This window comes from Peromyscus leucopus, chromosome 7 (genome assembly GCF_004664715.2).
Source record: "Peromyscus leucopus breed LL Stock chromosome 7, UCI_PerLeu_2.1, whole genome shotgun sequence".
In the NCBI taxonomy this organism is placed as follows: Eukaryota; Metazoa; Chordata; class Mammalia; order Rodentia; family Cricetidae; genus Peromyscus; species Peromyscus leucopus.
Genome location: NC_051069.1, coordinates 97,583,785 through 97,685,590, shown reverse-complemented (window position 1 = coordinate 97,685,590; position 101,806 = coordinate 97,583,785). Strand labels below are relative to the sequence as shown.

Sequence of the window (101,806 nt, the reverse complement as noted above, 5' to 3'; positions counted from 1 at the left end):
ATGGACAAAACTGCATGCGAATAGTCGCTAAGATGAGTTAAAGGGATCGCTATACAGAGCGGCCAGAAGAATGACTACAGACCATGGACACATAAAGGGCCATGTAGAGGGCCAGGGGAAGGCTCAGGAAGTTAAAGGCACTGAGATGAGTACAATCTTTGGGACTCAGGAGAGAGAACCAACTCCCCGAAGGTTGTTTTCTGACCTCGGCAAGAGCATTGTGACAGGCTCGCTCTCTGTCGCTCTCCCCTCTCTCTTCACACACACACACACACACACACACACACACACACACACACAAAATAATAATTTTTAAAAATCGTTATTTGACAGATGAGTAGACAAAATGAAAGCCACAAGGTGGCAGAAAAAAGGAGTGGATTGAAAGTCCTCTCTAAACTGGTGGGTCTGAAGACAGGTCTACCAACCTCCAAAGCATAGACCGTCTGTAAGACTCCTTTGTCCTGGGGCCTGGGTTATTCAGGAGGGCTCTGGCCTCAGTGCAGCTGGGAAAAGCAAGGAATGTGATGGGTACCACTGACAGTGGAATGAACCCTCCTACTTGCCCACTAGCCTTTCTGTAAAGGAGGTCAGTGTTGCAACCCTGCATCCTGGGCATTTGCAAAGGTGTGGCTCACACGTTTGTTAAACTCAAGTGTTTCTAAGTATCTATACTCGGCAGGAAATACAGTAAAGGGAAATATATATATTCCTCTTAGAATCTCCTTTCGTAGGCTGTCAAGGCTCTATGCTCACCAGGTTTCTTCTGATATACATTTTTCCATTTTTCCATCTGTCTGTACCCACTTACCCACACTCATGGTTTTGCTTTTAAAATACGGATTGATTTGAGTAGGGGTCCCGCTCTGTAGCCCAGGCTGGCCTCATAATTATAGCAATCTTGCTGCCACAAGCTCCTCGTGCTGGGATTTACAGGTACAAAGCAACAGGCCTCGTTTTCAGGCTCATGGCTTTAAATGCCAGCCTCATGTTTATCAACCCCAAAAGTGTTTACCCAGGTGAGACTCTTCCTGACTCAACATCCAGCTGTGGACAGACAACCTGAGTCTGGCTTTGTGGCCCTTCCCTGTTTTGGTTGGTGTTGTTACTGTCTTACCCTCATCCGTTGTGCCAGGAAGTTGTCTCTCTCAAGAATGAGGTCACTGTTGGACATGGCCACAGCTTGAACATCCAAACCCCTACACGTCTCTCCAGGTCAGTGTCACAGTCCCCTCCCAGTCCCTTGTTGTCCTTCAGCCCACTCTCCACACATCAGCCACTCCCTAACGATGGTCCAGAGCCAGGTGGATTCCCAGGATTCCCACACCCACCTCACCGCGTCTCCTTTGCTGGCCTCCAGCTCAGCCTCAAAGCGCTCTTCAGACACCCTGCCCTGTGCACGCTCCGGCTCAGTGCTGGCCTCCAGCTGTTCTCTGTCGGAAGCACGGGTGTCCGTGGGCTGTACCCCAACATTCTCTCACTCTCACTTTAGACTGTAGCTTCTCGCTTGGCCCCCAGCACTGGGGATGGCCTTTATCCTCTGTCCTGCTTTTTTCCCATAGCATTTATCATCTTACTGAATATTTTTCACCGTTGTTTTTTATACAAGGTCTCATATATCCCCGGCTGATCTTCTCCTGCCTCCAACTCCCAAGTGCTGGTGTTACAGGTGTATGCTCCCTGGTTTTCTGTGTTTCTTCAATACTAGATATTAGATCCATGGCTTCATACATACTAGGTAGGCACTCTGTCACTGGACTATATCTACAGCCCTCACATAATCTTTAAAGCAGATACTGATTATCCTTACACAGTGCTGTGGGGGTTGGCTGTGTCTTTGTTTTGTTCAGAGATGTATCCTGAGTACTTTAAATACTAAGTTCCAGAAATATCTGCAAATTGATTTACCTTAAAGAAGCCACTTAGTGTTCAGTGGTAAGTACTATAGAGGGAAAAAAAAATGACAGTGAGAAGTTGGAGCAAGGGGAGAATGTAGACGCCATCTTGGGACTGATGGGTGTGCTGTGCTATCCCAGTCTGAAGACTGCTTTTGCCTCAGACTAGGCTGGTCTCAGAGCAAGGCCTCTTCTTCTCTGAGCAGGACCAGAATTGATTAGTTAGTCCTAAAAGCCCTGGCTGCAGTCTCTCTTAGGACAGCCCCACACACTGTAGGAAATTCTACTCTTTATTTTTAATTTTTTAAATTTACGTGCATTGGTGTTTTGCTTGCATGTGTTTCTGTATGAGGGTATCAGGTACCCTAGAACTGGAGTTACAGACAGGTGTGAGCTGCCCTGTGGGTGCTGGGAATTGAACCTTGGTTATCCAAAAGAATAGCTAGTGCTCTTAACTGCAGAGCCATCTCTCCAGCCCAGGGAATTCCACTCTTTAATGAATAGACTCAGACACTCAGAAGTATGACTCCTAGAGCCCCACAGCCACCTTGCGTAGACAGCCATTCCTGAGAAGAGACAATCCACAAGATATAACATATTCCTTAGCAAAATAATACGATATCTGCCGACACAAATACGAGCCCTTCACAGTTGTCTTACCTGATAAGACCTAAACAACCAGGCACCGTGACATCAAAACATGGCCCATGCTGAGCAGTTGGTAGAGTGCTTGCCTAACATACCCTAGGGCAGAGACAGTCAGGGCTCTTTGGAATAGGTTCCAGGCCCTCTCGAGACTATCCTATATTTTCTATCTGTTTATCTCCACAATCTAAATCCTTCTATCCAATATTTCCTGCTGCTCTCACTCAAGAAAAGTCTGGGGAACTGTGGGGTTGGTGGGTAAATACCCCGCAGTTGTTTTTTTTTGTAGGGAAAGTTCTTCTTCTTTGTTTGAGTTTTGAGTCAGGGTCTTACTTTGTAGCTCAGGCAACTCACTACATAGCCCAGGCTGGCCTCAAACTGGAGTTAATCCTCTTGCCTTAGCCTTCTGACTGCTGGGATTCCAAGCATGAGCAACTACAGTGAAGTTGCTCTTCTGCCTTCTGTCCTTGGCCAATTCTTTCACAGTCTGTACTGCTGCCAGCTGTCAATGCTGTCCCTAGCCCAGCAAAGACTAGCCCCAGGGTTGGGCTCAGGAGCCTCCACCCCAACCTAGCTAGATTGCTAGAAAGCCTCACCCAGTTTCTTCCCCTGATACCGGACAGTGGTGTCAGTGCCTGTGACTGCTGGGTAGAAGCCCAACAGGCACCAGGCATTCAGGTCCTTACAGGCCACTGTTCTACTGCCTTCCAACCAAGCTTCCATTCCAGCGCCCCCACATGCAGAGTGGAAAGCTGGACAAGATGGCCCGAGCATAACAAATTCACTCTCATTCCTTCTGCTAAGTGTAGTTTGTAGCCATTCCAGCTTTGATCTGGAAGTTCCAACCCCCACTGAGGCTTTGGTAACTGTCACACCTACAAGGCAGAGCCAAGAGAGGACCCTGAAGAGCGGAGATCCAGATGTGAATGCGCTACATCTCTTGGTTCCTGGACCCTGGACGTAAACCGAGCAGAGTTCTCCAGAGAACACCGCCGGACTGCGTCTTTCCCAGACCCTGCAACCTACCTATCCCTTCATTTGTAAGTTACGCCACTAAATAAACCTCCCTTTTAACTACGAGGAGTTGCCTTAATAATTTCACCAATAGTTAAGTGCTTCCTATGATGGACTGACATGGATTAGATCCTGGGAATGTGGTAAGAATGGATTTAGCAAGAATGTTCTTGAATGATGGTTCTTCTGCTCTGTGAGGTGATGTGGGGATGGACGACAAGGGATGGATTCAATAGACCATAAAAGAACAAACCTTAATCCCAAGGCAGGGGGAAGGTGCCTCTGAGTAGGTGATGCCTGAGCTGACTAACCTGGAGGCATCTTGCTGCACAGGGAACGGGCCAGGGGACCCAACAGAAGATGTGGCAGGTCAAAGACGCTGAGCAAAGAAGGGTAGCAGGGTGAAGGAGTGTGGTCTAACAGAGAAAATACCCAAAACTCCAGGGAAACATGCCCGCTGCTCCAAGGCATTAGGTATCAGAGATCTCACGGTCAAGCCCAGGCAAACCACAGGAATTCCAGGGGAGAAAAAAAAATGGACCGTCAAACAGAGGCAACCAACTAGTCAAATTACAGAGGGGAAGAAAGTAAAATTTTTTAAAATGTTGTAAAATTGCACCAGGCAGCAGTGGCACACACCTTTCATCCCAGCACACGGGAGGCAGAGGCAGGCGGATCTCTGTGAGTTTGAGGCCAGCCTGGTCTACAAAGTGAGATCCAGGAAAGATGCAAAACTACACAGAGAAACCCTGTCTCAAAAAACCAAAAAAAAAGGTTTAAAATTTATTTTTATTTATGTATATGTGCCTGCTGGTCAGTGTGCACACCACTGTATGCAGGCACCCATAGAAGCAAGAAGACCATAGGTGCTGGGACTCAAACCCAGGTCTCCACACCAGCAGCAAGTCCCCTCATTGAATGAGCCGTCTCTCCAGCCCCACAGTAAAATTCTTAAACTCCAAGGATAAAAAAACAAGGAAGTATTGGATTAAATAAAACAAGTCACGTACCAAGGAAGAAGGGCCAGGCAGCCCTAAACCCTCCTCTGTACCACAGGAACAACATAGGTCTACCTACACCCAGCCGAGGGATAGTCCTCCTGTCTAGAAGGAGACAGTAACTCAGTCTGGACAAGATCATGACGGGGAAACCTGCAGAAATGACCAAGCCAAACTAGTGAGAACTCATGAAAGTTGGATCTGGTGTCCTCTTCTGGCATGCAGACACACATGCAGGCAGAACACTCTAGACATAATAAATAAATAAATCTTTTAAAAATTACATAAGCTGCTTGGTGGTGGTGGTGGTGGTGGTGGTGGCGGTGGTGGCGGTGGTGGTGTGGTACACACCTTTAATCCCAGCACTCGGGAGGCAGAGGCAGGCGGATCTTTGTAAGTTTGAGGCCAGCCTGATCTACAGAGTGAGTTCCAGGAAAAGTCTACACAGAAAAACCCTGTCTCAAAAAAACAAAAAAGAATTATATAAGAGAAAGCTTTAAGTAACAATCTAAACTATAAAAAAATTAGGAATAAATTCAGTAGGGAAAGTACCAAGTAGGAACTGTACCACTGAGCAAACCTGTCAATCTGATTACAGGAGAAGAACGGAGCACTAGGGCTGAGCTGTGGAGAATGGGAAGACAATGTTCACGATGTCGTGAGTGGTCCAGAGAGCAGTTCTCAGGTGTGTCTTTTCCGGGCAAAGTCTTCAGCAAGAGGCAGTCAGTCAGTCACCCTGCAGAGCGTTAATCATCCCTGTCCTGGAGGGGACCCCATGATCTCCCAGTACCCTCTCTCCTGAAGAGGTCACTGCATCCCTAACTGCTGTCGTCATAGATGAAATGTTTAAAAAGCTCCATCTTAAAACTTAATATATGTAGAATCATACAGCATGCTTTTTTGAAATTATTTTTAATTTTTTTGTTTGTTTGTTTGTTTGTTTTTGAGACAGGGTTTCTCTTGTAGTTTTGGTGCCTGTCCTGGATCTTGCTCTGTAGCCCAGGCTGGCCTTGAACTCAGAGATCCACCTGGCTCTGCCTCCTAAGTGCTGGGATTAAAGGCGTGCGCCACCACCGCCTGGCTATTTTTATATTCTTTGAAAGTTTTATGCATGTATACAACATATCTTGATCATATCCATCTCCCCTCTCCCTAGCCCACCCCTCCCAACTTCTGTTTAAAAAGATTTACTTTATTTATTAAGAGAGAGGAAGAGAGGTATTGCTGCCTGTGGAAGCCAGAGGCATAAGATCTCCTAGAGCTGGAGTTATAGACATTTGTAAACACAGGACATCGTGCTGAGAACTTCACTAGAATCCTCGGCAAGAGCAGTATGCATTCCTCACCTTGCCAATTCCTCAGGTGATCCTGTTTCCTCAGACTGGAAGCCTCTGAGGCCTCCGAATGGCTCTCAGCTGAACTGCTTCTCGAAAGCCTGAAAGCTTAACCAGCCTAGGTCCTGGTTTTCACGCCTTATATACCTTTCAGCTTTCTGCCCTCACTTCCTGGGATTAAAGGCTCACTTTCTGGGATTAAAGGCATGTGTCACCGTGCCTGGCTGTTTCCAATCTCACAGAGATCCAGATGGATTTCTGCCTCTGGAATGCTAGGATTAAAGGCGTGAGTGCCACCAATTTCTAGCCTCTGTATCTAGTGGCTATTCTGTTCTCTGACCCCAGATAATTTTATTAGGGTGCACAATATTTTGGAGAACACAATACCACCACATTCCCTCCTCCACTTTCTGTTTTTTGAAAGGATGGGAAGTTGTGTTGTGCAGGCTGATCCCAAACTCTTGAACTCATGTGATCTATTTTTCCCAGTTTCCCACGTACCTGGGACCAGGGGCATGTGCTACCCGGCCCTTTTATCAGGTAAGCAGAGACAAACTTGGATTACCTACGGCTGCTCTTAGATGGAAGGAGGCCAGAAGTCAGAGAATGGCTCCAGGATTGGCCTGTGATTTCATATATGTGTAAAAACCACAAAACACCAGGCGGGGGAATCTAGCAATGGTTCAAGAGTTAAGAACTTGACTGAGGATCTGGGGTTTGTTCCCAGCACCCACTTCATGTGGTTCACAATCCTCTAACTCCAGCTACAAGGGATGGGACACCCTCCTTGGGTATCTGAACACTCTCTCATGTACACATAAAAACAATAGGGGGATGGCTCCTGGAGAGGGACACTGGAGGTTGACCTCTGGCTTCCACACACAGAGGCACACATTTGCACACATGTACCTGCACATACACAAAATATCACTGCCTAGGGGGCCAACCTCTAGGCAGCACAGAGCTCAAATGGGAAATCCACAGCATTGGTGCATACTAGACTTTTTTTATCTGAAGGAGTTAAGGGAAAAGACACACACTCTCTTGGTGGTTTTCTTCAGACCTTTCCTTTATTCTTCTTGCATTCTCTATTCTTTATTTTCCTAGCGATTTCCTCCTCTCATTCTTGATGTTTTCCTTCTAACTCATTTTAACTCTTTCATTTTTGATGTTTTCCTTCTAACTCATTTTAACTCTTTCATTTTTGAGGTTTTCCTTCTAGCCCATTTTAACTCTCTCTAACTCCATCTTTATCCTTTTTCTTACAGCTTATATACCCCAGTAAAAATCTTCCAGGCAGTATAAAATTTACAATGTAGGCCGGGCGGTGGTAGCCCACGCCTTTAATCCCAGCACTCGGGAGGCAGAGGCAGGTGGATCTCTGTGAGTTCGAGGCCAGCCTGGGCTACCAAGTGAGTCCTAGGAAAGGCGCAAAGCTACACAGAGAAACCCTGTCTCGAAAAATTAAAAAAAAAAAAAATTACAATGTGGTTACATTCTGTTTTTCAAGTGAATGATTACAATGTATACAAAACAAACAGTAAAAAACAGCATATTTTCCATACCCCTTACATGATTAAACATTTTACATATTACAGGTGAAAAACAAATTATCCTAAGAACTCATGTACATTCATACCCAAGCAACTTGTTATAGATTAACCATATAGGCAAGCAAGATATTTTTCTCAGTCAGGTCTTCTATTGGCAGGCTATAGTTTTGTAGTTATAAAGAGTGAGCCAATTACTTTATTACTTACCTTGAAAAGTAATCTTATAAGGAATCTGAAAGGGATCATAAACCTAAACTTTTTTTTTTTTTTTTTTTTTGAGACAGGGTTTCTCTGTGTAGCTTTGCGCCTTTCCTGGAGCTCACTTGGTAGCCCAGGCTGGCCTCGAACTCACAGAGATCCGCCTGGCTCTGCCTCCCGAGTGCTGGGATTAAAGGCGTGCGCCACCAACGCCCGGCTAAACCTAAACTTTTATATATGAAAAATAATCAGTCAGCTCTACTTTAAATCTTTGGGGCAGATACCCATTCATCAATAGTTTCTTATATCAGGAGACGGAGGGCAAAAATGGGCACAAGAGCTGGGCGGTGGTGGCGCATGCCTTTAATCTCAGCTCTTGGGAGGCAGAGGCAGGAGGATCTCTGTGAGTCTGAGACAGCCTGGTCTACAGAGATAGTTCCAGGACAGCTAGGACTGTTACACAGAGAAACCCTGTCTCAAAAAATCAAAAAGGGAGGGGAGGACACAAGGAATTTATCATCACATTTACTCACCAACCAAACTTAACAAGGAAAGTAAGGCAGCTAACAACAATTGGGCTGCTTTGTATTTTTGACTCTAACCTAATGAATCTATAACTCAGCTATGTGTTCTTGTGAATGTTACATTGTTTTCTGGGGTTTTTCATGTCAAAGCTATTATCAAAACATCTGATCTAACTTGAAGTTATTTTAAGGCTTTGTTTCACTTAATGATGCACACCAAAACTTGTGACTGCATCTTTCAACATTAAGATGAAAGGAATTTGAGCCATCCTGGCTCCTGGGGACTCAATTGTTTTTCTTAATCATTAACTTGAGCTGTGATATAATGTAGCTCCTTAGGTGGAGCTCATAGGCTCTAGCTGCATAACGTTTTCTTGTATTTATTTTTATTCATCAAAACTCTGTATAAGCTATCATTACTATCAATTAGCTTAGGGAGGAATCATCTTCATGATAATCCACAGATAAAAATTTCCAGTAGAATGGGATATTTCCATGAGATAAATATACTACATCACAGGCAGTGGGGAATCTCCCCACACCCAGTCACACCATGCCAGATACCAGAGGAAGATGGCAGCGGCAAACATGTAAAGGCACAGCAGAAGCAAAAGACATTCCAGGCTCTGTGGTCTCAGGGCCTTGCCTGTCCAAGGTTGACCCATCAGAGAGTTTCCTTCTGGTGGGCTGACATCTTGAGCTTCCATTGCCTCCTGCTGCTCCTCTGACTGGGCCACCAGCAACAAAATACACATATACATATATGCATAAGAGATAAGTAAACAATGAGTAATAAATTTTTTTTTTTTTTTTTTTTTTTTTTTTTTTGGTTTTTCGAGACAGGGTTTCTCTGCATAGCTTTGCGCCTTTCCTGGAGCTCACTTGGTAGCCCAGGCTGGCCTCGAACTCACAGAGATCCGCCTGCCTCTGCCTCCCGAGTGCTGGGATTAAAGGCGTGCGCCACCACCGCCCGGCGAGTAATAAAAATTTTTAAATGCAACAATGAATGTCTATCAACCTTTGGCTAAGACCACATGTAGAAATGTAGTAATGAACCAAGCAGAAGCTTAGGCGTGGTGGGGGCATGGCTTGAGTCTGGGAGTTGGGGATTTTATCAAAACAAACAAAATACATAACAGTAGAAAAGCTGCTGAGAGAGTTGAAGATCAGCTTCTGGCAGATGTGAGAGGACATAGACTAGGTAGAATCAAGGAATGGGGCGGGGGCGGGGGGGACTGTCCCGTATGATGCCATAATGATCAACACCTCCATTATACTGCAGGACTCGTAGGTATATGCTGTAGCTGAAGGTTTATTTCTCCACACAAATGCCTATGTTGAAACCTAATTACCTATGTGATAGCTTTTGGAGGTAGGGACTTCGGGGGTAATTAGGTCGTGGGAACTTCTCCTCATGCACAGAACTGGTGCCCTTATACAAAAGGCCTGGTGAGCTGCTTCAACCTTCATTCATGTGGAGATGAAGCATGAGGGTGCCATCTATGACCATGAAATGGGCCTTCCTTAGGCACCAAATCTTCCAGTCCCTTGATCTTGGATTTCTCAGCCTTCTGAACTGTGAGAAGTCCTGTTTTGATTGGTTTTTAAACTTAATACGCCCATGATATTTAGCAGCCTCAATAGACGCAAAGGACAACACAGAAAAACCATATGCAAATTGTGGAGCCCTGTACTTTTTGTTTTGTTTTAGTTTTGAAACAGAGGCTCATGTGGCCCAGACCTCCAACTCACTATGTCTCCAAGGCTGGCCTTGAATTCAAGATCCTCCCACCTCCATTTCCCAAGCTGCCTACAGCCATGCACCACGACAGCCACCACGGCTGTTTTTCATTTGATTTTTCTGTATCCTTCACATTTCTTGGGGCTGGAGGCGTGGTTCAGCAGCTACAGGTGCTGGCTCTGTAAGTATAAGGACTGGAGATCTGATCCTAGCTCTCAGGACAGAGTCCAGCGTGATTCGGCACATGCCTGTAACCCCAAGCAAGAGAGCAACAGAGACAGGGGGATCACTGGGAATGTTGGCTGCCATTCTAGCTAATTGATGAGCTACAGCAGCCCGAGACAAAGACAATATTTGTCTCACTTACAAAGCTGCCATTGGGGTTGGGTGTGGTGGCACAAGCCTGAAATCTCAGATAAAAATGTGAGTTCCAGCCAGGCAGTGGTGAAGGCAGAGGCAGGTGGATCTCTGTGAGTTCGAGGCCAGCCTCGTCTACAGAGCAAGTTCCAGGACAGGCTCCAAAGCTACACAGAGAAACCCTGTCTCAAAATCAAAAACAAAAACAAATGTGAGCTCCAGTTCATTGAGAGACCCTGCCTCAAAAGAAGAAGGTAGGGAGTAATAAAAGAGGATATGCACTCACTCCTCTGGCCTTCCTGAGAGAGTACAGGCATGTGCATCTACACACACTTCACATACAATTTATTACAAGTACCTAACAGGAGAAGTTACTCAAACAAACAAACAAACAAACAAAAAATACAGTAGCCTGGCGTGGTGGTGTCTCCTTTTAATCTCAGCTCTTAAGAAGCAGAGGCAGGCGGATCTCTGTGAGTTCGAGGCCAGCCTGGTCTACAGAGTGAGTTCCAGGACAGCCAGGGCTACATGGTGAGACCCGGCCTCAATAAAACAACAACAACAAAAAAGTGTGTAGAAGGGAGCTGGAGAGATGGCTCGGTGGTTAAGAGCATTGGATGACCTTCCAGAGGACCTTGGTTTGATTGCCAGCACCCACGTGGCAGCTCACAATCATCTGTAACTCCAATCCCATGATATCCATGCCTTCTTGTGGCCTCTGGGGGCACGTGGTACATAGACACCAGGAAATACACACACACACACACACACACACATACACACACACACATGGAAAACAAAAGCAGTAAAAAGACCAAGCAGATGTGTCAGTGGTGAAGAGCGCCTGCTGCCCTTCCACAGGACCTGACTCTGTTCTCCTTGCCTACCCCTGGCAGCACACAACTGGCAGTAACCCCAGCTCCAGGGGATCGAATACCCTCCTTTGACCTCTGTGAGCACCAACGCACACACGGCCTATATTCAAACAAATACATACACAGATAAAAGTAATCTTAAAAGAGTCATCATGAAACGCCACTTGGCAACTCAGCAGCCACAAGCAAATCTTCAACAGTCACTGGGCCAGGTGTGTGGCACACACTTTTAATCTCAGCACTTGGAGGGCAGAAGCAGACGGATCTCCGTGAGTCTGAGGCCACCCCGGGCTACATACTGAGTTCCAGGAATCACACCAAGTCTTGTATTCCAGGATGTGAGGAAACGGATGCTGAAATTGCCTACAGGAATTTTGCATACTTAAGTTAAAATTCATAAAGCCCTTGGGGCTGCAAAGGTGTCTCTGAGGCTAAGAGCACGTCCTGCTCTTGCAGAAGACTGGAGTTTTCTTCCCAGCGCTTGTGTCAGGTGGCTCACAACTGCCTGCAACTCCAGAGCTAGTAGGATCTGACACCTCTGACCTCCATAGGCAACTACACACGTGCTGGAATGCACAGGCACACACAGACACACACACACAGACACACACACACACACACACACACACACACGAAGCAGAGGCAGGCAGATCTCTGTGAATTCAAGGCCAGCCTGGTCTACAGACTGAGTTTCAGGCCAGCCAGAGCTACATAAGTGAAACTTTGTCTCAAAAATAAATAATTAGCTGGGCTGTGGTGGCACACACCTTTAATCCCAGCACTTGGGAGGCAGAGCCAGGTGGATCTCTGTGAGTTCGAGGCCAGCCTGGGTTACCAAGTGAGTTCCAGGAAAGGCGCAAAGCTACACAGAGAAACCCTGTCTCGGAAAAATCAAAAAATCAATCAATCAATAAATAATTAAATAAGTAAGTTATCCATATAGCCCTGTGAAGAGGATTTCAAGTCTTGAGGCTAGTCTGGAATACTTCATGAGAATTGATATTGTTGTGCCTGAGTCTCGAGACCCTCAAGCAAGACCACCACAGAGCTGATATCCAATGCAAAACACACAGGGATTTATTGGTAACAAGCAGGTCGGGCTTGGTCCATGTCCAACACTCTGACACAGCGGGTGGAGGAGGATGGCCCTGAGCTCTCAGAATGAGGGGTTTTTAATGGGAAAAACCAAAAGCAGGATGGTATAAGCCTTTGCATCATATGATTGGGTGAGGTTGTGTAACCTTTGAATTTACTGCTTGGGGGTTCCAGTTATCATTTTGGGCAGGCTTTGTCCTTGAGCTGCCATGGGGACTGGCTGGCCTTGCGTGTTCACATTGACTCGTGCACGTAGCTCTAAGTTGGTGAGGGGTCTCAGGCAGTAAACAATTGACTGAACCTTGAGCAGTCAGAGTACATGCAGAAAGCAGCTACTCCAAGGACTTTGTCTTTTGTTCAAGGCCTTTCCAGAAACTGCTTGCTCAAGTCTCAGGAAACTGAAACATAAAGCAGCCTGTTAAGGTGTCTGCTTGGTCCTTTCAATATCAATAAACAGAAACAGAAAAATCAAGCACACATATTTGGGCCTCATAGTGGGCTTCACATTTACAGACGTAAAAATACCGAAGAGGTTGGAGGCAGGAGGATCAGGAGTTCAAAGTCATCCTCATTTGAGACTAGCCTGGGCTACCTGAGGCCCTATCTCAAGAAAAACAAGATGAAGAAGGAGAAGAACAGGAGGAGGAAGGGGAAGAGAGGGAGGAAGAAGAGGAAGAGAAGGAGGAAGAGGAAGAAGAAGAGGAATTAATAAAAGTACCAAGAAATGAGTTACATGGTCAGAGTGTTTATTCTTCTACAGTGTGTAGTAAGAAGAGGCTTCTGAAATGACTGCCATCCACAAGAACATTGCTGGAGCCGACTTGAACGTTCCTCATTGTTGTAGTTACTATGTTGTAATAAATTATTGTTTTGTGTGTGTGAGTCTTTTGTTCACATGTGTGTCTGTGAATCACACGTGCCTGGTGGCTGCAGAGTTTAGAGGACAGTATGTCCTCTTTTCTCTTTCCCAACCCTTGCACCTCCCCCACCCCCTATACAAAATCTGGAACCTTAAAATTTTATTTAAAAAGTCACAAAGGCCTGGTTCACAATGTGGAGGCAAGGGCGCACTGAGGGCGTGGGTGGGAGTGAGACTCACTGCCTGGGCAGCTATCCAGCACAATGGGAGTCTTTCAGCTGGCCTCTCGGGGCTGTGCGCTGCCTAGACGCACTGGGGACAGAGTGTACATGTCCTGGATGTGCTGAAAACCGCCCCCACCCTGGCCCTGTGGAAGCCTTTTCTTGGTAATTTTCCTGTGTTTTGTTCTGGGAGAATATCCTAGCAGTGATTTGTAGCGGCCAGCTCTCTTCCTGAACGACCCATGATCTGTGGCTGTGGGTAGGGATGGGTTCACAGAAGGCAAGAATCCCACTTCCAGTTCCGACGAGAACATCATGTTTCAGCTTTGAGTTGTGTCTAATCTCAGGCACTAGGGACCCCAGGTGGACCTTAACCTCTGGGGACTGAAAATAAGGGGAACAGCTACCAATTTTAAAAGCATAAAGGGTTTTGACTTTTGCCTGCTCTCAAGTCAACTTCACCTGCTTCTAGGACCAGATACGAGCAAAAAGGAAGGAAGCCCCCAGCTATAGCCAGAGAGGGGCAGGAAGCCTCGGCCTAACACGTTAGCACAGAAACCCGCCAGGCTCTGGAGGGTCTCTCTCCGTATCTTCCATTCCCCCTTCTCCAGGGTCTTTATTTGCTGCCTTGCCTGAAGGCAGTGTGCAATGCCGTATGCCCTTACAGAGAGCCCATGAATGGCCTTATCATGTTTACAGGGAGAAAAACAAGTCACAGGTTCCAAGTGTCAGAATCCTCCTTACCCCTCAACCGTTCTCCAGCTCCTGGCCCATGGATCTGCTCCCTTCTTGACAACAGCCTGAAGATGTGCTTGTGGGTGCCATGCCTGTATCCCTTCACGGCCTCTCATCTTGTTGCACCTCATCTATCCCTCCCCAGAGACTTCTAGGGACAACCAGTGCATGAGCCAGCTCAGCAGAGTCCACCATCATTGACTCCCAGCCACAGCTTCAAAGGCCACTTTCTTCCTTTTTTTCTCATTTATTTATTTATTATTATTATTTTTATTAAGAACATTTTTCATTCATTTTACACACCAATCAAAGGTCCCCCCTCTTCCCTGCCTCTTCCCCCAGCCTCCCCTTCCAACCCATTCCCCACTCCCTCCCACAAGAAGGCAAGGCCACTTTCTTAAGAGATAGTTTTCTTCCACCTCATGATCATTCTCATCCCAAGCAGTTGTGACAGATAAATGTTACGATCCCCCAGGGCCGTGCGCCCGGGCTCTCCTTTCTCCCTCCTTGAGAAGAACGATGGCTTTTATCGCCATGCTGATAGCTCTGTGCCTGGGTGTACCGCTGCCGCTTGACGTCACCAGGCTGCAGAGGCTGTCTTGCATATAAGTGCTCCTCGGTTATATCATGCTTTCCGTCCTCCTCCGCCTCTGCCAGGAGCCCCCAGCAGTCCACAGTGGGTCCCATCAACCCTGCTACTCTCCCAGTCTTGGCCTTTGCACTAGGCCCTAGTCCCAGTTTTAATCGCTCTTCAGACCAGCAGCTAGGGTGAGTCATTTGGTCTATATGACTCCATATCCATAACCATCATCTGTATCTATACTTCTATTTGCATGGAATGTCATGTTGTCCAGGCTGGTCTTGAACTCACAACCATCCAGCCACAGCCTCCTGAGTCGGTTGTTCCCATTTAACTTGCCCTTCCTCTCCCTCCCCTTCTCCTTTCCTCCTTCCTCCCTCTTTCTGCCCCTTCTTTCTCTCTGTTAGACAGGGTCTTGACTATGCAACTATGGCTGTCCTGGAGCTCACTATGTAGACCAGGCTGGCCTCAAACTTAGAGATCCACCTGCCTCTGCCTCCCAAGTGCTGGGATCAAAGGTGTGCCACCACATCCAGTCTCTTTCTTTTTGGGCAGGGTCTCACTATGTAGCTCAGGCTGGACCTTACGGTATTTCTCCAGTTTCAGCTTCCCAAATTCTTGTACGACATCATGACTGACATTTTTTTTTTCTTTTGAGGTGGGCAAATCTTGCTGTTTTCTAGATTCATGAAATAATTTCCTGAATTCTTCTTAAAACGAAATAAAAACCAAAACAGGCTGAAGAGATAGCTGTTGGTAAAATGCTGTTCAGAAAACATGAGGACCTGAGTTCAGTCTCTAGCACCCACATTTTTTTTTTTTCAAAGCAGGGCAGCCAGGCATGATGGTACACAGCTTTAGTAAATACTAGGGAGGCAGGGGCAGGAGGATCTCTGTGAGTTTGAGGCCAGCCTGGTCTACAGAGTGAGTTCCAGGACATCCTGAGCTACATAGTGAGACCCTATCTCAAGAACAAACAAACAAAAATAATAATAAATAAAAATAAAAAATACAGAGCATGGGGACTGACAGGCAACTCAGCAGGTAAAGGCGCTTGCTTGGCAAGCAGGTGACCTGAGTTTGATTCCCTGGAACCCATTCTCAGGGAAAGGTGAGCACCAACTCCTCCAAGTTGTCCTTTGGCCTCCAAATGTGCTCCATGGCGAGTGCATATCCCTATAGACATATCACAGCACACGGTAATTTTTAAAAGACAGGCTCATGGCTGTGATCCCAGCCCTGGAAAGGTGGAGATAGGATCACCGGGGCTTATTGGCCAGATTGTTTAGTAGATCAACAAGTTCCAGGTTCAGTGGGAAAGAAACCTTGCTTCAACGTGCACGCACGCACGCACGCACGCACGCACGCACGCACGCATGCACGCAGACTTTGTCAAGAAAGGGAAAAAGAAAAGGAGATAGCAGCTACAATGGGCTGTCTGTCTCTTGAGACAGCCCAGCCAAACACACACACACACACACACACACACACACACACACACACACACACACACACCCCAGAGTGAAGGGGTGAAGTCAGACGACAATTTGCAAGAATAGGTTCTTTCCCTCTGCCTTGTGTTCCCTGAGGATTGAATTTAGTTCCTCGGGTCTGGGGACAAGGGCCTTTTCCCACTGAGCTACCCAGCAGGCCCTGAGCCTGGCCCTCCCTGTAAGGTTTAGTGAGACCAGCTTTATCTGGTTATAAGGCCCACTCAGTGCCAGGGAATGGGGCATAACATTCCAGTCTTGAACTGAGCACAAGAAAGAACAAGTCTGCCCCTGGACCCTAATCCTTACCGGAGTTGGGCTTAGCTCCTAGCAGGTAGACGAGGGTCTTTAGGCAAAGCCAGGAGCAGAAGGATGGATGCCCTCTCATAAACCTGCTGCTTCCACAGAGGGACAACCTGAGGCCCAGGAGAACTCCAATCTGTTGTTCGGGTAGCCTGGGGCTGTCAGCATAACGGAACCATCTTGAGTCCCCAGATGAGGGTGGTGCCCAAAACGCCAAGTGGACACGTTTTCCCACTGTACACTGCCAAGGCTGCGGTTGCCTGGGGAACTGTCCTTCGCTTGGGACTTGGGCCGAGATGCAGAGGCTGATGGGGACTTGGAGCCCTGAGGTTTCCTTTCTCTCTTGGATTGGCGGCCAAGAGCCCACGGCAGCCCTGGGATAGCCTGACCCCTGCTGACTGAGGTGGAAAGCCGCAGCGCTGTGCTGACTTCCCTGATGGAATCGAGGCCACACAGACAGGAAAAATTTTCTTGCCTCCCGTCTTAACAGAAGACACTTAGGCCAAAAACACATCTCTGGCCAACCTTCCCCATGTTTCAAGAGACACGAAGATGTTGACTCACCAGCAAAAACCTTTTCTTTTGCCTCCCCCGGGAGGCAGCTGAAGCCCGAATCACGTGATATGAGGGAGAAGGAGGGGGCGTTGTACGCGCTGTATCCCTTTGTTTAAAAAGAGGCAAGATGGTCTACATAGCAAGTTCCAGGTCAGTCAGGTTAGGTAGTGAGACCCTATCTGAATAGAAAGACGTCTGTAGTTGCTTGGGATGCCCGAGTGCCACCGTGGCCCTGCCCTCTCCTCTTCACATTCATATCGTCTTATGTAAACGCCGCCTTGTGTCCACGGGTGGTCAACGATTGCTTTTGTTTTGAAAGCAGCCTGGACTTTCTGCTCCTCCCGCCTGTAATAGTGTTCCCGAGTGCTGGGGTTATTTACATTCTCGTAACTTACTGACCAAGTGGACTGAAAGAACTAAGTGACTCCTAATTTGAATCTTGCTTCTGTGAGAAGAGCTATCATCTAAGCAGTTTGGGGGCAGACAATATGCAATTTTTTGCGTCTCTCAGTCTTGAGTCCTTTAATCCAGGCCTCCCAAGTTGCTTCCAGAATGATCTACGGTCTTTCTAAATGTAGCCATGACTTCCTTGCTTCAAAGCATGACTACTCCTCTTTGCCTACTCAGGTTCTGTGGGCCAAGAAGGTGCACACGAGGTGACTTTGGCTGGTCCTTCAGCTCACCCGACTTCAACGGTTTACATGAGTCAGAACAATTATGATATTAAAAGATATTATATAACAACAACAACAAAAAGAATAAAAGCTGCTGGGTGGTGGTGGCACACGCCTTTAATCCCAGCACTCAGGAGGCAGAGCCAGGCGGATCTCTGTGAGTTCGAGGCTAGCCTGGTCTACAGAGTGAGATCCAGGCACCAAAACTGCACAGAGAGAAACCCTGACTCGGAAGAGAGAGAGAGAGAGAGAGAGAGGGAGAGAGAGAGAGAGGGGTAAGAGAAGGGAAGGGGAAGGGGGAGAGAGAAAAGGGGGGAGGAGGAGAGGAGAGAGAGAGAAGGGAGAGAGCAAGCGAGCTTGCTTCATGGTCCAAGGCAGTAGACACTAGAAGCATCATCCTTGAAGTGGAAGGCTACAGTTGCTGTTCATAGGAGTCCAAAATATAGGCAATGAACTCCAACAGCCCTGGTAGAAAAGTCTACAATCCCACAGTACTGTTGGATGGAATCCCATGGGCTATTAAGGACATCATTCACAATTGGACATTTCAACCCAGATCATGGCAATTTTCATATTCAGAACTGAATAGCCAGTTGTTCCTAACATATGCTAAAATGTTGTTATAAAACTCATTAGGATTACTGAGATAGTCAAATTTGATGGGATAAATTTTTAGCCTCTTGGTTCAACATACTAACACAAAAAGCAGAGTCTGAATGTGATATGCTCTCTTCAGGCTGTGATGAGATATTGACATCCATCTAAAGCTTCTTGAGACATAGACATCACCACCCAAACCACAAAAATGAAATATTTAATTTTTGACATATTTTTATTATTTGGGGATTTCACATCACTTCCCAGTCCTCCCAGGTCTGCCCCTTACCCTTGTGACCCCCATAAATGTTTTTATTTTTTTAACACAGAGTTTCTCTGTGTAGCCCTGGCTGTTTTGGAACCAGCTCTGTAGACCAGGCTGAACTTGAACTCAGAGATCTACCTGCCTCTGCCTTCCAAGCGTTGGGATTAAGGACATGTGCCACCATTTTATTTCTAAAGCCTTGAAACCTGGCCATTTTGGCTTTAAGAGGGTCAGCTGTCAGTTCCTCAGGACCTAGATAGGTAATTCATATGTGCCTATCACTAGGCCCTTTGGTCAGGCATCTAGATCTGTGTATGACGATACTCAGTCAGCTTCCTTTGTTCTCTGGGAGAGACACAAGCACAGTGGATTGTCTGTCACCCTTACTAGTCTAGCTATAGTAGTACAAAGAAGTGAGATCCCTGTTATCAGGAATCGGGTATCTTCTGGGCAAGGGCTATGATGGGTCCCCTGCTCTTATCTCCAGCAATGAACCCTGTTGTGATGGTTCATTTTGTGTGTCCACTTGATTGAGTTATGGGATATTTTGTCAACCATTATTCTGGTATTCTCATAAGTATTTATATTTTAGATGAGATTAGCATTTTACTTGGTAAACTGAATAAATCGCTTTGACCTGTCTGATGTGGTTAGGCCTTATCTGACCAGTTCAGTTTGAAGGCCCGGGTAAACAAAATGGCTGGGCTAGGAATGTAGCTCAGTGGTAGAGCATCTTCCTAACACAAACAAGGCTCTGGCTTTGCATCCTTGAAGCAGGAGACCTTTCCTTCTGCCCCTCACCTGGCACACGGCTCTGCTGTCAGCCTCACACCGAGGCATCAGCTTTTCACAGCTCTGGAGCCTGTTGACCTTTAGACAGGAACCACAGCACTGGCTGTCCTGGTTCTCAGGCCACGTGAACCAATCCCTTACAGCACACCTCAGAATCCCTCCCTCCCTACCCCCTTACCCACCTCCTACCTTACTGATTGCTTCTGTGTAGAACCTAATCATTACAACAAATGCCCAGGTCTTCTCCCTAATTTTCAAGGGTCCTATTCATCCCAACAATGTATCTGCCAGATTAAGTGCTGAGATGGCCTGGGACCCTTAAAAGAGAAGACAAATATATAACACAAGACTATACCAGAAGTCATCCATGATTTGTCAGCCTTTATTAATCAAGAGTGAAGCCGAGCCCTAGAGTTTCCTTTAAAAAATAAAACAGAACAAAACCCTCAACCTTGTTTTTAGCAAACAATGATTCTTAGTGGCTTGTAATTTTATGTTCAATACCATAGATCAAGAATTGTTTGCTTTCCAATCATATATATTCTTGAGATTAAAACACAAGTGTAAAACAAGTAAGATTCACCCCAACAATTTAAAAAATAATTCCAATTGAAAGACATTTCAAACACCATGTATAGAACTCAGGACCAAAAGATGACCTTAGAATATTTTTACCTTTGAGGTAGCACAATAATGCTCAGTTGGATTTTGTATTACAATGAATTAAAAACCAAACAGCAACAACAACAAAAAACGGAGGAATCTAACCTTTGCTCAAGGTGGGCTAAATGGTTTTCTGCAAATCCCCCATGAGGTGAGCGACAGTTTTCATTCTTTTGTTTGTTTTGTTTGAAGTATAAAGATAGCCCTGCAGTATTAATAGGAAACCCCTGGGAAGGCTACTTCCCATCAGATAGACATTAGAATCACAGAGGAACGTCAGCAGTCAAGACAGGAGGTAATCGAAGCAAAAAATCAAAACAACCTGTAACTTGGCGAGATTGGCTTACAAATGCGTATCAAAAACAAAAATTCCAATATCAACTGACTGAGAAAGATAAAAGATGACATTCATGGGTCCTTTTCTTTCTCTGTGCAAGATGCTTTCATCTTTTTAAAATGGAGGCTGTGACACGCCATAAAACGCTGTGCGCAGGGCACCAGGGTGACAGCGGCACACAATGGCTCCACCATCATGAGCAGAGAATGCAATGGGGATAAACGCAACCTCTCCAGCTGGAGAGCTTTTATTTTATTTTATTTATTTACTTATTTTGCCACTTTGCTGCTGAACTTCTCACTACACTGCTCAAAAAAAAAAAAGCTCAATACCCATTTCTGAGACTCTATATCAGGGACATCGAATTCTTTATGAAGACTGAACTCAGAGGGCAAGAACACAAGAGCCCGTCCTGCAAAGAGACAGAAGAGTGAGTGGGCGAGGCTGGGGACAGGAAGGAAGGAGAATCTTGCAGGTGACCTCAAGGCTCTGAGGACTGTTCTCTATCGGCCAAAGTCAATAGCAAAGCCAGGGAAGACGGGAGCTCTAATCCTCAGGAGAGGTGCAGAGGGACCTGACAGTCTGTCCCCCCACCCCTGTGGGGCTCAACTGTCAGCTGCAGGGGTTGCTGGCACAACAGGAACACTGTGACCTTGAGTAACACCTGGGTGTCACCTTTGACTCTCTAAGCTGCAGAGAACTGAACACTGTCAGGTTCTGGCACTGTGGTAATTGCTCACACTAGCTCCTTTACCGTCTCCTTCTGCAGACTGGACGAATCTCTCCCATGGCCCTGTCACAGGGGGCACACTGCAGTGAGGGTTCAATCAGTAAGTGAGCAGCAGAACTTACACCTGATGACTTCTACTCTGTAAAAGAACAGCCATCAGTGAGGCAGGAAGGGTAACAAGGGGGCTCTGAAGATGAGCCTGGGATGTCTGAGGGCAGCCTGAGAAAGCCCACCCCTAGCAGCCTGCAGCAGTAACTCTGGCATGAGATTCAAGCCGGCCCTAACCCATGCTGGCAGGGAGGCTGGAGTGGGGGTTCAGAGTTCTTCTAGGATCTAGGGGCTGGACTTTTGGGCTACTCCTGGAGCCCAACGCACCTCTTACCTTTGCAAGAGTCAGGTATTGTTCAGTCAAGGTACAAGGTCTGATTTATTTAATAAAGCAGTATCGTAGAAAAGACCTTAGGAAAATTCAGGATCACCACAAGAGTTTCCCAGTGCTAGCTGCCTGCTTTGGAGTAGTAGTTACAGCCGTACAATTCCCAGAGCTGTAACCTAGGCTACTTAGTTAGGGCAGTCTGAAGAGTCCTGCTACTTCATGGAACACAAGAGAGTGAGTAGTTACCAAAATTGTGGTGACTCGTCTACTCTGGACATTTCTGGCTACAGTGACCATGGCAAAAGCTGAGAGAGACAGTTAGAAAGGCCTTCACAGTAAGTCTATGTTTATAAATGGTAACCTTTCTGTGGTTAGTTATTATAGTGCTAGAGGTCAAACCCAGGGCCTTGCACATGCTACATAAGAGCTTTGCCACTGAGCCACGCCCACCCCCTTCCCCAATGATACCAAGTTCTGAAAACAGATATTTAGGACAAATGTCTGAGTCAGCTGACAAACCCCGTGTATATGGACATGTCCAAAGTGAACTCCCTAAATAGAGAAATAATCTCCTTAAAAAAAATAGCTTCTCTTTTAGGAGTCTAAAAATGGAGGATTACTAGCCAAGCCAGGCAACGGTGCTGAAGGAGGAGGGCCCGTGTGCAGCACACCGCCCGCCACCCACTGCCATCAACCAGGGGCAGCAACTGCCCACACGGCATGGGGAGGCTCCTCAGGGAACTATTCGGGTCAGACAAAGTGATGACACCTCCAGACCCTGGCTCTTTGTATCAGCACCATGCTCTAACCAGCTGACCTAACCAGCTACCCCTGGCTCCTTAGAAATGGACAGCGATTTGTTTATGCAAACTGCACAGAGGTTAAACAAAACAAAACTTCCTAAAAACAAACAGAACCCCTAATCCAAAAATCTTCCTGGCTCTCTACTGCCGGCAAGAGTGCTGAGTCCAAGTCTCCTGCTAATGTGAATCTAAGGAACCAGCCGGTCTGCTCTGTCAGACCTCCTGGGCCTCCGTGGGGCATGTTCTGACATCACTGTGGGCTTGGACACAGCTATATGGGGTGGCACAGATCTCCACTCTAACTGCTAACATCCTCCACTGGGAGAGCAAAAGCAGCAACGGTGAACACACTGGACTTGCTCACAAGACAAATGAGGAGACTGAAGGCTGTACCATGTCCTCCCTGGAGAAGGACTGTGGAGGTGTCTACAGTTGTTCAACAGGTTTCTGCAGACCTTAGGTAACTTTCAGAGCAACATTAGCAGCAAGAGAGAAAAGGAGGGTGTTTACACTTTGGACTTTGTATCAGGCACTTCAATTGCTGGAGAGACATGCCATTCTAAACCAAAGATGTGACAAAGGGTTGAGTAACTGTTACATAAGTGGTCTACTGATGGGCTTTCAGAAGCAAAGTGGAGGTGTGGGCGGAGCCTCTGTCCATCTTTCAGTGCTGACTTTCAAGATTTCTAAATGCCCTTAACCACAGCAATGGCAACGGCGGTGGCGACAGCAGGAACGGTTCTGTTGTGTCTGTTTTCTGTGTGTGTTCTGTGGCTGACTGGAAGGGTTTGGTGTCACACTGAGAAGGCTCTGAGGTCCACCACATCTACTGCCCAGGGTCCAGCAGATCTAAGTTGGAGCCAAACATCTTCACCAGCTGCTCTTCATAGTGTGAGATGTTCCTCTTCATGATGTCCATGCACGGTCCCAGAAGCCTCTCAAATGCTTGAACATCCATAACTGCATTGTTAAAAAAAAAAAAAAAAAAGGTGTGGGAGAGAATGATTTGCTTACACGAACAATTTAAGCACTCTTCTGCATGTCACCCTTTTTCTAGACAAACTATTTATTTACTGATGTTCCAGGAGATGGAATTTTAGGATACTGGAAGGGGTGCTTCTGTATGAATGCAGCAGGACTGCATCTACGTTGCAGACTAACGGTGGGCATACAGCACCTGCCTGTCTTACTCAGGGCTGTACTGACTGTTCAGAACTGACTCTAGGGTAAAGCTTAGTGGCACAGCATGTGCTAAGAATATACAAGGTTCTAAGTTTCCATGCCCAACACCTCCCCCACCAAAGAAAGCTTTGCTCTAAGATCTCAATTACACAAACTATCCAGACCTACATCTGAATGAGTCAGCACAGTAAGTCAAGGCTTGTTAACAGGAAAGAAAAAAAAAACAACCCAAACCCCTGTATATTAGAAAAAAATTAGTAATGCACAAAGAATTTTCATTTTTAAAGTTTTTATTAGCACATATGAATCGTACATAATAATGGTTTTCACTATGGCATCTTCAAACTTCTATAACTTTGATCATGCTCACCCCACCCTGTCTCCTGCCCCACCCCCACTTCTGCACACCCTCCTCTTCCCAGCCAGTTCCCTGCGACTCTTCTAATCTCATGTCTTTTTGGGGGGAGAGGGGAAGATAAATGTAATTAGGATTACGTCATGGGCAACTTATCAGTGGCTACCTTATGAAGAAAATCTCCTCCCCCAGCAACAATTAACTGTCTAAGGTTGGGGGTGGCTTGTAAGCCCTTCACAAAGAACTCTTCTTACCTAAGCATTTGACATCTCCAACGGCATAGGCAGAAGCAGCTCTGGGTTTGTTGGTGACCAGTGCAAGCTCTCCAAAGTACTGCCCCTTATGGCAGTGGGCAATCTCAACCTCCTGGTTCCCACCATTCTTGTTCGTTTTAGTCTATAACAGGTAAAGAATATGATCCGGGCTGATTCTAAGATCACAGCTGGGCATGTCCAGTTGCACACACACAAATTCCCTTCTCAGAAAGTTCAACAGAATTACTAAGGCATTCTCTTTGCAGAAACTCTTATCTGTCCCCTGTAAACTCAAGAGACAAAAGTCTGGGGTCTGGAATAACTGAAGGGCTGTTTTACTTGGGGCTCCCTAACATATTTTAGATAATGGCTAACCATGAGCTGGTCAAGCCCATCACTTTCTGTGAAGACTACAAATTCTTCTGGGAGATGTGACTGAAGCACAGTTGGAATACAACAAGGTCTTCTGCTAATTCTTCCTAATAATGATTCTTCTATTACTGATGAGCCAAAGCGCAAGACTCTATGTTGTTTGAGACCATCTTGTATTGTTCTTGATAGTGACATTTCTTCTAAAGCACTATTTGCACTTACAGTAGTACTGTACCTCCATTCTTAGGAAGTTGACTATATCCTTTAAAAAGGTGTGCTATATTGTATTTACTTACTATCCTGGGTTTCATATTTCTTACAAATCCATCTGATAAGTAAGGCAGGAACAATGAATTATGAGAGTCAGTCTCAGTCTATAAGGACCATTAATGTTATAGGCAGAAAGAGAACTCCCTCATTCCACCCTCACCTTTTGTTTTTAAGATAGAGCCTCACTTTGTAGCTCTGGCTAACCTGGAACTAGTTATATAGACCAGGCTGGGCCTGCCTCTGCCTCTTGAGTACTGGGAATATAGGAGTGTGCTACCATGACTGGCCAGTTCTGTTTTGTTTTATTTATTTATTTATTTATTTATTTATTTATTTATTTATTTATTTATTTATTTATATGTAATGTATGAGTGTTCTGCATGTATACCTGCATGCCACAAGAGAGCATCAGATCCTATGGGAACTGAACTCAGGACCTCTGGAGGGGCAGCCAGTGCTCTTAATCACTGAGCCATCTCTCCAGCCTCCTTCATTATTTTTGAAAGAGATTCCCCCACCCCGTTTTTGAAAATACTTTATTTTCATATGTATGTGTGTATGTGTGTGTGTGTGTGTATGCCATGTAGGTGCAGGTACCCATGAAGTCTAGAAGAGGGTGCCAGATCTCTTGGAGCTGAGTTACAGGAAGTTATGAGCCATCCCAATGTGGGTTCTGGCAACCAAACTTGGGTCCTCTGGAAAAGCGGTATATGCTCTTTAACTGCTGAGCCACCTTTCTGGTCCCTTAAAGGGTGTGTGTTGTGTGTGTTTACTTCCTGATTTTATGTGTATGTGTGTGAACCTGCTGGCTTGTATGTATGAATGTTCAGGTGCTCATGCAGTCCAGATGTGAGTGTCAGATCCCCTGGAACTGGAGTTCCAGGTGACTGTGATCTACCTGATATGAGTGCTGGGAACATTCTCAGCAAGAATAGTGAACGTTTTTAACTGCTGAACCATTACTCCAGCCCCTTAAAAAATGTTTGTTGTTGTTTAAGACAGAGTTTGAGTAGTCCTGTCTGTCCTGGAACTCACTCTGTAGACCAGGCTGGCCTCAAACTCACAGAGATCTGCCTGCCTCTGCCTCCCAGTGCTGGGATTAAAGGCACGCACCACCACTGCCTGGAGGATCTAAAAAAAAAGAAATGTTATTTTTGGGATTGGGGACTTAGCTCAGTGGTAGAGCACTTGCCTAGCAAGCGCAAGGCCCAGGGTTCGGTCCTCTGCTCCAGCAGTCAGTGCTCCTAATTGCAGATCCACCCCTCCGGCCCTCAAGGGAATTTTTAGTATCTGACTTTTACTGTGTGTGTGTATGTGAAGGTGTTGTGTTCCCGGGTATGCAGCACCCGCTAACCTTGTCTACCACTTTTACCCATTCCTTTTCTGAAGCAGGGCTTCTCCCTGCACCTGGGGCTTAGTTATTCCCTAGGTTGGAGGAAAATAAGCCTCAGAGACCCTCCTGTCTCTACCGACCTTGGAGCTGTAGCTACAGGCATTTTAGAGGATGCCTGGCTTGTTATGTGTGTGCTGGGATTCAATCTGGTCCTTAGGATTGTAGAACAAGTACTCTTAACTCGTGAGCCATTTCTCTGGCCCTAATCCTTTCTTTAAAAAAATTTACACTCTTATTTTTGTGTTTGTATTTGTGTGGGCATGCATATGCCACAGCACTGGTGTGGCAGTCAGAGGACTGTTTGTGACAATCAGTTCTCTCTTTCTACCAGGTGGATTCTGGGAATCAAACTCGGGTTATCAGGCTATGGAACAATCACCTTGACCCAATAAGCCATCTGGCTGGGTCTTCCTTGTTGGTGGTGTCACTGTTTTTCAAAATACTGTAGTTTTAATTATGTGTATGTGGGCTTGTGCATAGGAATGTAGGTGACCACAGAGGCCAGAAAGAGGACAGATTCTCTGGAGCTGTCATGAGTGGGTGCTGAAAACTCAACTCAGATCCTTTGCAAGAGCAGTATGTTTAACTGTAGAGCTCACCTCTCCAGCCCTGTGGAAATTAAAAACTGATACTCTTGTGTTTAGCCTTTTTATCCCTCTACACTTCTGCCTTGACCTGTTAGCTTTGAAGCTGGTCTGCTGTTCCAGGTGAACCAATGTAATCTTTCTTATTTATTTATTTCAGACAGGGTTTCTCCACAGAGACCTGGCTGGACTGGAACTTACTATGTAAACCAGGCTGGCCTTGAACTTAGAGATCTACCTGAGTCTGCCTCCCAAGTGCTATGATTAAAAGTGTGTATCACCACCCCCAGCTTTTCTTTTCTTTTTCTTTTTGATACAGAATGTCATGTAGCCAAGGCTGGCATCAAATTCTTTATGTAGCTGAGGAAGACCTGAACTTCTGATCACTCTGCTCTCACCTCCTAAGTGCTGGGATTATAGGCATGCTCCACACATGGCTTCTGTTTCCAACTTCTGAAGCATCCTTTGGCACTGCAGACATATTGCTGCCCATTTAGTCCACCCCCCAGAACAGCACTTAGGCACCATCACACACAAGAGCTCCCTTACAATGCAAAGTCTGACTTGGTAGGTCTAAGGCAGAGCCCAAGACTTTGAATTTCTGATAAGCTCCCTGACTCCCCAGGACCATAATGCTGCTGGTCCCACTCATCAAACACTATATTGTGATGACAGACAGTGCCAGTGAACACTGGAGAATGTACAAATAGGTATCAGCAGTTCAAAAACTGCAACTAAAAGAATAGAGAAGTTTCAAACTACGGTTTTATGTGAAATAATAGCTCTATTTAAAAAACCTTACTGTGCTATATTATTGTGTGTGTGCCAGAGGCCATTAAGAATATACAGCAGATGACAACTGATATTCACCAAGTCAACCTATCAGATCAATAATTCTCTGAGTCTGTTTCTGTCTGTAATTTCTCTCATGTGCCACTACATTTCTACCCTAAAAACTGCTATGGGTGTTTTCCCACTGCCTGTGTGTTTATCTCATGTATATATTCCATCTACTGGGCACACTTATAGCTGTGGATGGTCAGGAAGATGATTTGTGCTTAAGCTGTATAATTCTGATGAATAGAAATACTAGGACATTTTTCATACTCAGACTGACATAGGAAAATTCTCAACTTCAAAGACATCCTTTTACACATTTAGCTAAGCCTTCAGAACAAATTCAAAACAGACTAGCTTCCCTTGCAGAGAATACACCAGGACAAATTCCCAAGTGTTTGCTGAACCAAGGTCATGCACAGAGCAACTTTAGTAGACATAATTTTCTCAGCAATTGGCTTTCTGAAAGTACTCCTTAGGCTCAAGATCCAGCCAACTAACTGTTTATTGCTTAGGTTCTGAATTTCAATGTCACTTTCCATGATATCTCTCAGCCTTACGTGCCTCCCACCTGCTCACCAAGGAGCTTGGCTAATAGCTAAGTGTTGCTGCTCATTCACTGGCTGGTGGTCAGCTTGACCTCCCTAACCTGAGAGAAACTGTGTGATTCTTTATGTGATTATCAGAATGGCTCTGTCTCTTATTATTTACTCAAGAAATGCTTTGTGACCCTGAAAATGTAACTTATATTTGTCCAGAGTTTTTGCTGTGGAGACAGAGATGTGTATGTAGGGCAGAGAGGTGAGTGAGTGATGTAGAAGAGAAATGCAAGTTATGAGTGAAGAAATGTAATAGGGTGGAGAGAAGTGTGTGTATGAGAGAGCTGTGTGAAAAGAGATGAAACTATGTATAAAGTTGTGTGGAGAATGTATCTGTGTGGAAACAGATTTTTTTATTTTATTTTATAATACCATTCAGTTCTACATATCAGCCACGGGTTCCCCTATTCTCCCCCCTCCCACACCCTCCCCTTACCCCCAGCCTAACCCCCATTCCCACCTCCTCCAGGGCAAATCCTCCCCCGAGGACTGCAATCAACCTGGTAGACTCAGTCCAGGGAAACAGAGATTTTTAGAGAAAAAATTTTCAAGATGAAGTAAAAGAGAAAGTTACCATCAAAAAGCAAATGTTTCCTTATTTTTCCCCTCAGATAAAAAAGTCTAGTCATTGCTGCATTTGTGGATTTTTTTGCATACCCTGGGTGCTGCCTGGAGGCTGGCCCTCCAGCAGAAGTTTCAAACTCCTGTTTTATATAAGATGATAGCTCTATTTAAAGAAACCTTACTGTGTTACATTATTATTCCTGTGTGTGCATACATGTTCTACACTGCCTATGTGGGATCAGAGGTTGATTTGGAGAAGCTGGTTCTCTCCTTCCACCATGTGGGTCCTGTGGTCAAACTCAGACAGCTCTATTTTTTTTTTTTTTTTTAAGATTCATTTATTATGTATACAGTGTTCTGTCTACATGTATCACCAGAAGAGGGCACCAGATCTCATTACAGATGGTTGTGAGCCACTATGTGGTTGCTGGGATTTGAACTCAGGACCTCTGGAAGAGCAGCGAGCAGCCAGTGCTCTTAACCTCTGAGCCATCTCTCCAGCTGACAGCTCTATTGTAAATTAAGAATTAAGGTATGATTTAGATAGTAATAAACATAAGTGGTTTGTTTTTCATCTATTCTTAATTGGAAATAGAAGTTTATTTTGTATACTGCATGGCGTCAAGCTGGGCAGTAATAAAAGCACTGCCTTCAGTTTTTTGTTTGTTTGTTTTGAGGCAGGATCTCACTTACAGTCTAGACTACTGTTGAATTCATGGTCTTTCTGACTCCACATCCTCCCTGCCAATAGCTTAATTAAACCTTTACTAAATATATTGTGCAATAGATTTTATACTAGATTTAGTATGAAATTTATATATACATATATATAAAACTTACTATTTCAACAAATTCATATTCTCAAAAAAATAAAAAATAAATGGATATTTGGTTATTATGGATTTACTGCTAAGAATTATTCCTCTCAGGTTGGGGATGCAGCTTAGCTGCTAGAATGCTTGGGAGCCCTTGGTTTTATTCCTGACAGCAGATAAAACTGTGCATGATGACACATGCCTATAATCATAAGCTTATGCCTATATATGCCTATAATCATAAGGGAGGTGGAGTCAAGGGATCACAAGTTCAAAGTCACCTTCAGTTATATACATAGCTAAATTTGAAGCCAGCCTGGACCACATAAAACTGTCTCAAAAAAAGAAAGAAAGAAAGAAAGAAAGAAGGAAAGAGGAGAGGGAGAGGGAGAGAGAGAGAGAGAGAGAGAGAGAGAGAAGAAAGAAAGAAAGAAAGAAAGAAAGAAAGAAAGAAAGAAAGAAAGAAAGAAAGAAAGAAAGAGAGAGAGAGAAAGAAAAGTGTTCTTCCCACCTATAGGTCACCAATTATCAACATTTCTCTATCCACAAATGACCTAATAGGAATGTAATGGAAACTTCCTCCAGCAGTTTTTTTGTTTTTGTTTTTTCCTTTTCTTTCTTTTTTTTAGACAGGGTTTCTGTGTGTGTAGTTTTGGTGCCTCTCCTGGATCTCACTCTGTAGACCAGGCTGGCCTTGAACTCACAGAAATCTGCCTGCCTCTGCCTCCTGAGTGCTGGGACTAAAGACGTGAACCACTGCCTCCCAGCCCTCTAGCAGTGTTCGATGCTTTCTTTACATCCAACCTCATATATACCTATTATACAGTGTTCCTGTATTTATTAGTGTTTTTACATTTTTCTTATTTATAGGTCAATATCCCTCATCTCACTAATTATATGACAGAGACAAAATCAGGATAAGAAAAAATATACTAAATCTTTATTAGTGGTAGTCACACTCATGACATTGCACCACCCAAACTCACCTTGCTTTTAATCAAGATGCTCACTTCCCCGGACTCTATAATATAAAAGCTGTCAGCCTTTTCACCCTGAAAAAGAAGAGCTTAGGTCAGAGTCACATATAACACTGAAGACTGCCAGCCCCATCTGACCTCAGGTCTCTATCTTCAACTCAAGAAGTAGATCAATGGCTAACAAATTAGAGGATCCTGATCATTAAGGACATTAACCCAATTATGACTGACACATATCCTACCTCTTAAGTCTTTATATTTATCTCCAAGAATATGACCAGGTCACCAACTACACAGCATTGTTGTTCTGACTGGGTATATCTGTGTGCAAAAAACCCATTCTAGGGACCAGTAAACAAGAATACTGCAAACTGTGTCAAGGTAAGCCCTGGAGTGTGAAAATGTGGTAGTTTGAATGTAACTGGCCCCTATAAGCTCATAAGGAATGACACTATTGGGAGGTGTGGCCTTGTAGGAAGTGTGTCACTCTGGAGGACAGCTTTGAGTTCTCTTGCTTAAGCTTTGCCCAATGTCACAGACCACTTGCTGTAGCCTGCAAGATGTAGGACTCTCGGCTACTTTGCCAGCACCATGTCTGCCTGCGTATCATCATGGCTCCCTGCCAGAATGATAACGGACTGAACCTCTGAACTGTGAGCCACCCCAGTGAAATGCTTTCCTTTATAAGAGCTACCACGGTCATGGTGTCTCTTCACAGCTGTAAAACACAGACTAAGACAGAGGTCTAGGAATACTCTTGATCAACAAACACAGCCCTCAAGAAGAGACTGCGGAGGAAGCTCAAGCATGGCAAGCCAATGACCTGAGTTCAATTCTCAGAGCCTATATTTGAGGTAGGAGGAGCAAGGTGTGGTGTTGCACATGTGAAAGCTCGGTGCAGGCCAGGCAGACACGGGCAGACCCTTGGGCTTGCCAGCCAGTCAGCCTACCCTACTCAGCAGGTTCCAGGCCAGTGACAGGCCTTGGTTATGTGGTTTGTTTGTTTTTCTGTTGGTTTTTTTTTTTTTTTTTTTTTTTTTAATTTTTCAAGACAGAGTTTCTCCATGTAACAGTTCTACCTGTCTTGGATCTCGATCTGTAGACCAGGCTGGCCTCGAACTCATAGAGATCCGCCTGTCTCTGCCTCCCAAGGGCTGGGATTAAAGGCGTGCGCCACTACTGCCTGGCTCTGTGTTTTTTGAGATAGGTTTCTCTGTGTAGCCTTGATGTCCAGGAACTAGCTTTGTAGAGACCAGGCTGGCCTTGGACTCAGAGATGTACCTGCCTCTGCTTTCTGAGTGTTAGGATTAAAGGCATGTGTCACCACATCCAGGAAGACCTTGGTGGGTTTTGTTGTTTTCTTTTTTTCTTTAAAGTAGATTGTGTATGATGAGTGATACTTGAGGTTGTCCACCCCCCACAAATAACAAAGGACAGCATGGGTCTCTCTCTGCCTTGACACAGTAGGTGCTTTGACACCGTCTTTCTGAACTTTAGGTTTGCCCTTTGCTTGGTTTACTATTAAACTACCTGGCTGAACAACCCATTCAGGTAATTCAACAAATAATGTACTGTGTTCTCACTGTGTGCAGGCACTGTCCTAGGGACATGAGGGACATGTCAGTGGATAAAACAAACTAACCAAGAAATATGATGATCAGTAGATGATACATCTGTGTTGGAGGATGGCAAGTGCTACAGGAAAGGACAGACGGGGACCACGGGCTCTCAAACGCCGGTAGAGGGACCAGCTACTGTGTTCAAACCATGGACAACGGAATAGTAATCACGTGCTATCTATCAGTTGGTTGTTTTGTTTTGAGACCAGTCTGGCTACATAGATCTGGCTGGCCCGGAATTCGTTATGTAAGCCAGGTTAGTCTGTCTCAACCTTTCATCAGCCCTCCTTCCTCTGCCTCCGCAGTGCACTACCACACACTCAGCTTGGTATGGATTGGACAGACTTCCTAATTCTGACTGACCACTTCACACCCCAAATGGGATGACTTGCCTGTGTTAACCTAGTCCCAGACTGGGCTTGATGGCTCATGTCTATAATCACAGCATTCAGACAGCTGAGGTAGAAGGATTGCTGTGAGTCTGAGGCCAGCTTAGGCTACAGAGCAATACCCTGTCAAATACCCTGTTTGGATGGAAAGGTCTCCCAAAGGCTCACATGTTTGAACACTTGGCCCCCGACTGGTAACACTTTCTTGGGAAGTTACAGATCCTTTGGAATGTGGGGCCTACCTTCGCCACTAGGAGTGGGACTAGGAGAGTTACAGTCCAGCCCTGATCTCCGTCTGTTTTGATTACTGTCTTTACTGTGAGGGACCAGCTACCACAGCCCAACTAGCTCCAGCCCATGGATTCTTTTTTTTAAAGATTTATTATTTATTATGTATACAGTGTTCTGCCTGCAGGCCAGAAGAGGGCACCAGATCTTATTACAGATGGTTGTGAACCACCATGTGGGTGCTGGGAATTGAACTCAGGACCTCTGGAAGAGCAGCCAGTGCTCTTAACCTCTGAGCCACCTCTCCAGCCCTTTCTCTGGATTCCAATAGAGATTAATAAAGCTTACTTAGGGTCAAAAGAAAATCACATCTAACAGAAGCCCACCCACAAAAGGAATGGAAGTCTGAGCCTGGTGGCACATGCCTACAATTACAGTGACTCAGGGAGCTTCTGAGTTTAGGACAACTTGATAATACCCTGTCTCGAAACACAAACAGAGAAAGGGTTGAGGATGCAGTTGCAGAAGACTTACTTAGCAGTGAGTTCAATTCCCAGTACTTCAAGGAAAAAGGGCAGCAAGAGATCTCCATGTATCAGGAAGATAGACACCAAGGAACTTCATAGGTCTTTGTATGTGACACAGTTTCCAATAGTGGATGACATGTTTGTTTTCTTTTTTTGTTTTTTTGTTTTTGTTTTTTTTTTTTTTTTTTTTTTTTTGAGATAGGGTTTCTCTACATAGTTCTGATTAACCTGGAACTTTCTATGTAGACCAGATTGCCCTCAAACTCACAGAGCCCTGCCTGTCTCTCTTTCCTGAGTACGGGGATTAAAGCTATGTGCCATCACTGCCCAGCTAAGTCTTTGTTTTCTACTGGAGTCAGAGTAATACAATGTGACCCAGGCTGGTCTTGAACTTATGAACCTACTGCTTTGGCCTCTCAAGTGCTGTCATTGCAGATGTGCATTACCATACTCTGCCCACAAGTGAGACACTGTTCCTTTAGATGATGACTCCCAGGAAAGGAGCTGTGTGAGACCCCAACTCACCTGAGTGATTATTCGTTCTCCATCCTTATAGATCTTTTCTCCGATCACATCCACAATCTTCATTCGTTCTGACATCTACATAACACAGTTATATAGTATAAGGAAAAAACCTTGATTGAATGTCATTGTTACAGAACTAGGTTAGAACAGTATTATTTGAAAACCCAAGGATAGTTTTAAAGCTTTTCCTAAGTCACATAAACAGATTCTTACTCAAACTTTACCTCTAGTGATTTAAAGAGTGGCACAGACTCAATAAATGATTCAAACATCTTCCTCTTTTTTGCATTGTTTTTCACTATGATTCTTCTAAAAGTCACCCGATCCTACAAGAAAAAAAGAAATAGGGAAATTCTAATACATGTCTGTATAAGAAAGTATCTATGGTTTAAATAGCTGAACCACTGCAGCCACTAGAGACCTATGGAAGCCAGTGTATCCACAGGGTTTAATGATGCTAGAAGAAAAAAATCTCTAACCTGTGCTAGGCAGAAGCCTCCAAAACTGTAGCTTGTTGTGTTCAATGAGTGCCACCTATGGGCCATGAATAGAACACAAACAAAACTCTCATTAAATACCTGGTGCTCATAGTCATTATTCAATGCCAAAGACACCCTTCAGAAAAGGCAGAAGTAAGGGCACACAATCAGGTTGTTCTTGCCCTCCAGGGATTTGCAACTGTAATGAGGAGACAACACAAAATATACAGAGCCCATGTCGTAATCAATACTTAGGAGGCTGAGGTAGGAAGCCACTCTGGGCTACATGATGAGTTCTGGGTCAACCCGGATGATAGTGAGACCCTATTTCAAACAAAAACAAAAACAAAGCATAAAATATATATGAATTTTTGCAATTGATATATGCTAGGGGAAATATATATAGGGATTTTAAGTGTTTAGTTCAAGATAGCAATTGAACTGAAATGTACTAGGTCAAAGTACAGAAAGCAAATGCTACAATCATTTCCAGGATGGATTCCAGGCTATGTCAGTGTAAGCCTATGATCTCAGCCACTCAGAAAGGTAAGACAGAAGAGTCTAAAGTACTACGCCCATTGCAGCGATTTAGTTCTGTCTCACAATAAAATAAAATGGTATTGGAGTGTGGCTCAGTGATAGAGCACTTGTCTAGAATGCAGGACGCCCTCTGTTCAATCTCCAGTACTATCCAAAAAAAATTTTAAGTCTTTTTTTTTTTTCCTTTTTCGAGACAAGGTTTCTCTGTGTAGCCGTGGATGTCCTGGAACTCACTATGTAGACCAGGCTGGCCTTGAACTCAGAGATCCACCTGCTGCTGCCTCTGCCTCCTGAGTGCTGGGATTAAAGGTGTGTACCACCACTGCTTGGCTAAATTTTAAGTCTTAAAAATGGAATTTCTAGGGCTGGAGAGATGGCTCAGAGGTTAAGAGCACTGGCTGTTCTTCCAAAGGTCCTGAGTTCAATTCCCAGCAACCACATGGTGGCTCACAACCATCTGTAATGAGATCTGATGCCCTCTTCTGGCCTGCAAGCATGCATGTAGGCAGAACACTGAATACATAATAAATAAATAAATGTTTAAAAAAAATGGAATTTCAAAGTGGGAAAGAACAATCACAGTAGGTGATGGAAGATAATTTTGCAGGAAAAATGCATATTTGCTGGGGACCTGAAGGAGGGGAAGATTAAATGAATGAAAAGACAGGAGGATAGATAGGTAGGCACTCAAGATGGCAATCAGCACATGAAAGAGCCGTGGAGCTGGGTGGCGGGCGGCACACGCCTTTAGATCTCTGTAAGCTGGGTTTCATTTACCTAATCAGCAGAGTCACTTACACTCCCAGCACGGGGTGATGGTGGGCTCTTCGTCCTCCACTGCCCTAAACCACAGCGTACTATTTTACAGCTCTCTGGCATTTAGTTAAGTTGGTCTCCATTTTCTTCACCACCTGCTTGCTTGACAGGAGCTCCTCAGTCTGACTGCTCTCATGGATTATATCATCAGCCACTGATTTCTGAATTCTAAGGTTAAGTAAGAATTTATCACGTAATAGGCTACTTTCATACTTTGGAATATTATGCCATTATCTTTGGAATTCAATTTCTGTATATTTTCTGGGCCAATCTAGGCCAAGAATATTGTAGAAAGAGGGCAATTAAGACTGAGAAACTGCTGTCAAGTATGATGGCGCATGCCTTTAATCCCAGCACTTGGGAGCCAGAGGCAGATAGATCTCTATACGAGATCAGCCAATACTACATAGTGAAATCCTATCACAAAAGAAAAAAAAAAAAGACTGAGAAAAATGATAATTATGAAGTTCCCTTCTTTATGTCTGGATGTTGTTAAAAAAACAGCATTTTATAATTTACGTATGTTACCAAATCATTACAATTACACAAGTAAACTGTATTTCTAGCTGTTAAGAATTGATACTTTCTTCAGTGATTTATGTATTGTGGTTCCAGTCCCACAAATGTATTTATGTATTTGTTGACAAGGTCTTGTGTAAGCCCGGCTGTTCTTAAACTCACCATGTCACCTGAGAATGTGCTATTGCCTGGTTTTTTGTTGTTGTTGTTGTTGGTTTAGTTTTTAAGAATTAATTAATTTTTGTTTTATGTGCACTGGTGTTTTGTGTGTGTGTGTGTGTGTGTGTGTGTGTGTGTGTGTGTGTGTGTATCTGTGTGAAGGTGTCAAAACTTCTGGAGCTGGAGTTACAGACAGTTGTGAGCTGCCATGTGGGTGCTGGGAATTGAACAGGGGTCCTCTGGAAAAACAGCCAGTGCTTTTAACCACTGAGCCATCTCTCCAGCCCCACCATGTCTGGTTTTATACAGTGCTGGGGTCTGAATCCAGGACTCCCTGTACTCCACCAACTGGGCTACATCCCCAGCCTAGTCTGATCTTCGATCCTCTGTGTACATGCTTTTATACTTCCCATAATTCTCATTTTATGCTGTACAAGGCCAGTTCTAGTGGTTGTGAATAGCATAAAAAACCCTAAGATGTCCACCTAAATTTGAGTAGCAGCCAACAGAACAGTAAAGAGGAAACTCCCACAGGCAGTAAGTGTACACGAGGGCAAAGAGCCCTGACGTTCAAATGAGAAAAGGAATGTTACTTTCACTCATGATTGCCAGGAATCCATCCTGTGACACCACCGGTCTTGCTTCATCCTCAGCAGGCATTTAGGAACTCTTGCCTTTGAACCTTCTGGAAGTTCCATTTCTGGACTGAAGCTTCAAGATAGATCGAGCTTGCAAAGTAACCAAATAAAGCAGGAGACAGGCAGAGGCCCAGAGGCATCTTCACGGGTCACTAGCCCACATCAGGGAGAGGAGACTGGAGTGGTTTCAAGCAGGAGGGCAGGGCAGGGATCCTACAAGAGGACGCCTCAGCACCAGAGGGCCGGTGCTGCTCTCTGGGCATCTAACTTGTGCCAGGCTCAGACACAGCCACTTTTCTTATGTCCATAACTCTCATGTCAAACCAGCAGGTGGATTATTTTATATAGCCCATTGTATTTTGAAATAATTTGCATCAAGACTTTCTTTTTTACTTATATTATTTTTACTTACATATTTTTTAAATTTATATTACTTATATTAATTATTTACTTACATTACTTATATTAAGAGTGTGTTATGTAATTTTCAAATGTTTGGAGAATTTTATTATCTCTATTATTATGACTAGAGAATACATACTGATTTCAATATTTGATTTGTTAAGATTAATTTTACATTCCAGGATTAGATCTATTGTGGTGGCCATCCATGTTCTTAAAAAGAATACATAGTCTACTGTGTGTCTTCTATAAATCTTAATTAGATCCTGCTGATTCATATAGTTAAGCTCTTCTATGTCCTTACTGGTTTTCTGGCAAGTAGTTCTGTCAGTGTTGAGGGCCAGTCTGCACCATTTGTAATGTGGATCTGTCTAGATCTCCTATTAGTTTTATTTACTTGGAAGCTGCTGTTGTTCATTGTACACATATTGAGGGATGCTCTGCCTTTCTGGTAGACTGTACCTTTCATTATTGTGTAGTGTTTTCTCTTTGTCCTTGTAATTTTCTTTGTTCTGTTGTCTGATATCAATATGATTATTCCTTTTTTTATTGAGATTTACATGATATAAAATATATATATTTCTTTCTTTTTTAAAGATTATTTATCATATATACAGTATTTCTGCCTGCATGTATGCCTGAACACCAGAAGAGGGCACCAGATCTCATTACAGATAGTTGTGAGCCACTATGTGGTTGCTGGGAATTGAACTCAGGACCTATGGAAGAGCAGCCTGCTGTGGAATAATCCCTTTGTACACTGTGAAGGTTTATTGCTATGATTGGTTTAATAAAAAAGCTGATTGGCCAATAGCTGGACAGGATAAGGTTAGGTGGGAGAACCAGACTAAGGACACAAGAAGAAGCGTGGAGTCAGAGAGTTGACAGCCAGATGCAGAGGGAACAGGAAATGAACATGCCATGCTAATAAAGGTACCGCCACGTGGAAGAGGGTAGATAAGAAATATGGGTTAATTTAAAAATGTAAGAGCTAGTTAGTAATAAGTCTGAGCTATTGGCCAAGCATTTGTAATTAATATTAAGTCTATGTGTGTTTATTTAGGAGCCAGCGGTCCCAACAAAAACTCTGTCTACAAATTTGGTGCCCAAGTGTCCAGCACCTACATCCACATGAGACCTGAGAAAGGTTAAAAAAGAGTTCTAGGACTGGAGAGATGGCTGTTCTTCCAGAGGTCCTGAGTTCAATCCCCAGCAACCACATGATGGCTCACAATCATGTGTAATGAGATCTGGCGCCCTCTCCTGGCATGCAGGCATACACGGAGGCAGAATGTTGTATACATAATAAATAAATAAATCTCTTTAAAAAAAAAAAAAAAAAAACCTAAAAAGGGGGGGGAGTTCTAAACACACAAAAATGGAGCCAAACTCAGCTTCCTAGTCTCAGGTCTCTCATGCCATCAGCAGTACAGAGATGCATCACCTGCAGTTGCCAACATACCATGAGCTAAGCCACATAGTGGGTTCCCACAGTCTCTCACATGGGCCACAACACAGAGGCATCTCCCAGCCACTGCCTTTGGGCTTGAGACTCCAGAACAAGCCTTGCCAGCATGCCATAAACTAAGCCGAAGGGCAGGTTTAAGTTTTGCTCTCGCAGACAGGAAAGATTATAGATACACAGTAAAGACATATCCAGATGGAAAAAAACCAACAACTCTAAACAGGTTATAGTGTGTTTTAAAATGTACATAGGCTTGGAAGAGAAAAGAGAAGGTATAGACAGTCATAGAAAAAGAAAGTTTTAGGGGTTGGGGATTTAGCTCAATGGTAGAGTGCTTGCCTAGCAAGCGTAAGGCCCTGGGTTCGGTCAGCTCTGGGGCGGGGTGGTGGGGTGGTGGTGGTGGTGGTTGGGGTGGGGGGTAGTGGGGAGGTGGGGGGGAAGAAAGTTTAACAATAGTAAAATCCTTAAAAAGGGAATAAAGTAATGAAAAGGTAAAAGCCATGTAAAGATGGGAACTACACAGAGAGTCTGGATCCTGTATGTTTTTGTGTTGTCTTTGAATTGTTTGACTGCTGAGGAAGGAGCAATAACTGCTAAGAGGCATTGGATTATGAAAGCTGCTAAATTAAACCAACCTATATATTTTAAAATATCTTGACATCAAAATGGAAGTCCAAAGATATGTTGCTTTGGGGGGCAGGTTATGCTTTTATTTCCATAGGAAATGTGAAGCTGTGGATTCATTCTGGGTTAAAGAAAATCAGGTTTGGTCAGGGAAGACCCCCCTTAAAATCCTGGCTACAGGGATAAAACAAAACAAAAAACCTAGAAGAACTACAGGACATGTAACGTATATTTTACCTGCTCAAAAAAAAAAAAAGAACAAACCAAAAACCAAAAAACAAAACAAACAAACAAAAACAAAAAGTCATCTTTAACTGACTCGTGTACACCACATATTCCATACTTGTAATGCAAGTTACCTTTAAAGGTTTATGTATTTTCAGAACAAAGGAACCAAACACCAATGAAAATGGATGGCCCAGCTGATCCAGCATTTTACAATGTCTCTATTACAGTCTCCTCAAAATTGTGCATCCAAACATCTTCAAGGCTGCTGGCTGAGATGGTCCAATCTCAGGGACTACTCCAGTCAGGACTTCACTGTTATCCCAATTTTCTTAAGGTTTCTCCAAAGATATCAGTGCCCCCAGAAAGTAGTCTAAAGAACAATGCCCACATTCCCAAAATATTGGCTATGGATATTTGTAATCATTTAAGAGGGGTTGGTTACAAGTTGTTATTGGTAATGGTCAGAAAAAGAAAAAAAAAAAAAAAGCTGAACAAGGGAGATTAGATTCAGGGATCTTGTTCTTTAATCCCAGCACTCGGGAGACAGAGGCAGGTAGATCTCTGAGTTTGAGGCCAGCCTAGTCTACAAAGTGAGTCCCAGGACAGCCAGGGCTACACAGAGAAACCTTGTCTTGAAAAACAACAACAAAAGTGAAATATGGAATTTGTATTATAAGGTATTTGTGAAGGAAGAGTTACAGATTACGGACATGTAACTTAATACAAAGAGAAATGAGATAAACAGTGGATAATATGATACAAGAACCACAGTAGCGTTTTACTTAAAGCAAAATTCCATTTCCCTGAACTAAGTCTATGGGACATGGGCGTAGACAAAACAACAAGTGAGTGACTGAACACAAAGCAAACTGCTATCAATACCACCAGAGGTGGAAAGTGCTAACTAGCAAAGGGTTTCCTACCACCACCGTCCCTGCTACTGCTCCTCTTCTTCCTCCTCTTTTGTGTGTACATGTGTGTTAGTGATCGAGTCTCACTCTGTAGCCTGCCCTCTTGGACTACTTAATACGCAGAGTTCTCTCTCTAATTACCTAATACAAACAAGCAAAAATGTAGCAAGAGCTCTGTCACTACAAGGTTACAGACTATTCATGTTTCTGTAACTTAAAAGATTTGTTGCCAAGTCATTGAGGAAAATGGAAAAATACATTTACATGAGACCTTTTACGGCATATTTTTCAGATAACTGGCTATAAAAGACAGTTAACACTATACCATGCATTTCTCTCACTCACCAATCCCCAAAGGGAGCCTTCTGAGGTGGCGACAATGGTAGCAGCTCTCGGGGTATTGTACATCAGAGCTAGTTCTCCAAAACTGCCACGGTTGTCATACTGACCCACAGAACGTGTTTGGTTATCTTTTGTTACTAAAATGTCATAGGTTCCCCTAGAAGAATGACAAGAAATAATTAATTACTTCTGATCAAGGTTTAAGACTGACTGATACATATAAAACACAACAGGGGGGCAGAGCTGGGGACATTTTGCCTAGCACGCAGGAGGCCCTGAGTTCGATCTCAGATCTAGATAAACCAGGCATAGGGTGCATGTCTAGATTACAGCACTCAGATGTTAGAGACAGGAGGATCAGAGATTCAAGATCATCCTCAGCTACACAGTGAGTTTAAGGGGATACATAACATCCTGCCTCAAAAGGGAATAACCAACATAATTTTGTGAAAATATACAAATGATTTTTGCATTTGATTTTGTTTTGTTTTTAATTTTATGTGTATGGGTGTTTTGCCTGCATGAATATTTGTGCACCATGTACATGCACTGCCAAGGAAGCCAGAAGAGGCCGTCCAATTCTTTGGAGTTGGAGTTACAGATGGTTGTGAATTACCATGTGGGGTTTGGGAATTGAAATCATACTCTGGAGGAGCAGCCAGTACTCTTAACTGTTGAGCCATGTCTCCAGCCCTGCATTTCACTTTGTGTACTTTTGCCTATTATACTGGCTAGGGCTTCTGGCACAGTACTGACTAGAAATGAAGAGCACAGGTACCCTTCCTTAACATCAGTCTTTGCTGGGCCATGGAGGGAGAACAGGGTCTTTCAGCCTAGCCCAGGCTGGCCTTGAAGTCCTGATCTGTGGCTTTAGGTTCTTGAGTGCTTACAGGGATAAGCCACTATATCTTGCCTGATAAACAGTTTATTACAAAAAGATGTTACATTTTATCAAGTATTCTGTGGGAAGTATTGACTGTAAAGTATTTCTTTCATGGTTTGTTGGAAACAAAGATAGAACTGATTAAAAATAATGACACAACTTTCTACCTACTAGTTGCAAATTATTGCTCAAGAAAGGTACTCAGAAATGACTAACATTTAGAGAGACAAGCATGCTCAACACACCACAGAAGCAAACAAACTTCTCAGAGTTTCTGTAAGACAGCTAACAACACATTAACAAGTGACTTAAAGAGATCATTTGAGGGCTTTGATGACTCAGCTGGTAAAGCTCTTGCATGCTGAGTGGTGGCACATGCCTTTAACCCCAGCACTTTGGAGGCAGAGGCAGGTGGATCTCTGTGAGTTCGAAGCCAGCCTGGTATACAGATCGAGTTCTGGACAGCCAGGACTACACAGAGAAATCCTGTCTCAACAAACAAACAAAAACAAGCAAACGTCAGTTGTGGAGGCATGTACTTCTAATCCCAGTACCAGGAATTCAAAGACAGGCAGATCCCCGAACTTGCTGGTTGGCTCTCTTATACTAACCATGGAGCTCCTGACCAATGAGAAGGCCTGTTTCAATTAACTTAGATGGCACCTGAGTAACAGCACTTGAGGTTGTCCTCTTACTTCCCATCACTGGTGCAGCCACACTAAGGTATGTGGAATCACAAACACATATGAACACAGATGCACAAGTAAGTCCCTATGAAACCATTCCAAAGGAGAGAAAGACACTGAAAAGATGTGTGGGGCTACCCATCAGACAATATTAATAACAGCAAAAGTTACAAAAAAAAAAAAAACCAATTATTCTGGGGCTGGAGAGATGGCTCAGAGGTTCAGAGCACTCGTGGCTCTTTCAGAGGACCAGGGTTTGCTTCCCAGAAGCCACATGGTGACTCAACCATTTGTACCTCTAGTCCCAGGGTATCCAATGCCCTCTTCTTGCTTCAGTGGGCACTAGGTACACATGTGGTACACAGACATACACACAGGCAAAACACCCATACACATAAAAAAATTAAGGAAAATTTCCTTTAATTCTAATAATTAGCCCCTAGTATCAAGGACCCAAAAGTTAAAACAAGAAGTTGTAAAATTTTCCATTCAAAATTTTGAACAGGGAGTTGGAGAGATGACTTGGTGGTTAAGAGCACTGGCTGCTCTTCCAGAGGAGCCGGGTTGAATTCCCAGCACCCACATGGTATATCAGCACACACGATATACAGGTATCATCTATAACTCCAATCCCAGGAGATACAAAGGGTGTTCTCCAGGCTCTAGGGTTACTAGGTATGCAAGAGGTGCACAGACAAGCATGCACGCAAAACATCCATACGCATACTTTTGTTTTAAATTTAGAAGCTGGGAATGGTGGCACACATCTTTAATCCCAGCACTTAGGAGGCAGAGACAAACTGAGTTTGAGGCCAACCTAGTCTACACAGAGTTCCAGGACAGCCAGGACTACATAAAGAAACCCTATCTTGCAATAAAACAATTTTGAACAGGGCTAGAGAATGACGTATCAGTTAAGAGCACTGTGTTCTTCTTGAAGAAGACCAAAGCTAGGGTCCCAGCACTCATGCCCGGCAGCTCACAGGCACCTGTAACTCCAGCTCCAGGGCACTCACTGCCCCTCTTCTGGCCTCTACCAGTACTTGCACATGTGTGTCATGTATGCACACAGACACACAGATATATACACAGGCCAGTGAGAACCTGAGTTCAATCTCTGAGACCCACATGGTAGAAGGAGAGACTTGATTCCAGCAAGTTGTCCTGAAGTCTAGACGTACACACACATATACATAAAACAAATGGATAAATGTAAAAAACAAAATAATTTTAAAAATTTAGCAGTTACTTCATGACCCAGGAAAAGAATCCCAAAACTTGGAGAATTAGAAAAATCTAAGTAAGAGCTGGGCGGTGGTGGAGCACGACTTTAGTCCCGGCACTCAGGAGGCAGAGAGGCAGGTGGATCTCTGTGCATTCAAGGCCAGCCTGGTCTACAGAGTGCGATCCAGGACAGCCAGGGCTACACAGAGAAACCTTGTCTCAAAAAGGAAAAAAGAAAAAAAAAAAAAAAGAAATTCTAAATAAGGCCAACACTTTGGCTGCAAAGCATTGCAAATGTTCTTTTCACTTCTGATTTAAAATGTGTTGCGTACCTAAGAGAATGGCCTTGTTTTTAGGAAATGCAGGTGGAGATGTTCAGAGATAGAGGAACAGTATATCTGAAACTGACTTTGGGTTGTTTGGAGACAGAGCCTCAGAAGGCTCAGTCTGGCTTTGAAGTTGCTACATAGCTGATGATGACCTTGAACTCCTGAACTTCCTGCTTCCACATCCCTATTGCGGTGATGACATAGATCTGCAGACTACCACGCCTCCTTACCTTTCTGGAACTTATTCTGAACAATTTGATGTGTTAAACATGGCAGAACATTAAAACTTGGGGGGCTGGGTTAACAAGAATTTTTTTATACTATTTGTTGTAAGTTTTGTTTGGTTTTAAACTCTGAAGTTCCTTCAACAGGAAAAAAGCGGGCTGGGGAGCGGACCCGTGGTTAAAAAGCACACACTGCTCTTCCAGAGGATCCAAGTTCAGACGCCAGCACTGTGTCAGGCAGCTCACAACAACCTTAACTCCAGCTCCCAGGGATCTGTCGGATGCCCTCTTCTGGCCTCTGTGGGCACTGTACTCAAATGTACAAACCCCACTCCTCACACCTTCCCCGCCCCATCACACATCAATAAAAATAATAACCTTTATTTTTATGAAAACACAAAATTTATTTATATAAATATTCATACACAAAAAAGTAAATCTGTTTTTTTTTTTCCAGACAGGGTTTCTCTGTGTAGTTTTGGAGTCTGTCCTGGATCTCACTCTGTAGACCAGGCTGGCCTTGAACTCACAGAGATCCGCCTGCCTCTGCCTCCTGAGTGCTGGGATTACAGGTCTGCACCTCCACCACCCAACTTAAAAAAATAACTTTTTTTAACCTTAACGAATAATTGAAGGAATGATAATGTTTTATTATCTTAAACTCCTTCTTTTAGAACTGAGGATTCAGAAGGAACCCCCACTCTTGCTCAGGAGAATACTATCAACTCAAGAGGCTAAGATGCAGTAAGTTAGGAAGTAAACCCAGGCTTCATTTTTCCCAACATGGCTTACAGTTGGTGCAGAGTGAGAAAGCATTGAAGGCATGGAGGTAAGGGACACATTCATTTTTCAAAGCAAGCTAGAAATCAGTCACACAGCAATACACAGTCACAGATACTCTTTGGGGAATCAATTCAATTGAACATTGGCAAATGGCATGTTTACAAAGCACATCATGACAGTCTTTTTTCCCCCTCCCCTTGACACTCTTTATCTAGCTAAAAAGAAGATTTTCAACTAGAAGTCATATCTCCTCCACATAGGGGTTTTACTCAGGACTCAGGACAGCAGTAGACAGCTGTAATCCCTTGAAAGGCTTTGAGAAGCTTGTTCACTCAGCACTAGACCTCTCTGGGCTAAACATAGTACAGGATGAGGATTCTGTCCTGAATTAGGAATCCAAGGCAGTGTGGCCAAGTAATCACAAAGCATCTCCTACCGTTCTATGACATAAAAGTTGTCTCCATCATCTCCTTGGTCGATGACATGCTCGTCAGGTTTGACTATCTTTTCAAACATGGCATCGAGAACTTCAGAAAGCTGCTCCTAAGGCACACACAGAGAGAACAGATGGCTTTACCTTTACTGAGAAAAGGCAATGATCCGCTGGGCACGGTGGTGCACGCCTTACTGCCGGCGCTGGGGAGAAGAAACAACCGCCAAGCCCCTCTGTTTTTTGACAGGGTCTTACTATACAGCCAGCTGAGCTCCGAACTCTTTTTTTTTTTTTTTTTTTTTTTTTTTTTTTTTTTTTTTCAAGATTGTTTTTCTCTCTATGTAGCTCTGTGCCTGTTGCTTCTGGAACTCTTGGCTCTGTCTACTGTACACCAAGCTGACCTTGAACTCAAGAGATTTGCCTGCTTCTGCCTCCTGAGTTCTGGGATTAAAGGCATATGTCACCACATCCAGTGAGTTTGGTTGGAATTTTTGATCATTCTGTCAGCCTCTTGAGTCTGGCTTGCCAATTCTTTTGAGGGAGTACCATCTTGAAAAAGCTAACTCATTTGACGGAGAATCAATATCCAATATATATATATATATATATATATATATATATATATATATATATATAAAAAAAACTCAAAAGAAAAAAAAAAAAAGAAAAACCACCAGGGCTGAGGGCAAAGCTCTGTCATAGATCACTTGCCTAGCATGTGCAAGACCCTAGGCTCAATCCCCTTCATGTCAAAAAAGAAAAATTAAACAAAACCAACAAACAAAACCTCTTAGAAGCCAACAATCATGTTAAAAAATGAAGAAGAAAGGGCAGTTAAGTTTTAAAGAAACAGGTAAATGATCTGAAGAGATATTTATTAAAAGAAGTACAAAGCCAAGCAAAGTTTAACACGCCTTTAATCCCAGCACTTGGGAAGCAGAGGCAGAGGCAGGTGGATCTCTGTGAGTTCTGGACAGCCAGCCAATGTTAAGTAATAGAAAAACCCTGTCCCAAAAAAACGGGGGAGGGGGAGTACAGAGAGGGCGGGGCTAGGCTCAGTCAGCGGTGTAATCGCTCCTTTAATTCCAGCTCTGGAGAACCAGAGACAGAAGGATCACAGTTCACCATGATCCTAGGCAGAATTCAAGGCCAGACTAAGATATTTGTATGGGATCTTGTCTAAAAAAGAAAAGAAAAAGAAGGAAAAGAAATTGGGAGAGCCTCAATATCAACATCCTTAGTCATCAGGAAAATGCAAACCAAAACCACATTGAGGCTTCATACCATCCTAATTAGAATGAATATTACAGAAAATGAACAAATGCTGGTGAGGATGGGAAGAAAAAGGAACCCATGTGCACTGGTGGTAGGAATGTAAATGAGTAGAGCCATTATGGAAAACAGTATGTAGGCTCCTCAGAAGACTAAAAATAGAACTGCATATGATCCAGTTATACCACTATTGGGTATTCACCAAAAGGAAATGAAGTCAGCAGACAAAAAAATACATATCCATTTTTATGTTACTATTTGTAAGAGCCAAAATATGAAATCAGCCTATATGCCTATCAATACATGAGAGGGAGTAGAAAATATGGTACCTACACAATGAGGTAAATAAAGAAAAATGAAATGTTGTTTGTAGGAAATGGATAGAAATGGACAGTATCATATTAAATGAAGACAGACAGACACAGAAGGACAAGTGGTGTGGCGATATATTGTGTACCCTAATAAAATTTGCCTGAAGATCAGAGAACAGAATAAGCCACTAGATTAAACATAGAGGCCAGGCAGTGGTGGCACACGCCTTTAATCCTAACACTCGGGAGACGGAGATCCGTCTGGATCTCTGTGAGTTCAAAGCCACCCTGGACTACATGAAATTGACTCAGTCGAGGAGAGAAACAGAGCCAGGCAGTAGTGGCACACACCTTTAATCCCAGTACTTGGGAGTCACACACCTTTAATCCCAACACTACAAGTAAGTAATGTGGTTGGACAGAGAAAGGTATATAAGGCATAAGGAGACAGAAACTAAGCCTTTTTCGACTGGACCCCTTTCAGCTGAGGACTCAGAGGATTTGTGGAACTGACGAGGTGAGAAGTGGCTGTGGCTTGTTCCTTTTTCTCTCTGATCTTTCAGCATTTATCCCAATATCTGGCTCTGGGTTTTTTTTTTATTATTATTATAAAACCATTTTAAAATTCACATAACAAAGTGGTCATGTTCTCTCTTACACGTGAAAACTCAACAACAAAAAAGATAACCTGAAAATGAAGAAGGACTATGGACTATTAGGAAAGGAAAAGTTGAACAGAAGGAAGGAGGAGAGGGAGGTTGGTCAAGTACATAACATATTAATATATGATAATCATTATTTTAAAAATAAATTAACAACTTACAAATATTATCTAAATCAGAGCAGCACAGTGCACTATGGAGGTTATCTTGTAGTGTGTTTACCTCTGAGTAGGCCAGCACAGCACTAACCTCTAAAAAAGGTTTAGTTTCTACCTCATCAATTTTTATAACTAAAGGAGGCAAATCTAAGGAGAACATTTTACCTCACAATGTTACTTAAAAAGTGGTATCTAATGGACAGGTATTATTAGCTTCACATACGCGTAACACATGTAAATACATACTTACAAACACTACATGTTATAACCAGAAAGCAATTAAATGAATAAATATAATAAAAAGGAAACAACGGGCTGGAGAGATGGCTCAGTGGTTAAGAAAAATGGCTGTTCTTCCAAAGATCCTTAGTTCAATTCCCAGCAACCACATGGTGGCTCACAACCATCTATAATGAGATCTGGTGTCCTCTTCTAGCCTGTAGGCATATATGCTGACAGAACACTGTGTCCATATTAAGTAAATAAAACCTTTTTTGAAAAAAAGGTAACAACAGTACTAAATTCTGACCAAATACTTTTCTCAGCCTTGAACTGTAGTTCCTCTGTTAGACAGGAAGATTAATATTGGGGCAAGGAACACAAAAAATACCAGACTTACACTGAGGTTAAAAACAGGGAGATCGGACCGGTGGTGGTGGTGGTGGTGGTGGTGGTGGTGGTGGTGGTGGTGGTGGTGGTGGTGGTGGTGGTGGTGGTGCACGCCTTTAATCCCAGCACTTGGGAGGCAGAGGCAGGTGGATCTCTGTGAATTTGAGGCCAGCCTGGTCTACAAAGTGAGTTCCAGGACAAGCACCAAAACTACACAGAGAAACCCTGTCTCGAATTAAAAAAAAAAATCCCCCGCCCCAAAACCCAGGGAGATCAGAAGTTTAATGTCATCCTTGGCTACTTAGTGAGTTCAAGGGCAGTCTGGCCTACATGACACCATGTCTACAAACAAACAAACAAACAAACAAACAAACAAACAGAGGGTGGGGGGACTGGAGAGATGGCTCAGTCAGCCTGAGTCTTATTACCAAAAAACCATATTTAGAAAAAGTACATAGCATCTAAAGAATAACACCTAAGGCTTCCTCTGGCCTCTACATTCTCATGCACCCCTCCTCTACCTGCACTTACACACACACACACACACACACACACACACACACACACACCAGCTTAGTTAGGTTCAAATCTGAGGACCAGAATGTAAAAAATAAACAAACAAAAAGCACCTTTAACTTAAAGTGGAATGATTTTATTTTTGTGAAATTCCATATGACTTCTGTCAGAGTGACTATGCTTCCTAAAATAAAATGCCAAAAGCCATCTTTAATTCTGAAGTTCCATGGGTGTTGAATACCGTACAAACTGACAGAGACTTAAAAAGAATGCTTGCTACTGATTGCCATCCACTCTCATGTAAAACATGGACCAACATTCCCCGAAATTTTCTAATTAAATACTGCCAAGAAAAAGGAAAAAAAAAATCTAAAAAGAGAAAAAATACTGGCAATACATTCAAATGTTCACGTATAATCCAAACTAAGGGACATCTTAGGCCTGGTCTGAGGGAGGATCTTGTTCTGAGCAGCTCCTCTTGGAACCTGCATCCTCTAGAAACTGGAATGAGGTGTCTGGGAAAGGGGACATTTTACACTGGAGGGGACAAAACTAGGGGAACAAAATGATATCACCACAATACATTATGTGCCTTGACGGAGAAACAGAACCAAGAGCTGGGAATATAGTTTAGTTGTAGAGTACTTGCCCAGCATGCACCAGGCCATGAGTTCAATCCCCAGTATCACCAAAAGAACATTATTAATTTTTAGGCTGGGTGTGGTAGCATATGCCTGTAATCCCAGCCCTTGAGGTCTTTCTCAGTTACACAGGGAATCTGAGGCCAGCCTGGGCTACATGAAACCGAAAACCCCACAAAACCAAATAAAAAATGTAGGAAATTAAGGAAATATTTTTGTTCTTGGAAAAAGTATCCCAAATATCATGTAATGGAAAGTATGATCATAAAGTCTGACATATGGATAAAGGGCTCAGAACAAAAATCCTTCTTTCTCCCTCTCTGTACTACACAACCCTACATACGAGAACAGTAAATGATGGAACATGGTAACTGGTCAGCACAGTTCCGAGGAATATGGGGCTGAGTAGTTGGCTCAGCAGGGGGAGTGCTCAGGTGTGCAAGCAAGAGGCCTTGAGTTCAGATCCCTAGTACCTACACAAAAAGGTAAGGGTGAAAGGTGAAGCCGAGAATTTCCGCGGCTCCATGTCAGGCTCCTGAAAGACTGAGTGAATGAGCCTGAGAGTGACAAGCAGGACACCTAACATCTGGTCTCACATGGCATAAGCTGTATGTATACATCACACACAGTGTTTAAAGGTGCGGGTGTTCACCGTGCTATTCTTTTGATTTTATTATAAGTTTGAAATTTAAAGAATTGTGTGTACATCTGTACTTGGGGATGTGTGTGCATACATGTGGAAGCCAGAGTCTGACACTGAGTGTATTCTCTCCACTGTTCCTTACTTTATTTTTGGGTCAGAGTCTCTCACTCAGCCCAGAGCTCACTAATTGGCTAGACTAGGAGGCCAGTGAGCTCTGAGAATCTGAAGGTTTCCACTCCCACTGTGCTTCAGTTATAAATGTACGGAACCATGCTGGGTTTTTTTATCTGGGTGCTGGGGATCCAAACTCAGGTCCTCCTATTTGTATAGCTACTAAGTTATCTTCCTGGCAGTAAGTGTGTAAAAATAGGCAATTTGCCAGGCATGGTGGCACATGCCTTTAATCCCAGCACTGGGGAGGCAGAGGCAGGCAGATCTCTGAGAGTTTGAGGCCAGCAAGTCTATATAGTGAGTTCTAGGCCAGCCAGTACTATGTAGAAAGACCCTGTCTCAAAAAACCAAAACAATAATACTAATACTAATAGTACATGCTGTAGAATTCTATTTATGTATAATTATAAAATAAATGAAACTAAGCAATTGTGAAATAAATCAAAACAGTAGTTGCCTCCAAAATGGGGAGGGGTAGCATTAATCATGGAAAGACATGAGTAGTACATTTTGAGGTTGAGGACAACGTTATCTAATTAAAGATTACCTGTGCATGCAATCTGTCAAACCTGAATGTGTACTTAAGATTAGTGCATTTTACCACCAGGTATTATAGTGCAGGCCTAAAATCTCACCTACTAGGGAGATGAAGGTATGAAGATCCTCAAGGACTACCTGGGCTAGAGGGAGCTCAAGGCCATCCTGGGCAACAAAGATCCTGTCTCAAAATAAAAAAAATAAGGATGGGCTTGGCGGTACACACACAGAGGCATCATGTGTGAGTTTAAGCCTATCCTACTCTATAAATTGAACTTCAGGCCAGTCAGGAAACCTAAAGCACTTCCTAGCATCCTAGCATGTGTGAGGTCCTAGGTTCAACTCCTAGTACTGTGTAAGGAAAACAAATAGACTCGAACCCTAAGTTAATGACATGCACATCAGAGTGTTCAGGTCAAAGTGTGCTGATGTCAGACAGCAGAGCTAAAGCTGTAACAGGAATGATTACTGTTTGGCTCCTTAGGAAAAATTATGCTGACCCCTTTGGCAAGAGATGGGTAGATGTATGTAGCAGAGCAAGTACAGCTAGATATACTTTGTTGTAAGGTTGAATATGGAATATGAATATAAAAATGGGAAGAAATGGGGCTGAGGAGATGGCTCAGTGGGTGTACTACTTTCCCCTTTGTGTAGAGACCAGCACCCATGTAGAAAAGTGAGGTGGGTGTGGCAGCTCACTTATAACCCAGTGCCCATGAGGCAGAGATAGGGGACCTCCGGGGCAAGCTGCACAGTACAACAGGCAAATTGGCAAGCTCTGGCTTCAAGTGAGAGACCCCACCTCAATAGATCAAGTGGGCAGTGATGGGGACAATACCTAGCATCAACCTCTGGCCCACACCAAAGCACATGTGAACATGCACACCATTTACACATACCATGCTCAAAAACAACAACAACAACAATTTTTTTTTTTTTTTTTTTTGAGACAAGGTTTCTCTGTATAGCTTTGCGCCTTTCCTGGAGCTTGCTTTGTAGCCCAGGCTGGCCTCGAACTCACAGAGATCCACCTGCCTCTGCCTCCCGAGTGCTGGGATTAAAGGTGTGCGCTACCACCGCCCGGCCACAACAACAAATTTTAATGGACGAAAAATATAACAATATAAAATACCAGATTCCTTCTCTTCTTCCCTCCCTCCCTATTCAGTTTCTTTTATTCTTCCAACAGGGTCTTGCTGTGCAGTCCAGATCAGCCTCAAATTTGAGATCTTCCTGTCTCAGGCTCCTGAGTGCTGGCATATGCTCTCACCATGCCCAGATCAATTATTTTTCAGTAAGAAAATGGTAAAAGTGTTTTTAATACTGGGAAATAAAACTTTGTACAAATACTGGGAAATAAAACCAGTACAAAATGGACATATGGCTTTATTAACAATAAAAAAGGAAGTCCCCTCTCCATTTACATGGCTGGGTCTTTCAGGGAAAAGAGCTATCACCGAACTGTATTCCAGATAAACAAGATGCTCCTTCAGGTCATTGTCTTTGTTTTATTCAATCTTGGACTAATAAGCTCTGAATAAAGTTGTGGGTAATCCTATAAGCCATATGACTACTAACAGACAGGTTGACAAATACCAGAAACGGTTGACTCCCTTTAGTCAGGAGCTCAGGCCCGTAAGATTCCAGGAAGAGCTGTAGAGATACTCAGTCCTTCCTGAGGGCTCAGTAGTTCGGGAATTCTAATCCCAACCTTCCTGCCTCTCAACAGTCTGGGATTCCCAGAAATAAGTCTATTATCTCAGTCATTCATGCTGCTTGGCCCTCAAAGCAGAGGAGAAAGCAGAAACGGAAGATTCCCTACTGCTATAGACAGAATGTTAAAAATTGGGGCTGTGAAGATGGTGGGTGGGTAAAGTAGTTGCCACCAAAGCATAAAGATCTGAGTTTGAATCCCCAGCCCCTGCATAAAAGCCAGGCACAGAAGTGCCTCTATAACCCCAGCAGTAGGTGGGCAGAGACAGGTGGATTCCCAGTACTCACTAGAAGCCAGTCTAGCTAATTGATAACCAGTGAATTCCATGAGAAATCTTGTCTCAAAACATAAAGTGGCTCAGAAAGTAAGGGCATTTGCTAACAATCTGATGACTTAAATTTGATCCCCAGGATTCCACATAGCAGAAGGAGAGAACTGATTTCTATAAGTTGTCCTTTGACCTCCACATGATACATGTACACACATACACAGAGAAAGAGAGACAGACAGACAGATACTTGGCCACACATCCTGTGTCAAACCCTACAGATACACAAGCTACAAGAGGAGTCCCATATGTGAAACATAAAAAACAATCACACACTTGAGTGGATTAGTTGCTATGGTGACAAGAACAACATCGCCGCATCTCTAGGAAAACGAATCCCTTTGTCAAATAAATTCAGACCCTCCAATCAAAGCCAGGGTCATGCTACCTTGGCTTTTCTTGGCAGCATAACTAAATTACATAGTTTCTAAATTACTGGTATTACTAAAGGCATTTAAAAGCCACATCAGTAGGTGTGGTAGTGTATGACTTTAATCTCAGCATTTAGGAGGTGGGAGCAGATGGATCTCTCTGAGTGTGAGGCTAGCCTAGTCTATACAGGGAGGTCCAGTGCTAGCCAAGGCTACATAAAAAAACAAAAACACCTTTTTTTTTTAAGGTTTTTTTTTTGAGATAGGTTTCCTCTATGTAGCCCTGGCTGTCCTGGAACTATTTCTGTAGACCAGGATGACCTCGAATTCAGAGATCCGCCTGCCCCTGCCTCCTGGGTGCTGGGATTAAAGGCATGCACCACCAGCTCCCAGCAAGACTCTGTCTTAAAACTGTATCTTCATTATAGTGATCAACAGAATAAAAGCAAATAGACAAATTTTGTAAATAGACAAATCTGAAGATACATGCCTAATTGAACTGTGACTAACATGTTAAAAACTGCTTAAATGCCAAATAGGGAAACAGCTAAACTATCATTATAACAAAAATATATTTAAAATCGATGTTACCTGATCAAGGTTTTTGAAAAGAAGAATATCTTTGCAAGCTTCCTGAAGCCTGCATCTCTGCTCATCAGTTTTGGGATGAATCACCTGTCAATTGAAATAAAGCCAAGACAATTATTTGATTCCATTTGAAAATTACCCATTTAAAAATTAATGTATTTCTTTTTCCTAAAAAGTGAGGGGGGGGAATATGGTGTGTGTGTGTGTGTGTGTGTGTGTGTGTGTGTGTGTGTGTGTGTGTGTGTGTGTGTGCTTTAAACAATTCTTATTTTACAAATCCAGCAAGCAGTATGCTGCTATGGGGAGGCAATGTGAGAAGCATCGTTGGAGCTAACTGCTGTCTGTGTGGCTGGCAATCATCAGCTATCCCCTGGAAGCCTCCAGATTCTCATCTGGATACTGTTCATCTCCTCAGTTCCAGACACTCTCAGCTCTGGAGACAACAGTCAGCACATACTCGAAACACATAAAATATGTTGGAGACTGACAAGATTAAGGACAACCAGTAGGCAAGTGAGGTGAGCATGAGAGTCTGTGTCGTCTGGCTCGGCAAGGCCCCCTGAGGAAGTGACAGCTGCACTAAGACCTCAGGCAGCCCAACCTGAGAGAGCGGGGTGGCCGGACGGCTGTGGCAGGGGCAAGGACCTTCTGGTGGAAGAAGGAAGAGCAGATGTGACAGCTACTGGGAGAGATGAGACTGATGCAGACTTGGAAGGTCAGGACAGGCCGCTGCAGAAGGGAAAGGACCACAAGGCTGTTAAATTAGGGTTAGGGTTAGGATTCCAGTTAGGCCTAGAGGAAGCTGGGAAGCATGCAATATTGTTTGGACCAGGTGGTAACCATGAAGTTGGGGGATATTCGATCACACTGTGAACCCCCAGTTTGCATTTGCATTGACTAAATAAAATTAATCTTGGGTCAGGAGGCTGAGTTAACAACTAGCTATCAGAAAGTACTAGTAATTGCAGAGCATCAGAAGGCTGAAGAGATAAAGAGACACACCAGGAGTAGAAGGGAGGGGTTTTAAGTGGGGTGGCTTTGGCGGAGTGGAAGGATGGGCTTTTGGGGAGCCACCAGCAAGAAGAAAAGGTTAGCTAGTTGTACTCAATCTTTCTGAGCTAGCAGGTTTTCACCCTAGCCTTTGGGTCTCAAGTTTTACTTATAAATAGAACCATAAAGATTTAGTAAAAGCTACCTTTATCGGCAGTGGCAGAAGCAGGCTGGTAACTGTGGAGTCAAAAATGCTGGTTCTAATAGCAGTAGATTAAGGTGCAGCCACTGTGCCGAAGATAAAACAACACCAAGAAGTAGAGAAGTATGGATAGATTTTGAAGACAGGGTACACTAAATTCACTGAAAAATTAGATGAAGCGATTAAAAAAAAAAAAAGGCAAGAAGAGTTAAGGATGACTCCAAATAACAATACTGCTCTGATTTACAACGGGAAAAACTGTGGGTAGTTTCAAAATATTTTTGAAATTATCTTTATTTTTAATTATGTGCATGTGTGTGTCAGTGTATGGGTGGGTGCATGTGAGTGCAGGTGCCTACAAAGGCCAGAGGTGCCCAATCACCCACAGCTGGAATTATAAGGTGGTTGAGAACCACCTGATGTGGGTTCTGGGAATTGAATGTAGGTTCTCTGCAAGAGCAGCAGGTTCTCTTAACCACTGATCCATCTCTCCAGCCTAGAAAGAGTACTTTCAAAGAAAATAATCAGAGGAGTTCATGTTGTCTACTGACGTCTACATAGAGATGGTAATTAACAACAGCTATACAAGCTAGTTCACACACCAACAATTAATAACAGTAATAGTGGTATTTACATACTAGTTGTCATATGGATTAAATAATATATGTAAAGTCTCTAAAATAGTACCTTAAATTCATTTAGTAGGTACTTTAAAACTATTACCATTATTATAGACAAAAATGTTTACTCAACTAAAAAGAAATATTACAACCTAACATTGATATTATGATTGAGAGACCTATTATGCTACTTCCTAAGCATGGTTTATAATATATATATATAATTTGTAATATGAGGGGATGGTTCAGCAGGTAAAGATGCTTGCTGTGGTAGCCTGGCAATCTGAATTCAATCTCCAGAACCCACACACAGGTGGAAAGAGGGAACTAATACCATACATTTGCAATAGGAAATTAGAGAAAACATGTTTTAAATTTGAAAAGTCATCAAGAGTTTTACAATATCCAGAGTTAATTTTTTTTCAAGTCTGCACACCTCTTATAATCAGTCAGTGGTAGCACTTTATTTTTATTGTTTATTCATTTTTGTTTTTTGAGACAAGGTCTCACAATGTATCCTTGACTGGCCTGGAATCTCTTATGTAGGGAAGGCTGGCCTCAAATTCACAGATATCTGACTGCCCCTGCTACCAGAGTTCTGGGATTAAAGGTGTGTGCATCACCACATCTGGCACATATTATTACAGTGTTTCAGAAATCCTTCATAGGTTACTCATTTTAAGGTATGCATGACCATAGAAGTGTCTTTTATAACCCCACTCATGTAAACATGAAAGCTCATAAATGTTAATTATTTAAAAGTTTTAAAATGGGGGCAGGGGCTGCTGGGGCTGGAGAGATGGCTCAGGAGTTAAAAGCACTGGCTGCTCTTCCAGAGAATTTGAGTTCAACCCCCAGCACCCACATGGCAACTCAAAACTCCAGTCCTAGGGGATCTGATGCCCTCTTCTGTTCTTTGTTAGCACCAGGCAGACATGTAGTGCACAGACATACATGCAAACTAAACACTCATACATAATTAAAAACAAAACTGAGAGCTCGAGAAATGGGTCCAAGGTTAAGAGCATTTGTTTCTCTTTCAGATGATCTGGGTTTGGTTCCCAGCACCCACATGGTAGTTCACAACAGCTTGTAATTCCAGTTCCAGGGGATCCAATGCCTTCTTTTGATCTCCACAGGAACCAGGCAGGCATGTGGTACATATATATGAACATTCATATACATAAAAATAAATAAGTCTAAAAACCTGAACTTTAAATCAATCAACCAGTGGTGGTGCACACCTTTAATCCCAGCACTCGGGAGGCAGAGGCAGGCAGATCTCAAGGCCAGCCTGGTTTACAGAGTGCCAGGACAACTAGAACTACACAGAGAAACCATCTCAAAAAACAAACAAAAAACATAGTCAACTAGGATGCTATCACGACCATGGTTACAATCTAGGGTATACTCTTTTAGGTGTAAGTCTCTGCAGAGATATACAGAAAAATGCATTAATTATTTTAGTTTACAAAATTAATTATAAAATTAAGAAGTACCTCATTTAAACATATGTGCTGTTGTAGTTTAAAAAACAACACGGGAAGGAGTCACACCATACAATAGGGCCCACATAGGAGGTTTATTGAGGGAAAGGGGAGAGGGAAGGGGAGAGAGAAGGGGCAGAGAAAGGGCAGAGAAGGGGCAGAGAAGGGGCAGGGACCAGTCTCTGGGGATGAGGAAGGGAAAGAGAAAGGAGAGACAGGAGTGTACAAGACCCGCCTTTTATAAGGAAACATAGGGAATGCACACAGGGGGTACTCTTAGTGGCTGTAGCTGAGGTCTATCCTGTCAGGACCCCAAGGGCAGGCCAGTACAGACGCCTAAATGCTAACAAATGCAATAGCATTAAATCCTGTTCTATATAGTTCTCTTACTTTGAATATGACATAATTTAGCCGTAGATGATAATCCTTGATTAAAGAGTCAGTTTAGTTTTTTCCATTTTTCACTATTACAACAATGTAACGATCTCCATTTGAATCCTTGGGAAGAGTTCTGCCTAGTACCTGCTGTGTCAGGTTCTTCTCACCCAAGCCTCAACTGCGGCTGGTTTCAATGTACTGTATAAAACCAACCAACCAACCAACCAACCAACCAACCATCCATCCATCCATCCATCCATCCATCCATCCATCCATCCATCCATCCATCCATTTATTTTGGTTTTTTGAGAAAGGATTTCTCTGTGTAACAGCCCTGGCTGTGCTGGAGCTCACTCTGTATAACAGGCTGGCCTCACAGATCTGCCTGCCTCTTCCTCCCGAGTGCTGGGATTAAAGGCCTGTGCCATCATGCCCAGCTAAAATTTATTTTTATCAGTCCCAAACATCTTTGGTATTTTTCATACAAAATATGTTTTTGTTCTTTCTCTTCCTTCCTCTGCTCGCCAATTCCCCTTTCTTCCCTTCCCCCACTTGACCTCTGCACCCTCAGTAACCTTTCCCTTTTCATGCCGCAGATGTCCTTTTGCCCTCCCTCTGAACCTTTCTCTACACCTCTCACTCCTCTCATGGTTGCCTATTTAGCTTTATAGTCTATACACACAGCCACACAGGCATACAGACATTAAAAGTTAGGGTCTGCATATGGGAGAAATGTAATTCACACATCTTCCACCATCAGTGATGAAGCTGAGGTAGACAGCAGAAAAGACTCAGTAGGAAATGCAACTCTACACAACACCTTAGCCTCAGTTCTTACCCTTGGGTCATTGTCTTCCTCCTCTTCATCAGGGTTATAGGTTTCTGCACAGACTAAATTTGGAGAGAGAGAGAAGGAAGTTATAAAATATGAGATTTTAGGAAAAAACAAGTATGGGGTGTCATGTGTATGCCAGAGAGGGCCTTTCACATCCACTCTATACCTTATTTATCTATTTGTCTATATGTTTGTGAGACAGGGTCTCACTAAGTAGCTCTGGATGACTGGACCTCCCTATGTAGACCAAGATGGCCTCCTGAGTGCTGGTACTTAAGGTGTGCACACTACCCCAGGCCTCCACCCAAGATTTCAAATGACCTCGAACTGAGTCTGGAGCTCAAATAAATAAAACCAAAGAAAAACACCAGCAACAAAAAAAACTCATTTAAAAAAAATAATTTGGGGAGTTGGAAAAATGGCTCAGTGGTTAAATGTATTGGCTGCTCTTCCGGAGGACCCAGGTTCAGTTCCTACTGTCCACATGGCAGCTCACTCACAACTGTCTGTAACTCCAGTTCCAGGGGATCCAACACGCTCTTCTCAGGAACCAGGCGTGCATGCGATTCACAGACATGCATGTGGACAAAAAACTCATAAAAATAAAATAACAAAAATAAATAATTTTTGGGGTGTGTGTGTGTGGAGGGGGGACTGGTTTTCAAGACAGGATTTCTCTGTGAAGCCCTGGCTGTCCTGGAATTCACTGTAGACCAGGCTGGCCTCAGACTCACAGAGATTCACCTACCTCTGCCTCCCAAGGTGTTGGGATTAAAGGTGTGGGCTAGCACCACCCAGCATTAAATATTTTAAAAATAATAACAATTTGGAACTTTGATTTCCAGAATCATACACATCCATCCCATCCCAGCACACCCGTGCCTTGCAGGAGTCTTTCTCTCCACATGCCTTGCTGTGTGTGTGGTTCTTCACCTCATATAAAAGTATTTTATATCTGTTGGAAAAAATAATATAACTTGGACCACAACACATATCAAAAAATGTTATCAAGCTAGTCCCATAAAGAAAACAAAAAACTAGAAAGCTGGGAATTTAGCTCAGTTGGTAGAGTACAAAGTTCCATCTCCAACACTAAATAAATGGTAGCACATGCCTATAATCCAAGCACTATGTATGTGTGAAAGAGGATCATAAGATCAAGGTCATCCTTGGACACACAGGATAATCAAGGGAAGCCTGGGGCATGTAAGACCCTGACTCAAAAAGGGGAATACAAATACAAATAGATTTTCCGTATTCTGAAAGCATTAATTTTTGTGACAACTACAAGAACATCAAATAAAATGAGCTGAAGTCCTATTCTTGAGATGGTAGTACAAAAGAGGCATATTCGGGACACCTTCTCCCTGCAGTCTTTTTTTTTTTTTTAAATTAATTTATTTATTATGTATACAGTGTTCTGCCTTCAGGCCAAAAGAGGGAGCCAGATCTCATTACAGATAGTTGTGAGCCACCATGTGGTTGCTGGGAATTGAACTCAGGACCTTTAGAAAAACAGCCAGTGCTCTTAACCTCTGAGCCATCTCTCCAGACACCTCTCCCTGCAGTCTTATCATACACTGCCTCTAAAGAGAAAAGGCCGAGACAACGTTCAGTCTCTCATCAGAGAACACCACTTTCCATGCTGTAACTAAAGGCTATAATTCAAGTGACTCAAAAACTCATGAAAAAATTTTAGTGGCAGCATAATTTAGGATGCTAAAAATAGCAACATGAAAAATCACTTTTGGGAATGATTTTTTATTTGTAAATATAGAAAAACATTATGACACATGCAAAAAGACAAATTATAAGAATATAATACATATTTGCTTGAAGAAATTACAGGTAGTTTTACTTTAGTATAATAAATATATATAATATTGTTAATTTACCTTTTCAGGTTGGAAATGAATTTATGTTCACATAAGATATTCCTATCTTAAAAAAGAATTTTAGCCGGGCGGTGGTGGCGCACGCCTTTAATCCCAGCACTTGGGAGGCAGAGCCAGGTGGATCTCTGTGAGTTCGAGGCCAGCCTGGACTACCAAGTGAGTTCCAGGAAAGGCGCAAAGCTACACAGAGAAACCCTGTCTCGAAAAACCAAAATTAAAAAAAAAAAAAAAAAAGAACTTAAAAAAAAAAAAAAAAAAAAGAATTTTAGTAGTATGTCATAAAAGAGAGCACATACCTGATACTCGTCTAGTAAACCTGCCAGGAGCCGGAACTGCTAAAAAAAAAAAAAAGTTAACATTTAGTCATCATCATTGTATCACATGCCCCTTCCCCCCTTTTTTGCAAAGTCCTCTGATAACAGAACTAACCAACCACAATCACCAGTGGGTTAGTCCATGCTCTTCTATATTTGACCACAAATTATTGTTACTCAACATGATCATATAAAGACAATATAGAAAATACTTCCCCGCTGACAGTGGCGCACACCTTTAGTCCCATCACTCGTGAGGCAGAGGCAGGCAGATCACTCTGAGTTCAAGGCCAGCCTGGTCCACAGAGCAAGATCCAGGAATGCCGGGGCTACACAGAGAAACCCTGTCTCAAAAAACGAAAACAGAAGAGAAAGAAGGAGAAGGAGGAAAGGAAGAGAGGGAAAATACTTCCCTAAAAAGAAAAGCTCCTTATAACTTCAATGCACCAGAGGGCCTGAGTTTGGTTCCCAAGACCCAGGTTGGACAGCTCACAAGACTGTCCTCTTCTGGTTTCTTCCATAGGCACCTGTGTATGTATACATAGTATATGTAGCTAAGGATAAGCTGGAACTTATCCTTACATGTACTCACACATAGACACATACATACACATAATTTAAATTTTTTTGAGATTTTACTTTTAATGTGTATAGCTGTTTTGCCTGAATGTGTATCATCTATGCATCAGGTGGGTACCTGGTGTCCACAGAGGCCAGAAGAAGACACTGGACCCCCTGGTACTGGAGTTACAGACAGTTTGAGCCACCAAGTAGGTGCTAGGAATTGAACTCAGGTTCTCTGGAAGAGCAATCAGTGCTCTTACCCACTGTGCCATCTCTCTAGTCCCAATTTAAAATCGATCTCAGTGGGCAAAGGTGTTTGCCACCAAGCCTGATAATCTGAATTCCATTCCTATAAACTATACAATGGAAAGAAAACTCTTGGAAGTTGTCCTCTGACCTCCATACACATGCTGTGACACGTTTGCCCCCCACAATAGATCTGACACCCTTCTCTGTCCTCTGCAGGCACCAGGTACACATGTGGTACACACACATACAGACAGGCAAAATTCCCACACACATAAAATGATTAAAATAAACAAGGCACAGACCTGTAACTAAGGGGTAGAAGCACTTGTCCTACATCTGTGAAACCCTGGGTTCAATCTTTAGCATGGGGGGGAAATGGAGGTAAAGAATGGAAAAATACAAAACAAAAACAAATAAAAAACCTTCCCACTCTCTAAAAGGAGAAAATTGGGGTCTGGAGACCCAGTTTAGCTGGCAGAGCGCTTGCACAGCATGTGTGAAGTCCTAGGTTTGATCAACAACACCTCCTAAACAGGCATGTATCTCGTGCTTATAATTCTAGTATTTAGGAGGATGAGAAGTTCTAGGTTATCCTTAGCTACACATTGAGTTCCAGGACAAATTGAGCTATACTGAGATACTGTCTAAAACAAACAAAAAGCGAGGGGAGAAGAGAGAAATTTAAGAATTAGTAGAAGAAAAAAAACTGAAGGTATATCTGAGAGCCTAACAAAAAGTTACTTGAGAGGTTCTGACATTCTGCCCCATCTTGACCATCCAGCTGCAGCTTTGGTTGTGATCTCAATTTCTGGAGGCACATGGTACCTCTTCAAGTAGATAACATCATCTCTTGTTCTCAGCAATCTGACAGGCTCTCTACATGCCATTATGATTATCTGCAATGCTAAAAGCTAGAACACAGGACCTGATGAACATGAATGCTACAATCTCATCTGCTTTCACAAGAAATACCAAATGAAATACTAGATCTCTCATGGATCTTCCTATCCTCTGCTGCATCGCTGTGAAGATTGTGGGCTATGTCCTGGCTAAAGCAAAGGTGGACCTGGTGCTGTTTCCTCATGGACATATTACCCAACTGATCATAAAGCATTCAGAGATACATCGGCCTGACCCAGAAACGGATGGACCAGACCTTAGAAACCACAATTAAAAAATTTAGTGCTAGCACAATGGAGCTGGCCCTATCGACAGGGGTTATGGGTAACCGTGAGCATGGGAGATCTGGCTGCACCCCTCATCTGCCATATGGTGGTGTGGGCGGAGGAGAGATGCTCCCCGACTCCTATCCCCACCCAGCGCTGCCTGTGACAGGGGCAAGAGCTGGCTGTGCCCCTCACCAGCTGCAGCACTCAGGAGAATGGCCCCTGCAGCTCGCTTGGGCAACACAGTAGAGGTGGCCCTGATGGTCCAGGTATAGGAGAGCCAACCCTGGGGGCATGAAAGCAGGAGAACTGGCCCCGCCCCTTGTTCACTGCTGCAAGGGGTGAACTAACCAGGGCATGCTGGAGAGCTCACCCTAGTGGTGAGGATGGGGGAGAGCTGGCGGGTTGACCAATCCTGTAACTACCCAGGCCCAGAACCAGGGTTATGAGTTGGCCCACTCCAACATCCACCCCACCTATGAACTGCTGGAGCATATGAAGCATATTGGCTGTTCAAAAACAAACAAACACCTTCCCCACTCTGTAAAAGGAGAAAAAGGGTCCTGCAGACACAAAGTTGCAGGATCTCCATGACACAGGGCAACAACAGGATATTCAAGAGAAGTCCCAGTGAATGCCCGGAATCAATAGTGTAGCAGAAACCAGAGGCCCTGAACCAGACCAATGGCTCTTTCCAATGAACACTTGCAAGCAAAGACAAATGGACAAAGGGGTTTACTGTGTGACTCACTGTGTTGCACTACAGCTTCCATGATGAGATTTTTCCTTTTTTTTTTTTCTCTCTCTCTTAGATTTTATTTTTTTTTGGGGGGGGGGAGGGTTGCAAGGGCAGAGGGCGGATATGAAGGGACAGAGAAATGAATGAGATTGTGATGCCATGTATGAAAGACACAAAGAATGAATAAAAAGGTTAAAAAATATTTAGTGTTAGGCCAGATGTAATGGCATGTACCTTTAGTCCCAACACTAGGAGTTTGCAGAGGCAGGTAGATATCTAGGAGTTCAAGGCCAGTGGGGTCTGCAAAGTAAGTTCCATGCCATCCAGGGCTACACAGTGAGACTCTGTCTCAAAACAAACAAAAACCTTTAGTGCCAAGTACATATCCTTGCATGTCAGGAATAGCAAACAGGTTTGGCGTCCAACATGGAGGCTTGAATATCCAAACATAGGGCCTGAGAAAGCTAAGACAAGTTCTGGACAAGGAGCTGGATGTGGATTTCTAGTCCTGCAGTCTCTCAGGCAGGCTGATGCTTGGCTTACAGAGACTCGGCTCCCGGCTGCTGCCTGCAGGCTTGAGCTAGCCAGCACCATGTGCCAGCACCATGCGCTACGCTGAACTGCACAGTGGCAGTTCAAGATTTGTCTCACTAGGCCAGAGAACACTTCGGATGCTTAGCAAAGCCAGGTCTAGACACAAAAAACCTCTAAAAATGAACAGTATGTTTAAAAATGTGCTTAGATGCTGAAGAAAGAAAAGAAAATGAGTATAGAAAGTCATAGAAAATAATTGAGAATGGAGAGATGGCTCAGAGGTTAAGAGCACTGGCTGCTCTCCCAGAGGTTCTGAGTTCAATTCCCAGCACCCACATGGTGACTCACAACTGTCACTGTAACTCCAGTTCCAAGGGACCTGACATCCATAGCAAAACAGCAATGAAAAAAAATTTAATAAAAAAAACAGTATCAGAAAAAAATTGTTTAAAAATAATAAAGTATTTAAAGGCTGGGCAGTAGTGGTACATGCCTTTAATCCTAGCACTTAGGAGGCAGAGGCAGGTGGATCTCAGTGAGTTCAAGGCCAGCCTGGTCTACAAACTGAGTTCCAGGACAGCTAGGACTGTTACACAGAGAAACCCTATCTCAAAAAATAAATTAATTAATTAATTAAAATTTAAAAAAAAACAACCAGTAAAGTATTTAAAGAGACAGAGTAAAGTAATAATAATAATTGTTTTAAAAGTCATATAAAGATGGGAAACACACGGGGTATCTGGATCAGCTACTAGGTAAGAAACTGCGTTCCCTCAACTGCTGACCGCATGCTGTCCAAACTGGACAAAGAGGACACAAAAGAAGGCAACTGGCGAACTTGGCCAGGACAAGGCAGGACAGTCCTTCAAAATTCCTGCTTCAAAGAAAAGTCTGTCAGATATTCTATGCCCACAGGCTGAAGATGGATGCCCCAGAGTTCCAGAGGAGCCTTGGGTGACTGTCCAGGCAGTCAGATGTCTCTGTCATTTCTATAGTTTTGGAAGTTGTTTGCTCTGCACTTCCTTTTTACTTAAATAATATTGTATCTTTCTCAGGTCTCTGATGGAGTTGAAGATGAGATAGTTATAGTTAGTCTTCCTTGCTATCAAATTCAGAAAAGAAACTTAGATAAGAGATGTAAATTTTATAAGCTTGAGAAACATAAAAACTTAAGTTGTTTACCTAAGAAAATGTTTTAAGGTCTAAAAGGTTATTTTTTTAGGATGTTAATACATTACAATAAAAAATGGTTTAGATATAAAACATTGGATTCATCAAGATAGAATAGATAATGAGTAATTTCTCCAAATTTGCTAAATATAAATGGACTGGACATTGTGAATGTAGTCCTTAAAACTTGATAATTCTTATTGTATATAGTTTTATTATGTTAGAGTTAAAATCTTTCCTTTTTATTTAGACAAAAAGGAGGTAATATTGTGGGATATTTGTGCACTGTGAAGAGGTATTGCTGTGGTTGGTGTAATAAAAAGTTGAATGGCCAATAGCTAGGCAGAAGAGATGGGCGAGACTTCCAGGCAGAGAGGGGAAGAGGATAAATGGAGGCACCCAGGAGACACAAAACAAGTCAGACACACAGAATGGGAGAGGTAAAAGCCACGTGGTAGAACACAGATTTAAAAATATGGGTTAAGTTACAAGAGCTAGTGAGACAAGTTAAGCTAAGACTGAGCTTTCATAATTAAAAAGTCTACTCTTTGTCATTATTTGGGAACTCCCGTCCCAAAGAAAAGTCCTACTACACAAGTGGTCTTGCACTGTATTGGCTTCTTCTCTGCTGCTATGATCAAACACCCTGACTAAAGCAACTGTAATGGAGAATGGTTCACTTGGCTACAGTTCCAGGTTACAGTCCATGGTGGTGGAGAAGTTAAGGCAGGAACTTAAAGCAACTAGTCACATCCACAGTCAAGACTGGTGAGTGAGAAACCATGCATGTGTGTATTCAGCTCACTTTCTTCTTCATTTTTAAATACAGTCCAAGATCCAAACCCAGGAAATTGTGCAACCCACTTTTAGACTGGGTCTTCCTACATCAATCAAAGCACTGAGGATTAGTCCCTTGCAGGCCGATATGGTCTAGACAATTCCTCCTTTAGGCTCTTCCCAGGTGATTCTGGTTGTCAAGTTGACAATCAAAACGAACCATCACATTCTAACACCCTTAACTTTCAGGTGGCAGAGAAGCAGATACCAGTAAGTGCTGAAGAGGGGTAGATATGTGGTGCTCTCCAGGAGTGTCAGGAGGCCCAGGGCAGGACACTTCTTGTTCAGAAGAGGCTTGTCCACAGGAAATTTGCCAATCCATGAGCCCTGATGTCCAAGATGCTTAAAAGACTTGGATACATGACCTAGAACCTGCTTGAGCATTGAAGGTCCTCCTGTCTCAACTACATCCTGGCCTGTCTGTTCTGCAGTATCCACTCTGGGGTCATCTCATCCACCTGAAGGCTGTTGATTCTCAGCTCTCAACAACTACCTTCCCCATGACCTACTGTGATTGTGAAGGAACACCTGGAGACAAGAGCCAAGGAGCTTAAGGCCAGCCATGACAGAGCTTTTCTCAGTCTGCCCACACCATACTGTCACTGAATTTTCTGCACTAGTTCTATGTTGGGTTGTGATTGACCTGAAAGGTTGTCTCCTTCAATGCCAAAGAGGAAGCAAGGCAAATACCAGAAGGCCCCAGCTTTCAGGCTCTGGCACACTCATATGTCTTCATCTGTGAGGGACTGTAAGGACCATCAAGTCAGACCTCACGGTCCCTTCTAACTCTTTTCTGGTGACAATTATCCATTTCTTCTTGCTTTCCCTGCAAACTCCCACTGTATCCTTCTTCCCTACTCAACTGACAAGTATTTTTCCCCTTCTCAGTGGGAGAAGATAGTAAGTTGGTGTTTCTACTCCAAGAGCAGAACTTGTGGAATATCTAATGTCCCTGTTTCTGTCCATTTTCCCCTGTAATGGAGTAACCTGCCATTTACTGAGGATTGCTAGCGCTCATATGCAATACTATGAGTGTTATTAATAATATGCTGAATCCGATGGGCAGTGGTGGCACACACTAATCCCAGCACTCAGGAGACAGAGGCAGGCAAGTCTCTTGAGTTCAAGCCAACCTGGTCTACAAAGCAAGTTCCAGGATAGCCAAGGCTATACAGAGAAACCCAGTCTCAAAAAACCAAAAAAAAAAAAAAAAAAAAAAAGGATTATCAAAGCTGGGCAGTGGTGGTGAACACCTTTAATCCCAGCACACAGGAGGCAGAGGCAAGAGCCTCAAGGAATAAACAAAAAAGAAGGATTTGTCCTTTTTTTTTTTTTTTTTTTTTTTTTTTTTGGTTTTTGAGACAGAGTTTCTCTTTCTCTGTGTAACAGCCCTGGCTGTCCTAGAACTAGCTGTATAGATCAGGCTGGTCTCAAACTACCTGATGGGATTAAAGGCTAGGCCACCACTGCCAGCCAAATCTGAAGCTGTTTTACTCTATCCCTTCAAGTATGTTTACCTCTTTATTTTAAAATATTAAGAGCTTTCTGCCGGTCACATCTAAGGCAGTATATAGTCTTACTGAAGAAACACTCCACCTTTTCCTTGAGCACTACCTTCCTGCTAACAGCTCAGCAGATACAAGAAGAAGCAGCCTCAGCTTACTTGAGTGGTTTTTCTCCAGCATAGACACATTGCCTCTAGTAGGCTAGGCGCAGTAGGAAGAATTTTAGAAATTACTTTGGTAGTGTTATTTTATAAAACTATTGGCTGCTTTTCTTGTTACTAGGAGACAACAAATTATAGCAACCTAATTTCAGTTATATCTTTTTAGATAGTGAAAGTAGATCATTGTCAGAAAAAAATTAAATCGCAAATCCTAGCTCATTAATGATTGTTACGAAAAATAAAATTTGAATGTTATTTTCCATGTTTTCAATCATTTACACTGCATGGCTGGATTTCCCCCATCTTTGCAGGTTCTTTCTTTTCTTATGGTCCTTTGGTGCTGGGTGTTCTAGGAATCATGTTTGTCAGTCAGAGACCATCTTCTCAGCTCTAGAAGATCTCAATAATGCTCAATTTCAAACACTGGCTCACTCTTATACCTCTCATGTCTGTCCTGTGAGATCCAGACAAGAATATCCAATTGCTACTCATCATTCTTGTGCATCTCAGAGACCTCAAACCTATATATACATCTACCATCAAACATAGCGTCTCTTCCATCCTTCCCAAGTTGATTTTTCACATTTTTTATTGAAAGAACACTGCTGTCAATCCAACGAGCTGGGAGTACAAATGTCCTGTTTGATTCCTCTCATATTCACTATCCAATCTGTCCCTAAGACCTGGCCATGTAAGCCTTCTACATCTGCCCTGAAGTCATCACCACTACTCTCTCTTCAGACTCACTCAAACATCAACAAGCCCACATTACATCGACAGTCACCGAAATGATACATTACCTGCATCTGCTTCTGACTCTCTCTAACCTTTTCCCAGGCAGCTATAAAAGTGATCTTTTCTAACCGGAGTCTCATCGCTTCACATCTTGTAATTTAAAATTCTTCAGTAACATTTCCCCAGTTCTAAGAACGAAAACAAAACTGCCAATCTTTCCTTCCTCTCTGCATTTGGCAACTGTACTGGCCCTTTTGCCATTTCATCTTGATTCAAGGTCTTCTAGAATGGTTTTCTCACCACTTTGTGGAGTGTCTTAGTCATTGTTCTATTGCTGTGAAGAGACACCAAGTAGACCAAGTGAACTCATATTTTTGGTTGTAAGCCTAACCGTTAATGGCTGAGCCATCTCTCCAGCCCTACCAAGTCAACTCTTAAAGGAAAACATTTAAGGGACTTGCTTACAGTTTAAGAGGCTGAGTTCATTATCATTATGACAGGAAGGATAGCAGCACACATGGCACTGGAGGAGTAGCCAAAAGCTATATCCTAATCTGTCAGCTGCAGGAAAGAGAACTGGCATGGGCTTATGAAACCTCAAAACCCACCTCCACTGAGACACTTCCTCCAACAAGACCACACCTCCTAATCCTTCTCAAATAGTGCCACTCCCTGATGACTAAGCATTCAAATATAGGAGCCTATATGGGGCATTCTTATTCAAACCACCACAATGAGTGAACACCTGTGGAAGCCTTTGAAACTAAGAGTTTTCTCTATCAGAGTCATTGAAAGGAAGCTTTAACTGACTTTCCAAATGAGGTCATATTCCTGTCATAGGCTCTGAGAAACCAAGTCCTTCCCTTCAGAGCAGTGACCTAAGTCATTTATTTGGTTGATCATAGTCTCCCTTCCTGACTATAATTGCCCCGAAGAATAAAATTAGGTCTATTTTTGCTTGCCCATGGAGTCTCCAAGTCTGATACACTATATAACTTTGTGTGTGTTTGTGTGTATGTGTGTGTTCATGAATGCATATGAGGGGATGGAAAACAAAAATAAATTCTACAGTGTGTGTATGAAGGTCAGAGGACAACTTTGTGGAATCGGTTCTCTGCTTACATCTTTATCTAGGTTCTGAAGATCCAACTGTGGTCACTAGGCTTAATGCCCCTTGAGCCATTGTTACTACACAGCTTTTGTATAGATTTGTTAAATATATTCACAAACATGTATCAAAATATTCATCTTTCGGGTAGGATATGACTTACTATTTTCAACCAAAAGTTAGCTAAAACCATGGATACCGAGGACTAGCTTTAAAAAGAAGCTGATTTTACTGGGCGTGGTGACTCATAACTTTAATCTCAGGACTCTGGAGGTGATCTCTGTGAGTTCAAGGCCAGCCTGGTCTACAAAGTGATTCCAGGACAGTCAGGGTTACACAGAGAAACCCTGTCTAAAAAAGCCAAAAACAAAACATCAACAACAACAAAAAAACCAAAAGCATAAAATGTTCTACTTATGTGATAGTAACTATTGGTGTAAAAACCAAAAACAACCAACAATATGGCTCACCAGTTAAAGATGTGCCTCAGTGTAGAGTGCTTGCCTCATACATATCAATCTCCAGAACTAAAAAACAACAAAAAACCTCCAAACAAAACTTCCCTATTGGCCTGGTTTAAAGCACTGTTTTCTCTAGTAACCCAATCTGCAGCTGCCACTCTACTATCTGAGGATATTGTTTATAACATTTCTGTTTGTAATGGGCTTTTAATACAGAAATCCTCTTTTCTATTCTCAAAAAATGTTTTTTGGTTCTGAAATATACATGAATATTTTAAACTCAGAACATGTAAACACAGCTGTCTTCTATAAAGAGCAAAAACGTGTCTAATCTTAGGTTAGCCATACTGGTCGAACTGGACAAAATACTCTCTGTACACTAAAACACAAAACTAAAGAGAAACAGACTAGAAAACCGGAGCTTGGTGGGGTGTAAGACTACAGTCCCATGCATTCTAGACGCTGAGGCAAGAGGATTACAAGTTCAAACCCTATTTAGGCTACCAACAGAATACAAGGCCAGTCTGGGCAAGTTAGTAAGATACTATCTCAATATAAAGCGGAAGAGACTGGAATTTGCCAGGCAGTGGTGGTGCATGCCTTTAATCCCAGCACTCTGGAGGCAGAGGCAGGCAAGATCTCTGTGAGTTCGAGACCAGCCTGGTCTACAGAGCGAGCTCCAGGACAGGCACCAAAACTACACAGAGAAACCCTGACTCAGAGAGGGAGAGACTGGAACTCAGACAACTACCCTTAACATCACATAACTAGGCAGTAGACAAGCTAGGATTTATCTGACAACTGAGGGAAAAGTAAGGATATGATTAAATTACATGGTCATAAACACATGCATGTGTGAGTTCTGGGTTTTTGTTTCTGAGACAGGGTTTCTCTATGTAGCCCTGGCTGTCCTGGAGCTCTCTATGTACACAAGGCTGACCTCAAACTCACAGAAATCCTCCTGCCTATGCCTCTTGAGTGATAAGATTAAAGGCAGGAGCCACCATGCCCAGATTCATTTTATATTCTTAAATAAAAATAAATTCTACCGTTCTGTTATTTTAATTATGGATCCAAAGTAAATTAAAATGCCCCCAGCTTCTTCTGCTTGCTCTCACAGGATGAGAAGCTCTCACAGTCAGGAAGGCTCTTGCTCTCTCTCACGCTCCAGCCCAGTAGAAGCAGCATCTGCTCAACTAAAGCAGCTTGTCACAGCAATGTGTCTGCCCGCCCCGCGGCACCACTCCCCTGCTCTCCTTCAAACTAGACTGCTGGGACTGTGCTTGAGAAGCGACGGGGCTCTCGGTCTTCCAGGCCCCGACGTGAGCAGTCACGCCCAATGGTGACTGCCCACTTCTAGCTTAGAGACAGGACAGTGTCCACGATCCACGCTGGGAAGACTACACTGCCGCAGTAAGGCAACATTGCAGAATGGGACCCTGCCCCAAGCTAAGCCAGTCACAGGGCTCCTGGAACACATCAAGTAGGGGACAGAAAAGCTTGCTCTCCAGCTGGGACCAAAAACTACAAAAAGAGCCGGATGTCTGTGAGTTCAAGGCCAGCCTGGTCTACATAGTGGGTTCCAGGACAACCAGGACTACACAGAGAAACCCTGTCTCAAAAACCAAATGGAAGGAAAACAAAAACAAAAAGCACTGAGGAGCAAGTAGAAATTTTCCACAAGGAAGCGAAAGTTTATAAATGTTTATCACAGAAAGAAAATGCAGTTATAGCAGCACCAAGGGAGTACAATACCCAGAGGAAGGACCAGTAACATGCTAATGTAACAGTTAACACGACCAGAAAAAAGAGAACATATTAGTAATCATTTGAAGTTCCCCTTTTCAAAGACTGCCCTAAAAAGGAAAACCTTTGTCATCAAATCCCTTCTGTAAAAAATAAATAAATAAATAAATAAGTCCAAAGGAGTTTGGTTCAATGGTTTAGTACTTGCCTAAAATGCACAAGGCCCTGGGTTTAATCCCCAGTGTTGAAAAATAAATTTTTAAAATAAAATCTCTTGTGCAGAAATGACTACCATGAACACTTTATTCAAAGAGCAAGTATTTACCAACTACCTAGAAAGGAGTAAGACAAAAGTGGATTTGAGTATGAAGTCTGAGCCATCAGCTTGGGTTCAAATCCCAGAACCACCTCAATTACTTATAGACTGTGGGGAGTGGAGAAAGCCCTGAATGAATGTGTACTGTCAACGCGGGCAAGGCCATGTCATGGACCAATACCTCAGACTCTGGGAAACTGGTAAAGCCTTCTCCATTCACGCCAGGCTCTGATGGGCAAAGCCTTTCTCTGGTCCAAGTGTGAATGTTGACAGACTGTGCAAATACAAGTGTTTATGAACAACTGATGAGTGTGTGTAAAAACAAGTAAGCGCAGCTTCTTCCTCCTGGATGTCTGCAGCCTGAGACTGCTGGGCTGTATAGAGCGGGCTCCTTGCTGTGCTGCAAATCAACCTTGGGGCTCCATCACTGTGCACAGCCCAGCCCGCCCAGCTCTTCTGTCCCTGTGCCTGACTTTCTTCATTCCCTCATCACCCCCAGTCAGGTCAAGGTGCCAAGCTGTGTGGGTTGTAGAAGCAGACCTTCACAAGTCATTTAACCTCTGAGTCTCAGTGTCCTCATCTATAAAAACAGGATAATAATAGCACCTACTTAGAGGGTTGTTGTTTGGCAGAAAAAGAACCTTTGAACTGGTTGATTTATTTAAAAAAAAAAAAAGAAAGAAAAGCAGTTCACTGGCCAATAAGAGGGAAATAGGAGGGAGAGGGCAGCTTCCAGGCATAAGGGATGGGCATATACAAAGGCAAAGGAACATGAAAAGATAAGCTTCACTCGTGACTTTTGTCCTCTTCAGACTCACATCCCACTGTTGGCTGAATGTCAGCTGGAATTCTAGCCCTGAGAGCTGGGCCTGCAATTCAACAAATCCAGAATAGAACTAATCAACTTTACAACTCCTGATTCTTCTGGTTCCTTTCATCTGGGGCAGTGCTACCAAAGTCTCCTACCACCCTTTTAATTACCCCTCGTAGCCTCCTAAATGCATGGCCTGTATGTCACAATAGGTCAGGATGGAGACAGAACACTTTTCTGGACCTAAGTACAGAACTTGACTCTGTCAGGGCAGAAGAAAAGTGTAATATGGGCTAGGGGTTAAGTCGGAAGTGAAAACTCTAACTCTAAGAACAAAACTTAGCAGGCTCCAAAGAATCATTTTCTACTGCAAGGCAAAGACCAACTCTGCATCAGGCTTTCCCACTGCATGGAGAATCTGGGAGAATAACTCTTGTTATCTATTCCCACTCCCTTCTGGCTACTGGCTATTTTGCTGATCCTCACTCTTTTGTTTGGTTTGATTTTTTATTCATTTTACATGGATAGGTGTTTTGTCTGCATGTATGTCTATGTACCACATACGTGCCTGGAATTCCAGAACTTAGAAAGTGGAGGCAGGAGGATCAGTAAGTAGTTCAAGGCCAGCCTGGGCTACCTGAGACATGTTGTGGGTTATTTGATCACACTGTGTGGAAAAGTGCCTTCTGATTGGTTTAATAAAGAGCTGAATGGCCAACAGCTAGTCAGAAAAGAATAGATGGGACTTCTGGTGAGAGAGAGGAACTAGGGATGAATCTAGGCATTTGACAAAAGATGCCAGGCGAGACATACAGAATGGAAGCAAGTCGGACATACAGAATGGAAGAGAGGTAAAAGACACATGGCAGAACACAGATTAATATAAACAAGTTATAAGAGCTAGTTGGGAACAAGCCTAAGCTAAAGGCCAAGTTTTCATAATTAATAATTAAGTCTCTGTATAATCTTCAGGCTGGTGATCCAAAGAAAATCCCACAAGAAAGCTTACTACAGAGACACTATCTCAAAAAAAAGAAAAAAGATATAGGCCTTGTAAAACAGGCCTATAATCACAGCACTTCGGAGGCAAGACAAGCAAATCACCACAAGTTCAAAGCCAGACTGTGTCCATAACAAGTTCCAGGCTAGGTCTGCTAGGGCCTGTCTCAAAAAACAAAACAAAATATTTAAGTGGGAGTGTAGTTCAGTGGTAAGGTATATGCTTAGTGTATGTCAGACTTGGGATTCAATTTCCAACATAAAAACAAAAGAAGAATAAAAGACTGAAGTTTGGTGGCTGTGTTAGAGCCAGGATATAAAGCCAGATCTATGTCTTTCTTTTATGTAAGTCAATATTCAGTGATTTTAATTAGTTAGCAGGAAATAAACATATATGTACCTATTACGTATTTACTTTCTGAGCCAGACTTGGTATCTTATAATCCCAACACTTAGGAGGGCTAAGGTAGTCTGAGTTGCAGAGTAAAACTATCTTTAAAAGAAAATCTAGGGTTTGGGGATTTAGCTCAGTGGTAGAGTACTTGCCTAGCAAAAGGTGGTGGTGCATACCTTTAGTACCAGCACTTATGAGGCAGAGGCAGGCAGATCTCTGTGGGTTCAAGGCCAGCCTGGTCTACAAAGTGAGTTGCAGGACAGTTAAGGTTACACAGAGAAACCCTGTCTCAAAAAACTAAAATAAATGAATAAATAAATTTTCACAGGGCTGAAGAGATAGCTCAACAGTCAAAAGCACTTGTTGCTCTTACAGAGGCCTCATGTTCAATTCCCAGAACCCCCATGGAAGGTCACAGCCACCTGTAACTTCCATTTTAGGAGATTTCATGCCCTCTTCTAGCCTCCATAGGCTTGTGTGCATGAACATATGTGGTACATATACATACATGTAGGCAAAACAATCATATACATAAAATAAAAATAAATCTAGCATTATTGTTATATTATTATTATTTTATTATTATTTTGGTTTTTCAAGACAAGGTTTCTTTGTGTAACCCTGGCTATTCTGGAACATGCTCTGATGACCAGGCTGGACTTGAACTCAGAGATCTGCTTGCCTCTGCCTCCCACTGCTAGGATTAAAGGGTGCAACACCATCACCAGGCATAAAAATAAATCTTAAGAAAACAGAATTTTATGACAGGAGTGGTGGCACATATCTTTAATCCTAGCACTCTAGAATAAAGAAGCTGGTGGATCTCTGTGAGTTTGAGGCCAGCCTGGTCTACATAGTGAGCTCTAGACCAGCCAAGGCTACACAGTGAGATCCCATCTCAAGAATTAAAAGAAAATAAATTTCACATTTTTAAATTAAGGCATGAGTCACATCATATACACTAGTAATTCAAAGGAAATGACACATCAAGCTAATTAGTAAATCTGAATCATTCAACTATATGCAGGTCCCTAGGCACATGTATATTCATGAAACCTCAGTACTCTCAACTTTTAGAATGGTACAAACATGTAGAATGATTTCATTTAAATAACTCAATCACCGCCTTCTGAAAACACCTCTGAGAACTCCTACCACACCTGCCATTCTCCAGTGGGAGGACGGAGACCTCGGGAGCTTGTTAAATGCATACTGTGTGACAGCCGCTCTTCTCCAGAGGTTGTTCAGAGGAGTTCCTAGCAGGGTACGCTTGGCATTTAAAAACCAAATAGATTATCTATCATCTTTTCTGCTTTTTAAGGGGAAAAATATACTGTTAAAACTACAACAACAAGTTACATGTCAGTAGTTCTTAACTTTCTCTGCCCATGACAGTCACAATCAACTAGGAACCTGTAAAATACACTGATACTTGAGTTTATCCTTTTTCCAATTTCCCCTTTAAACCATGCCTGGATAAGAAGACCAATTCCTTTGTTGTTGTGGAGTTTTCAAACAGGATCTCTCTATGTAGCTCTGGCTGTCCTGGAACTCCCTATATACACCAGGCTGACTTTCAACCCCACAGAGATATACCTGCTGAGATTAGCCATGTACCATCATGTCTGTTTTTTGTTTGTTTGGGGTTTTTTTGTTTTTGTTTTTTTGTTTTTTTTCAAGACAGGGTTTCTCTGTGTAACCCTGGTTGTCCTGGAACTCACTCTGTAGACCAGGCTGGCCTCAAACTCACTCAGATCTGCCTGCTTCTGCCTCCCAAGTGCTAGGATTAAAGGTGTGTGCCACTATCACCCAGCTGACTTTTTTTTAAAAGGTCCAAAAACTGAAAACCACTACTATCCATTAGAAAGGTAAGAAATGAAAGCTGTAAGGTAGAAGCAGTCAGTCTTCTGTGAATATATCTTGCTCTGTAGATTTGACTTCAGAACCATTTAAATATTTTATACAATTTTAACATTAAATATAAAAATAATCCTTGTCTTTTCGTCATCGAGTATCTATAATCCCAGCACTTGAAAGGTAGGACAGGAGCAGCTCGAGGTAAGACTGGCCTACATAGCCACTTCCAGACCAGCCAGGGCTACATAATTTAAAACTATCTCCAAAAAACAGAAAACACATTGGACCTGGGGAAATCAGTAAAGTATTGCGCTCAGGCCTGTGGGTTTTTGATTGTTTGTGTTTTGTCTTTTTGTTTTTGTTTTTTCAAGAGATTTTTCTCTGTGTAACCTTGGCTATCCTGGAACTCACTCTGTAGACAGGCTGGCCTCAGACTCACAGAGATCTGCCTGCCTCTGCCTCCAAAGTGCTGGGATTAAAGGGTCAGCCACCACCACTGGTTTAAACTGTTTTTTAATCCCACTGTTAAAATTATGACTCTGAGATTGCTATCATGCGACTTAAAAATGCTGTCACTGCCCTCTCCCTGCCCTCCTCATCAAGTCTTTTACTGATTCTTTCCTACTCAAGCACATTTGAAGAAGTGAGGATGGTAATAACTGGGGCTTTGGGCTTTTTGGAGACTTTTTTGGTGAGGCGGGATGCAGGGCATGGAACCCAGTTTTAGCTGGGCAAGTTAACCCTCAGTCTATAAAAACACTGTACTCTTCAAGTTTGTAAATGGGCCGCAGGAGACCCTATTTCAAAACAAAACAAAAACAATAACAGCAAAGGCCTATGTCCAAGATGCGGTGGCAGTACTTGCGTCCCAGGTTTCTGGGCTGTTAGGCCAGTTCCGCCCAGGGTGGAGTGGTCCACGTGGAATGGCGTCCACAACCGGACCTCAGCTTGCCTGTTCAGGGTCCTCACCTCCATCACGGTGCCCAGCGGGGTGGGAGTGAGTGCGCTCAACGTTTTCCTGAAGTTGCACCACCATGGAGGGTTTGAAAGATCCGAGTTCATCGCCAACACCCATCTCCACATCAGGACCAAGTCCTTTCTCTGGGGAGATGATAATCATTCCCTCTCCGATAACCCTCAGGAAAATCCGTTTCTAACCGGATATGAGGACAAACCAGGGAACCTGGACCATCACCTAGGCAACAGGGCCACAGCACTGGTTTATACCGTTACTCTGCCTGTGGGCCAGAAAAGTGTATGGGACACTCGTGGTTTTTATTTGTTTTGTATCAAATGATGACCATCATAACTACTTTGTATCCTTTTCCTTGTGGGAGGAGTAGTTTAAATAAAAAACTTAAAGTCAAAAAACAAAACACTACTTTTTAAAAAATTTTAAACAAGTTTATGTAAAGAGGTTTGACTGGAAGAGAAAACTAGGGCTCATTTTCAGAGAAATTTACCCCAACTCAGGAACAAATTGCCCTACATGTAACAGCTATGTCCAAAAAAAAAAAAAAAGAGGCACAAAATTTTCTTCCTCTTATGATGATAAATGACAAGTGAACATGGTATATAAAGATTTTTTTAGCCAGGTGGTGGTGGTGGCGGCGGCGGCGGCGGCGGCGGCGGCGGCGGCGGCGGCGGCGGCGGCGGCGCACGCCTTTAACCCCAGCACTCGGGAAGCAGAGGCAGGCGGATCTCTGTGAGTTCGAGGCCAGCTTGGTCTACACAGCAAATTCCAGGACAGGATCCAAAGCTACAAAGAGAAACCCTGTCTCAAAAAACAACAATAACAAAAGAATTTTTTTAGTTGAACAAAATAGCGTAGTGGAATATAGAAAGAACTGACTTAACACTCCACTAATGGAAGAGGGAGGTATTGTCAGAGACTGGTATTTTGCCCCATATCACCTCCATTTGATATTGACCGGACACAACATTGCCCATGTAATTTTAAAAAAGAAAAAGTGGAGAGCTAGTAAGATGGTTCAGCAGGTATTAAAAAAAAATATTAAAACCCTGAACAGATACATGGTGGCATGCACTTTTAATGCCAGCTCTCAGGAGGCAGAAGCAGATGAATCTCTGTGAGTTAGGGGGCTAGCCTGGTCTACATAGAAAGTTTCAGGATGGCCAGAGCTATTGGTAATAACTGGGGCTTTGTATTGCTAAATTATTAGTGAATCCTTGTCTCAGAAAAGAAAATGCACACACATACCCCAAACAAACAAACAAACAAACAGCTGTGTGTAGTAGCACATGCCTATAATCCCAGTGTTTGGCAGGCAGAAGCAGGAAAATCAAGAATTCAGTGCTAGCATAGAATACATGAGACTCAGGTTTCAGAACAAAACAAAACCAACAACCCCTCTCCCATGAACGAACGAACGAACGAACGAATGAATGAATGAATGAATGAATGAATTCATGTTACTCTGACTAGAATGGACCAAAGGCTATGAATACTATTCTCTGGTATCTATCCTCTTAGCTCACATCTGGACTCCAATTTAATAATCCATAATTATTACAGGGATTGGAGAGATGGCTCAGCAGTTAAGAGCACTTGCTCTTGCAGAAGACACAGATTTGATTCCCAACACCCATATGGCAGCTCACAACCTTCTATAACTTCAGTTCCAAGGGTTCTGATGCCCTTTTGGCCTCCTTGGGCACTGCATGAATGTTGTACAAAGACATGTAAGCAGGCTAAACACTCATATACATAAACCATTATAGAACATACACACAAACTGCAGGCTGGGAATATAATTTGGTGGTATGGCATTGGCTGGCACACTTGAGGCCCTGAGTTCAATACCCAGCACTGAAAACAACCCCAGTATACGTCAATACAATCCAAGGCTACCTAACCAGTGTTAGCATCAAACTCAAAGGTATCATGATGGTGAACTTCACTGTCAACCTGACTGGAATGACCTAGAAGACAATTCCAGAGGGGTTTAACTAAGGAGAAGAGACTTACTCTAAACAGAGGTGGGAGAGTAAACAGACTAGGGCTCCAAAGGGACTCAAGAAAGAAAAAGGAGGAAGCCAAATGAGCACCAGCATCTTCTATTCCTGCTGACTGTGGACAGTGGGACCCCTGTCTTCACCATGATGATGGCCGTACCCTCAGACTGTGAGCAAACAGACCCTTCCTCAAGTAGCTTTGTACCATGGTGGTCACCAGGCCACTGAAAATTTGTTTCAGCTAGATATAAACTCAGGGGTTTCCTGGATCCCTCAAGGACTGCTAGTCACAAAGAACTAAAAATAGTGCTAACTTTATAATTCGGATGTTTCGCTTTCTTTTAATAAAGAACCCAAGTCAAGACTAGCCAAATGAAGGGACACACACTAGAACTGGGAAGGTCTCAGACACAAGCTTCTCTACCCTTTCTGCACAGAATCGGGGCACATCACCCTCTTGGCACAACAATGTGTTCATCACCAAGGAAGAACCAGGAAAATATATGTTTAGAGTTCTTATTGGGTTGTCAATAACTGACTCATTACTGACTTCAATTCCTTTGTTCTACCCAGAATTAGATGAACTAATCTAGACTTGGTAGCACACACTTGTTATTCCAGCAAGCTAGCTGAAGCATTGTGGTCATGAGATGGAGGCCAGCCTGAGTTACATACTGAGCTCATTCCAGGGCAGCCTGAACTAGATAAAGATAGATGCTAAACAAACAAACAAACAAACAAACAAAGACAACAAGGAAGAAGAGAGTGTGGTAATGGTGGTGCGACGTTATGGCTGTCTTAAAAAAAAAACTTTCATAGATGATTTTTCTGGGGACAAGCCCTTGATCTGAGTAATCCTTATAACTCAGATAGGATCCAAGGGCTCAAGAACATTGAACACATCTATAACCATGAAGAAAATTCTGAATTTCAAAAGCTTCAAGTGTGTGTCTGTGAACATACCTCCTGAGAGAAAGAGAGAGTGCAAAACGTTAAGAAGGGCTGAGAGTTCGAGGCAGCCTGCTCCAGTGGTTCGGAGGCGAGAAGAGCTTTGGCTTGCCTAGCATGAATGACACCTAACGCTGGATGCCCAACACTGTATAACCAGGAATACTAGAATACACCCATATTCCAGGCTTTGGGGAGGTCGAGGCAGGAAGTTCAAGGAGTTCAAGGTCCTCCTCACCTACTTAGTAAGTTTAACGACTAGATGAGATCCTCGAGCTCCTTGGATAAAACACTTGCTGTAGTTGCTGTACAGCATGAGGACCTGCATTCAATCACCAGAACCTATGTAGAAAAGTCAGGCCTGGTGTTAGGCACTTGTAGCTGTAGCATTGAAAAGACAGGGACAGACGGATCTCTGAAGCTTGCTGGCCTCACAGACTACCATATATGTGAGCTCTAGGCTAGTAAGAAGCCTTGTTTAAAAAACAAAACAAAACAAACAAAAAACCCACAGTGGACAGCTCCTAAGGAATGACAAGAGGTTGATCTCTGTCTTCCACATGAATAGAGAGAGGGAGAGGAGAGGGAGAGAGAGAGGGAGAGGGAGAGGAGAGAGGGAGAGGGAGAGGGAGAGGGAGAGAGAGAGGAGGGGGGGGGGGGGGGGGGGGGGGGGAGGGGAGAGGGAGAGGAGAGGGAGAGAGAGAATGAGAATATCATTAAGAAAACTGGAAGTTGGAGGCTCAGCTAAGCAGGCTGATGCAGGAAGCTCTGGAGCCTTCTTTCAGCCAGCCTGGACAACATAATGACAGATCTTGACAAAGATAGCCAAGACCAAACTGGAGAGATGCACAGCAGTAAAGAGCACGCTCTGCTCTTGTAGGAGGAGTTCAGTTCCTAGCACCCACCGACATCAGGGGACTCAAGCAACTCCAGCTCCAGCTCCAGGGAGATCCAATGCCTCTGGCCTCGGTGGGCACCGGCACTCATATGCATATAATCACACACAGACACATACAGGGACATAGTTAAAAATAATAAAAATAAATCTTTAAGAAAAGACAAGTACTGTTCATTAGTTTTACTAAATTCCATCTCCTCTCTCTCTCTTTTGGAACAGGGTCTTATTATGCAGCCTCAGATGGCCTTAGAACTTGCTATGTAGACCTGACTGCCCTCAAATTTATAAAACCCTTTGCTTCTGCCTCCCAAGGGCTGTGATTACAAGTGTACATCACCACATCCAGCCTACAAGCCAATTTTAAAATCTGGTGTACACTGAAGGTAACCAAACTCAGAATCATTCTAAACACAAGAACCCTGGCATATTGCCAAGTAGGCAATATTTCTGTTTTATAAGCAGTGACACTAAGCATTGAACACTTGGTCTGGAAACAGGAAGACAAATCACATAGTTATTAATGGTCATGGAGTCAACAAACCTGAAGCCTCAATAATCTGCCCCCAAAGAACCCACAAGACTAACAAAAGAGTGGAAAACCAGGTGTAGTGGCTCACACCTGTAATCTAAGCCCTCAGGAAGTAGGGGCAGAAGGATCCCAACTTCAAGGTCATCTTTGGCTACACAGTAAACTGAAGGCCAGCCAGGGCTTATATGAGACCCTCTCTCAAAAACAAAACAATATGGGGGAGGGGGTTGATTAGCCCTTCTATTTTTCCTAAGAGTTATAGTTTCAGATATTGTATCCAGGTCTTTAGCACATTTTAAGCTATTTTTCATGTAAGGTGAGATGTTTTTGCAAAAGGATATCCAATTGCTTGAATTACTTATATATATATATATATATACACATATATATTTATATGCACAAATATATTTATATATATGTACATATACATACATACATACATACATAAAAAAGAGGTTTTTTTTTTTTATATATAAAAAAGGAGCCGGGTTAGCCAAGTTGACTATAAACTCACAATCTTGTCTTGAGTGCTGGGATAACAAGTGTTCATCATCACTGTTGGCTTCTCTGCACTTTCGACCAAGCATGAAGACCCGGGTTCAACCCATTAGATCCATATGGTGGGAAGAAAGAACTGACTCCAAAGAGTTGTCCACTGACCTCCACAAGTCAGCCATAGCATACACATGAACACACAAATGTGAGCACATACACACATACATTAAAAATAAAGGAATGAGGGGGTGGAGAGATGGCTTAGTGGTTAAGAGCACTGGCTACTCTTCCAGAGGGCCCAAGTTCAATTCCCAGCACCCACATGACAGCTCATAACTGTCTGTAACTCACATTCCAGGGGATTTGACATCTTCACACAGAGAGATGTGCAAGCAAAATACCAATGCACATAAAATAAAAATAAATAAGTCGTTTAAAAATAAAACAAACAAACAAACAAATAAATGGAATAAGAGCTATCAGAATGCTCATTCAGTGGGTAAACTCACTTGCTGCCAAGCCTGACCATCTGAGTTTGATCCCTGGTACCCACAAGATAGAAAGAGAGAACCTACTTACACAAGGTATCCTCTGACCCCACAGTATCAGGAGCTGGGGATATAGTGGTGATATAGTCTGTGTTGGCAGGTATAATGTTTGGAGTTTAAGCCCTACCATTAAAGGGGAGATACCCCACTGAATCATACATCTGATAGAGGATTGTAACCACTGTATATAAACAATTCCTAGTACCCCCAAATTTAATTTTTTTTAAATTTAATTTGTTGTTCTTTTTAGACAGTCTCTACATAGCCCTGGCTGTGGTGGAACTCACTCTGTAGGCCAGGCTGGGCTCAAGCTCACCAAGATCTACCTATCTCTGCCTGTGTTGGTATTAAGAGCATGTGCCACCATACCTGGCTTTTAACCCAAAAATTAAAATATTTTTTTAAATAGAGTATCTGAAGATAATCCTCCAGACCTACATAAATCACCAACAGTATACACGAAGGTACTCAGCAAGCATTATTAGCCATTATTAGGAAAATACAAATCAGAACCATGATGGATATGGAGGAATTAGAACCCTCAACACACTTGGGGTTGGAATGTAAAATGGTAAACACTTTAGAAACTAGTCTGTTCCTTGCCGGGCAGTGGTGGCGCACGCCTTTAATTCCAGCACTTGGGAGGCAGAGCCAGGCAGATCTCTGTGAGTTTGAGGCCAGCCTGGGCTACCAAGTGAGTTCCAGGAAAGGCGCAAAGCTACACAGAGAAACCCTGTCTTGAAGAAAAAAAAAGAAAGAAAGAAAGAAACTAGTCTTTTCCACTATGAGGGTGGGGGTGGGCATATCTCAGTGAGTTCAAGGACAGCCTAGTCTACATAGCATGATCCAGGCCAGCCAAGGTTACACAGTGAGACCCAGCTCAGGGAAAAAAAAACAAAACAAAAAAAACAAAACTTTGGCGGTATTTCTCCCTTGAAGCCTTTCTCACTCAAAGTAGTTCTTGTTCATTTTTCCTTAATAAGTCTATTTCCTATAATCTACGTTCGAGCTACTTAAAGAAAGAAAAAGAAAAAAGGAGCCTGGGTCTAGAGTGGTGGTACAAGTCTTCAATCTCAGCACTGGAGAGGCTGAGACAGGAGGACAGGAAGGTCAGGCCTGAGCTCAGCGGCCAAACCCTGTCAGAAAGGGAGGAAGGGTCTGGTATTTCTGGTTATATACTCACGAGAACTGAAAATATACAGTCACAAGGGTAAACATGTACCAGAGTTAGAGCGGCACATTCACGCTACTTCAAAGTAGAAACACCTAAGTGACCAGAACTGATGATACAATGTGGCAATCCAAATAGTGTAACGGTAACCAGAAACAGAAGGCCACCCACTTCGACAGTCAGAGAAGGCTAAGGAGGGAGGGTCACTTGAACTCAGGAGTTTGCAAACAATCTAGGCGACATACTTTATTACTGCAGAACTGTATTATTCAAGCAGAAGTCCTGCACCCATTATTACAGTACTCTGAAGGGAGGGCTATGGCTCAGTGCATAAGGCCACTGGCTGCTCTTCCAGAGGAAGAGTTCAATTCCCAGAACCCACATGGTTGCTCACAACCACTTGTATGTAACTGCAGCTCCAGGGGATGGGCACACATATGTGCATACACATACATGCAAACACGCACATTCTAGGTACCTTCTATAAGTGAAATCCTATATTTGTCCTTCTATATATGGCTCACTTCAATCAGCATGTTTTTTTACTTTGGTTTTTTGAGACAGGAATGAGTCACTATGTCCACCTTCATTTAGTCTGTTTTCAACATTGTAACATCATCCACATTGGTAGCCTGCATCAGAATTCCGTTTCCTTTTAAGATTAAATAATATTCCATTGTGTGTGAGTTTGTATATATACTGTTTTATTTGTGGACACTTCAGCCATTTGCCTTTTCACTACTGTGAATAACACTACAATGAACAGTTATACAAGCATGTGGCCACCACTTTCAGATCTTTTGGTTACATATCCACGCTAGAGTAATTCTATGTTTAACTTGCTGAGGACCTACTAAAATGACTTCCATTCAGGCTACACATTTCACAGTCCCATTTGGGGTTTCAACTTCTTCAGTGCCTTTGTTTTTTTTTTTAAGATTTGTTTGTTTGTTTATTTATTTTGTATACAGTGTTCTGTCTGCATGTGTCCCTGCAGCCAGAAGAGGGAGCCAGAACTCATTACAGATGGTTTTGAGCCACCATGTGGACGCTGGGAATTGAACTCAGGACCTCTGGAGGAACAGCCAGTGTTCTTAACCTCTGAGCCATCTCTCCAGCCCCCTTGTTTTGGTTTTTATGGTGTTCTATTTTTCATTAATAACCATCCTAGTAAACCGGGCATGGTGGATGGGAGGTAGAGGCAAGTGGATCTCTATGGAGTTCAAGGCCAGCCTAGTCTAAGAGTGAGTTCCTGGATAGCCAGAACAACACAGAAACCCTGTCTCAAAAAACAAAACAAAACAAAAATGATCTCCAGAAGATGGTTATCATTGTCTTCATTTCTAAGACAACTTAAACAGGTTTGACTTTACCAACCACAGAGCAAACCTGTGGATTTGGAGAATAATTTCTAATTTCTTCAGAAGGCATATTATATGCACTAAGTTGATCAAGTAAAACACAGAATAGCAATGCACTGTGAAGTTTATAGCTCCTACAAAAATGACCCTACCAGCTGTTACTTGAACATCTGGTTAGACCACTCAAAACTAGTCTGTATTTTCTTTCTTTCTGTTTGTTTGTTTGTTTGGGGTTTTGTTTTGTTTTTGAGGCAGGGTTTCTCTGTGTAGCCCTGACTATCCTGGAACTCGCTCTGTAGACCAGGCTAGCCTCAAACTCACAGAGACCAATCTACCTCTGCCTCCCCAGTGCTGGAATTAAAGGTGTGTGCATCACCACCACCCAGCTAGTCTGTATTTTCTTTTCTTTTTTTCAAATAACAGTTTTATCTTATTCATTTATTTATTTATTTATTTATTTTTATGATTTATTTAGCTATTACATATAGTGTTCTGTCTGCATGTATGCCTGCAGGCCAGAAGAGGGCACCAGATCTCATTATAGATGGTTGTGAGCTACCATGTGGTTGCTGGGAATTGAACTCAAGACCTCTGGTAGAACAGCCAGTGCTCTTAACCTCTAAGCCATCTCTCCAGCCCTAGTCTGTATTTTCTAATGTGATCTAATAATACAAAGCTCAAAACAGTCTCTCAACATGTTTGTTTTGTTCAAAAGGAGGCCAAGTGGTCAGGAACTGCCTTGGCAGTCAAGAATGCTTGCTCCTCTTGCAAAGACCTGAGTGCATCTTCTGTAACCACATCAGACAGCTCACAACTGTCTGTAACTCCAGCTCCAGAGGATCTGATGAACTCTTCTGACCTCTGAGAGAACCCAAATACAGCAAATACACACACTAACACATAATCAAAAACAAACCTGCAGGTGCTGGGCATTGGGATGCATATTTTTAATCCCAGCACCACTCAAGAGACAGAGGCAGGCAGATTTCATGAGGTCAAGGCCAACTTGGTCTACACAGTTGCAGCCATCTAAGTCTACATACTGAGCCCTTGTTTCAAAAAAAAAAAAGTAATTAATTAAAATAAATTTTAAAAAATTAAAAAGCACCTGTCTTGAAAAACCAAAAAAAAAAAAAAATTAAAAAGCACGCTAACTCTATTAAGTTAACAAAGCATAAGTAGAAGCAACCAAGGAAATGAAATTGCTCTTTGACATCCTTACTTAAATCAAATGAACAGAATGCTATTTGTACACTTTCCTGCAACCAACACACCAATCAAGGTATTGATTATGCTCACCAATTTTATTCAGTTGTTTCAACCTATACAGAAATTTTAAAGTTTAAATTTCTAAATTTTTAAGCAATTACATTTTAAGAAAAAGAAATGCATAATTAACCGATCAGGTATGAAATGACCTAACGGAAATTTCCTTTAAATACTTACGCAAAGGGAGAGGGGGGAAAGGTGAAAAATATTGACAACTGTTGAATGTAACAGCATTGGGAGAGAGGTTCAACTGTTGACTGTAAGTGACAGGACAGCATGGGGGTCAACTGTTGAATGTGACAGGACAGCATGGGGGGTCAACTGTTGAATGTGACAGGACAGCATGGGGGGTCAACTGTTGAATGTGACAGGTCGGCATGGGGGGGGTCAACTGTTGAGTGAGAGTGACGGCATTCAGAGAGGGGTTCAGTTCATTTTTCCTCTCGTGTTTGCTTGAAAGATTTTCATTGAGGCAGAGGCAGGAAGATCATCACAAGTTCGAGGCAGCCTGAACCTACTGAGTTCCTGTTCACTCAAGGCTACTGACCTAGTACTCAAAAAAAAAAAAAAAAAAATAGTTTTCAGCAGTAACTCTTCCAAAACCGAAATCTTTGCAAATAAAGTTATCATCCTGCTTATTCGGGACGAGTTGCCGAGTGCGGGTGCTCTCGCCTTCGGAAAGAAAGCAGGCTATGAGGTCTAAAGCAAAAGGCAAGGCAGCTTCTGGCGGGACCGACTTAAGCTCCGCGCCACCACGCGGACCAAAGAACGCGCACGCTTCATTCAAGGCTGAATCTGACAAATCACTCTCTGTGAACGCTCCGGCTCAGAGAACCGCGGAGCTCAATTTGGAATCGGCACACGCCGGGAAACCCAAGCAGCTCGGCTGGAGAGCTCTCGGGTCTCGGCCCGGGGCGAGGCGGGGCACCGGGCCCTCAGCACGGCAGGGCGGCCCTCGGGTCCCTCCCTGGACCCTCCGCTCGGTGCCCACCAAGCACCTCGGCCTTGCCCCGCCCGCCTACCTGCCAGGTCCAGCTCGTCCGAGTCGGAGTCGCTCTCCTCGTCCTCCTCGACGGCCACCGCGCTGGACTCTCGCGTGTGAAAGGTCGTCGGGGTGGCGATGAGCGTGTCTGAATCCTGGGCGCGGGCCTCGCGCAGGCGTGTGAAGTACTCCACCGCGAAGTCGACGAGGTCGGGCGGCTGCTGCCGCAGCACCTCCACAGTGTAGCCCTGCAGCAGCTCCGTGAGCCCCGGCGGGATCTGGATGTGGCTCATGCCGGCGACGGCCGAGGGCACCGGCGGGTCGGGGCCGCCGGCGGCCGTAACCTGCGCACTCCCTCCCGCCGGCCTGTCACTCGGGCCCGCGGTCTCCCGCGCGGCCCGCCTCGGCCTTCCTCGCGTCGCGCCTTGTTGCGGCCGGGTGTGCGTTTGTTGTGCGGGCCGCGCGACCCTTCCGCTACCAAGCCAGCCTGGCGCCGCCGCTGCTGTCACCCGGCCGCAGCCGCCGCCGCCGCCGCCGCCGCGGGGACCGACGGGCTGGCGAGCTGGACGGGCGCGGCAGGCGCCCGGGTTGTGACGCACGCGGCCGCGGGCGTGCGCGTCCCCGCCGAGAGCTGGCCCACAGTGCGCGTGCGCCGCCGAGCTGCCCGCTCTTGGAGCAGTCCATGGTCAAGGTGCGGGAGGCCCCGGACATGAGGAAAGAGTGGCCCAGCTGCGAGGCGGGCTGGTTCGTGCGTCTTGCCTGGTCACAAAGACCTTTCCCTTAGGCTTTCAGAACACGCTGAGCGCCTCTCAGCTGAGCGCTAGGGACACCGATGTGACACAGGACCACCTCACCTTGATTCCTGCTCTAATGGACGGCCAGAGGGTTCACTCTAAGGAATGATATTAATGCTGAACTGACTCGCCCAGAGGAAGATCTGGAGGAAAGTCGTCTAATAACACAGTACTGCAAGAACAAAGACCTGGCCGAGTCGGTAGCACCTTGACTGACAGGTAGAACAGTGTGCAACTGAATACAAGGCCCTAGGGAGTCTAGTGTGAGGTCATGAGATGTCGAGGGGAAGGCTTTGTAGGAAGTAAAAGCTTCAGTGAGATAGTCATTTGGAAGCCTCAGGCAGAGAAGTAACCCTGAGAGAGAGAGCTCAGGCACATGTGGACGGACATGAATAAGGCCTGGAGCAGAACAGACCTTTGGCCCTGTTCCTCTTTTGGACGCTTCCACCTGTTCTTCAGGTCTAGACTGCACCTCCTTCCTCCTCTTTCCTCCCCACTCGCAAGCCTGGCCCTGGGTCACATGATTTGATGAAGCTGAGCAGACTGCAGGCACTGTTGTGTGTCTTTTGCCTCTGGGAAGAGGGCAGAGGTGAATTGGAGAGGCCAGGCTATTACCCAACTTGCTTCCTCCTGTCACCAAACGTAAATAGAACAAAAGAAGATATCCTTCCTGGGATATCCAGCCACAACCTCCGGGCTCGCTAAAGACCCAGTGAAAATAGTCTTCCCTCTCCCTGCTAGAACCAGCCAGCAACTGATTAGCTGTAGATGTAGAAACCTGAAGGGTATTAGAGACGGTTAAGCACCACCTGGTAATTACCCAGTATTAATTAAGATCTTCACTAGCTCCACCCACACAGACCTGGCACAAACCCAAGACCTCAGTGCTGCCGTGAACTGAGCTGCCTATACTGACAGTGGAGTACCTCCCTGAAGTACTGCTCAGTGTAGGGCCAGCCCAGGCCCTCGGCTAGGTAGACCTGTGATTACAAACTGCTGTGCATCCCTGACCTATGTCCTTAGCCCCACGGGGAAGTCTCGGATGTTAAAAGGTGGGGACTCCGCAGTGTCCAATGTGTTGGCTGGGTGCTTACTGCATACTTGTGAAGACTGAATGAATGAAAGAATGAATGAATGAGCAGAAACTGCTCTCCTGACTTCACAGTCTCATAACAGGTATCCTGTCCTTCAAAACCATGCTTCTAACCACAGACATGAAGGTCTCATTAAAAACAAGCAGTCTGGAGTCAGGCATGGTGGTAGGTAAATGCTTGTAATCCCAGCACTTGGGAGATGGAGGTAGCAAGATCAGAGGTCGGTGCCAGCCTCTGCTACATGGTGAGTTCAAGCTAGTCTGGGTTACATGAGACCATCTCAGAAAAAAACAAAAACACCAACCAAACAAACAAACAAACAAAAAACAAAAGACCTGCAGTGGAGATAAATCTTTTCTGCTCTTGGACAGACTGACCCTGACAAGTTTTCCAAGATCAGACCTTGCCATTAATACCCAGAAACCCCGGGTGTGGCTCCCACTGCACCATAATACCTAGGGAATTGCCTCTCTTCAAGCCGACCTTTGGGAAAGGTAAATTCCCAACTCCACATCCCGGTTTTCTCACATTATCAGGTCTTACATGTTTTAAATGGGGCACAGGCCTATGAGGACTTAGGACTCTGACCCCAATTACAAAAGAGAGGAGAGAGGCTGTTGACAGAGCTGGGTGTGGACAGGCTCTCCTGTTGCACTGACACCTGCTGGCCTCTGGCCTTCTCGACTTCTTCACAGACAAGCGACAAGCACTGCTCAGGCATTCACCAACAATCGGGCAAAGGGCACTCAGAGGACCCTAACCTGCTGTGGTGGCCCACAACCCTCGGTCCCCGTCACTCAGGAGAATCGCTCTGTGCACAGGAGAGTGAGGCCAGCCCGGGCAACACAGAGGGATCTTTACCTTAAAAAAAAGAAAAAGAAAAAAAGGAAGGAAGGAAGGAAGGAAGGAAGGAAGGAAGGAAGGAAGGAAGGAAGGAAGGAAGGAAGGAAGGAAAGGGGGAAAAAGAGCAGGCTGGGACTGGAGAGATGGCTCAGTGGTTAAGACCCCTTGTTGCTCTTGTAGAGGATCTGGGTTGGGTTCCCAGTACCCACATGGTGACTCACAACTGTTCATAACTCCAGTTCCAGGGGATCCAGAGGCCACAGACCTCTGCAGACACACACAGTACACACATGAATCTAAAAACAGTTGTTGTAAAGAGGGGGCTAGGATGTAACTCGATGAGAGGCTGTACTTAGAACCAGGCCCTGCATTCGATACCCAAAGCCAACAAAACCCTCCAAGGGCTGAAGTAAACAGAAGTTGGAAACCCTACAGCTGCTCCTCATCGGCCTCCATGTATCAGACTCACAGTGAAGTTAGACAGCTTGAGGTCCAACTTGACTACCTCCCTCCCCACTTGGTCCCCAAAGGGAGGGGGCTATCTCTTCCTTACCCTTTAACTGCAAGCACAGCAGCGAGGGCTGTCATGAATGCCCATTTAAGCTAACTAAAAGGCCTTGTAACAAAAGAGAACATCAAGGACCTGAGCCCTGCATCTTCCACCTTTGTCCTGAATCCATCCTGCCTGCATTCAAGCCTGTCCAGCTATACCACTGACTGTTACCATGGCAACAAAACCCACCACAGCCAATACTGGCAAACAGCTGCTAAGAGCAAATGGCAATAGTGGGTGGAAAAAGCCTAGGCAGAGGCCTTCAGAAGAGCAGTTCAGTGGCTGAGACCCTCTGGTCTCATGCTGTCTTCCTCATAACCCCTCAGATAATGAACACCCTGCACAGACCATGCCACCAGCCACAGATCCAGACATGAATACAGTGAGGCTAATTCTCAGAGGTGTTTACCACTGCCAAGGCGGTGGGACACATGCTCTTTAACCCAACAGCGGGGAGGGTCTGGTGAAGGCAAACTTAGGCAGGGTACCAGCTGCTGTTTCTAGTAAAACAGTGAGTTTCCGATACTCTTAATAGGTCTACTACTTAAACCCCCCCCCCCCCCCCAAAGAGAGATAAGCTACTACTCCTTCAAGTCTTGCCCTTGGCCTAGGTCTCAGCTTGCTTCTCTCACATATGCTTTACCTGCTAAGAGACCTCAGCCCCAGTGGAAACACAACCCACTCACCTGACTAAGAGGCCATCCGATGACCTTAAACTCTTGATTCTCCTGCCTCCTCCACTGCAGAGTTAGGGTTACAGGCATGTCACCATGCTCAGTTTATTCAGTGTTGAGGATTGCACCAAGGGCCATGGGCATACCTGAGAACACTCTAAGTGGCCCAATGTATCTCCAACTCAGCTTCTTTAAGTCCCTCAGTCCCTGCCTGTTCACTGGAACCTGCTGGTTTTCTGAGCACATCTGTATGGAATCCCTTACTGACCCATTCCTCTCCATTCACTTACTACCAACTTTGACTATTTTACCTTAGAAGCCTTCCTGAGCCTTTGATTAGCAGGTGATATAGGGTAACTTTCCTTTGCCCGTACCCATCTGTCCTTGAGTCTACAAAATGCCTCCCCCAAGAGGCCACAGTCTTTGATCTAGGAGTTCTGATCTATTTTAACAAACATCCACGCTCCAGGGAGCAGTTAATTCCCAGGCCACCTGTTTCTGTACCTGTGAGCCAACCCCTTCTTTGCTGGGACACTGTGTCCCAACAAAGTGTCAGTGTCTGCAGTAGATCATTGGTTTGCTTTCAAGATACCTTAGGGCAAGGAAAAACACTGGGAACTACAATACATAAGCCTGAAGGATCAGGACCTTGAAGTACTTACCATCTCAGAGAAAACAGAAAAGGGAGCCCTCGGGGAGCACAGGCCCTGGGGCCTTTTCAATGACTATCAGGACTCTACTTGACATTCTTGGCTTGACTCACAGGCCAGGTACTTGGGCCATGACCCAGAAATACAGACAGGCCTCCAGCAGTCTGGGTCAAGTTAGCCCCAGGACTTCTGATACCATCACAGAGTTTCTTCTGTGAAACCTAGACACAGGGTCCCTACTCTGTCACCAACTTGCTAATGGTCTTTGTAGATCACTTTATCCTGGCTGGGCTTTCTACATCTGAAAGTGTAGGTTTTAAAAAAAAAAATCTATCTAATTAAATATTGAGTTCAATGAGGACAGATTTGGGAGAATGGGGGAGAGGTGGCGGGAGGTATAGTTCACTGGCAGAACATGTAATCTAATCACTAGCATTGCTTGTTTTTTTTTTTTTTTAAACAGGAAATTGAAGCTAGGGCCTCACATATCTCTTAAGCACTCCTGAACTACATATAGTCCCAGACCTTCTATGCTTTTATTTTGAGATAGTCTCACAAATGAAGTTACCCAGGTTGGCCTTGAATTCACTTTGTATCACAACTGGCCTTCAACATGTGATCCTTCTGCCTCAGCCTCCTGAAGAGCTGAAATGATAGGCCCTGTACTACCCTAAAATTGATAAAAGAAGAAAAGAAGGAAAGGTAGAAATGAGAGAATATGAAGACGACAAAAAGGTAGAGAACTTTGTACAGTGGTCCATGTTCTGTCGTCCCAGCACTCGGAGGCCAAAGCATGAGGATCACTCATCCAAGAGCTGGATGGGCTACATAGCAAGTTTAAGGTCAGCCTAGGTTACATAATGGGATGGACTCAAAAGAAAGAAACTAGTCTATGTGTTTGGGGTGGATTGTGCTTCTAGTCTCAAAAGGCTGTAGTAAACAAAATGCAGGGAGATGCATCCCTTGTATCAGAAATAGTGCCAATGTGCTTCTGAATGGCCACTGCTGCAGCCACCTCCTCTGTCCCTCACCCGTAGCCTAATTACAACATTTTTTAAATTTCTGATCCAGGCCACTGTCCCTGATCAATCACTGTCTGGCTTCCACTTGACTGTGACAGAGAAATCATTCCAATTCCCCACCCCTCTCCCCGACACTCCTGTCAAGAAGAGATATAAAAGGAACAGGTGGCATTTCAAAGTACATCATAAAAGCGAGCCCTGGCTGGGAGGGTGTCACTTGCCATCTGCTCGGTCCCTTTCACAAACGTGCCTCCAGGGGCTTCCCTGTTTGACTTCGCATCCTGTGAAAGTGCAAAGGGATAAAATAATGTCCCCCATCATGAATATCAAGGAAGCAAAACACTCCATTTTCAAGTGGGAAGTATCTCCAGAGGAAAATGATCCTATCCCATGAGAATGGCTGGCATTTGGGCTGAAATGCAAATACTCCAACGGGAACTTTCAGTCTAGGGATGAGGTTTCCGGACAGGCTCATTTCCTGGGTGACTTGAAAAAAGCCTGCACCCATGTCCTGGCTGTCGCTCTCCTTGTTCAAAGTGTCTCTCCTCTCTCAAATCTGCACTTACAATCTAAAGTCTGTACTCTCCATCACCGTAATAAATTCACTGTAACTTTACTTTCTTTTGTTTTTTGTTGGTTTTGAAACAGGATTTGTCTGTGTTGCCCTGGCTGTCCTGGAACTCACTGTGTAGCCCAAGCTGGCCTTGAACTTACAGAGAGATTCACCGGCCTCTGTTTCCTGAGTGCTTGGATAAAGTTATCAACCATCACAGCCTGGCTGATAACTTTACTTAAAAACAAAAAACAAAAACAAACAACAACAACAACAAAAAAACAGGCCATCTCCTAGTCATGATATACTAAAGATCTTCCAGCAGAAAAGAGGTAGGTTTAAAATTGAATTAACCAGCCAAGTGGTGGTGGCACAGGTCTTTAATCCCAGCACTCAAAAGGCAGAGGCTGGCAGATCTCTGAGTTCAAGGCCAGCCTGGTCTATAGAGTGAGTTCCAAGACAGCCAGAACTTTTACAAAGAAACCCTGTCTCAAAAAAGAAAAAGAAAAAAATTGAATTCACCTTCTCAGACAAATGCCCTCAATTTTTGTCTTTTTTCTTTTTTGGTAACTAACTTATTTAGGACTGGAGAGATGTCTCAGCAAGTAATAGCACTTGCTGTACAAGCATGAGGATCTGGCTGGGTGGTGGTGGTGGTGGTGTCATACACCTTTAATCTGAGTGGACAGAGGAAGGAAGATCTCTGTGAGTTCAAGGCCAGCCTAATCTATAGAGCTAGTTTCACGACATAGGGTTGTTACACAGAAAACCCGTCTGGAAAAACCAAACAAAAACAAAAAAAAAAAAAAAAAAAAAACAAGCCGGCGGTGGTGGCGCACGCCTTTAATCCCAGCACTCGGGAGGCAGAGGCAGGCGGATCGCTGTGAGTTCGAGGCCAGCCTGGGCTACCAAGTGAGCTCCAGGAAAGGCGCAAAAACTACGCAGAGAAACCCTGTCTCGAAAAAAAAAAAAAAAAAAAAAAAAAAAAAAAAAACAAGCATGAGGATCTGAATTCAGGTGATCATGTATGTGCGTATGTGTAACCCTAGCCATGTGAGGGGTGGAGAGAGGAAGATCGCTCAGGTTGGCCCTCAGCCTAGCTCAGTTCAGTGAAAGACCGTGTCAACGCAGAACACTCGGCTTCTCCTCTGGCCTCAGCAGCCTGGACCTGCACACATACACTCTTACGCATATACTACACACATGAAAATGCTCATTCACACAAAAGCATTTGTGAACACACACACACACACACACACACACACACACACACACACACACAGACAAAATGTTATTTTTAGCCAGGTAAGAGATACATACCTATAATCCCAGCATTTAGGAGGACCAGGAATTCAAGGTTAGCCTCAGTTACATAATGAGTTTGATGCCAGCCTGGGCTACATGACAGACATCCTGTTTCAAGAAGAGAAATAAAAAACAGGCTGGGCAGTGGTGGTGCACACCTTTAATCCCAGAACTTGGGAGGCAGAGCCAGGCGGATCTCCGTTTTAGGCCAGCCTGGTCTACAGAGTAAGAGTTCTAGGATAGGCTCCAAAGCTACACAGAGAAACTCTGTCTCAGAAAAAAACAAAAAACACAAAACAAACAAACAATAAACACAAAAGGGTGGGGTGGGGCTGAAGAGATGGTTTATTGGTTAAGAGCATTTATGCTCTTCCAGGAGAACCTGAGTTTGATTCCCAGCACCCACACCAGACAGCTGTGACTCCAGCTCCAGGAAATCTGATGCCTCTGGATTCATGTACCTGTACTCATGTTCACATACACACACACACACACACACACACACACACACACACATACACGTAATTAAAAATCTTTCAAAAAGATTTCTTTTAAAAAGTAAAAATTTTATTTTTGACTAAGGATATAGCAAAGTAAAGTGCCTGCCTAGCATGCATAAAGTCCAGGGTTCAGTCCCCAGCACCCCATAAACTGACTGTGGTGATGCACACTTGTAATCTCAGTACCTGTGAGGGAAGGTAGAAGGATCAGAAGTTCAAGGTCATCCTCCTCAGCTACTCAGAGAATCCAAGGCCAGGCTGGAATATATAAGACCCTGTCTCAAACAAACAAATAAGTTACCCTCTGAGCCATCTCGCTGGCCCCCTTACTTGGCCATAATTGTCATGTGATCATTCAGAAATATTCTTCAAATACAGCTTCCTTCCTCGAACTCTCTAATGTCAGCTTCCTACAAGGTTAGCTACACACTCTTAACTCCCAAGTGAGATGTGTCTGTCCCTCTCATGCTCAGAGTGATCGTTCTAAAACCAAAGTCCCAAGGATCTCTTGAGGGTTTGGACAAGGAAGGAAGTACCAGTGGACCTAAGTGTTCTGGCCAGGCAGGGCAGTGCCAGAAGAGCCAGGCTCCCTTTAGCAAGCTCTCCTATCCACTAAGACAAGAACCAAGCAGTTTAGGGCTCCCCATTCCAACTTGCTCTGGCTACATCAGACCACACAGGCACCCCAAACTCAAACTGCTTCTGTATTTTTTGAACAACTGACTTTCCATTTATAAACACAGAGAGCCAGAAAGGAAAGTGAACGAAAGGATGATTACAAGCCAGGTTTCGGGGTGGCCTGCCTGCCAGACCAAGGGCTATATGAACAATTACCAATGAAGTTTCCAGCCCTACCCATTCTCCCTGGAATATCAAGGGAATCAGAGAAGTCCAGGCCAGCCAGAACTTCCTCCTTGCCTGCTAGAGGCTCCACCTATGGCTCCCAGGAACAGGCACTGATTCCTGACAGCCTCCAGAGGCACGGCCAACCCTGCTGCAGTGTCCCTGAACCACAACATAAAGTATCACACAATACAAAAATTAGAAACAATATTTATTGTTTCCTGTTAAAATTGGGTGCTCTCACGGAGAAAGAATGTGCAAAAAGAGCCTTCCTACGTTATGGCTTTCACTTACCCAGGAGGCTGGGGCTGTCTTCACTTGAGTTGGAGAGAAAATTCTCCATCATCTCGTGGGAATTTAGACAATTCTCATTTATTTATTTTTTTATTTTCTTGTGTAAAAATATTAAGCAATAGTTAATAGGTGATCTGTTCTTAGGTTTATCTACCTAGTCCATTTATTTGGTAGACAGATGTGGGCTTCACGTCATATACATCCCTATGTGCAGGCAAGGAATAGATGGCACACAGAAATCTGTTGGGTTTCCCTGGCTAGCGACTGAAGATCCCAGCTCCTGGTTTAGCTGGTTGAAAATAGGCAAGGGGCCTCTAGAGAGCCAGCCATCAGTTCCTCAGCGAGGAGTATTCTGAGTGTAGTAGGGCCATCAGTCAACCAGTAGGTGGCAATTTGGCCAAAGGCAGTAAGTCTATAAACTATTTATTCCATCTCCAATTCTCTGGAAATATTCTAAATTCAAGTTTCAAAATGGCATACCAAGTTCTACAAGGTAGAGGATATCATTAAGGCAATAGTTTTACCATCATAGCCATGTCTGGAGCTCTGATTCCACCATCTCCCTCCCCTCACCCTTCAGGACTACCTAGTCCTGCCCACTGCTTCTCAGCAACAGTTGTCCAGCATCCAGAAGTCTTGAGCAGTCCTCAGCCTCAAATGTTGGGGGCAATCCAATTAAGGAACTTCATGGCAATTTCAAAGCCAAGGAAACAGGCCTATGAAGAGGTTGGGTGGAGAAGAAAAAACAGCAATCGAGGGTGACTATTTGTAGCTCCTACCTCCTGCACCGTGCTTGGTTAGCCCTGGCAATAGCAGAGCCCCTTCCCTACCTAACCCCCTTCCCACCCATATTAAGGGAGCAAATTAACTGATTTTGGTAAGGAACATCTGTCCACCCAATACTCCAGAGGCTAAGTCAGAGAGATCTCAAGTTTGAAACCAACTTGGACTACACAGTAGCACCCTGTCAAAAGAAGAAAGAAGAGATAGGGAAAGGGGAGAAGAGAGGAGAAAAAGGAAGTTATAGTCACTTACTAAAATGTGCATGGCCAAGGCTGGGTGTGGTGACACACCTGTACAGTCCTAGCACTTTTACTGGGAGTTTGAAGGCAGCCTGGGCTACCTATAGAGAATTTGTTTTTAAAAACATTGGGGGAATGGAGGAGAAGGATGGGGAGAGAAGAAAAAAAGAAAATACATGTCTAGCAACCACCCCTTCTGATAACCAGATCAAGAAATTCAAACCTCTAACTTAAAGAGTTCCAAAGGCAAGGCTGGCAGCTACAGGAAAGCAAGTGGATGAGGAAGCTTTGGCGATCCCCAGAGCAAGCAAAAGCCAGTTCCTTGCACTGAGTCCAGAAGGAAAACTCAGCCCTTAGCAGATACTCACTGCATTGGCTGGGAAGGCTCGTATCATTACTGCATTGAACCCTTTGTACAAGGATGTGACTCCTTCATCCCGGATCAGCTCTCTCAGCACATCTCTGAAACCGTTTGGATATTTTCCAGGAGGTGCTGTAGGGAAGAACCCAAGTTTTTAAGCTCCAGGAAGCTTTGTGACCTGACCACAGCAACCCACACGGGGACAGTCTAATAATTAAATGTCGGGTCGGAGCTAGCGCCAGGGCAAGGGCCTTGAAGGCCATCTAGAAGCAGCCACAGCCCAGCTGACATGGGGGCACAGACAGGCATGTCTGGGTTCCTGGTGCCAAGGGAGTGAAAAACTGAGGGAGGGAGGATAGACTCTTGTTTTGTGTTTAGACTGACGAGAAAGAAATCCTAGCGTTTCTAGAATATAAATGTGAAGGAGAAGGCTGGTCAGCTATTAAGATTCTGCCATGAAAAAGAGAGAAGACAGTCTCAGTCTTCAGACCTGAGCACTCACCAGGTACGGGTGATGCACCCCTGCTTACACTCCCAGCACTTGAGAGGTAGATGCAGGAGGAATAAGAATTCAAGATCAGCCTTGGTTATATAGCAAGTTAGAGGCCAGCCTGGGCTACATGAGACCCATTCTCAAACAACAAAAACAAAACCCCTGCACCCCAGGGTAGTCAATGCCAGGGCCCGCTCCCTTCAGACCCACACCACTCACCAGTCTGGAATCGAGATTTGAGCACATCTGGGGGGATGGCCACAACCCAGTTGAAGATCCCCGCAAAGCCTCCAGCCACCAGGATCCGGGGCACACTGAGGTCACTGACACTGCAGAACACCACAGTCCCAGTCAGACACACCCTTGGCAGTGACGTTCAGACCAGTCCCTCCACCCATACTCAGGGAAGAAGGCACTGAAAGAGCTCCAGCCTTGGGGAGGAGGTTCAAGGTCCATGACCCGGCAGCTGCCACTTTGTTGGAGGAGGTTCTGTGCATTATTGAAAACGCCCTCCACTGAGGGAGGCACAGAGTAAAAGGATGTTAGCTGTACCCCAGCAGCTACTAAAGGCAACTACATGGAGCTAAGAACAAGTATCTTGTCTGCTTCAGACCCACTTATGGGAGGAGACAACCTACCCAGAAGTGGGAAAATGGCTTCTACATTCTAATGTTCTTTTCACCTCTTTCCCTCTGGAGTGAAGAGATCTTTAAGCCATTCATATGTCATGAAATACATCCCACTGGCTGGAACATCTGTGAGTGGCAAGAAAAAGATGAATTAAAAAATCAATAAAATCTCCACAGATTGGCACTAGAATATTCAGAGATTGCTGAGTTCTTTTTAAAAATAATATTTTTTTTTGTTTTTTTAAGATAAAGTTTCTCTGTGTAGCCCTAGCTGTCCTGGAACTTGATCTGTAGACAAGGCTGGCCTTAAACTCCCAGAGATCCCCTACATCTGCCTTCCAAGTGCTGGGATTAAAGGTGTGAGCTAATTTTTTCTGAGGTTAAAATTGGATCATTTCCCCTTTTCTTTTCTCCCTCTAACCGCCCCCATGTACCACCCCCTTGCTGTCTTTCAAATTCATGACCACTTTTTCTTTGTTTTTTATATATACACACACATACACACACACATACACATACTATATAAATATATTTATACTACATAAATATAGACATTTATGTTAAATATATACTATACATACTATATATGAATATATACACACACATATATATATAGTATAAATGCATAAGTCCAGCCTTCTTGGTCTGTATAATGTTACTTGTATGCATATATCTTCAGGGCTGACCAATTAGATGTTCTTCTCTGGGAAAGATCCTGAGAAGTTCTTCAGCAGCTACATCCTTTTTTTTTTGTTTGTTTTTTTGTTTGTTTTTTTGAGACAGAGTTTCTCTGTGTAGTCCTGGCTGTCGTGGAACTCTCTGTAGACCAGCCTGGCCTTGAACTCAGCAATCTGCCTGCTACCCTCTCCCAAGTGCTGGGATTAATTTAAAGGTGTGCTCTACTACCACCCAGCTCATCCTTTTTACTTTTAATTTTTTTTTACCTTTATTTTTTTATTTTATGGGCTACAGATATGGCTCAGTCATTAAAGGCTAGGCTCACAACCAAAAGGATTTTTTATTTTACTTTATGTGTATGAGAATTTTGTCTGCTTGTATGTCTGTGCACCATATGTGTGCAATGCCCAGAGAGGCCAGAAGAGGGCAACAGATCCTCTAGAACTGGAGTTACAGATAGTGGTGAGCTGTGATGTGAGTGCTGGAAACTGAACCTGAGTACTCTAGCAAAGTAGCCAGTGCTCTTAACCACTAAGCCATCTCTCCAGCTCCTATATCTTTTGTTTGTTTGTTTTTGTTTTTTTGAGACAAGGTTTCTCTGTGTAACCTTGGCTGTCCTGGAACTCACTTTGTAGACCAGACCAGCCTGGAACTCAAGACATTCTCCTGCCTGTCTCCCAGAGTGGTGGGATTAAAGGTATGCTCCACCATGCCAGATACATCCTATTTTAAATAATCACCCTGCAACTATCAGATGCTGCTGAGAGTCAAGCACTAGTGAGTGTAAACCAACATAATCTAATGCATCTTCCCAGTCCCTGTAGGTGGTCGTCACAATACACCAACTCTAAGCAGTTACAATTACAGCTAATTGTCTGGCCTTCCTTTAAGCTGCCATCTCAGGGTAAGACTGTCTCTTCCTCAGGAACCCTGCCTGTCAAAACCAAGAGGAGGGCTGGGAGCTCAATGGTAAAGCACTGCCTAGCCTGCACAAGCCCCAAAGAGATTCCCACTATTCCTAAGTCTTTCTTTTTCCCCTTCTCATCTTCAGGCATGATTTCTAAGTAGTAGCCACTGCCTTCCCATGTCATGACTCCACCCCTGAAGACATTGAGGAAGGATAAACCTCTCCATCCTTCTCTGTGTCCACGCTGGGTGAGAGTACCCATAAGCAGGACACACACTCCAGGTTTGTAAGGGCATGTGTCAACACTGATCTATGGTCCAGGTAAGCGCCTCTGTGAGACTCTCATCCCCTGACCTTCCCAGGTGACCTAGGTGTGGTACTTCGGAGTTTACCTCGCAGGAGGGTAAGCATAGTCCCTTTGTAGAAGCCACGGATCCCATACTCCTGATAGAGCTTCTTTGCACAGTCCAAGGTACCATTGTATTTGTTTTCCCCTGTAGAAACCTGAATCTGGGAGGGATGGAAGGTCATCAAGTCAAAACAGCAATTGATAGACCCAGCAGGTTTGGGGTTCCCTGGCCAGCCGCCTAACTTAACCATTGAGCCTCAGGCTAGTGAGAGACCTTGTCTCAAAAGACAAGATGGCTAGGTGGAGCCTTAGAGACAACACCTGTAGCCGAGGCCTGGCCTCCACATGCTCATGTAGATACGTACCTGCTCATAAAAAGACAATAAATGCCAACAAGATGCCAGGGGTGTTAGAACTCTGACAAAGATTTATAAAGCAGCCATGATGAAAATCGTTTAATGAAAACATTTTGAGTATGCTTGAAACATAAAAATAGCCACAGCAAAGAAATGGATAGTTTTAGCGGAGAAATTAGAATATACAAAGAAGAAACAAACAAAATTTCAAAGTGAAAAATCAAACTGAAACAAAAGACTCGGTGGTGACCTCTCTCAACAGCAGCAAAGAAGAAAGGGGCACCATCTCTGAAAGAGAAAAGAGGCTGGCCAGTGAGCTGGCTCAGGGGGCGAGGCAGTGCTGTACAGGCCTGGGACACTCGTGAAGGCGGGATGGAGAGCGCCGACCCCAGAGTTGTCTCTGACAGTCCCATATGCACTGTGGCTGTGTTCCCCATCCCAGGAACAGGAAAGTCATTTTTAAGTTTTCTTTAAAAATAAGTTTGTTTGTTTGTTTGTTTGTTTGTTTGTTTAAACCAAGCATGATGGTGCGTGCCTGTAATCCCAGTGGCGGGGAGGAAGAGACAGGAGGACCAGGAGTTCAAGGCTACTATTCTCTACAGAGTAAACACGAGGCTAACTTGGGCTACATGAGACTCTGTTTCAAAAACAAACAAACAAAACTCAATAAAACCCAAATCAAAACAAACATAACTAAAACAATATAGTAAGTGAATGAAATGTCACATGAT

General features: G+C 43.8%; 2 protein-coding genes across 5 annotated transcripts in view; both read right to left on the bottom strand.

The window, feature by feature from the left end:
• Nucleotides 1–19,661: 19,661 nt before the first annotated feature.
• Nucleotides 19,662–87,732, bottom strand: Prkar2a (protein kinase cAMP-dependent type II regulatory subunit alpha). 4 transcript variants are annotated; one of them, XM_028886938.2, is made up of 11 exons: nt 87,196–87,732; nt 60,609–60,647; nt 58,421–58,473; nt 53,909–53,992; nt 45,388–45,494; nt 40,826–40,979; nt 33,924–34,025; nt 33,700–33,774; nt 30,421–30,486; nt 24,001–24,142; nt 19,662–23,169 (listed from the first exon to the last, which is right to left on the bottom strand). In XM_028886938.2, the coding sequence occupies exons 1-11, from the start codon at nt 87,446–87,448 to the stop codon at nt 23,036–23,038; spliced, it is 1,209 nt and encodes a 402-aa protein (XP_028742771.1). In that variant the 5' UTR covers nt 87,449–87,732; the 3' UTR covers nt 19,662–23,035. The 4 variants fall into 4 exon arrangements, with proteins under 4 accessions (XP_028742771.1, XP_028742773.1, XP_037063825.1 ...); XM_028886940.2 differs by having other exon boundaries at nt 60,609–60,644; XM_037207930.1 differs by lacking the exon at nt 87,196–87,732 and adding an exon at nt 76,948–77,138 and having other exon boundaries at nt 60,609–60,644.
• An 8,448-nt stretch (nt 87,733–96,180) lies between these two features.
• Nucleotides 96,181–101,806, bottom strand: part of Slc25a20 (solute carrier family 25 member 20) — a 20,218-nt gene continuing 14,592 nt past the window's right edge. Inside the window, exons 5-9 of the mRNA XM_028886941.2 lie at nt 100,763–100,880; nt 98,839–98,911; nt 98,376–98,485; nt 97,671–97,795; nt 96,181–96,996 (exon numbers count right to left, since the gene is read on the bottom strand). Coding sequence (XP_028742774.1) covers nt 96,934–96,996; nt 97,671–97,795; nt 98,376–98,485; nt 98,839–98,911; nt 100,763–100,880 — 489 coding nt within the window. The 3' untranslated portion in view covers nt 96,181–96,933. The remainder of the gene's footprint in view (nt 96,997–97,670; nt 97,796–98,375; nt 98,486–98,838; nt 98,912–100,762; nt 100,881–101,806) is intronic.

Bases quoted from the DNA above. Each gene is read 5' to 3' on its own strand.
- Prkar2a (XM_028886938.2), bottom strand. From the start codon at position 87,448: ATGAGCCACATCCAGATCCCGCCGGGGCTCACGGAGCTGCTGCAGGGC. The intron at 60,648-87,195 runs GTAGGCGGGCGG...TTTTTTTTTTAG, and splicing joins GGACGAGCTGGACCTGGCAG to CAGTTCCGGCTCCTGGCAGG. The intron at 58,474-60,608 runs GTATGTGCTCTC...CTCCAAATTTAG, and splicing joins GTTTACTAGACGAGTATCAG to TCTGTGCAGAAACCTATAAC.